The 144179-nt window shown below is 33.6% G+C and overlaps 6 protein-coding genes and 1 long non-coding RNA gene across 9 annotated transcripts; 3 read left to right on the forward strand and 4 right to left on the reverse strand.

Moving 5' to 3' along the window:
• Window positions 1–387: 387 nt before the first annotated feature.
• On the reverse strand, window positions 388–6116 carry LOC134271126 (GLIPR1-like protein 1). The gene is made up of 6 exons (XM_062753377.1): window positions 5987–6116; window positions 5804–5854; window positions 5381–5504; window positions 2817–2920; window positions 771–856; window positions 388–617 (listed from the first exon to the last, which is right to left on the reverse strand). The coding sequence occupies exons 1-6, from the start codon at window positions 6053–6055 to the stop codon at window positions 518–520; spliced, it is 534 nt and encodes a 177-aa protein (XP_062609361.1). The 5' UTR covers window positions 6056–6116; the 3' UTR covers window positions 388–517.
• Window positions 6117–10053: 3937 nt separating this feature from the next.
• On the forward strand, window positions 10054–16136 carry LOC134271127 (uncharacterized). The gene is made up of 3 exons (XR_009992961.1): window positions 10054–10537; window positions 14270–14345; window positions 15539–16136. It is a non-coding gene; the product is annotated as an uncharacterized LOC134271127 (long non-coding RNA).
• Window positions 16137–24219: 8083 nt separating this feature from the next.
• LOC134271128 (GLIPR1-like protein 1) lies at window positions 24220–29417 on the forward strand. The gene is made up of 6 exons (XM_062753378.1): window positions 24220–24342; window positions 24544–24594; window positions 25012–25135; window positions 25374–25477; window positions 28461–28564; window positions 29208–29417. Exons 1-6 carry the CDS (start codon window positions 24265–24267, stop codon window positions 29311–29313), a joined length of 567 nt encoding a protein of 188 aa, XP_062609362.1. The 5' UTR covers window positions 24220–24264; the 3' UTR covers window positions 29314–29417.
• Window positions 29418–33269: 3852 nt separating this feature from the next.
• LOC134271129 (uncharacterized) lies at window positions 33270–34943 on the reverse strand. The gene is made up of 2 exons (XM_062753379.1): window positions 34110–34943; window positions 33270–33909 (listed from the first exon to the last, which is right to left on the reverse strand). Exons 1-2 carry the CDS (start codon window positions 34783–34785, stop codon window positions 33287–33289), a joined length of 1299 nt encoding a protein of 432 aa, XP_062609363.1. The 5' UTR covers window positions 34786–34943; the 3' UTR covers window positions 33270–33286.
• Window positions 34944–37669: 2726 nt separating this feature from the next.
• Window positions 37670–82254, reverse strand: LOC134271130 (adenylyl cyclase-associated protein 1-like). Of its 2 annotated transcripts, XM_062753380.1 has the most exons (14): window positions 81733–82254; window positions 77394–77497; window positions 76207–76284; window positions 72840–72893; window positions 64694–64783; window positions 64344–64429; window positions 60950–61055; window positions 43446–43629; window positions 42611–42685; window positions 39918–40102; window positions 39400–39523; window positions 38951–39033; window positions 38696–38839; window positions 37670–38447 (listed from the first exon to the last, which is right to left on the reverse strand). In XM_062753380.1, the coding sequence occupies exons 1-14, from the start codon at window positions 82172–82174 to the stop codon at window positions 38367–38369; spliced, it is 1836 nt and encodes a 611-aa protein (XP_062609364.1). In that variant the 5' UTR covers window positions 82175–82254; the 3' UTR covers window positions 37670–38366. The 2 variants fall into 2 exon arrangements, with proteins under 2 accessions (XP_062609364.1, XP_062609365.1); XM_062753381.1 differs by lacking the exon at window positions 42611–42685 and having other exon boundaries at window positions 81733–82248.
• Window positions 82255–86147: 3893 nt separating this feature from the next.
• LOC134271132 (peptidyl-prolyl cis-trans isomerase-like) lies at window positions 86148–92826 on the forward strand. The gene is made up of 3 exons (XM_062753382.1): window positions 86148–86355; window positions 91305–91466; window positions 92289–92826. Exons 1-3 carry the CDS (start codon window positions 86232–86234, stop codon window positions 92495–92497), a joined length of 495 nt encoding a protein of 164 aa, XP_062609366.1. The 5' UTR covers window positions 86148–86231; the 3' UTR covers window positions 92498–92826.
• A 30177-nt stretch (window positions 92827–123003) lies between these two features.
• Window positions 123004–135667, reverse strand: LOC134271133 (RNA-binding protein 24-A-like). Of its 2 annotated transcripts, none has more exons than XM_062753384.1 (4): window positions 135276–135667; window positions 134439–134550; window positions 131536–131587; window positions 123004–125583 (listed from the first exon to the last, which is right to left on the reverse strand). In XM_062753384.1, exons 1-4 carry the CDS (start codon window positions 135447–135449, stop codon window positions 125265–125267), a joined length of 657 nt encoding a protein of 218 aa, XP_062609368.1. In that variant the 5' UTR covers window positions 135450–135667; the 3' UTR covers window positions 123004–125264. The 2 variants fall into 2 exon arrangements, with proteins under 2 accessions (XP_062609368.1, XP_062609367.1); XM_062753383.1 differs by having other exon boundaries at window positions 134427–134550.
• Between the last annotated feature and the right edge of the window lie 8512 nt (window positions 135668–144179).

Raw genomic sequence — 144179 nt, forward strand, 5'->3', positions numbered from 1 at the left:
CCGGGGGTCATGATTTGATGAATTTAAAATCTACACTACCTCAGGATGCTTTCACACAAGTTTCAGCTCTTCTGGTCAAGTGGTTCTTGAGAAGAAGATTTTTTAATGACCCCACTCTATTTTTGTCTTTTCTTGATTATCTCCCCTTGTGAGTGGACTTGGCCCTTCATTTTAAAAATTTAAATTTCCCTTCACCCAAGGATGCTTTGTACCAAGTTTGGTCAAAATTGGCCCAGTGGTTCTTGAGAAGAAGTCGAAAATGTGAAAAGTTTACAGACGGACAGACAGACAGACAGACGGACGGACGACGGACAAAATGTGATCAGAAAAGCTCACTTGAGCCTTCGGCTCAGGTGAGCTAAAAAAACTAAAAAAAATGAATATTGATAAAAATGTACAGTAAGTATAAAAAGTGCGGGGAAAAATAGACACAAGATATATTGAAAACTAAAAACAAAGTTGATTATTTTTTTTTAGAATATGATAGGTAGCATTACGTTGTAACTCCGCCGATTCGTCACCTTCTGACACACAGGTTGTTGAAGCACCGGTACCCACGTGGGCAGCGACTGCAGCGCCTTCCCCGGACGTACGGCTTCTGTCCTGAGAAGTTACCTCTAGAGACAAAAATGTATTTGAATAAGCATGTTTAATGGATCGAGAGAACCAGAGCTTTCTGTGTTAGCACTCTCGAAACAAAGTATTGCTTTAAATATCATATGATCATATAAATATTATTTCTCTTTTCAAATTCAAGGAATGGCACTTACGCTGGTCCATAGTTGCAGACATAGATGTAAAAGTTGCTACATCTTTGCCTCGCACATCCAAGATACTCAGAATTCGCCCAGACAACCTTGAAGAAAAGTCAAAAGACTTAAAGTTTTAAAAAGGTGAGCATTTTTTTTTAATTGAAATAATTAATATTCAATATATTTGTATGATATGTTGTGCATATTTCCAAAAGCATAACGCTTGCGATGTAAACTATTTCACAAAGCAAGTTTCAAATGGATAAAACATTATTTATTTGGAGTACCACATCTCTTCATTTATGATTTTATTTTGAAATTTGCTTTACCTCTTTACTGATTTACTTTACTTTTAACATATTTTATTGAATAATACAATAAGGATTGGGCAACAGGCAGGGCCTTGTACTTGTATAATAGGCCAAGATACAATAGTAAGTAATAATACATGTACACGATAATCAATAAGATTATAATGAAAAAAAAAAACATTCACAATCAAGTATTATTCATCAATATTATATATAAAGATGACAACCCCCTAACTGTATGGTGATTATTTGCATACTGTTCCAGTTTAAAAATAATACAAATATTTAGGGAAAAAACGTTTGCAATAAATTAATGTACAAATATTTTACAATTTGTTTGATAAGAGTATTGACATTTTCCTCTTAACAGAGTGTTGAGTTCAAAAACAAGTTCAATATCATTTAATTTTTTTACCAATAAGTTTCTTTCATGCAACGATATTTGATGGACAGTTGATAAGTTAATGTTCAGTATCCTCAGTATGAAATTCACACTTTTGACATAATTGAATATCTGATAAAAATGATTTTTTAAATGTGCATTAAGATTGCTAGCATTTTTTCGCAACTGACAATGCAAGATATTTTCTTTTCTATTACCAAAGTTAGTACCTACAAGGTTTATCAGAATAGTTGCTCCCCAATTTTTAAGCTTTGCTTTAAAGATGGGTAATGAAGGAGAGTTTTTTACATCTTCACTAAGACTGTTCTAAAGTGTTGTGGTTGAGGGAATAAAACTATTATAGCATGACATTGTTTTACAAACTGGTATACTTTAGTTATTACATCCAGACCTTAGGTTGTATGCAACTTGAACAGGAAAAAAAGTTGATTCAAATCATACAAATACCAGGTGCAGATCTATTAATAATTTTATATGTGTTTTTCTCTTATAAGATATAATGGTTCCCATCCTAATTTACCATACAAACAAGTTCAGGAAGAATTAACTCTAAGACCAGTAATAATTCTGACAGCTTATATCTGAACCTTTTCAAGCAATTTTATACTACTTATTGTACAATTATCCAACACAACTGCTGCATATTCTAAAATTGGTCTTACAAAAGCAAAATATTTTTTTATTAGTGAATTTCTATCTATGCTATGTTTCAGTTACTAAGTATATTCAATCTTTTACATGCTTTTTCATGTATATTCAGTATATGATTATTCCAAGAACATCTGCTTGAAATTGTAATCCTAAATGAACATGAGTATTTGATTGTTTTATATAATCACCTCCATATCCAAACTGAATATTAGGATAACTTACGTGTTTTCTTGTAAAATTAATATTAAATTTTTTTCACTATTAAAATCTACAGTCCAAGCTTTGGACCAATTTCTTATCTTTTCAAGATCTTGAGTAAGGGAAATTGTTGGCAAACATAAAAAAGTATCATCAGCAAACAATCGAATATTACTCGATATATCTTTAGCTATATCATTATGTATAACAAAAACAAGAAGGGACCCAATACAGCCCCCTGAGGTACCCCAGCATCTATAGTTTTATATGCTGATGAAAAGCCTTCTAAATTCACTCTTTGTTGTCTTTCAGTAAGATAGTCTTCGATCCAACCCAGTATATTACTTCTAAAACCAAGGGTTTTAAGGTGTTTTTTTTTTTACTGATTTGAAGCTGACAGTTTGTAAACATTTAATTAATAATTCATCGATTTTATTTTGTCATAGATACAGGTTGAACACAGTATATAAAACAATTTCTTGTATATTTTTACAAACTTACCTGTGTGTAATGTCCACATGTTCTGGAACAACTATTGGAGGCGTAGTTATAATATTGTCTTTCCGAGTACCAGGCATTTACGGCAGCTCCAGGAGTTCTAGAATCTATAGGTAAACCAAAATTAATATGCAATTCTTACAAAGAAAAATACATAACCGGTTCAAGTAAGTGTTCAACCAAGCCTCTTTCTTAACTCCTCACTTAGATATAATCAGTATTGAAGGAGAAACTTCAAGGGTACTGTGCAACAATATATCCTAGATCAACAGCTTAAAGACTTATCAACTTTATACACAACTATTCCCCACGATAAATTAAAGTCTATAATTTTTTTATCAATGAAAGCAGTTTTTTAAAATAAAAATGGAACTCGTAAATTTACTTATTTTGTCATATGTCATTAAAAAACATTTGTTAAAAACATTCTTATTATACATACAAGTACTCTGAAATATCAAAAAGATGCTTGTTTTTCTAATATACAATATCTATGTGGTTTCTGGAGACCAGGTCCCCCAACAATCTATTGGAATTCCCATGGCTACCAATCGCGCACTTTTATTAGCAGACCTATTTTTGTATTCATATAAAGCAGAATTTGTCCAAAATCTTGTACGTGAAAAGAAACACTTTCTGTGGCCTTCAACTTGTCATCTAGATATATCGACGACGTATTGTCAGTTAACAATGGTTATTTCCATTCTTATGTCCATACGATATATCCTGGTGAGCTTGAGATAAAAGGGACCAAAGAGTTTGACACATCTGTTTCATATTTGGATATTTTACTTGAAAAAGACGTTTAATGGTAATCTAGCAATCAAGTTCTTATGACAAATGTGATGACTTTGACGTTTCAAACGTCAACGTCCCTTAGTTATGCAGCAATATACCTTCATCACCAACATGCAGAATGAATATTTCTCAGCTGATTCGATATGCAAAAACAGGCTAAAACGAGGTAAATTATTGACAGACATGTTGATGAAACAAGAATATCTGCAGTCTCGTTTAAAGTCTTCATGTCGTAAGTTCTATGATGGATGAAATGACCTTGTCAGCAACTACAATTTATCATTTAGTTAAATGCTGACTGGCGTTTTTCATACTAATTGTTGGTCCATTATTTACACATTGAACTGAGGATGGATTTTTCTGTTATTTCCAATTAAATCATGACAAGGAGCACACGGCAGGGGATGCTCACTCCTCCATGGCACCTGATATACCTATGTTTTGGAGGTCCGTGTTTGCTCTGCTCCTTTTTTTAAAATTGTTTTATTGACTTTTTAGCATGAATACCGCTAGCCCCATATATTTCATGTAGAAATTATACAATTATATAAATATATTTTATATTTATATTAATTCTTTTTGAAGCCTCAAGGAATACTGTCGATATTGAACTATTCAAAACATAGCATTGGTAATACTTTTTGTTAATAATATTTTCTTGAAAAATGATTTCTTAGGGTTTCTTTCATGATTGACTTAAGCCAATTAAAAATCTTTTGAAATGTTTGATTTGTACATGTAAAAGACAATCTAAAAGATTATCTTGTACACATTTTATCCATGGGTAAACAAATGACCCAGCGATATAACTCCTCTAAAATTAAAATAAATCTCATTTAAGATTTTTTTCCATAGGCTGCTAAGGTTTTTTCCCAGTACATAACCATTTTTAATATCTTATAAATATGTATGGTGGATATCTACCTTTTTCTTCATACATTTACTTTGGAGTACTAGATTTATTTTCTTGATTCACACACTTAAAACTTTCAAAAAACCAAGACACTTTTTACTTTTTGAGCTTTTAGAATTTTACTTCAAGTACGCTTTGAAAGTGGAAATATAGTACTAGTAGTTTGAAGTTAATTTCAAAATAGCAAAAGAAGTAAAATTTTACTGATCTTCGAGTAAGTAGATCGTTAAACCTCATAAGTTTAAAACTCCGAACTTGTTTTTTGGAAATTTGTAATTTGAATATTTATGTTAACAACCTAAGAAAGTTATAATGTGAAATCTTAGATACTAGTATTTGAAAACGAGATTATTAAATTTCAATATACGAAGTTAGTTTGAAGTTTTCGAAAATCAGAATTTTATGTATAAAAATTCTTAAATATCAGACAATACCTTCCTCAGAAATCTGTTTTGTATATCTTTGTTATATATGAAAACTATTTAAAATTATAATTACCTTGTGATTTTTAAACTGGTTTCTAATTGTCTTTAAAAATTTACAACGCTAAAATTTTTGATTTTGGCAATTGAAGTTTGTCCAGAGGATGGTTGCATTATATAATCCTTTTGGGGAAAAAATAGGATTATATAATCAACTATCCTCTGGTGTCTTGCACGAATGATTGGTATAAGGTACCTCAATACTTGTAAAAGTAGCATTACTTCAATGACAAAATCTAGATCGGAAAAAATTATATATTATTTAGGAACGTATCGTCGATCTGTCCTTAAACTCAAAAATATCATTTTCGAAAATTGAATTGTTAAATGATACACGATATGTACACGTGCCTCAAAAATGCATTTTCACTTACTGGAGCTCCAGAAAATGTTTTCGCCTACGCTGGAAAACCGGCTAGACCTTCTGTTTGGATTATGGCCCTTGATGCATTTACTCGCCCAGTTTCTTGCCATAGTAGCTAATTCCCTATTCCACACCTGTAGAAATTAAAGAAAAAAATATTCCGAAATTATTCTTTGAATATATATGACCTAGACCTCTTAAAGAGATTGGAAATATTTTAAAAGAAATTTATAAAATAATTGGTTTCTTCAATACGTTGACAAGCAAATCTTTGGTAACATATAGCAAAAATTCATTTTTGCAGCATTCTATATTAATAATAAATATATAATAATAAATATGTTTTATTTAAAAACCATGACACCAAAATTTATCTTATTTTCAGATATAAAGTAGGCCTAATATGCGTGTTGTGGGCACAAGAAAAAAATACCATGGCTCTCATGTTTGCAGCGTATGGCAGGCGTCGCTTTGCGTTATGTGCCTGAAATACGTAAGAAAAAGAAAATAATTTCTTAAATATAATAACAATGACCATAATTATAAAAAAAAATTATATATATAAATAAATCAGAGAGAGAGAGAGAGAGAGAGAGAGAGAGAGAGAGAGAAGTACCCCTAAAAAGGTGGCGGACGCCAGGTTGATTCCAATGAGAACTACGAGGCAAATCAGTATCCCCTTCATAATGGCGATCTGAGTCTTGGATGTGTTTTCTGACTGTGAGACATTTATATAAGGGTATCCAACCCACGTCTTATATCCGAAATATCAATTTCACAAAGCAGATTCTAATGATGTCAAGTCCAAAAGTGCAGTATACTTTTCACATGAATTATTAACTAAGTCATTTTTTAAACACCTTATATTGTTGCTAGGGGAAACAGATGAATCATAAGCTGTAATAATTAATGGAACGGCTTTTTTTTTTTTTTGAAAAACCAGATCCGTAATAAAAATCAAAATTGTTATATTCCACTTTTTACGTCATTTAGTCAAAGCATAAAATTGGTTAAATATTTATTTTGATAATTATACTGCACTTTAATAAAACAAAATTTGTATCACTGATTTAAAAGACCTTTTTAAAAACTTTGCAGTAAATAATATATGCATGTGTGATTCTGTACTGGACGAATCCAGATCAGGTAGTGCAAAGTGACTGGTACATCTGTACCTACATGTATGTGTTGCTAGAATATTTTTTTTCTCAAAAGTTCACGTATATTTACAGTTATCAGTTATATTTTTATGTTTTACGTATAGCTTCAGTGCAATTTTAGATATTCAATTGTCTGCTCAAATTTAAGTAAAACGATGATTAGCTATTTTGCAATCCTTGTTAATTAAACATTCTTGAGCATTCTTTGGTAACGGTTGTGCTTTCAAAATAAGATTTGTTAGATCCTCATGTTTGAACATCTAACATCTTACTACAGTGTATATTCAACTAAAAGCCACGAATATTTTTATATTATACAATTATTGCTGTTTTTTTTAGGTCAATACGATAATTTAGACACCTGAGGAGTACAATATTCACTGAGCCCGAAGGGCGAAGTGAATATTGTACTTCGAATGTGGCGAAATCATCGTACTGACCGCAAAAAACAGTAATAACTGTTTTATTATATGATTAAATGATAGCAAACCCCTACAAGACTGTTTCTTTGGTTTAATTGAAAATTTTAACAAGAAATTTCACAAGAACACATTGTAACAGAAAAAATGGAACAGGTCAATAATTCCTTATATTGACCTGCAATAATTCCTTGTATTGACCTGGAACGTCACGTGCAGCTCAAGACAACGTAGTATTTTTCTAACATAGTTGGATCTCAGCCAATCAGAGATAAGAAAATTATTCGATCATATAATAAAATACTTTAAGAGATGACAATATTAATTTTTGCAGTACGATTATTAAGTTTTGATTCTTACATTTACATGCAGCACAAATTTACATTTACATACACCACAAATACATATGTCAATCAAAAACTTACCACTTGTTGTGGCCTTCAAGTCGACATTAAGAAATATCGACGACGTATTTTCAATTTACATTTGTAATTTCCATTTAACGTAGATATGATATATCCCGATGAGCTTGAGATAAAAGATACCATGTGCACAGAGTCTGACACATCTTTATCATATTCGGATATTTTTCTTGAAAAAGACTTTCATGGTATTCGTACAACCAAGCTCAGTGATAAACGTGATGACTTTAACTTTTTTAATCGTCAACTTCCCGTACTTAATTATGTGCAGAAATATACCTTCATCAACTGAATACGGAGTTTATATCTTTCAATTCATTCGATTTGCAAGAGCAATGCTCTACGTATGTACAATTTCTATAAAACGAGGAGAATTATTGACAAACAAGTTGATGAAACAAGAATGTCAGCAGTCTTGTTTAAAGTCATCATTTCGTAAGTTCTATGGTCGAAACAATGACCTTGTCAGCAAATACAATTTATCATTGAGTCAAATACTGATTGACTTTTTTCATACTAATTGTTAGTCCATTATTTATACGCTGAATTGACGACGTATTTTTCTATTATCTCCCGATAATGACAAGAAGCACCCGGCGGGTGTGAACGGTCGACAGGGGATGCTCACTCCTCCCTGGCACCTGATCCCACCTCTCATGTTTTGGAGGTCCGTGTTTGCTCTGCTCCTATTTTGTATTGGTTTATGAACTTTGATATTGAATAGTGTTCGTTATCATCATATCATTCATGAATGTATAAAGCGTTCAACACACGTCTTTCTTTGAAACACTCTTGTGTAATTATTTTCAAAACAAACGCATAGCTGGTCAAATATATATGAAATCTGTAAATAACTAAAATGAAAAGGCTTCATTTTTCAATCCAAAACAAATACATGTATTTTTTTTCTAGAAGTGTAGATAAAAAACGACCCAGTGTACTTTTTTGGGAAGAAAAACATGTAAGATTATAGAAAAACACATATTTACTTTCCTCGAAATGCAATGTACTGCAATTTCGTTTAGAACTTTCTTGTTGAAAAGGAACCATTGAATTTGAAGAGAGTGTTCCCGTGTTTTTTGCAAGGTAGTTTGTGCACAATGAATTAATTTTATTCTTTCAGCAAATTCAATTTTTCATTAAGTCAAATGCTGACTGAAGTTTTTCATACTAACTGTCAGTCCATTATTTTCACACTGAATTGACGCCGGATTTTCCGTTATTTCCCGATCATGACGCAGAGCACACGGGAGTGCCTGGTCGGCAGGGGATGCTCACTCCTCCATAGCACCTGATTCCACCTCTCATGTTTTGGAGGTCCGTGTATGCTCTGCTCCTATATTGTATTGTTTTGTGAACTTTGATATTGAATATTGTTCGTTATCATCATACCATTCATGTATAAAGCGTTCAACACACGTGCTTCTTTGAAATACTAGTACTCTTGTGTAATTATTTTCAAAACAAACGCATAGCTGGTCAAATATATATGAAATCTGTAAATAACTAAAATGAAAAGGCTTCATTTTTCAATCAAAAACAATTACATGTATTTTTTTCTAGAAGTATAGATAAAAAACGACTCAGTGTACTAACATGTAGAATTACATGTATAGTAAACCACATTTTTACTTTCCACGAAATGCATACATATATGTACAAATGCAATGTACTGCAATTTTGTTCAGAACTTTCTTTGAAAAGGAACCATTGAATTTGAAGAGAGTGTTCCTGTGTTTTTGCAAGGTAGTTTGTGCACAATGAATTAATTTTATTCTTTCAGCAAATTCAATTTTTCATTAAGTCAAATGCTGACTGACGTTTTTCATACTAATTGTCAGTCCATTATTTTCACGCTGAATTAACGGCGGATTTTCCGTTATTTCCCGATCATGACACAGAGCACACGGGTGTGCCTGGTCGGCAGGAGATTCTCACTCCTCCATGGCACCTGATCCCACCTTTATGTTTTGGAGGTCTGTGTCTGCTCTGCTTCCTACTTTGTATTGTTTTATGGACTTTTGAGCTTGAATAATGTTCATTATCTCCATATATTTCATTGTTGTAAATAGAGTAATTGCATATCTTATCTTAGAATGTATTTATTTGAAATTTTATCTAACCTAGGTATGTATAATCTTTCTGTTTGATAATAAACATACAAGTGTTGATCCCAAAGTAATGATTGATCGAAAACAATTGCTATAAAATCTTTGAATTGAATTGAACTCAATTTATTGACAAAGTCAAAGAAAAGACACGTTCTGCGTCTTAGGTTGGCTTTTTTCTTTGATATTTAAAGTCTTGCAAATAAATTTAACATATACTTATACCCCAAACTATTTTGATTTTCCCTTACCCTTTTATTCGATTGAATAAAAAATGAGGTAAAAATTAAGGTTTTAAAGCCTGTTAAATGCTGCATACTAGTAACCTTTCGGTACTCATTTTCAGTTCACTTGCACTTCTTTTAATTATGTGTTTCATTTTGCTTTAATCCGTCTTGATTTAAGTAACATTTATTAGAATTATTTGATCTTTTTCCAATTTTTTTAGACAAAATTCTTGTCTTTTGCATAAATTTTTGCTCCATTTGATTGCAAATTTTGTATTCAAGAGATAAGCCATGATGACGTTGGGACATCGTTGCTGCTTAGTAATAGATGAGACCCACTGTTGTGAAAATATTTTTAGCTCACCTGAGCCGAAGGCTCAAGTGAGCTTTTCTGATCACATTTTGTCCGTCGTCCGTCCGTCCGTCTGTCTGTCTGTCCGTCCGTCCGTCTGTCCGTGTTTACGAGAGTGCATTTATTGGGTATTTTTCATGCCAAGATTGTACTTATTGGGTACTTTTTGCTTATTGGGTATACCCAATAAGAAGTGTCGCTGAATATGCTTAAAACACCCTAATTGGGTATTTGCAGGTTAGTACCCAACAAAACTTGGACACGACGATTTGTCCAAAAAAGTGTCCAAAAAAGTTGCTTTCACGGACGCACCGTGTTTTGTTGTTTCAGTTTTACATTCGGAACTCTAAATTTTCGAGAGTTCCGAAAATCAACTTCCGTTGATCCTGATCATAACAACGTTTGTTTTCATGGGAAAAAAATATGGCGACTAAGAAACACTTAATGTCAACAAGATTTTCTGATTGACAAGAGAAAAGGTAAGTTAATTCGATTAATATTTATACATTGCTGGGTTCTTGTTTAAGGAAAATAGATTTTAATGTAATTTTGAAAACAATTGTGCACAAAATTAAAATAGATATATCGGAACAATTAATCCTAAGTTGTACTTGTTTGTATATTGAATTTTCTCTGTCTTTTTAACTGTCTTGAGGGCGAGAAGTATTTAATAAATGATCGTATATTGTTAGATAATCTTTAATAGATAGAAAGTGTTTATTAATTAATTTTATATCATAACCAACTAAGTATGTTCTGACAATGTATATTGGAAAGGGAAATGAAAATTTTAACAATCGTGTATTCATAAATCAGCTGTAAATTATCGGTTCATGTAGATAGTATTACAATCGCAAAGTGAGCTGAGATGATGATAAATGGGATAATTGACAACAACTAAATAATTGTATGTAAGTTTATCTCATCTGATATGTAATTAAGAGATTCATTGTATTACTGAAAAACTTTCAGTCAAAACTGTGCTTCTTTCTGTCTTTGATTTTGACTGAGTGTCTGCTTTATTTTGATTTTTTTTTTAAATTATTGTTTTTGTCATTTGTTTTAATTAATTTAAAACAAAACTGAAATTGATATAGGGCTACTATAACTATTTCACATGATGGGTGTGTAATTAGCATCGCGCTACACCCGGGGCTTCCATTTTTGAGGATGGGGCTAGTGGTTTTCTGCACTGAGGAATCCCTTTGGGCTATTAGGAATTTTAAAATACACATGTAATACATGAAAAGCACCACCGGTATTTTCACTCTTTTTTGCTATTAAATTCTCTAATATTGAAATATTCCAGACAGCATGCTCATATTATCCATAAATCTCGACAACTGCATCCATTTTGCAGTACTACAAGACTTAATTACTTAAAACAATCTTTTATTTCCTAATTTGAATTCCCCCCTTTCCTTTGTTTAATAAAGCAATATTTGCTTGTACATATATGCCTCACAGATATCTCATTATTAAATTATATACATTCACTCAATCAGCTCAATGATAAACTTGTGTCATGCAATTATGTAGCGTTTTTTAAGCCATATATGGCGTAACTGAGAAAATATATTTTTGAAAAATACAAAATTAAGTAAAGAAATATAGTTAATTCATTTAAATTAAAGCTTTTCATACAATTCGGAGCACGGAGAACACCTCGTTTTATCTAATAATACGATTTTATCTACTCTGTAATGTGTTATTTAAATCTTTTGTATTTTCTTCCAAGTCGGAGAAAATTCCAAGAATCCAAATTAAATTTTGATATCTTTATAACGCAATTGACTTAGATTTTGTAATGTACGGAAAATTTCTATCTTTATCATGTTTATATAAAGTAATGATACAAATAATAAGTTCTTATAATTTTAGTCTAATAATTTTCATTGTACATACGCCATATATGGCTTTAAATGATTCAAGAGGAAAACAAAATGATTTTTGCTTCGTTTTAATTTTTTAAAATCATTAATTTATATATGATGAAATTTTACTAGCGAAAATTAAATTAAACATTAATTTTAAAAAGAATCATATGTAGTTAATTCCCAGGGGCCCGTTTCATCAAAGGTCGTACGCCCAGTCGTAGCGCTACGCCGGCGTAAAGTCGGGACTAGCACGAATATTAGCATTTCATTAAAGAGTGTATCGTTACGCCTGACTAAATTTAGGCCAAAATTTTACGTCTACTCATGGGTAGGCGTAAGTTAAGGCGTAAAGTTAAAATAAGGCCTTTTTATTAATTTTAGCGAGTTCTAAAGAAAAAGTAAGGTTCTAAGAAGAATTCAAAATACAAAAAATGCATTATTTATTTATACATATTATGAAGCGGGGGGTGGTTGTTACAGCTACTTGGGGACGTAGTTGATTTGAGTAATAACGTACTCAATTAATATTTTGATAAATTTCTGCTGAGAAGAAAAGATGGTCTTATTAGAGATTTCTTACGTTCTGACAATGCCTTCAAACACATTTGGTTGTGGTATTGTATGTCTAAGGTATTGTAGATCAATTTACAAATATAACTGTATATCTACACCCCGCTTGAAAATCTCCCGAATTTGCAGATTAATTAACATTGAATGTACAGATTACTTAGTTAAGGACGAAAGTAATTATTTTCCTAGGTATCTGGGACAAGTGATGTTCCCGGCGAATCATGTAGACCCCAACCCAGGGAGGGGGTTGGGGTCTCATAGACAATAAGAGATTTTTGAAAGTGGTAATAAATTATTGCTTTTATAATATCGATGTAAGATGGTGATAATTACACAGTTAAGTTCAAGAATAAATTATTCCTAATTTTGTTTTCTCAGACAAACATTGATGCAGAAGACATCTTTAATTTTCATAATTTTGTTTAAAAGAGCAAATCTTACATAGTATAAGATAATCTGAGCGCATATAAAGCATATATAAGATGAAAATATACATCTTTTTGATTTCCTGCATTACTTACATTTTAATGAAAACAAAATAAAGAGTAGCTGTAACTAAATTTTAAAGACAGAGACCACACAAGCAGAGAATTTTTGTAAGAATATCTTTGTAGTCATTTTTCCAAACCTCTCTCTCTCTCTCTCTCTCTCTCTCTGCGTACTTTTAAAACGATACATCGCATTTAATCTGCAGATAGTAAAGAATTTTTTTCTATAACTGAACAATTATGTATCAATTGAATTGACAAAAAATTAATAAATACAGAGAGGATTATCTTACATATACCATAGTAGTAAACTTGTAAAATTTATTTCTTGACTCAAAATGTGTTCATATGTAAACCGTTTGCATTTTGTTTTCATTATTTTTGCTTGCATATACATTTTTTATTAAAATTTTTAAATCGTATTCTGTCTCCAACTTGATTATTAGTATTTGTCAGTAGAATCAGTATTTATCGAATCATGAAATTTATTATCAAAGGCGAAGTTATTAACCTGTATCAATTTCGGGAAGAGGGGGTATGGCTGTAATTAAATTTCCAAAAATCATGTCTCTTACATAACACTATAAACCCATGCATGTTTCAATTAGTGCAAGTATTAATTTATCTATAACTTGTGTTATTCTGTACTTTGACGTGCTACGGAATTTATACATGTTTGTACGCTTTGGACAATGTTTATGTTTTTGCGCCAGCGCAATGCAACGTTGTCAAGGACTTAGTTCTGTGACTAAGCGTATATTTTACGACTAGACTTACGCCACTTGGTAAAACGCAAATTACGCTAGACAAATTTTGGCGTAATCCCCGGAAGTACGCCTAAGTTAAGGCTTAACTTTACGACTTTTGATGAAACGGACCCCTGACTTTTTTTCACGATGAACTTTTTTTCAATGTTACTTTTTAATTTTTGCCTCTATATTTGGGCTTGTCACTTTTTACTCGGGGATAGTAACTTTATTGCCACAAAGCAGTGGATTAGTACTTGATTTCCTTTATTGCACAGCGATGACTATGATTTAATAGCACAAAAAGCTAATGGGTTTACGTATGTGAATTTATATGATTAATGTTTACTTGTGATTTCAGGATAACTGGAGATAATGATTCTTTTTTTTGCATTTATATTACATAAATATCTTTCTTGGTATTATGTTACAATAAATTGGTTTAGATTTTTTTTTATAAAAGTAATCAATAATTACAATGGAAATTAAAACCATAATCATGTTCATTGAGGATTTTCAATATGTAACAGGTTAAACAGGAACTTCAATTGTAAACATTGCAGAGAACACACCCATGAGAAGATGACCCTCAGAAATAGGACAATTGTAAGTAATCAGTAAAATGAACAGGAATACTTCATACCAACCATAAGATTTTTAGAGACATTTTCGCTTCTTAAATTAGAAGAGAAAACTTGTACATACTACATAACTATACTAGGCAACCAACTTTTAACTGCAGGAAAGCTTTTGGTATGTGCAATACAGCTACATTAAACCTCTTTAGTATTCATGTTAAGTTTGAGAAAGTACCTAAGTATTTTTTCTAGTGTTTGCCAACATTTTTATGCACACTGTTTGCTTGTTTGTACTATCATTATATTTTAAATTCTTCAGATGCCCTTTACCTTTGCCAGTTTAGAATCATTTGTTTTAAGGGCATCTGAGGTTTGGTTCTAGAACTTAATTAATTGTAAAGTAAATACTGGGGTACTATACGGTCATAGGTTATGTTAATACATGTATAACATTTTGTTCTGATAGAGGTGGCATACAGGAAAAGAAACAATACTAGATATCACTTCAAAGGAATAAAACAGCTTCATCTTGTAGGTGTATTTTATTTAAGGATCACTACTTCATGTCTGATGTGCTGAAAGTTATTCATAATCTGTTTGACTGTAATTTTTCATATTTTCAACTTCTATCCAGCTTAGTCAATTTTAATTAAATTTTGTGCAAAGCATACCCCAGGAAGGGGGTGTGGAGTGTCAAGTGTGTCTCTGTCCCTGTCAATATAATTTCAAAGCAGTTAGTAAGGTTTGGGTCAATTTTAAATCCTCTTTAGCAGAACCATTAGGCTAAAAACAATACTAATGTGAAAGCTTTATCATTAAGTGTAAAGATGTTTTTGCAGATTATGTACCCCTAATGTACTGATAGTGTTACATTAGAAGTCTAAAATTTGCAAGAAATAGGTGTAAAATGTACTTCTTAACAATCAAAAACTAACATACTGTCTAATTAATATGCAACATCGTTTTGTGTGTTGAATGATGATTCCAATTTGATAAAATTATGGCGGATGGGGGTTAGGATGAAGATGCAGTTAGACATAGAAGAAAAAAAAAGAGTTGATAGAATTTAGTTTTTCTTCCATTTTATTTATCATTACATATTTCTGAATAAGAAATATACTTCTACTTCTTGGTTGGGTTTGATCAACATAAAGGGTGATCTTGCTGTAGTCAAGAAAAACATGTTTTATACGGCAAAGAAATGCCTTTATCTAATTGCAGAATGAATAAAATGGACAGAGGCGGAACTGAAGGAGATGCATGAAATGAGGAATATTTCACAGATTGCCTGAGCATAGCCACTGCTACTGGATAAACATATGGCAATATAAAAGAGCAGGGTCAATGAAGGTATCATACAGTATAGGCCATGAGAGACCCTGAAGAAGAAAGTATTGAACAGAAACAAAAAAAAAATAAAACCATTTTGACATTTATTGAAATATAGGATCAAAGTCTTACATGTAAAATTTGGGCATGTAATGACTTTTCTCTAGCTCTAAGACTTATAACAGTGATGATTTAATTTAATATCTTTATCCCGATTTGTCGAAAAGATTAGGACATAGTGCATCAATTATTTTAAAGTTTTGATACAACGAATTCATTCATTGTACTTGTAACTGAGTTTTCTGGTGCGACACTGTTTTATCGGCTTCAAAACTAAGTTTGTTATTTCCAAACCAGATTAATGAGATCATGTAATATCTTTTAACATCGGTGACTATTTAATCCATTCTTTTACATCTCAGAAGTATTTTTATTATTACAGGGAAAATATGCATTGTACATGTATCTGTAATAAACAGGATTATAGAAATTTTCCATTTAATACAACACAATCAACGCAAATATTTTATAAGGGTGTGATCTATTTATCAATATGGTTTTCAGCATCTTGCTCTACCTGTAATGACTTGCTCCAAGTTCCAATATTTAAATTTAAATTTTGCAAACATGGTTATAAAATTCTTTAAAAGCCAAATAGTTTAAGGAACAAAATGCTTATATATTTCCTATCATTTGTGAAGTGTACACTGAATGAGATGTGGAATGTTAGAATTAAAGTATTAAATATGTTTTGGACTTATGTATGCTTATGCAGATAAATTTGAATTCAGCTAGGGAAGGTAAATGTCGTACTTATTGGGTTTGCAATCTAATGCAAGAGTATAAATATCCAAGACAAATCTGACAATTTTAAAGAAGGGTATAAGTAATCCAAGAAGAATTGGACAGGTAAACATCACCTGTTGGGTTTTATTCTAATGTTGGGATGTAATATCCAAGAAGAGTTGAACCAATGTCCAATACCTATTGGGTTTTCTTTCTTATGAAAAAAAAATTGAGTAACCCAAGAAGAATGTCCAATACCTTTTAGTTTATATACTATTGAAGGGAAGAAGATATCCAAGAGGAGTTGGACAGGTGTCCATTCATGTTGGGTAGTATTCTGATGATGGGATTCTCAAGAAACCCAAGAATCAGACAAGTGTCCATTGCCTGTTGGGTGGGATGCATTATCCAAGAGAATTTGGACGGATGTCCATTACCTGTTGTATGGTATTCTGATGAAACAATTCAAGAAACCCAAGAAGAATTGGACAAGTGTCCATTACCTGTTGGGTGGGATGTAGATAACTAAGAGGAGTTGGACAGGTGTCCATTACCTGTTGGGTGGTATTCTGATGAAACAATTCAAGAAACCCAAGAAGAATTGGACAAGTGTCCATTACTTGTTGGGTGAGATGTAGATATCCAAGAGGAGTTGGACAGGTGCCCATTACCTGTTGGGTGGTATTCTGATGAAACAATTCAAGAAACCCAAGAAGAATTGGACAAGTGTCCATTACCTGTTGGGTGGGATGTAGATATCCAAGAGGAGTTGGACAGGTGTCCATTACCTGTTGGGTTGTATTTTGATGAGGAGATTCAAGAAACCCAAGAATTAGACAAGTGTCCATTGCCTGTTGGGTTGGATGTAGATATCCAAGAGGAGTTGGACAGATGTCCATTACCTGATGGGTGGTATTCTGATGAAACAATTCAAGAAACTCAAAAAAACTGGACAAGTGTCCATTACCTGTTGGGTGGGATGTAGATATCCAAGAGGAGTTGGACAGGTGTCCATTACCTGTTGGGTTGTATTTTGATGAGGGGATTCTCAAGAAACCCAAGAATCAGACAAGTGTCCATTGCCTGTTGGGCGGGATGTAGATATCCAAGAGGAGTTGGACGGATGTCCATTACCTGTTGGGTGGTATTCTGATGAAACAATTCAAGAAACCCAAGAAGAATTGGACAAGTGTCCATTACCTGTTGGGTGGGATGTAGATATCCAAGAGGAGTTGGGCAGGTGTCCATTACCTGTTGGGTTGTATTTTGATGAGGAGATTCAAGAAACCCAAATAGAATTGGACAATGTACACATGTTCAATTGTTCTTGGGTAGTTTAATCCCTTCGTTAAAATACAACCCAACAGATATAGGACACCTGTCCAATGCCTGTTGGATACCTTCATTCTGTTTAACATGGAATGGGCATTTGCTTATTATTAATTGGTCATGACTCAAAAAGGTTTCTCCTTATAAATACTTAATGATGTTATTCAAGAAAGGTTGAACAGAGTCTGAGATGTGTTGAGTTGTGTTTTCACAATTCAGTTTTTTGCACTTAGGTATTCATATATTTTAATATTAGTTATTTTGAAATATACAGGTGTATATCCTTTTTGCTAAGAACAAATAAGTTAGGTGTTACAATAAAAGAGCTATATCACAGAAATTGACAAAAATATGGGTTCAAAACCAAAGGTTTTCAGTCTTGTCTGAATTTACCAGCAAATATTAAATATATAATAAATTTGAAATGAATAAAAAACAATAAGAAAAAACGGACACAAGGACACGAGGATAAATATCCAATAAGATTTGAACAGTAACTACCCAAATAATGCTCTCTCGTGTGTACACTTTTTTTGTATCCAATTAGCAGTATCCAATAGGACTTGGACTTGATGTACCCAATATATAACCAAATGTGTGTCTGTCCGTCTGTCTGTCCGTCTGTAAACTTTTCACATTTTCGACTTCTTCTCAAGAACCACTGGGCCAATTTTGACCAAACTTGGTACAAAGCATCCTTGGGTGAAGGGGAATTTAAATTGTTAAAATGGAGGGACATATCCCCTCGCAAGGGGAGATAATCAAGAAAAGACAAAAATAGGGTTGGGTCATTAAAAAATCTTCTTCTCAAGAACCACTGGGCCAGTAAAGCTGAAACGTATGTGGAAGCATCCTGGGGGTAGTGTAGATTCTAAATTGTTCAAATCACGACCCCCGGGGGAAGGGCGGGGCCACAATGGGGAATCAAAGTTTTATATAGAAATATATAGGAAACATCTTTGAAAATCTTCTTCTCAAGAACCACTGGGGCAGAAAAGCTGAAACTTATGTGGAAGCATCCTGGTATAGTGTAGATTCTAAATTGTTCACATCATGACCCCCGGGGGAAGGGCGGGGCCACAATGGGGAATCAAAGTTTTACATAGAAATATATAGGAAAAATCTTTGAAAATCTTCTTCTCCAGAACCACTGGACCAGTAAAGCTGAAACTTATGTGGAAGCATCCTGGTATAATGTAGATTCTAAATTGTTCAAATAATGACCCCCCGGGGGAAGGGCGGGGCCACAATGGGGAATCAAAGTTTTATATAGAAATATATAGGAAAAATCTTTGAAAATCTTATTCTCAAGAACCCCTGGGCCAGAAAAAGTGAAGCTTATGTGGAAGCATTCTGGGGTAGTGTAAATTCTAAATTGTAGGAATCATGACCCCCGGGGGAAGGGCGGGGCCATTATAGGGAATCAAAGTTTTACATAGAAATATATAGGAGAAATCTTTGAAAATCTTCTTCTCAGGAACCACTGGGCCAGAAAAGCTGAAACTTATGTGGAAGCATTCTGGGGTAGTGTAGATTCTAAATTGTTCAAATCATGACCCCTGGGGGAAGGGCGGGGCCACAATGGGGAATCAAAATTTTACATAGAAATATATAGGAAAAATCTTTTAAAATCTTCTCCTCAAGAACCACTGGGCCAGAAAAGCTGAAACTTATGTGGAAGCATCCTGGGGTAGTGTAGATTCTAAATTGTTCACATCATGACCCCCGGGGGAAGGGCGGGGCCACAATGGGGAATCAAAGTTTTACATAGAAATATATAGGAAAAATCTTTGAAAATCTTCTTCTCCAGAACCACTGGACCAGTAAAGCTGAAACTTATGTGGAAGCATTCTGGTATAATGTACATTCTAAATTGTTCAAATAATGACCCCCCGGGGGAAGGGCGGGGCCACAATGGGGAATCAAAGTTTTATATAGAAATATATAGGAAAAATCTTTGAAAATCTTATTCTCAAGAACCCCTGGGCCAGAAAAAGTGAAGCTTATGTGGAAGCATTCTGGGGTAGTGTAAATTCTAAATTGTAGGAATCATGACCCCCGGGGGAAGGGCGGGGCCATTATAGGGAATCAAAGTTTTACATAGAAATATATAGGAGAAATCTTTGAAAATCTTCTTCTCAGGAACCACTGGGCCAGAAAAGCTGAAACTTATGTGGAAGCATTCTGGGGTAGTGTAGATTCTAAATTGTTCAAATCATGACCCCCGGGGGAAGGGCGGGGCCACAATAGGGTATCAAAATTTTACATAGAAATATATAGGAAAAATCTTTTAAAATCTTCTCCTCAAGAACCACTGGGCCAGAAAAGCTGAAACTTATGTGGAAGCATCCTGGTATAATGTAGATTCTAAATTGTTCAAATCATGACCCCCGGGGGAAGGGCGGGGCCACAATGGGGAATCAAAGTTTAATATAGAAATATATAGGAAAAATCTATGAAAATCTTCTTCTCAAGAACCACTGGGCCAGAAAAAGTGAAGCTTATGTGGAAGCATTCTGGGGTAGTGTAAATTCTAAATTGTAGGAATCATGACCCCCGGGGGAAGGGCGGGGCCATTATAGGGAATCAGAGTTTTACATAGAAATATATAGGAAAAATCTTTGAAAATCTTCTTCTCAGGAACCACTGGGCCAAAAAAGCTGAAACATATGTGCCCATGGAAGGATCATGGGGTAGTGTAGATTTCAAAATGTCTAAATTATGATCAGTGGGGTAGGGCGGGGATGCATTATGTATAACAAGGGGGAAATCTGGTAAAGAACAGAATGGTCAAAGCTTCTCAGGTGAGCGATGTGGCCCATGGGCCTCTTGTTTAAATATATATTTCATTAAGTATTGCGTACATCTAAATGAAACTTAGGGCAATTATCAAAATAGAAAGAAATATTAGTATATAAAATGTGTCGTAAACTTTCGATTTTTAATTTTTTTTTTGTAGATGTAACATCACTTTTTTTACTTTGTACTGTATTTGTTTTCAATTTTGATAAACATTCGAATTGCAGTGCATTGAACCTTTTGATAAAAAAAAATAAATTATTTTAGAGATAACTTTTGAAAAAAAAATATGTGTCCACTTATTTGTTACCTTGTAATTGGTTCAGTTTTTACAATTTCAAATGCATCACTGGTTAATGTATAAAATATTATCTTGCTTTTTTCGATAATTTTCATAACCTTTCAAATCTGGATGCTTTTTTAAATTTATGTATCAACTTTTAGGTTGGAAATTTTTCAAGTATGGAAAAATTAAAGGGAATGCATCAAATTGTTTTATATATGATAAGTTAAAACGGATGTCTGCCAACACAAGACAAGGTATATAAATACCGGGCAAAGTAGAAATACATGTATTTTCAAGTGAAAATAGACCTTTTTTGTCTTTTATCATGAAGTACTTTATTCTAGTTTTTAAAGGACTTATCCTCTATTACATTATATTGCAACATGTTGAATATGGTCTATTTCTTTAAAATGCGTCCTATTACTCCACAAACACTTTACTACGTTTTTAACGTTTTTATTATTATAAAAGTCCCCATATTCTAATTATTATAACATGGGGGATTTTTATTTATAAAAAAATTTAATAATTTAAATATTGGGATTTTTTTTATTTATAAAAAGAAAGGTTGATAATATAATTACTATAGCATGGTTTTTTTTAATGAAAAGATAGATTGACAATAAAATTGTTATTCTCATAAATCAAAAAATTATAAGATAATAATTATAGTATGATGAATTTTCTATTTATGAAAAGAAAGGTCAATAATATAATTATCATATGATTGGGGCTTTTTTATTTATGATAAGAAATGTGTTACTTGTATTTTAGTCCTTTATTTTGGGATAATTAATTTTCTCAAAGATCCATCGTTTCTCCTTATCAGTCTGAGTGATCAAAATATTTTTAAAAATTCTACCATGGCAGTGTGAATATAAGGGTCATGTGGATTGGTTTGAATATATTTTAATGTAAGAGGGTTGTTTAATAAATAATGTCCTGAGCCCAATTACATACAATATGAAAATCGTATGACATAAAGCTTGACTTTCTCTTATTATTGAATCTTTAATGAATTGATTACAGTTTATGTGACCACTTTTCTTCGTATAGTTTCATTGTGAGAAGCTGGAAAACAAGGGCTATTCGAGACACTGCATTAAAAATGAATGGTAAAGAATCAGTAAACAAGAGTGAAATTAAACGCTTCATGAAAGCTGCTGTAAAACTCGTAATGAATCCGAAAGAAATATTCACTGAAATATGTGACATTTACAGCAACCAATGCCTGTTTTATAGACATATGAGCAGGTGGATTTTAATGAACAAAAATGATATACTAGGCATCAAAAATGGATACCGTTCTTGGCGACAAAGACATACAACAACCAATGTACTGTTAGCCAAAATTCAAAAAGTTATCACTGATGATGTTTGATTTACTTTAATAGACACATAGCAAAATTAAAAGGCATCATTTTGGAGGTAGTTTATATTGTTTTAAAGAAACATTTGACAGTAAAAAAGCTTAGTACTCAATTGTCACCCTATGTTATGAAAAATAAGTGAAAACGACAGCGTGTAAGAATATCTAAACAATTATTTTAAAAAATCAAAAAATGAAGTAATCCACGTTTGTCTGAAATTCAAACAGATAGTGAAACTTTAATCCATTGCTTTAAACCCTCAAAACAAATTTACAGCAAGATATACATGACAAAATCAGCCAAGGTATGAGAAGAGCAAAGAATTGTAAAAGAAAAAAAAAACGTTTTAGATGCCATTTTCTTCAATATTAGTAGTCCTGTTGTTTGAATTCTTATTTGAGGAGGAAGTTCAATACCTGGAGAAGTCTAGAAAGCAATTTTTTAGCAAAAAATCGAAATGTTTATGAGTGGATGGAACCAGAATGAGGAATCCACTACATAAGATTTCTTCACGACAGCGTCCAAACCCACACGCCGTGAAGAGTAAAGAAGTTTTGGGGATAAACAGAAAGTTAATGTTTTGTCACACCAACAATATTCGCCAGATCTTTCACCCTTTGACTTGTTTCATTTTCCAAACTTGAGAAAAAAACTTTTAGAAAGAAGAAACAAGTCAAGGAAATCATAGGATCTACCACATTCCAGTATAAGAAGGGCAATACTCAAAAATGAGTTATAAAAACAATCAGAAATTGGATAAACATGTGTTACGGACATATGTTTTAATTAAAATAGAATAGTTAAGTGAAACCATTAAGACAAAATCATTGAAAAACTTTATTTGTTTCTTTCCAAGCACCGAGGACTTATTTATTGAACAGCCCTCATAATTAATGGATAAAAAAATTTAAGGATATCCGATCCTCAGCCAGGAAGGATAACTCCAAAAATTAATATTTAATTTAAAATGCATCAATATAAAGCTTGAAAATGAAATTTTTTCATGCAACAATTGTCATTTTATTCATCTTTATACGATTCAAGGTTTTTGGAAGTCTTAGAAAAGGTCTAATAACAGCTGACATTTGTACCCTTTCAAAAGAAAAAAAGTGGTACAGTTTTAGAGAAATAAGATTTTCTAGAATCCAGCCTTAGATACCAATGCTTATCACATGATATGAAAAAATAAGTGATTTGTGGTGTCTTGCAATGATAGCAAAAGCCTTTTACTCTATGTATTATAGAATACATGACGGAAACAGAGGACAAAAAATACCAAATAAGTATCAAATTCATGACAATTTCTCTGATTGCCTGGATACCTATCGTTTTTTAACCTAAAATATATTTGTTGATTAATTTGCAATTAGAAAATGCATTGCTGGTATTCCAATTCGCTTTTTCTGGAAAAATATTGGAGATTTAACAATTTTCCCTATATAATATGATTAACTTTAATCTTTAACTTTACAGAAATGCTGTGGATAAATTTACATTACTTTGTGGATTCAGAGATATTTTTATGAGTATTTTTGATTACTTAACTGGTAATTTTATAAACCTGAGGATCGGACAACCTTAAACGAATGGCATTGAAGGGAATGACTAATAAACCTAAATTAATTTGTGCAAATATTTGATACACTGGGTGAAGATAAATACAAAGTACACGTGTATATACATGTACATGTATATCATGATACCAGAAAAGGATTCGTAGCCTTCCAAACAATTGTTAAACTAATTAAATCTTCGAATGCATCATGAAATTGGATGAAGAAAAATAAACTTATAATCAATATTTGTTACTTTGTTCCGACCTTGTTTTTAATTTTTAAGGATAAATAATATGTTAAATAAATACAATGGGGTCTCCAGGCGTGAGAATAATTTATACAACAGATTTCTTTTTTCGTGGTTTCATTTTCGACTACTTGTATGACATTTGATTTTTATTATCAACTATTAACATAAAAGAAAAACAGATATTATTTTGTAAATATAAAAGCTTCTATTTATTGTAAACATCAATTCTCTATCAGCTGATTATGGCCGCAGTATTCGTTTTTCTAATTCTGGGATTTATCATTGAAGTTCAACCTCTGGAACGACACGAATTTTTGAAGGTTATCTTTTTTTAATGCTTATTAATTGATTATAAATTTTTAATTGTCGAGATGGATCTCGCTAAAAAATTGACATATAGTAGGCATATGTATCTTATTAGATCTCGCAATCTATCCCAAAAGAGTAAAGGCAACAAATGTAAGGAGAATGCGTTGCACAATTATTCATTATGAAATGAGGTGGTTTTAATTTTGTTTTAGGCCCATAACCTTGCAAGGCGGTTTGAAAATGCTGCTAACATGAAAGAAATGGTAAGGCACATTTTATCATAACTTTCTTTGACTATTAATTTTTAATCTGTTCAACTACCAAGCTACTAAAAGCATATTTTAAAACTGGAAGTTGATTTAAATAGTTAATGTGTACAAATAGTTGTAAATAATTAAAAAATCAAAATGACATTAACACCTTAATTTTATCTTTATCTTATTATTTTAAATAAATAACAATTTAAGAAATTTTGAAAGTGATATGAAACACAGTAGCTTGACGTTATTTTCTTCTTTTTTTTTTTTAAAAAAAGAAAGAAAATACCTTATAAGATTTACGTGAATTTTGTGTGGGTTTTTTTTAATAAAAAAAAATACGTAACTTCAAATGCCTGTGATGCCTCGATATATGTTTTTTCAATAAAATGAAATCTGAAAATAAAATGAAATATTCCTTAGAAATGGAGTGACGAATTAGCTTCTCTCGCCCAAACCTGGGCCAGTGCATGTATAAGGGGACACAATCGTAACAGGAAGACCCGGCATTTCAGAAAGATTGGCGAGAACATACACAGAAGTACCCGTATGTATGTGGGGTTTCTTTTAAATGGTGGTATGGTTGTATTCAACAACACCGGTATATTCAATCAAATAGTTAAATGTACAGAACTTCTCTTAATTAGAAGCTTTCAATGCACATGTTTAACCCGATGTCTTTTTTTATATACAAATTTCATTTATGTCACTTATAACCAAATAAATAGAAAACCAGACCTTTTGTACTCTGGCTAGCAATTTTTATAAACAACCCAACTTTTCAGGTCAAAAAACAGGTTATGAAGCAGTAGCCAGCTGGTGCAAAGAGAAAGCTTTTTATGATTTTGATGAGGATTCGTGCACGGGTGTATGTGGCCATTATACACAGGTATGATACAATATACAATTACAAATGTATTCTGTTTTACAATTAAATGCAAAAACGCAGTAAGCAAATTATAAATCAAAATTTTTCAATTCTTAATAATCAAATGTCAGTTTTGAAGATTTTTAATATTCCCAACAACCAGAATAGATCTGAATTACCATATCTGTATTGGATTCTAAAAATTCACAAAAATCCTTAAAAACAAAGATACATATAGCGGCTTCCAGTAAATGTTCTACCAAGCCTCTTTCTTTGTTTCTCATTAAAATGTTAATAGTAATGAAGGCGAAACTTCAAAAGTACTGTGCAACACAATATTCGAAAAGTGGTGTAATTCAGATTTGGATACTTAAAAATTCCAAGAACTTTTGGAAAATTTAAAACCACATTTTTTCCCCAAATTCAACAGCACAAAGACTTACGACCTTTCAGCTTAATTTACAACCATTCCCCACAAAAGATTAAATTCAAAGCTTTTTGATATCACTGACAGCTGCTTTTTCAATAAATTTATCTACCATGTCATAATTGGTCATTTGCAAAATTATTTTGTTAAAAATCATTCTGATTGTATACACAAGTAATCTGAAGTTGATATTAAAAAGATGCTTGAGTTTTTGAGTGACAATATCTATGCGGTTTTTGGAGAACATGTATTCAAACAATCTATCGGAATTCCCATGAGTACCAATTGCACTCCGTTATAACCAGACCTATTTTGTTATCATATTGAGCAGAATCTTATATATGTCAAGAACACAATTGCTGTGGCTTTTAACTCGACATTCAGATTGTCGACGACGTATTTTCAATCAACAATGGTTAATTCCATTCTACACTAGTATCCCGGTGAACTCGAAATAAAAGATGTACCACAGAGTATGACATACCTGTTTCATATTTAGATATTTTACTAGAAAAAGGCTTGAATGGTAATTTAACAACCAAACTTTATGATAAATGTGATGACTACTGGTGACTTTTCAAGCGTCAACTTCCCTTATAATAGCAATATTAGCAATATTTCCATTTCTATTTGTTTTCTCTGTGATAACTCTTTGAAAGTTAATGGAGTTGATTTCTTGAAAATTCTACCGGAATGTAAATTAGGCAACGCGATAGGCAGGAGCTAGGGAGGCCTAATATGCATGTACTTAGATCTCGTGCGCGTTTTTCTCTGTGTCTTAACCAAGGAGGCCTAATGTGCATGTAAACCTCGAGCGGTTCTCTTTGTGTTTGACGTCAATGGGCAACGCAAAGTTCTATTGAAATTGATATGGGAGGCCTCTTGTAATTTAAATTTATTAGTCTACATTTTTGAAATCTAAATCTACAATTTTATGTCACAGTGAAATGGAAATATAAAGAATCACTGTCTAGCTAATAGAGTATGCCAGGAACATCAACAATAGTTGGAAACATGGGATAATTTATGCATAACGGACTTCGCCCGTTATGCAAATTATTCCACGTTTCCAGCTATCGTTGATGCCCTGGCATACTTCACTTACTAGACAGTGATTCATTAAATATACCTTTATCACCTTCAAACGAGGTTTGTGTCTCTCACTTGATTCGATACGCAAGAACGTGCTCTACTTATTAATTTCTAGGAAGAGGTAAATTATTGACAAACAAGTTGCTTAAACAAGAATTTCAGCAGTCTCGTTTAAAGTCATCATTTCTAAGTTCTATGGTCGATACAACGACTTTGTCAGCAAATACATTTTGTCATAAAGTCAAATGTTGACTGACGTATTCACACTAATTTTAGTCCATTATATACACAATGAATTGTCAACGGAATTTCTGTTATTTCCCGATCATGAAAAAAAGCATGCACGCAGCGGGTGTGACCGGTCGGCAGGGGATGCTCACTCCTCCATGGCACCTGACCCGACCCGTCTGATGTTTTGGAGGTCTGTGTTTGCTATGCTCCAATTTGTATTGTTTGATGGACTTTTAACTTTGATACCATATATTTCATTAATTTTGTTGAAATCCTTGCTAACTTGAACTCGCGGCCTATTTTTGGCCTAATTAAGGATATCCGATCCTCAGTCAGGAAGGATAACTCCAAAAAATGAATATTTAATTTGAAATCTGAAATGAAACTTGAAAATGAAATTTTTTCATGCAGCAATTTTCATTTTATTCATCTTTATAAGATTCAAGGTTTTTGGAAGTCTTAGAAAAAATCTTATAAAAGTTGACATTTCTACCCTTTAAAAGGAAAAAAATTGATACAGTTTTAGAGAAATAGAATTTTCTTGAATCCAGCCTTAGATATCAATGCTTATTAATTAATATGATATGAAATGAGAACTGATGGTTTCTTACAATGATAGCAAAAGCCTTTAAACAATGTATTATAGAATACATGACGGAAATAGAAGACAAAAATTACCAAATAAGTATAAAATCAAGACAATTTCTCTGAATGCCTGGATACATATCGTTTTTTAGCCTAAAATAAATTTTTTGATCAATTCCAATTCGCTTTTTCTGCAAAAATATTGGTGATTTGACAATTTTCCCTATATAAATTAATTTGATTAACTTTTAATCTTTATCTTTAAAGAAATACTGTGGATAAATTTACATATTTTTGTGGATTCAGAGATACTTTTATGAGTATTTTTGATTACTTAACTGCTAATCTTATAAAGCTGAGGATCGGACTATCTTAAGAAAAGTACCATTATAATTTTGTTCAAGTGGAACGTTGAGTGCAGGAAAGATGACTTTTTTACTTATAGTACTAGTATTAATTTCAAAGCTCGGTCTATTTTTAGACCAATGTAGAGAAAATAAAGTTTATGTTCACCGGAGGTCTTGTGAAGGGAGATGGAAACACTATATGAATAGGTGATACCGGAATATTACTACATAAATACATGTAAGGAAAGATTACGATAGAAAAGCAAAAGATGCAAGCTGGTTCATCTGATACACGTATAAATATAGAATTTTCCTACTGTAGGCAGTATGGGCTGACTCGGAATATATCGGGTGTGCTGAAGCGTTTTGTCCGGCTTTCTTTCGCGGAAGAGGCGGTTACAACTATGTATGTAACTACGGACCGAGGTAAGTAGTGACTGATTGTTCCCCAATAAACCTCGAATAAAAAATATCTGGAGAGGAAAAATACATGAAGAAATTTTTTTTTTATTTGGTGGGATATAAAAGCCAAAAGTGGCATTCTTCGGATTTTGATCTCTTTTTATGTCTTATTTTGCATCGTCGGACCAATATATATATATATATATATATATATTTGTTTTCTTTCTCATCCACTACCGATTCTTCAACTAAAGCATTGAATGTTCTACCAACTCTCAATCATCATACAACCATCGACAAACACTATTAAGTCAAATAAATTAAAATATCGGATTTTCCAGTGGCCGACGACAAAAATCAAACTGCAGTGCTCAATAAGTGAGTGATGATTGGCCGTTCCTTTACTGTGATGGTCATTATAGAGTCCTAGCACCTCTTTTAAACTTTGGATGAAGTTCAGGATTTTACTCATACTTCTTAACAAAATTTTTAATTAGTTTACAAATATTAATAATTTGTTCCAGCAAGCCATACATGATTCGCGCAGCAGCATATCCTTAGGCACAGGGCATGCAAAATCAGAAATATATCGAACATTTATTGACGCGAAGTTGACGAGTTTGTTTATGACATTTGTATAATGATTATTATTATTAACGTGTTGTAGGGGTAACTGGAGGGGAAGGAAACCTTACATTCCGGGGCAGCAATGCAGTCAGTGTCCCAAAGGCTACAAATGTCACGGGGGGCTGTGTGCTGAAGAGGACTCGTAAATCAGTTGTGTTGAACTAATGCAAACTTTGAGTGATTGTAAAATTACCATTGGATGTTTTGATACTTGAATATGTTTAGATGAAAAAAGAACTTTAATACCGAAGAGATTTGCATTATTATTTTTTTTTAATGATTCAGGCGACCTTCAGTTCTCTGTCTGTATTGCGGTCATAAAATAACATCCTAAGGAAGGGATAGTATAAGTTTTTTTTTTCTCGAAATAAAGTTATTGATTGCATTAATCGGCAGAAGTTGACGGAGGTCTAATATTTATTTTCAAATCAATTTTAATTTGTGTACTACATATTGAATTATGAATTTTGAGAAATGAATCCCCGCACACAACTTTCTGTGCGCTATTTAAATACCGGTATACAATTTTCTCTAACCTATTGAAAACTTCACCGGTAGTGAGAAAATTTATATTCAAAAGTCGATAACAAAACGTACCACTTTTGTAAACCTTCTACAACAATATCTCGCGATAAATTAAAAGTTTATGTTTCTTTGTATCATAAACAACTGTCTCTTCTAAAAAAAAAAAAAAAAAAGGAACTAGGACATTTTCATATTTTGGGTATTTATCAACAAAATCTCAGTTAAAATCACACTGATTCTGAAAGATGTGTTTTCCGTAGCCCTCGAGAAAACATGCAGACATTTCATCAATTAACAACAGTTTTCATCGTACGTCAGTTTTGAACATTTTTAATATACCAAAGAATCAAAATGAATTTTGAACCACCATACACGAGCGCTGTTCAATAAATAATGTCCTAAACTCTATGGCATACAACATAGAAATCATATGACAATTAGCTTGACTTTCTCTAATCTTTAATGAATTAATTACAGTTTATGTGACCACTTTTCATCACATACCTGGTAGTTTCAATATGAGAAGCTGGAAAACAAGGGCTATTCGAGACACTACATTAAAATGAATGGTAAAGAATCAGTAAACTAAAGTGAAATTTAACACCTCATTAAAACTCACTGAAGGATGTGTGTTTCAATTAAAAGAAAATATTTATTAAGTGAAATCATTAAGACTAAAACATTGAAAAACGTTTTTTTTTTCTTTCCGAGCACCGAGGACATTATTTATTGAAAAGTCCTCGTATATTGAATTCCGAAACTTCATGAGAATCATCACAAACAAAGATACATAGCGGGTTCCAGTAAATGTTCATCCAAGCCTCTTTCTTTACTCCTCACTAAGAATTAACAGTAGTGAAGGAGAAACTTTAAGAGTAATGTGCAACAATATATTCAAAAAGTGGTTTGAATCAGATATGCATATTTAAAAATTTTAAGGAACTTTTGGACAATTTAAAATCATAAAAATTTACCAAAATCAACAGCTTATAATAAAACACGACTTTTCAAATTTATTCACAACCATTTCTCACGATAAATTAAAGTCCGGGCATTCCGATATCATTGATAGCTGCTTTTCTTTTTTTTTTTAATGAAAATGGAACTCGCAAACTCACTTACCTTGTCACTGGTCATTTGAAAATTATTTTGTTAAAAAGCATTCTGATTGTAGACACAAGTACTCTGAAGTCGACATCAAAAAGATGCTTGAGTTTCTGATTGACAATATCTACGAGGGCTGTTCAATAAATAATGTCCTGAACTGTATGACATACAATACAGATATCATTTGACATTAAGTTTGACTTTCTCTCATTATTTAATCTTTAATGATTTTATAACAGTTTATGTGACCACTTTTCATCACATAGTTTCATTGTGAGAAGCTGGAAAACAAGGGCTATTCGAGACTGCATTATAAATTAATGGAAAAGAATAAGTAAACTAGAGTGAAAATAAAAGCTTCATTAAAGCTGCTGTAAAACTTGTTAAAAATCCCAAAGAAATATTCACTGAAATATGTGACATTTACAGCAACCGATGCCTGTTTTATAGACAAATGAGCAGGTGGATTTCAATGAAAAAAAATTATATAATGGGCATCAGAAATGGGTACCATCCTTGCCAACAAAAAATTGGAACAACTTATGTACTGTTTGCCAAATTTCAGAAATAGTATTTGATGATGTATGATTGACTTTCAGAAACATAGCAAATTTGATAGACATAATTTCGGGGGTAGTTTACACTGTTTTTAAGAAACGTTTGACGGTAAAAAAGCTTAGTACTCAAAGGTCATCCTATATTTTGAAAAATGAATGGAAACGACAGCTTGTACTATTGTCTTAAAGGCACTTGGACACAGATTTGAAGTCAATATTTTCTCTATAATATTACGACTTACATATTTTAATAGCATTTCACACAAAAACTAATTAAAAATCTTATTTCATTTAAAAGATATTAAAACTTCAAATTTTTCGGCGGGTTTGATTGGCACATGCTTGCACTTTCACGAAATTTAACCTTATTCTTAATCCTTAGAAAAAGTGGCAATCTTGTTGTGTATTAATGAGAAATATTAAAACTTTTATCCAGAAAAATAATTTTATTCAGAGTAGAAATGTTAGAAAGCAAAACTCCTTCACAAGTATCGTCATTCCGAACTAAGAGTTGCGTACAGGGTTTAGCAAATCGAGCACACTCGAGTTATGTACACAGTTTTTGTTAACAGGACATGAGTTCTGTTTTTGTTGATGTTTACAATTCACCGCGTGCGTTCAATCGTCACAGTCTGCTTACCACAACTGCACGGACTGACAATATATTGTTTGTTTGTTTGCTTTCAAACATGTCTACTCTGAATTTTCCGGATTATAGTATTAATATTTTTCATGTATACACAATCACATTGCCACTTTTCCTAAGGATTAAGAATAAAAATAATTTGTAAAAGTGCAAGAATGTGTCAATCAAACCCGCCAAAAAATTTGAAATTTTAACATCTTTTATATGAAATAAGACTTTTAATTAATTGTTGTGTGAAATGCTATTAAAATATATAAGTCGTAATATTATAGAGAAAATAATAACTTCAAATCTGTGTCCAAGTTCCTTTAAATATTAGTGGTATTGTTGTTCAAATTTGTATTCGGGGAGACAGTTAAATTTCTGGAGGAGGTTAGAAAGCAAATTTTTTGCCAAAAATCGAAAGGTTTATTAGAGGGAGGACCCAGAATCAGGTATCCACTACATTAAATGTCTTCATGACAGCGTCCAAACCCGCACGCCCTGAAGAGTATAGGGGTTTTCGGGATAAACAGAAAGTTAATGTTTTTTCACATTAACAATATTCGCCAGATCTTTGACCTTTTCACTTGTTTCTTTTTCCAAACTTGTTAAAACACTTTTCAGAAGGAAGAAACAAGTCCAGGAAATCATTGGATCTGCCATTTTCCAGTATACTAAGGGTCATACTCAAAAATGAGTTCGAAAAAGAATCAGAAATTGGATAAAAAATGTTACGGACATATATTTAAATTAAAAGAGATTAATAAGCTAAATCATGAAGACTAAATCATCGAAAGACGTCTTTTGCTTCTTTTCGAGCACCAAGGACATTATTTATTGTTTTTGGATACCAGGTCTTCCAAGAATTTATTGGATTTCCCATGGGTACTAATTACGCCCTGTTATTAGCAGACCTATTTTTGTATTCACATGAAGCAGAATTTGTGCAAAAATCGTATGCGTGAAAAGAAGAAAACACTTGCTGTGGCCTTCAACTCGACATTATACAGTTAAAGTATATCATTGAGGGAGTCAGCAAGATTCCAGTTCCCCAAGAGCAAGTCTATTTCCCGAGGCGCTTGCGCCAGGGAAAAGCTGCTCGAGGGGAAAACTTGTTAAGATCCTCAATGATATATTAACTGTTTTATTATACCGATACAAACAAAACATTTGAAAAGTTATATTCAATACTGTAACAATGTTTAATTCCAACAGAATAAAAAATAACAATAAAACAAAATACAACAAGTGACTGATAAAAGGAATCAATAAATCAGTTCGTTGTCTAAATGTCTGAGTTTTTTACTTTGTAAAATTGAAAGTTACATTACAGTTTGAAAATTTGAACTGGTTGGTGTTACTCGAGAGTGTATTTGTCAGGCTTGTGTTCAAAGGAAGACTATCACATGGCACGTGATCCAGAGAAAAATCATTTTCAAGCAATTCCTTGACTATGTCGCATTCAAGGAAGTCGAGCTGTGGATAACGTGCGTCGTTGGTGGTAGGCGGATCACATGTTGATGGCACTGTAGACACAGTTTTAGAGAAATGTATGTTTTTACCAAGAATGTCCGACATTTCGCGTTTTTTCTGATCACTCAATTTGGAACTATAAGACTTGATTGATGTTTCATTTTTATGGCCACTCACACTCATGATGTGTCTTGCTTCAATTCCCTGATGGTCTAATGTTGATATACTCGTTGCTCTAATGCAGTGGTTAGTGTAGCGTTTACTGAGTTTAGCCTCTGCACTCAGATTTGCCATAAATGCATACAGAGCGTTTTTCCCAACCGGGGAATTGTCGTACCATGTTTCATCAGATTCATCAAATTTTCTCTTTGCCCTCTGCCAGAAGTTCGGATTATTAGGATGAAGCTTGCCAAGGTATTTCTTAAACGATGCTACAGGACAATTGGGATCTCCTGAAAAAAACAAGTATACACAAATTACAATTGGTTACTTGCATTGATCATGAATGATGATTGAATAAGGTTTCAGATTTTAAAATTTGTTTTATTTACATGGATACTGTTAGTAAATAGCACAAAAATTTAACATTAAACTGATACACATTTATAACATGTTTAATTAAGCAAAATTTTGTAAATAAATTTGTACACACCAGGACGATCATACATCCTTCCCTGTTTTACAGAGGTGTCCATTAAATCATCCCCCCTATGGTTCTTTGTCTGTCTTTCTCTGACAGTGACATATTCTCTTCCTGTGGAATCTGTTGAAATGGTAAAGTCCTCTTTCTGAAGTTCCCTAATGTTCTCACGCCCCCTATTACAGAAATAATAAATGTATTCAAATATTGTCTTTTTCTGTAGTGCTGTAGGAGTTTCTGTTGAAAATTCTGTGTCATATAGCTTGGATAAATCTTCTGGCGTAATTGGCTCCTTCTGTTTTGATTCACCGACACCATCTTTCTTCAGTTTAACGAGAACAGCCTTAAACATTTCGTTGGAGGTTTTGTAAGCTTCGTCATTGATTATATCTTCTTTTCTTGTTTTCAAAAAATGTTTCTGTAGTCCATAACGAAGCGAAATCATAGATTTCTTTGCATAAACTTCGCCGTTAACTCTCTTGGTTTCCGCGTAAAATTTCCTTAGGAGACAGTCCATTTCTTCCGTAGAAAACGAGATGCATTCATCAAAATTCATATTTTTCTCTAACATGTATGCTTTCAGTACTTCTAATGATGCTTTTATAATTCGTTTAGTGTTCTTACTGTCCCTCATATCCAGTAATTTGTCTAAATCGTCGTCTCCTAGTTCCGCAAATCTGCTCGCCATGTTCAGTGTTGTTGTCGTTTGCTACCAGTAAACTGGTTCTTTTTGATAGATCTGGGACCAGTTGACTCGCAATGCATTTCGATTCATAATGAATATTCATGAGTTTATTCGGAACATATCTAAGTTTGTCGTAAGTTTAAAGAAAATGCAAAGTGTTCCGAATAGGTGTGTATCAGCTCATTAAAAAAACGTACTTTTTTTTGCAGGGAATCAGTCGGTTTTGCAGGGAATCGGTTTATTCACGGTGATTTTCAGGAAATCAGCAAAATATATCGATTTACTTTTATATAGTGAAAAATCGGTAGAGGTATAATAATTAGATATATCGACGACGTATTGTCAATTAACAATGGTAATTTCCAATCTTATGTCGATACGATATATCCTAGTGAGCTTGTGATAAAAGATACTACAGAGTCTGACACACAGTCATCAAGTTTATCATTACGTTTTCATTTTAGATTGCTATCAATATAGTAAATATAAAAAATATTAAACAGATGCTCCGGACTCTGTGGTTTCTTTTATTTCAAGTCCAAATAGAGATATCGAAGCAATCTAAATATGAAAAAGAAATTCAGTAATTGATAAGAAGCAAGTTGTCAATATGTCAAAATATCGAATTAACTGAAGGCCAAGGCCATCGGCTTTTTCTTTGCATGTAGAACTTTTTGAATAAATTTTGCCTTACATGAACCCAAAAATAGGTCTAATAATAACCGACGAGGTAAAAATTAACGAAATATGGCTATATTTTCCATGAGATGGTTTAATTTGCCATTCAAATAAAATGTTGTTAAACTTATTTTTCATTTGAAAGTTTTCGTTTTCTTAAAAAATATAAAAGTGTATTCGTTTGAATAGATAATTATATTTTACATTTCAAGTTATTTTAATTTTTTCACTAGTTCCCGGATACTAGTGTGTTTTCATTATATAATTCAGTTATTATGTGTGCACAAAGCATAGGAACCTTAAATAAGGCGTTGTTTCTTGCCTCATCGCAGATCGTGTTTCTCCCTAAAATGTTAATGGTCTTTTTATTTCTTCTAACATTGTTGTATTTGATGACTTGTGAAGTTAAATGAAGAGTTGCCTATTAAAATTATGAAAATTGTAAAGTTACATATAAAGAAAATTGAAGTCGAAGTCATTGACCGGAATAAAAGTGGAGAGCACTGAGATTTTATAAACTGATTAAAGAAGGACATGGTCTGTGATTCGATACCATGTAAAGGCTTTTAAACACCACACATGACATTAAAATAGAAACTTTTTGTACTCCAAAAAAATCTAAGAAGGTTGAGAATACATACATAATTTGGGTGGAAATCGAATACAGAATTGCTACTTTTAATCGGAAGACTGATTGATAAACCGGTTAATCATGTCAACCACATATTTTCGTGATTTTATGCTCTCCTTCGAAGAAGGGAGGACATAGATGTATTGCTTTGTTGCTGTCTGTCGGTTGCACATAATGAAATGAAATTTGATATACAGATTTATCATAAGAATATCTAGGTCAAGTTCTGTTTTTGGTACAATCGGGCCATTTTGGACGGAGTTATGCCCCCTTGGACTTAGAAAAATTCCAATAATTTGCAGTTTACGTTCATTTTCTTTGCAGAGGTTGCACACATTGAAATTCGGTATACAGATTTACATAAAAATATCTAGGTCAAGTTATGTTTTGGGTACAATCGAGCTATTTTTGACCCTTGGACTTAGAATTAATTATTTAGGGAAGGGGCATAAGTGTTTTACAATATATACATGCAGATATATACTATATAATTATATTTATGTAAAGGACGAAAGGACGGCCTTCTGTAAATGTTTCATCAAAACACTCATCTGAAAGGGTTTTCAAAGTAATATAACATTTTTTCTTTCATGTCAAACTATGAATACAAGATTCCTGCAGATTAGAAGTATATCTTCTTAGTGAAACACCAGAGATTGAATCAAGTGCCTTGAAGAGGAGAAAGCATTTCCGGTGATTGAGAGCCAAGTAACATCAATTTTTGCCAGTATAGTGAAACACGTTTGTGTTGGATATGTCACTAAAATTTTACTCTGTTTCTTTTTTAAGTTTATGTTTTTAATACATGTAGTTCAATCCCATTTTTGATGAAACATGCTAGTTTGTGGCTCTTTACACAAATTTTTATATCTCATGCTATGGACTGATGAATTTCCATATGTCCCCCTTTTGAGCTCCTTCTCCTCAAAAGTTTACATTACATTTTAAGAAAAACCTTGTCATATTTTTAAAGTTTTAAATGCCCATCTTTTTTTTCTCTTCTGCTGGTTCAAATCAAATTTGGAAGTCTATTATATTTTCACACTGAATTATGTACAGATTGCCTACTTATAACGAGTACAATGCAGGTGTGACTGTGGAAAGAGGATGCTTACTCCTTCATGGCACATGATCAAATATTTGACGTTTTTAAAGATCTATATTTTCTGTTGTTATCCTTATTTCATCTGGTATCAAGTGAAATATCATCAATATATCAAATTGTCAAACGGCATAGCATTGTACTTTTTTTTTTATATACATCAGGTATCAAGTGAAATATCATCGGGACGAAATTTTTAAATGTTATATCAGGTGAATGTCAAAGGACAAATTCAAACCAAATCAATGCTCCACTGTAATTATGCATTTTTATAAAGTCCTTTTGGAACATCAATGTTCTTTTCTAAACTTAGGCTTATTGTGGTGGCAGAAAAGAAAGCAGTCATGTAAACAGCTTCGGTTACACTAAAATAAATACTTCACACTTTTATGTAAAAGTTTTGAAAAATAAATTCTGCTCCATAATAAACAAAAACCCACAAGAATACATAATAAGTATCAAAAATAACAAAACAATATCCTATAATGAGTTTATTAGTGATGTGAGTAAGCATACATGAGAATAAAAAAAAAAAGAAAGATATTACTAAAATATTTGCTGAAACTAAATGTACATGGATTTGCCTTAACACTCATAATGGTCGATATGTAACGAAAATTTCTTCACATTTGGCTTTCTCAAAATTCATGCCTTTATAATAAAGGCCAAAATTCTGAGACAATAACTTTGATAATATCCAAGTTCATAGCACCGTTAGTTCTGATTTGTTCATTACACAATTAAAAATAATTTTCAGAGCACCGATACATTCATTCCTTTCTGAAAATCCCCTAAGCAAATCACATTCACTGTTATTACAGCAAAACAAAGACAATTCATATTAAAAATAATGAAAATAATCTTAAGTATTTCAAAGTCTTCTGCATCATTATGCAGACTGAACAAAATATGTTTACAATTCAATAATAAGTCGATACAAATCAAATATTTAAAAAATCAGTTGCATATATCATAACATATCATTTATAGAGTTCTGGAAACCCAAAACTTTCAATCTTAACAAGTAAATACTGAATTATCTCTTTTTCCCTAATTTTAAATATTGAATACTAGCAATTGGTTGGATGTCATTTCAGGCATCATGTAAAGCATGGTCCGTGATGTGATGGAATGGTGCGAGAACCCTTTCCTAATCCTACAGTGTCTATTATCCTACACTATATCTGTCTGCACTGTGACAAACTTCTTGCCATCCCAGGTTGTTTTGAATTGTTCTGGCAGAGCAAATTCAGTCTGAAAAAGAAATGCAAACACACTGATTCACTGAGCCTTCGACTCAGGTGAGTTAAAAACTGTTCGTACATTTCTATAATTTTTAGCCCAATGTAGAGTAAGGACTATTTGGTGTACATTACATATAAAATCACACTTTGGTTCTATTCCTTAAGAACACAAAGGACTTGCAAACTGTTTGCCAAAATATGAATTCTTTTTAAATAAAAACACAAACTGTTACATGTGTTATCTATCCCTTTACTTACAAAGTCTCCATCGGCTTTAGGTACTAGAATGTTCATCTCAGAGGATTTTGCTGTCACTATTTCAGTATCAAGGGAGTCCTTGCTCAAATAGATCAGACACCCATCAGTTTTATCGATACTTATGGTTGGAACTTTACCCATTACCTAAAATTACAAAAAAAATTATTAATAAATCACTAATGAATTTAAACCTATCAAATTAAGTTTTGGGTTTTAAAATTCACACTGAAGACACTTGACCTTGACCCCTCTTACCTGTCCTTGAACACTCTGGCAATTAATGAACTCAAGAGAAGATACTACATCATCAAAGACAATGGCGGTCTTCTTACAACTGTCTGTTAAAAGGAAATCATATATTGTGAAATATCTTCTCTCTGTATCTGACAAATATTGACTGAGTAACATATGAACATCAGATACTACTGCCCAAAAAATACTTAAAGCATGATAAAAACTATTCTGCAAAGGCAGTATAAATTCATAATGTTAAATATCTTTACAATGCATTAAAGATTTTTTTTCCTCTAAATCTCTTTCATTTAAACTTTTTAGGTGAGTCTAAGTCTTGTAATAACAATATTGTCTCTGAAAAACACATCTTCATTGTCCATAAAATTTGAGCTACTTCCGCGATCAAAAACCAGCCAGTTTCACATGAATTGATATCTCTGGTGAGACTATAACAATTGATGTCGTCTTACCCAGTGTGATGGAGTTTAGCTTGTTGCTGACTTTGATGGTACAGTTGTTACATTTGAAGGCATACACAGTCTGTTTAAGGTTGGTATCTGTGACCTCCAAGTTCTTATTACCCTCTTGGTATTCCTATAATAAAGGTATACACAAAACAACATTATTTATTATATGTGTCTAAATCTCCTAATTTATTGTACTAGTAATTTATAGTAATTCTGAAATAAATAACTTTCCAAAAAAATGGTTTCTGATGAATGGTCTCATATTCAGAACTTGTTCAGCTGGATCAAAAATATGTAAAGTTTACACAGAAAGGCACACTATCCCACCTCCGTCTCGGAGGTCCGTGTTTACTCTGCTCCTATTTTGTATTGTTTTAGGACTTTTGATCTTGATTACTGTTTGTTATCTCCATATATTTCATGCAGATATTGGACAAATTTTAATCAGGAAAGTTCTGACACTTGAGCCTTTGGCTTTGCTTTGATGCGAGTATCTATATGTCCACTATGTCCACACTTACGATGGCCCATCTTTTGTCCTGGAGTTCAAACACTGGGGGATTCTTTTTGGCTGGTGCTGGGGCTGGGGCCGCTGGCTTTCCTGGTTTGGGGGCGGTCTGAGGAGCGGACGCCTTGAATGGTTTGGGTCCCTGACGCAGGGTGGGGTTCTTGTGGGTCTTCATGTCATCTGTCACCTTCTTCAGACCTGAAACATTCAACACAAACACCAGTCACCAATACAATAGTCATTATCTGTCTTGTTCAAGAATGTTTTATTTTTGAAAATGATCTTGTAAGAAATGCATGTAAGTCTGTTAAAATAAAAGAATCCATTAAAGCATCTTTTAAATTGAACATAGGTTTAACATTCAGAAAGGGAAAACAACACCTATTAATAGAAACAAACATGCTTGTTATGAATCATTCATTACTTAATTAATAAAGAAAATGTTTTGCATGAGAGAATTCCAGTTCCTCTGATTGAAATAAAAGACATCAAGTGAGAGTGTAAAGTCTGCCATTCAGTCCTTAAGTATGTGACCTGTGTGTAATAAAACATTGTAGATACTTGTAACTGCAATAAAACCTTTTGTAAATTTAGGAAATTTCGGCAGACACAGATCTATCACAGACAGTGGGCTGATGTTGATGACAACTTTCTGACAAAAATTACATTAGAAGGATGAACTTAAAAAATTTTGTCAGGGGAATATTGGATGTATTTATACAAAAATGTAAGCAATAAACTTTGTTATTTCCTATCTAGCTTGTAACACGAGCTTTGATTGGTTACAAAGTCGGGTGTAAATATCCGTGCACCCGACTTCAGCCGGGTGTAAATAAACGTGACGTCACAATGCAAACATTCTCTATGATAAAAGCTAAAAATCATGTTTACAAAGCATTTTTATGGGTACAAAGGAAATAAATTCGTTATCCAGGTCCAATCAAGGGTGTACGGGGATTTACCCCGGGTTGTATTCCATACACCCTTCGGCCTTCGGCCTCAGGGTGTAAATGTAAATTTTGAACCTGGATAACTAATATTATTCCTCACAGATGATGCATTTTTATTAACTTATTACTTGATGAATTAAAATGAATTTTTGATACATGGTAGTTATTCAGTTATGTGTACTTTTTCATGTATTTCTTCAAATGGATTTATTTCTGAAAATACTGAAAAAATTCCCTTAAATATTAAAGAGCCCCACCAACCTCTCCTAACATTCATTATACAGGATTGGCAACAAACCACATAACCCCCAAAGAATAGAGTAAAACTTAGGACTGAAGAATAATACACATGGAACATATGTTAGAATAGTATGGAAATAATTTGCAGTATATGGGATGCTAACAAAGGACATTTAAAATATATTTTAAAAAATTATAATTTCTAAAAATCTAGCCCTCCCCTTAGAGATGTCATAAACGACAACAAATAACAATGCTATCTAACACTGTATAGTCTGTATGAAGCAGACCTCTGTATAGTATTACTAATTAATTGTATAATTAATATCTAATAATAAAATGCTGGTGTGATGAATATTTTAGCACTCTGATTATTCACAACTAGCTTAGATTTCTGGTACAGTGGAAACCAATACTTTCTTATGTACAATTTCTTACAAGATTAATTCATCAGATACAAATACATGTATTATATTATTCACCATTAGCACAGGAGTCTTCGGTTTTGTATCATAAAAAAATCTGGAAAAAAAACCTGTAAAAACGTGTTAGCTGAAGGAGGGATATTTTTTTTTTACAATAAAATTTTCAGACTCCTGTGCCATAGGCAACATAAATGGACCATTTTGAATTCCAGCAAAACTCTGTTAAAGCCAATTTCATTTTAAGAAGTTTCATTAGAAAATAAGGAGCTCATTATAAAACGTTTAGTTAACTTGCATGTTCACATTAGCTTCTGGAAAAATTGTTATAATAATAATCTTAAATGAAAATGTTAATTCTTTGTCAGTGTGTATCATGTGGATCCATTAAACTTCATTTTATCTATAACTTTCTTGTATATGTGAATACTATGTGACAATAGCTGGCATGTGTATCAGGCATGTTCTCTCAGAACACTCCTGAGTGAATGATCAGGTGACTGAGGTGAGACAAAGAACAAAACCCAGGAGAGAGTCTATAAAGACAAAGCTAGTGATACGCAGTTATGGTTCTTGTTCCCACATCATACAACTCATTGTAACCAGTTAAAAATAACCAGTATAATGCTGATCTTATTTACATTTTTTCCCCTTTATGATTTATTTAATACCTTTAATTTGCTTTACTTCAATTAAAGTTATATCTACATATATTTTTTTTTAATATTTGTTCAGTATATTTCAAAAGAGATCAGAATATTTGACGTAAAAGAAATAGCTTTCATGAAAAAAAAAGATGTGCATGGATTTTGAAATTTTTCTCAATACTTCTCAAGCATATATGCTCATCATGATTGTGATTTCTGATTTTTTCCCCTTTGTGCTAGAACAGTCAAACATGCTCAAAATGCCTCTTGTCAATAAAAGAGTGACTTGGTTTCCAGTGTATCTCAATATGTTAAATTGCGCACATAGTTAAATTAAAATATTATAGAATTTGATAGAGCAAATACAACAACTACTAAAGCTAGATTGTGGTGCAGAGTACAGAGTTATGTAAAATGCTCATCACAGATTAAATTAAAAGACTGCACCATCGTCGTCTTGACTGGTGCGTCGGAGGGCGAGGTTCTTGTGAGTCTTCTCTTTGTCGGACACGTGTCGTAAGCCTGAAATTAGGTCAGTCAGAAAAACAACCTGTTATCTATCTACTGTATATAATAAATTCAATAAAAACAGCTTCAAATGCAAGCAACTTTCAGAAGAATTGGAAAAATTGAAGAAAATTATTTATGAATTACGTAAAGAATTAATAAATTCAAAGTAAAGATGAGGGGGAAATACAAAAATTTAACCATCTAATATGTGTTAAATTACGTTTAATATGTATTTCAAAATTAAGAACCTACAGTTTAAATCAGTTTTGAATCATATATGTGTCTTTTGTTTATAGAATCAGAGATGACTCATGTACAAATCAATGATGTATTATTTCTAAATTAAAGGGGTTTGCCTTAAAGTGTCTTGGTGTTTTACTTAAAATAGCAGAAATGTCCTTGTTTTATATTGATATCCTGGTTTTTTATAACTTTTCTCCCAGTTAATTCTAGCTACAACATGTGTATGAAGTATTACAGATCAATCTGTGTGCAAAATGTTATTAAAAAAAACTACACAGTTTTTATAAAAATGACTCTACAAAATTTCAATGTCTGTTAGATATATGCATGTATTAACTTCTTCTAACATTGAGAACAGCATCAGAGAGGAATAGAGTAAACAAACAGCATACTACAGTGTATATAATATGCTTTTTGCAAAAAAAAGACTATATTGAGGGTAAAATACAATAAACAAAATCAATTACTGATAGAATAAATATTCAGTTTTGTAATTTATTTCACCAATATTTTACTTAATAGTACAAACCTGCAGTAATGTCTGTTCCCTTGTTCAGAGCATCCATTAAGGCTGCCCTAGCATCATCCTCAGAGGGCCCAGAGGAGGGAGGTGGGGCCGTGACTGCCGGTGGGGGAGGGGGTGGGGGTGGTCCGGGGGGTGGGGGGACTGGGGCACCACCAGCCGAGGGACTGATTGCACTGGCATCTCCACCCTAAAACACACAAAAATAGAAATTATTCATTGCAATTCAGAAAATACAGAATTGTAGAGATAGAATTTCCAATTAGTTTGCGACATCATGGAGATATTCATATTACTGTTTAATCATGAAAAAAAGAGAAACTAGAAAAAACAGACTCATGTTTGATTTCTGCAATAGGGTAGGGTGGTGTAATTTCGACCGATTATTTTTTTGTACTTAAGATTTGTTAAAGTATGTCACTGTTATCTTCTGATACAACTTTTACTGCATCATTTAACCTTCGAAATACCTTTTATCTTTCAGATTACATCGATTTTGTATATATATTTAGTCATAATATGAAATAAATGCGTTCGATTTACACGATATGTGTGTTGGGTAATTTCGACCGCACACGGGGTATTTTCGACCGATGAGCCAATACAAAGGGAATAATTGGCGTCAGCTCTAATATAGTAAAAAAAAAAATATGAATTAAAATTTTTCTGCTGTACAGCATAAAAGATCGGGTAAAAATACTGACAATAAAAATGATTTTTCAAAATGTACCTAATTCGAAGACATCGAGTGCACCAGATATGTCCATGACGCTGATATGCCAATTGGTTAAAGCATGCAACAAATGGTCATATACAGGCATCTAAACCGCATGTAAATAAAACAAGAGGCCCATGGGCCACATCGCTCACCTGAGCACTAAGGGTAGGAAAAAGTAGAAAATGGCTTTTTATTGTAAAGTTTAAATCCAAAAGTAGTCCCATGACCAATCATGGATTTGCTATTTTTTAGAAAATGATTTTTAAAAATTGTCCTATATATATCTTTAAAAACTTTGGTCGGCCATTTTGGCCCCACCCTACCCCTGGGGGTCATGATTTGAACAAATTTGAATCTACACTACTTGAGCATGCTTCCATATAAATATGATGAATTATGGCTTTGTCATTCTTGAGAAGAAGATGTTTAAAGAATTTTCCTATATATTTCTATGTAAAACTTTGGTTGGCCATTTTGGCCCCGCTCTACCCCCTGGGGTCATGATTTGAACAAACTTGAATCTACACTACCTGAACATGCTTCGGAATCCATATAAATATGATGAATTATGGCTTTGTCATTCTTGAGAAGAAGATGTTTAAAGAATTTTCCTATATATTTCTATGTAAAACTTTGGTCGGCCATTTTGGCCCCGCTCTACCCCCCGGGGTCATGATTTGAACAAACTTGAATCTACACTACCTGAGCATGCTTCCATATAAATATGACGAATTATGGCTTTGTCATTCTTGAGAAGGAGATTTTTAAAGAATTTTCCTATATATTTCTATGTAAAACTTTGGTCGGCCATTTTGGCCCCGCTCTACCCCCCGGGGTCATGATTTGAACAAATTTGAATCTACACTACCTGAACATGCTTCCATATAAATATGATGAATTATGGCTTTGTCATTCTTGAGAAGAAGATGTTTAAAGAATTTTCCTATATATTTCTATGTAAAACTTTGGTCGGCCATTTTGGCACCGCCCTACCCCAGGGGGTCATGATTTGAACAAATTTGAATCTACACTACCTAAACATGCTTCCATATCAATATGATGAATTATGGCTTTGTCATTCTTGAGAAGAAGATGTTTAAAGAATTTTCCTATATATTTCCATGTAAAAGTTTGGTCGGCCATTTTGGCCCTGCCCTACCCCCCAGGCTCATGATTTGAACAAACTTGAATCTACACTACCTGAGCATGCTTCCATATAAATATGATGAATTATAGCTTTGTCATTCTTGGGAAGAAGATTTTTAAAGAATTTTCCTATATATTTCTATGTAAAACTTTGGTCGGCCATTTTGGCTCCGCCCTACCCCCGGGGGTCATGATTTGAACAAACTTGAATCTAAACTACCTAAGGATGTTTCCATATAAATATGATGAATTATGGCTTTGTCATTCTTGGGAAGAAGATTTTTAAAGAATTTTCCCATATATTTCTATGTAAAAATTTGGTCGGCCATTTTGGCCCCGCCCTACCCCCGGGGGTCATGATTTGAACAAACTTGAATCTACACTACCTGAGGATGTTTACCCATAAGTTTCATTTTTCCTGGCACAGTGGTTCTTGAGAAGAAGATTTTTAAAATATGCCACCAAATTTTCATTAATTCCCAATTATCTCCCCTTGAACGAGGGCGTGGCCCTTCATTTGAACAAACTTGAATCCCCTTCACCCAAGGATACTTTGTGGCAAGTTTGGTTGAAATTGGCCCAGCGGTTCTTGAGAAGAAGTCGAAAATGTGAAAAGTTTACGGACAGACAGACAGCTAGACAGACAGACGGACGCCGGACAAAATGTGATCAGAAAAGCTCACTTGAGCCTTCGGCTCAGGTGAGCTAACAAATGATGATTTTTCACTATTTTAGTTCTAGTGTCTATCAGGTATTAATGTACATAATTCTTATCAGAATATTTTTTCCGGATGGTTATGAATTCTTTCTGGTGACAGATAGTGAATTGCGTCATTTTACATAGGTCGAAGTTACCCAATGACGCCGTATTCATGTAGGTATAACTTTGGCCGATTTCTGTTCAGCTGATTTGCAATTGAATTTGTAAAAACTAAATACTATAAATTAAAGGTGTATACTAGATTTCATTTTCAAAATAATATTTGATAAATGTCACATCAGGGATATCCATTGATTGTCTTTCCATACAAGATTTTTCTGAGGTGATAGTTCGCCGTAATGGCAAAAAATATACCCGTCTGTAATTTTTCGGGTGATAAAGCCTATTCTTTGATGTGATTTTCCAATAATCTTAATAACGCTCATGGAAATAAAATTATTTTGGACACAATATATTAAGAAAACGTTTTCTTTCTGAATAATATAAAAGTACATACACAATTATACGCCATAAACAAATTATAGTAAGGTATTTATGAACGGTCGAAATTAACGAGGTGGTCGAAATTACACCACCCTACCCTATATGTTAATTAATGAGCTGAAGTTTTTTTTTCTTTTTCAAATAATTGTTTTTATCAATAGAATGTATTAAAAGTGCAGTAAAATTTCTTGGAATCATGATCTTGTCCTTCAAAGCTGCATGGCATCAACAGAAAAATTTTATCTTCACCCTCCCACAAAATTCACTACCTGTGTTGCACAAATTAAAAGCATATGTTTTAAAGAGGGATAAATATTTAAAAGAAACTCATTTAAAACAGATGGTTATAAACTCAAAACACGGCACTGATGTTTTCTTCTGATGACCCCTCATTCTATGGCATCAGCTGCCTTCACGTGTAAAACAACAAACGAAAATGAAAAAAAAAAAGTGCAAGCTGTCTGCTTAAAATATTGGATTTTGACAACTATTTCAAAAAGTTGAAAAAGAAAAATTAGGTGCCTGCCCTAGAAGAATATACACATAACATCATGATTTAGTTAAGGTTATTCTTATTTCTACTTAAGCACCATCAATAAAATTCCCATTGGCACAAGTAGATATTCAAAAAGGTATTCTTCAAAGAAATTCAAGCTGAAGCCCAGAATGAAATCTATCCATTCATCCTGATGATTTAAGGCAAAAAATTTTATTTTCTAGTAGCTGAAAAGATAATTAATCCTAGGGTCTTGCTTATAAAACTGAGTAAAGATTTAAAGATGATTTCTTCAAAGTTGAGAGGTAATTAACACAATTTTCTACATTTCATGAAAATTAAACACTTCTCAATTGACTCCATCTGGGCCAAATTTCTGAATAAACACCAGGGAAAAATTTACTTTTTTCATTTTTCATGAAAAAATTCTGATGAACTTTGGCATTTAGGGTGTATAAAGTTCTGCTACCATCTGGTTTAGTGAAAATTAGGTCTGCTGATTCTTCACAGAGAGCAGGAGTTATCTTTCTTTGAACGATAGATGGACACATTAGTTTCATTCCAATGAAATTTTTGTTCAACATCTTTTGATCTTTCTTTCCTCAACATATTTTCCAATAAATGGAAATTAATGAATGTACTGGAAGACATGAAGAAAATTTCCAAGGAAAAAGTAAAAGGCAGATTTTTCATTGCATATATTTTCCTTTTATTTTATCCATGGATGGGAGATAAAAATTTCATTATTCAAACAAAAATTCAACAAAGCACTTGGGTCAAAGGTTCAGGGGTCATCCTTAGTTTGGCAGTTGGCACAATGAATTAGACATGTGTTTCATTTTTTCATTGTTCTGCCGAATTTCGTGTTCAGAATGCTCTCCTATTTATATTTCTGCTTGAAATCAACCTATAGATTGAATTGACAGTTTGTGTGCCATATTCATCAATAAACCATGAAAAGGAATTCATCTTCAAACCCCTCTGATCAAACAGCATGAAAGAAAGCCTTGAAACTGAAATTTTGGCTAATTCCAAAATGCAGCCGACCATTAAATACTTTGTTCTCTTTACTCATCACCAATTTATGACTTGTTTCCATACACAAAAGACGAAACACTGACCAGACATTTTTGCTGATATTTTTTTATTCTCAAAACACCAGGCATGTTGCTTGAAAGAAAAGAAGTTTTTGGCACTAAAAATGAATTTACTGACATTTTGTTTTACTTGTTTTTCCATGTTAGAAACACATAGGCCTTGAACTTCCAATAAAAATTATAACTGCTACTGACCACTGTGGCCCATTTTGTTGGATTTATTTTGATCATCAAAGGAAACTTTATTAAGAACAAATTTAATAAAATCATCAATACCCTCAGTGCCACAAGGAATTCATGCCATGCAATAGGTTTAAAACAGAGAAATTATCATACATTCTTTATTGTTTTTCTTTTCATCTTGCCAGACGTAGACTCATGAGCCAGAAAAAAAAAACTGTTCTGTTTCACACAACCTCTAGATCCATGCACCCTATAAGTTTCCTTATTTCTGATAAATTCAATTGAACATCATATCAATCAATAAAGGTTAAAACTGCATGGCTGCATGGGTGTTGATTCCGATGCAAACTAATATTAAAAAGAATAATCAATTTCTCATATTCATTTTAATGACCTTGACCTTCACTCTGTTAGGTCACCTGTATTTGCAGGGCAATTTCTTTCATCTCATCCACAACCTAGCACAAAAAGCAGCACCTTTGAAGTAGCTCAATGTGTTTGGTTGTTGAGGGAAAAGGTGTGCCAATTGTTACAGTGAACTAATTTCCTAGAATACAATATTCTATTTATCAAGATGCTTTGTTCATACAAAAAAACCCCAAAAAAAACAAGAAGTCTCTGATGAGACTGTAGCTCTACTTGTGTGTACTTATAATAAAGATTTTTCATACAGACTTAATATGACTTTTTGTGTACCAACTCTTATGGAAAACTGGTCAAACCTGTATAATCTATCAGTGTACCAAGTCTTATTAAAATAGGAGTACAGTGGTTTTTAAAAAATTGTTTACAAAAATTAAAGAAATTTTTATTTTGAGTAACCATGGCAAGTTGAATAGGATCTGAAAATGAAGGAGTATCATTTTGAAAAAAAATGTTTATAGACATGCAGATACACAATGGACACCTTAATACAACTGCACAAGTCAACAGTGGAGCTAATAAAACAGTACTCACTCCTACATACCAATGTGTTATCTTAACTAAAAGTTTGAGTTTGGAAAAAAATCTATTGTCAGTCACAAATCCTATATATTTCTGGCAAAGATACATCAAATAAACCTATAAGGCAGCATTGACTTATAACCATTCAATAGAAATAATGTTTATATGTATGGGTTATGAAGAAAGCAAACAAACACATGTAAGAAATGCAAAGAACAAAAAAGTTTAAAGACAAAAAAAAAATCAAACCCCTTGAGAATTAACAATTTTAGCACCACAGAACACTGAACTTCACACTCCCTGACATTACCCAGCCAGAAAATTCCAATTTGAACTCTCGGAAAACTATTTTAAAGATGTGCAATCGCAGTAGGCTATAGAAAGAACACAACGGTTCTCAAACCAAGTCTTCACTAATTTTCTGAATCATCTGGCACATTACAAAACAGTTCAAACATTTTCTCCCATTAAAATTTTAAAAGCAACAAATAATTAGACCTACACTTTATGGTTAATTATTTAGTTGAGCAACTTTAACAGGCTAAGATGCCCACTGGGCACAGAAACCTGGGTAACTCGCTCTCTACCAAGACTCAACATGATTCTGAGCAGGAATAGTGTCAATTTCATCATTACAGCCCCATCTCTAGTCAGTTTCATCATTTGGTCTATCCAAATATAACAATACTCATTAAAAACACAAGTAATGTACATAGAAACAGCAAGATCATTTGAAAATTACTCGCTTGTTTAGAACTTCCCATTTTTTCTCCAATTAAAATTTCATGGTGATTGAGTTTACTAGATCTGCACCGATTGGGATCTGCAGGCACCTTGTGATGAATTTTCTCTCAATTTAAACCTGTTCACATTTGTCTCCCACTTAATTTACATTTTTTCCACAATTCATGCTTAATTTTTTTCCAATATCTATATATCAGTGAATGCATCATTAAGCCTCTTATAAATTTATAAACACTTTTATTTATTTTCCTTAAATATCAATTAACAATTAAAGTTCTTTATGCCACACATTTTTTTTCTATTCAGGATTTTAAATATTTTATCAGCTTCATCTATTTTAAAACAGTAAAATACTGAAGATGACTGTTAAAAATTAAGTCTTCTAAATAACCAAAATCAAGAAAAGTACATTAACAAGAGGTACATGGGCCACAATGCTAGCCTGAGGGCTCTGCCATTTTTTTTTTCTTTTTATTCTTATGTTAAAATGGTCCCCCATTGATGCCTTCATATCTTCCATAATTCTACGTTACCTCCCCTAAAAAGAGGGTGTGTGAACGAAATTGCAATTCTGGTTGAAATTAGCCCGGTGGTTCTTGAGAAAAAGTCAAAAATGAAAAAAAAAAGTTTACAGACAGATGCCTTGACAAACATATGGATGGTATGCTGGATAAATGTGATCAGCAATGCCCAGTTTCAGCTCACTGGTGAGTTAAAAATAAGAACAAGAACTGTCCTCCAAAATCAAATACCTTTTTGGGGCAAACTCATAAAATGTTTGTGAAACAGAATGGGAGAGTCTGTGAAGGGCAAGACCTTGGACCTCCTCACGGGTGCTTAAGTACCGGTAAATGAACATCTAGCTACTATACTTTGACAAAACAATGTGTCAAATAAGTTTCTTTCTGAAAAGACTAGCAAGTTTGAACAAGATATCACTTTTTTTGCAGTGGAGGGGGGGGGGGGGTTTATGTATGCATGTACACAATTTGTAAAATTTATGTTACAAACTGTATGACTACAACTTGCATTAAGTCTTAACTGCTGTAAGCAAATTATAGCCAGCTCAATGCCCTTCTCCTACCAACAAATGACTGATGATTTCAGAGCCCTGACTGATTTGTGTGGGGGTGATATGAGGACATCTGTAGCATATATTTCTTTCATTTTCATCTCCAGAATTCCTTAAGCAATAGTGTTTTCTCCCTAGTTCTCATCTCCTTTGTTACAAAAGTTAACCGCTGTCAAATCCCCCAGCAAAGAATGACTCCTATGTCAGCTATGATAATAAGAGGGAAGAGAGACGGGTTTACATTTCTTGTGTGCTAACAAATTTACCCTTCATAGTTTATTGCTTAATTTTTGTGCATGTCATTATGAAAAAAGAAAAGTTGATTACATTCAGAAAAAAGAATGTCTTCATTGAAATTAGTCATAGCAGATTACAAATTTCCTTTGTACAGTAAACTGCACTAAAGTACAAAGTATTCAAACATGTGTAATTACAGTGTATGTACTAACACACAAGTCATAATAATCATCAGCGGCTTATTTATTGGCCTCATGGAAGAAAGACAAAACTAGATTTTTGTGTTTTTAATACTTATATTTCTCTCTGACTAATCAGGAGGATGTTTATTTGTTGTGCTTTTTTTTTCTCAAACCTAACTCAAGAATCCTTTTAATTCCCCACTGAAAAATCAAGAAACACCCTGCAAATTGTTTTTTATCTAAATGCATGGCCACAAAGGAAATTAGAAGATAACACAGTGAAAGCCCATAAGTGCTTTTAACCTACACTTTGTGGTCAATCATTTCTTTAAAACAGAGAGATGAACATATATGTACTGTAGAGATATCATGTGAGTTTTTAGGACTTTGATACAAGACCTTAATTCAAAAGCATGCAGGTTGAGTTTATGAAAGCATGACCATGCTGGAAAAGAAAAAAAAAGCATCTCAAAATCTTTATATCTTCACAATTGTGACACATGAAGATTTTCACATCGTCTGTGCTTAACAGATTCAAACAGGTGATAATTGAGCAACAAGGAAACAATTGATGGGATAAAATTTTTTAAAAAGTTAAATTTAAAGGTGGTTGATCCTGTATGATAAGAAATGAAAAAAAAAAAACCAGAGTTAATCCCTGCAAATACCATATAAGCAGTTCAGCACCAAATGCCAGCTTCTAAATTGAAAAGAGTTGAAGGTGATGAAACAGACAACATGCTAGAATGAGGCGCTGTGAAGATTTTAATTGAAATTCCCGGAGATGTCTTGGTAAATAGGCAACATGGAGGTGTAATCTATCGTCGTAACAAGCCGGCTTCATCGGACAGTCACTTTTTACTTACTGCCAAAGCACAACACTTCCCCCACCAATCAACAAAGAAAAAAGTCTTATTTCATTTAACAGGAAGGTGTTTTTGTCCTCCAAAAAAAAGAGTTCTGTTCAACACTCATCATCTTCAACAAATCTATTTGAACAGTAATTATAGCTGTGAATGAATGCAGTGTAAGGGCAAGATCTCAGCATTCACATTGGTAGAATTTCTCATGTGATTAAAGTTACCAAATGTACATCCAACCATTGTTTGCGATTCTTTTAATCTGTCTCTAAGGTCCTAAGAAGCACAATATTACAACTATACAGAGCATAATTAAACTGCTGAACAGCAGGGATAGATCTGTATAAAAACTATACTCCTACACACAGTTTTGTTTTTTAGTAAAAATGCACAGTTTATATTTTTAGTGTGACCTGATGTTGTTTGAAAGAACATAAAAAAATAAAATTACAAGTTGTGTTATTTAGATTGAAAATAATCAAAAGGTTATTGGTGCCAAGTGGATGCCGCCTGGTACACTCGACCCAAGCTCGGTAAATTAAGCCGAGTCTGAAGACACAAAGGAATAAACTCATCGCTATCTTGGGCTTCCAAATCTACAAGTTTCAAAACAAACTCAAAAGTTTCCCTTGTGTTATGATATTGAAATTAATTATTTTCATATTATCAAATTTCTGTATGAAGGGATGTATTTTGCATCTGTTGCCCAGAAGTTGTAATCAGAATGTTAGGAAACAATATCTGCGAGGCCTGATAAAATTTCTGTTTTTCCCGAGTCTTTAACTTGACTTCTGTTGTAACAATCAGGATGGCTCCTGGTGATTAAAACTGAACTTGAAATTTACACGAAGTCTTTGATGCCCTTCCTGTGATCTCGTCTAATGTACACAAGACTCGCACTTGTGGAATTTCAAGAAATAATTTTTAAACCATTGAAATATAAAGAAGCTCTGTAAAAAAATAATTTGAATTTACCCTCTTCAAATGTAATCATAACAGTTTTTTACGTTGTTTTGTGAAGGGTCAATGTACCAACTTAATTGCTTTCATTTACCATCTTTTTGCGATTTTTTTTTTCTTGCTAAGATGTCATCACAAAATGAAAAGTGTTTTCCTTTTTATTTGAAACTTCTGAATATCTGATGCGCAGATTATCCTTCTTGCTGAATTGATTAAAGGTTTCTTAAACAAAAGCCCTCGGCCCTAACGTCTGATCATAGCTTCCATGTTCAAAGCCAGGTTTATATCTTGATGAAAACCCAGACAAAATTCACAACAGATTAAAATAACTTCAGCACATTTCTTGAATATAAATTAAATTAAATAGAAAACATGTAGAAATCTGTTGAGATCTTGGAATCTTTATTTCTCTGATTTATTTCGCTAGCACTGCTGGGAGCAGATGCATCAAAGACCTTATCAAACAGGCTCCAATATATTTGATGATAATTGGCAAGAACATCAACCTACTGTAATAATACATTTTATTAGCAATTTTAGGCTTATAATATATGTTATTTGCAGGTTTTCAGCGTAAAAAGTGGTATATTTTCTTATCTTGGATCTTAGGTCATGAAATATTGATTCTATGCTGGTGGCAAACAAAATTAGGCAGAAAATAATACCATGTTTATTCCATTTTGAATCGTGACGCAATTTTAGAAACTTTATAATACTTTTTTAAAAACAATAAGCTTGTAAAACATGTATATTTTTATAGAATATTTTGCATTTCTTGGTTTAAAAAGGACCTTTGGTATATTTAGATGAGAATGTGCTTTACCCTGTACACATACACAGAAATAATCAATCATACTAAAAACATGTAAAAATCACAATCAAAAAGAAATATATGGTTATAAAAAAAATCATAAATTTATAAACTGTTGTCATTTGACACATTTCAACTGAAGTCCTCAATGCAATATGCATTATCATTATAATATTACCATTCTAACATTACTTCACATTCTAACATGTAGGCATGTATGTACATGTACCAAAAAATAAAGTACAAAATCCATGACACAATATAATATATATTAAAAAATTATGAAAAAGATTGGAAATTTCAAATTTTGGTCCACTGGAAAAGAAACCTAGATGAAAATCAGAATTCTTTGTAAGGGTAAATTGGTGCAATTCTTTCGAAGATTTTGATGGTTTACAAAAGGAAAGCTAGCAACAGAAGTTTAATTTTGTAAACAGTGAGCAACATATGGGGTCAATCTTTCAACACATCCCCATGAATAAAAGCCACACATACTGAGTCTATACACTCCAGGAAGCAGGTAAATATTTTGACATGCTTTTGTCAGCTTTTAAAACAAGATAAAGGAACTTATTCATAGTTGTTTTAATTAATTTCTGAGGGAAATTTTGATAACAGAAAATTAAGTCCCATCTCAATTAATGCAGTTGTATATATCTTTATTATCAATTTCATAAAATAAGTATTGTTCATAAATATTTAACATAACTAGATTTTAGTGCTCAGCAAGATCAAAGTAATGTTAAATTTATGGTTTATGGCTTCGAGATAAAACAAAAATATGTCTATAAAACACTGAATAGAAACCTCTTATCAAATTATTTGTATACATGTATATATTTCCTTTTCAAACAAATTAGGAACTCAAAATCTCTGTGATCTAGCTGAAATTATTACTCTTCAAAGTCTTTGTAAAAGTTACATTGAACAAAGAATTTAAAAAAAAAGTATCTTAGGTCAAAATAATTATCATAAAAATTAAACTATATACTAGATTCCATTGCTTCAACCTGATTTTGAATACCCCATGTAATCTAGTTATAGCTGATATCTATCAGACTCAGTTTTTGTTTATGATCAGAAAGTTCACAGGCACATATAAACTTTGCTCTGGATCTACGAGTAAGTAACTCGTACAAATTCGCTGCATGCAAAACACACGCGACTTCCCCACTGAATGAAACACCTGACTTTTTTTCCCCTGAAGCTTATTTCACCTCCAAAATGATGATGGATGCCAATCAAAATTGACTGACAAGTTTTCAAAATTTCCTATTTCTTTCTCAAATTTGATTGGTCGAGATCTACTTTACCAGATTTAAATTGACGGCTGTACGGAATAAAACTGCTGACTGATTGGATGTAAAGTGATGCTTTTACAAGCTTTCAAAAAAACCAGCTTACCAGTATTTCTTGTGATTTGTACAATGAAGATATATTGCAACAAAGTTAAGGAAAAAAATCAGACTTCAAATGATGTGACATTTAATGAACAAGGTAATTTGTACGGAGAGGGAAAAAATCAAGTCTGCAGTAAAATGTGTATGTTTATGTGTGAGTTTAGTGGGCTTTTTTTTCCTTCAGAGAATTGAATTTTTGTTTTTATTTCTTTTTTTTTCCAAATGATCTTTAAAGTGGTGGAATTGCTATTAGAAAATTGGCACTTTTTCAAAAGCAATTTCAGAAAAAACTTTTCTTGACTTTTTTCAACACATGAGAGTGTATATCCCACACAAAGTTCAGCAGTTCCAAACGGCTGTTTCAAAACTGCCTACCATCAAAATAAAACATTACTCATTAATAGATGCTGATTGAATCACCAGTGGTTCAGTTAGCCATTAATTGCATAGATTTTACTTCAGTATACATATCTAACTGAGCAAAAGAAATTCATATACCTCATGCTTTTAATATAGAGGATTAGATTTCAGAAAGCCAGCTAGGCCACTTACAAAAGCAATACCTCCGTTTTCAAAGCCTGCTTTTAATGCTATGTGCATCTTCAACAAGAGCTACTTGACATTTTAGAATATTTCTTGCAAATGCATGTTTGAAGAATAACAGGTGAATATGCAGTCATGTTTTGATAACTTGCTAATTTTTTCTCCATTTTCTACACCCCTAGACTTTGATCCTAATCGGCACTCAAGGTTTTCTCTCCCTATGCTAAGCTAATGGTTTATACGTCACCTTCCAATGCTCACCATGCACATAGCAAATCTAAAAATATTCTTTCTGCAGGTACAAACTACCAGATATCTACAGGTCTTTGACCAATCCTTTCATTGTTATTCCTAGGTAACAGAGAGAGACACCATGGGAGTATGGAGTTTTGTGTCATAGACCAGATTTCAGGAGCTAATTCTTTATCTCTACTATAACAGTGAGATTGGGTGAGATATTGTTGTTGATCGGGGGATCAGAGCTAACACGCTTTACTCCTTGTCTTAGTCAATCAGTGCTCCCGGTCAGATTATCAGTCGACTTCCCAGGGAACCTAAAGATATCTCACCAATTATTTACTCTACAAAAATCGCAGCCACAGAAATGCTACTCTATAATTCTCTGATGGTAAGATCTGCCTGTTACCTATACATGTAGCCTCTGCATTGTCTTCATGTATTTAGAAAGTGCCATTGTCGAGAGAGAGAGAGAGAGAGAGAGAGAGAGAGAGAGAGAGAGAGAGAGAGAGAGAGAGAGAGAGAGAGAGGAGCGAGAGTGCAAGAAACTTGAGAACATGCACCTTTCCATAACTTGATCTGTGCACTGCAGTGTGTGAAATTGATCTAACTTACTTTCTAAGGTCAGAGGAAATTATGAACTTTTGGGATAAGTAAAGGTATAATAAAAATTTAAGAAATATAGATTTCTACAAACTTTATTGAAAAGGTTAGAGACTTTGAAGTTAAGTGGAGGAGATAGCCTATAAATACTTAGTAGCTGAGTGAGAAGGTGAAAAGGAACTGCAAATAGTTGATGCAGGTAAGTACGGATATTGAAATAAACAGGAACTATTTCTGCATTGATGACAAGATGCTTGACGAGCCAAGTTCCCTGACCTATAGACTGCACATAGTATGAACATGCATACAAGAAGTCCATTTTCTTTCCCCTGCACAACTTGGAAAATCTTTTTGCCAAGTTATTTAGATGTTTGTTACAATGAATATAACTCTTACAATGACGATATTTTCTTACAATGACGTTTTTTGTTGCGTCTTCGCAAGACATCAAAAAAAAGAGAACAGAAACCAAAACTATTATAACTACACAGAAGTGAATTTCATCAGCAATTATTTTTATAATCTCCCTCCTTTTTACAAAAGAAATTTCTTTTCTTTTTCGTCATCAGGCTTAGTTTTTACTCACTATTTAATGTCCGTCATCAGCAGATTATCCTTAAATCTATTTATGAATGTAACACCTGGCTTTTCACAATGATCAAAAACTCCAAGGATTTTCATGTGTGAAGAAATTTTCTCCTACGGAAATAAAAGTCGTAAGAAGTAAGTATCTTGGCAATTAGTACAAACAGCCATTTTAATTTTTTTTCTTGAACTGAATACTAAGGTTTCCTAAGTATGCCCCATAAAAGTCTTTGAGCTGTCTGAACTTAGACCTTAGAACCTTGACAGTGGCAAAATCAAACTGAAAATATGTTACTGTTCTCATTTCTCACAAGGAAAAAAAAATTAAACATCACTGCATTACCAAAATATGTTTTATACATGAACCAGTGGAAAAAAATAAGCATTCTTGTTGCATTTTCCAAACAATGACAGACATTGAAATAAAATGTATTATATAATCAAAACATATCATATTTGATCTCTGTTTCTCAGGGCTTTTTTTCTTTTGAATTTGTTAATTTTGTTGACCAGGCAAACTTCCTATACAAGCAGCAACCTGTTAGAGCATAAGGTTCTATACTGCTTTAATTATATGCTCTATTTCCACCTGGGTAACATATGGGAGTTATAACATGGTTCAGCGAGACCTTTATAACCTATATATTATGTATTATATTCATAGGGACTCCAGATTTCTTGGAAGAATTGTGATTCAATATAGTGTAATAATTCTCTCTCCTAGTCTACCTTTCTTTCTCAATGTTAAAATACACATTTGGGTTCACTTTATATGAAGATATATAATCTGATGCAAATTGAGACACTGTGTGTGTAAATTGTGAAAATAATCGTCAATATTTATTTTCCTTTATACATAACCATCTAATGAACATGTGATAATTTGCATCCTAAAAATCTATACATGTACTTGATTAATGTTCCATATAGTTTCAAAACCTTCCTCTAATTCATTGAAATACAAGATGAATCTTTCTTCTTAAGTCTGATGAAACAATTGACATGTATGTGCTAAGAATCTCCAATTCATCAACTTTTTTCCCTCCCATTTTTTCTTCAGAAATTGAGATTTATTTCTGATAAAGCACAAGAGTTGGTAAACATGGAAATGAAATTACCTCCATGCTTCAGCAGGCATGGAAATGTTTTAAAGGGGATTGAAGAAGCATAATCCAGGTGTGTAAGGAATTAAAATCAAATTGGAGAGTTCTTTCAACAAGCGCTTCCAAGATCATTTGAGGTGGCACCATCTTTTTGAAAGACTGCAACAAGAGTTTAGGAAAATGTTCAAACTGAACAGATTCAGTAAGCGATTTGTTTGATTGCTTCTGTTAAGGTTAAACTGTCACTCCGCAGAAAAAGAAATGTTTGAAAATAGCTGATGATTCCAACACAAAATCTGACGTATGAAAGCCTTTAGAAGATTGCTTTACGAGAGGCTAAAAATGATCAAAATATTTTGCATGTGTATCTACTTCCTGTCCCTTAATAAATACTGAATCATAAAATTTCTTTGCACTAAAAATAAGACAAAATTTAACAAATGTCATACGATTTTCCCACACATTTGATATAAAATAATTAAGATTTCCTTGGAATGATACATCATAGATGTTTTCCTATCACATTAATTTGTACTTTTTACTGCATTGTTTCACTTAAAATCATTGAAATCATGCTTCAAAACTGCAAGAACAATGCCAAAATTCCTTTATTCTGGCAATGATTTAATAGTTATAATGCTTGTGTCCTAAATTTTACTTGAAAAGTAGATTTTTTAAAATGAATTTCTTGTATAAAACACAATCTCTTTTAACAGCTGATTTCATTTGCAATAAAAACCTTACGCCTTTGATTTTCAATAGAAAACAGACAGAGAGGGTGTATTTTAAGCCACCATTAAATCTCGGAGTTTGGGAGGAGAAGATGCGGGCAGATTTTAAGAAATTATTGTGTGGCCTTGCCGAATCTCTCTACTCCCAATCTGCTTTGTTATAATTATCATTTAAACACTTTCTGTTTACCCTGTTAATTAATTAATTTCATCATTTCACCATCACTATTAAACCTCTACCATCAATTCTAACCAATTTAAAGTCTTCAAAAAATCTGTTTTCAGCAGAAGAGGAGAAAAAAGTTTTAAGAAGTGTGCTTCTTTTCATATCATGAAGACTAATTCTGAAGAAGTAAACAAACTGTTTGTCTATATAAAGAGGAATGCTACACTCTTAATGCTAAGTTCACCAGATACAAAATTTATGAACATCACTTGAATTTCAAAGTTTACTTTAAATTAAAAAAAATCTAATAATGTAGCTAGCAGGAGCTGGTTACCCATAAGAGGGTTATATTGGAGAAGAAAGATGGTTCTGTATACACTGGGAGAGAAGCTGAAGAAAAAGCCACACACATCTTGTTAAATAAACAGAAAGACTCAATGAATCGTTATTAATTGTGTTGAACACACAGCTAGGTGTAAACATGGCCAGAATCGGAATGTCAAGTAGATGAGAAGGTGATCGAAGGAAAAACAAGACCCAATGTCCAAAAACACTGCAGAAACATAGCACAAGATTCCTCTAATTCCTCCACCAGCTATTGTAATTCTAGGTTAGCCTTTTACAAATACACATCAGCTATCAGAATTCGGGGGTTTTGCATTTCAGTGATGATTTGAGGTTAGGAAAAGAAGCCCGACTTATCTGTTTTAATCTTGTTCATTTTTTCACTACAGCTTAAAAAACATTTTGTAGTGGTGCCACACATACAGCATGTTCCGAGTCGGAGTCAAAACATTAAATGCTCATGGAAACACTTAAATACAAAAGTGAGCATCAATTTGTCTAGATTTACTTTCATTACTGGCACTTAAAATATTTTAAAAAAATAAAAGGGGAAATTGAGGTTAAAAAGTATTATCTCTTTGAAATGGCTTTAAGTAGTGAGTGAGTTTTACAGGTTCTATAGGACTGCTAATTCTTTCTCAGAAACTTCTATGAAACATGGAACAAAGCTCTCAAAAAGCATTCTTTGTTCAAAATATATGAAGTTCAACATTGCAGCATACGAGATCATTCCCTTTCTGTGATTGAATAAAAATTGAACATTTATTACAAATTATTTGCATAGTAATTGTCCCTTTTTGAACAATTCCTCTCTTTGTTATAATTATGTAATCATAAAAGATCTCATGTAAAGACATCTTTTACTGGTGATTAAATTCCTTGTATTAATTGTCTCTTGCTTAGTTGACAAGTGGAAAAAAGTTGATCTCATAACAGGTATATTTTGTGGAATGTAACAGAGGGGCTATTAGACACTATACTGGTAACTCTTGATACTCACTAACTTGTGACAGTACACTTGTATGATTTACACCTGATGATGTACCTTTTGTATGATGTACAAACTTGTATGATGTACACATTTGTATATGTCATGATGTACACTTGTACTCGCTGTAAGTTTCTTTCCCTGACAGACCTACCTGTGGGTTCCAGCTCAGCCCCGTGGTGTGGAACTCCTTGATGTATGCCATGGTCTTATTCAAAGTGTCATTCCAGGTCTTCACCCAGTCTACATGAGTCTGATCCCTGAAAAAAAACAAAACACTTGTAAAAAAGAATTGTTTTACCCAATTGTTTATTTTCAATATTACATGGTATTTCCTTCTCATAAATTCAACATGGTGATTTGATCTGAGTGAGACCAATAGGATGAGGTCACGGGTCATATCAGGTCAATTAAAGGGTCAGGTCACGCGACACTCACTATGTTGATTTTCTGAGGTAATCATTTACTTTATTAATCTAATACTTTAAACTTCATGAAAGTAATGATAGTACTTGTGATAAAGCATGCTTTAATCTCTAGAATATTTCAATTAAAAGAAAATTGGAACACTTAAACAAATGAAGAAAATTCTCTAAAAATCCATGCCCAACGTAACAATTGAAACTTGAATTACCTACTCATAAGTTGAATAGAATTGACTGGGGGTGGGTGGGGTGGCAATGGGGTGATGATTTAGAACGACTGATGTCAAATACTTAAGCTAGATCAAATTCAAATGTTGAAACATCCTTTCCAAAAATCTTTATTTAAAATACATTAGGACTCAAAAAACTTTTCTCTCTAAAGAACCAGTGATGTTTCCTTTAATTTACTTTTATATTAAGCTATATATTACACCCATGAAAAAATCTGCCAAAAGCTATTCTCAGGCAGAAAAATCCTTAAATATTATAGCATTTATATATTTAGCCCAAATGTCTGTCATATAATCACATGGTCTAAAAATTCAATTCTTTCTTCTACGCAAAATACCAGGAAAACACACAACAACACATAACTTGGCACTTATCTGTAAAATACATTTGTTTCCCTTCAACTTTTTAAAATAATATTGTTTGACATATTTCACAGAAATTTAAATAAAACATGCATAAATAGCATGTTTTTCTCATACCGCCTGTGAACTTTACTTAGGGATGTGTTTTTGCCAAATAGATTTCTACAAATTTCATGTAGGTGGAACATTTGAATTGCCACAAAAGAAAAAAAGAAAACAATCACAAAGAAATTATGCTATTTTCTGAAGAGAAATTAATGATGCTGTCAAAGGAATGAAAATGTGAAAAATTGAAAAACTATTGTAGATCACATGAATAGCTGGATATGAGGCTTTAACAACATGGAAATTTATCAATTGATTGAATTCTAAAAATTATTAAAATTGAACTTCTACAACTGTGAATTTCTAATAAAATGGACTTTTTTCCCACTCTTTTTGTTTTTACCAACTTTTATTCTTTTAAAACACTGTATCACTTTCCTTGTAAAAAGAATATTTGATTGAACCCTTAGAAAACAATCACAAAGGATTTTTTGATGCTGTCAAAGGAATGAAAATGTGAAAAATTGAAAAACTATTGTAGATCACATGAATAGCTGGATATGAGGCTTTAACACCATGGAAATTTATCAATTGATTGAATTCTAAAATTGATTAAAATTGAACTTCTACAACTGTGAATTTCTTATAAAATGGACTTTTTTCCCACTCTTTTTGTTTTTATCAACTTTTATTCTTTTAAAACACTGTATCACTTTACTTGTAAAAAGAATTTTTGATTGAACCCTTAGTGGATGTTTTGTCTAATGTTTTGAAAATTTCCTAGGCAGTTATTGCATTTTGCATTTCAAACGCCTAAGTTCAGAAAATGGAAATTTTTATAGCTTGTTTTTACAAAGTGTCTACCAATTCAGATCCCTGTATAAAAGATGTACGCATCTCTAAAATCCTAATTTCCCTCATTGTGTACCACTTGTTTGAAACATTATAATGCAGCAACAGATGCATTCTTAAACTTCGACTAAAGTACGGCATTAAAATGCCTCCTGAAATATATTTGACGCAGATTTCAAATGTTATACCCCGAAGATAAAAATAGTTAAGAGGTCAATAGAGCAAGTTGATGTATAGTTAATTAGAGTACTTAACATTAGTTTTTATTTTTTAAACTAAGTTAAAAATATCAAAGAGATTGAGGGTTTTTATTTTTAATGTACATCAAAATCCATTAACTCAGTTAGTTGCCCTTGCTAATTACCTGACCTTTTCCATTAATATTTTTCAATTTGAAAAACCAAGATAGACAGTGCGTCACAAGAAAATCATGAATTCCATTAGCTAGAACGGAAATATCTTTATAAACAATATTTACATGAGCTCAATATGAAAAAAAAAGTGAAATTTAATTTCTCCACCCAACCCTTAAATTTGTGAATTTCTCTTTTAAAATAAAGATACAATATGGGATAAGCAAGACATTGCACTGACAGGACAAATTGCAGGCTGCAATTCTAGAAGACTTAGCCATACCAAACTTCATTTTTCTCCCCTACTCAATCTTCAAAGATGATGAAACAAAGATGAGCTGTAAATTCTGTCTTCTTACTGAACCATAGGATTTAAGTTTAACATGGAGCTTCGGTAAACACATCATTTTGGCCTGCCAATGAGAGCCAGCCAGAAAATTCATCTCCCCTGCTTCTTTATTTGACAGATTTTTTGAGGCATATTATTCTGTGATTTCTTGGTTAACCTTGAAAACAAGCATCCATGTGTACCCCTTACAGGTAACATGTAATTATATAATTAAAATATGAGGTTAATGGACCACTTTGCTAACCTGTATCATATTTCTTCTAATGATAAACAAGATGTGTTTGTGACACACTGATGCCCCAAAATGACAGTCCAATAACAAGATTAAAGTTTTTCCGATGTAGGTCAAACTCTTAGTAAGTGAAGAGTTAAAAAATGTTGATACCCAGAGATGACCTTGTCACAAAGGAACATCCTGGTAAATGAAATGTAAGAAAGCTTTAAGGATTTATAAATATTTTTTTCTGAAAATATATGTTTTGAAAACTCGTTCATAGTTCACTGGCAATTCTCTTGATTTCGAACAACAATTATTAAAGATGGTGTCTTCAAGTTGATTAAATTAGAAAAATCTCGGTTTCAGTTATAGTTTATTTAACTTAAATGTGTTTCTACTCTAAGATAGTATTTGGTGCAAATAGCATGTCTTGTACAAACTCCCCCAGTTCACTGATTCATTGAATCAGATATCTTTATTCAGTCATTGAGTTCAGAAGTTTGTGCAATTGCCTTACTATGATTGTGCAGAAAAAGAACGACGTTTTGTAATTAATGAGAAATATTTGACATGCATGTAATACTTACCGTTATCAAGGTGATCAATAATTACTTTTGAATTTTATGACTTAATTATTGCTAACGCACCCTAGAGAAGCTGTGATTAAAAAGATTTTATAAATGTGAAGGGGACAACATATCCCAAACCACATACTTATCCTTGAATTCCTTAAGAACACGGTTTGTATAGAACTGCCCAGCCTCCTGCATGTCTTTGACATAGGGACCTGGAGTTGGGGACTGTCAAATGGAAAACAGAATTCAGTTGTATAATGCCATGTTAATCTATGAGTCATTCATAGCTTGCACAATCAAGTAAAGATACAGAAAACAAAACCTTTGTTGAATGCCATAATTTAATTGAACACATCATTGTGATGTCATATTTCTATATTCCTCCTTTTTTTAAATGTATCTCCAAAATGGAACAAAATATATACTCACATTATACACATAAAAACATAAAAACAATTAGATCCACCACTCAAACTTTAAAGTACTCACCACTCGGACCCAGCAAAGGGCAGGGAGTGACTCAGCAATGGCCGACAAGTGATTGAACTGCTTGCTTGGGCGGTTGTTATCTTTAAATGTCTAAAAAAATAAAAAATAAAAATGTTAAAAATTTGGGATATGTAACAGGAGTTATCCATCTTAGGCCTTGCTTCTTTCATCTATATCTGATGCACATTAACTGCAGAGCTCATAACAAAAGAGACAAAATACACATTTTGTGGATTTTAACTTTTCTTCGCCCAGCAGGATATAGTAAGAGATTTACAGGTGTTTAAAATTAGCAGGGAATCTTAGCCCTGTGTTTGGGTTTTAAAAGTGATTAATTTTCAGCAAGACCAGTGGCCATCAATTTGGTTTGATCGATCGCAGCAATTCAAATTCTTGGTTTTTATCTTTTTTACTTTAGATTGATTTATTCAGCTCAAACTGATATAGTGAGGGTGTTAAAAGTTCAACTGCTTCCCTTAATCCAGATACATCATCAAGTTGAAAACATTTCTCACTTTTAAATAAACTTCTTGCTACTTTCAAGATTTTGAACAGATAAATTCATGAAAAAAAATTGTCAGTTGTCTGCCAAACTCTGTACATAACATGGGATCATGTATCCCCGCTTCTGACACTGAACATTGTTTCGGCGACTTCAGATTGGTTTGATACGGTTTTGTTAAGAAACTCAAATCTAAAGTGCTCACATTTTTTAGAGCTTTATTTTCCTGGCCTTTTTGCTCTGAATTCAACTTTTAATTCGCGACCTGTACAACATCTGCAGGTGTCTTATGGTCATGGCGGCCTGCAATTGCCACGTGCCACCAGCATGCGAGCCGACACGGTGGATGCTAAGCATTAACCCCCATTGTTCTCTTACATGCACAATTAAACAACTCCTAAAAAACTGTTAATTCAATAAAGATGATTTCTTTTGAACAAAAATGAGAAGCTTGGGGGAGTAATCACCTGATGAATGCATTCCTCCTTAATTACCATAAATCAGTGCTAATGTTACTTATCCAAATTTCTTTCTTCATTCATGGTTTGTTTTTATAGAATTACTACGATAATTCAATCAATTCTTAATCAAACAAAAGTTTAGTGATTTTTGCCTTGACTTTATTGAATGGTCAGGTTCTAAATACTAAAAAAATAATAATTTGTATTTGACAAAAAGATCAACGATTTCTATTTATCCAAACAAAAAAGATCCCTGACAATACTTTGGACAAATAGTTTAGACAATTGAATATTGAAAATAGACTATAAAGCCTACCACCCTTTCCAGATGTTTAATAATGAACATCATTATCATTTTAATTATAAATGTAAATGTACCCTGTACATTAAAAGATGTCTGCCAAAGTAAATTACTTTACATAATTGGTCCAGCGGAATAAAAAACAAGAAGACGAGATCATTAGAATGCCTTGACGATAATGAGCTAATCATGTGTAATGTCTTTGCATCTCCATTATGCAATGTTTACATGTGATGGGCCCTGCACACTTGACAATTGTTTACCACAAACACATTCCTATGACCAGCCTGACTTTCAGTCTGCTGAATTGCCATTCCATAACTAAAATTTCATTTCTTTTTCAATTTAAGGACTCCATACAAAATCTTAACTGAGGCTTTACAAGAATGCCAGACATGGTGGCAAAATTAGTAAAAACATATGTCAGATCCCGATTTCACGTCACAGAATAGAAATCTGAGAGCTCTATAAGCTACATGCAAAATTCCTCGCATACAAAATATTAAAACTTGCAGTTTCTTCAAACGTTACTTGAGGGTGGGACAAAACAATTCATCTCCACCACCAACTGACAAAAGAATTTTTGTATCCTCTCATCCTGGAACAAATTTTCTTTTAATTAAATAATATCATGTTTTTTTAAAGAATCATTTAAGGAGGGAACCAAGCAGGAGTTATCTCTCTTATAACATGTCAGGCAAGCCAAACATCTGCAGACTTGATTCACTGGAATCATTTTGGCAGATTGATATCCCCCATTAATATGTCAGCAATTTAAATTATCTTGAAAAAGAAAGTCAGCAACATTTAGTCTTCCCAAATTTAAATTTTTTAAAATTAGGATATGTTAAAAGAAAATCGCTCTATTCACCTAACTTTATTGTCCTAGTTTATTCTTGAAACAGCATGACAAGACTGTGATATTGATGGCAGATTTTTAAAATTTTCTTTATAAGTCATCATTTAACACACACACACCCCTTGTTTCATTACAGATTTATGTTGGTTTGGGTCCATTTTGAACCATATATGTGTTGTTTGTAGTCACAATTCATACTATCACAGCCAGATGGAGTAATATAATTTTGCCCTTGACTTCAGGGTAATACGTTTAACTCCTTTTGGTTAAATTAATACCCACATTTCCTATGTAATGTTGAGAACATATTTTGCTGAGAAAGCAGTATAATTTAGACAATTTTTAAAATTAATTTTCATAAAACATGTCTCAGAGTACATAACTCTAATAATTCATAAGCCAAAATTGAACATAAAGAAGTGTGATATCATATTTTATTTAGCTATGAACCAAATCACATCAAATTTATGTTAAAAGTTATGAAAATCAAAAATGATCATTTGCAAAGAGAATATATGTGAAATCTTTACTGGAAAACATTAATAAATTGATGTTGAATCTGTCCATGTCCTTCAGAAAAAAAAATCTCAAAATATCTTTATTTTTAATAATTCTCAAAATCTAAACTGTTTATATGCCTATTTTTTCTATTTTAAAACTATTAAGAATGATATCTAGGGTTAATAAAAACACATACTTTATTATGGTTGACCAGATCAATTTAACACAACAGCCTTTTGAACACGTATACCCACATTTCTGGAATATTAAGTTTTTCACTCATTCTTTGCAATTTTTTTTTTTTTAAAGTAAAATTTAAAAATATAACATAGGCTTAAAATCAATCAAAAATAGATCTCAAGTTTGTATGTTTATAAAACAAGAGGCCCACGGGCCTTATAGGTCACCTGAGTATCATGTAACAACTTTCCAGCGATTGTATTTGGTTCGTGTTTTAAGCCAAAAGCCATGAAATTCACGAATTTTGAAAGAGGCACCATTGCTTATCAAAGAGCAGATTTCAAAGCATTAATTTATTTTTAGTCAAAGTACCCCCTTGGTACCCCTGACCCAGCAGCCCTGAAATTATCTATTTTGAAAGAGGACCCTTTCTTCATTATAAGGCCAGCATTTTTTTTTTTATGTTTAGGTTTAGTTATGAACATGAGAATAAAAAAGTCCCGAAGGAAAAGGAAATAATTTTTTTTGATAAATCAATTATTAACATTTGTACATTCTTTTTTTATGCTATCCTAATAGGCTCCTTACCACTGGACAAATAATGCTTACAAATAGGAAAGTAGAATATTTAATAGCTTATTTGAAGTTATTTCATCATCTGCCAGTAATTGGGCCAGTTATATAAATTTTGTGATGTTGATCAAAATATACTTTTAAAAATCAATTCTTTAAAAGTCTTTCAATACATCTTCATTTTCTTAATATGTGTTAGGTGAATGTGTAGACATTGTTCTAAAATTTACTTGATGCCTAAAATTATAATTCATATCATAAAACAGACAGGAAGTATTGGGGAGTAGGGTCAACATTTTTTCAATTAAGTGTAAAATAATTTTTCTGGCTGATACAAATGATACTACATATATTTGTATATTCTTGCCTTTTAATAGTTGAATTTTTTTTTTTTTATTTCTTCACTTCAGGTTATTGTTTATTTCTTCCTCAAATGGACTTCACTTCTCCCATAGTTTTATTCATTACATCTGATGCAAGCAACCATTTTCTGAATAATGATGCTTAGACTGTAAGCTATAACAGAGATCTAAACAATGTCCCTGGCAATATGCAATAGCTACCACGGGCAGTTTAAAACCTGGGGGAGGAAAATAATTTACAGTTACTTTTGAAACGAATACATAATTATCTCACCAGCATGTCGTTGTGCAACAAAGTCGTCAGCATTTTATTTGTCCTTTGAATGGGTGAAACGTTTTGAATGGCACTCTTATCGATGAATTTTACACTAAACCATGCTAAATTCTTGGATCTAGCTTTATTTACCCGCCGTTTCATCTAAAAACCGGAAGTGCGAGTTCGTAAATTTGAAATCTCGATCCCGACTCAAATTTGACATCGGAAAGAAAAAAATTGTTTTATTTTTTTCTAAAAGTTCAAAACCTTGAGCGGAGGGTTTGTAAAACTGAAAATAAAATAAATCCTGGCCTTAGATATGTAATTAGATCATTAGCATATTAACCAAGAGCAAAGGATAAGATGTTCAAAGAATTCATACATTTCACTATATAATCATTAAAGCCCCACCCTAAAACAAGAACCCCTGACCCTGGGGCCATAAAATTCACAATTTTGGTAGAGGCACTCTTGCTTATCATAACTATGTACTTAGTTAGTTTATTTAATACCCAGGAGCAGAGAACAAGATTTTCAAAGAATTAATGTATTTTCACTATATAATCAATAGAGCCCCACCCTAACACCAGAACCCCTGACCCTGGGGCCATAAAATTCACAACTTTGGTAGAGGCACTCTTGCTCATCATAACTAGGTACTTAGTTGGTTTATTTAATACCCAGGAGCAGAGAGGAAGATTTTCAAAGAAATAATGCATTTTCACTACCTACTTATTTAGCCCCGCCCTAGCACTAGAACCCCTGACCCCAGGGCCATGAATTTCACAATTTTGGTAGAGGACTCATTGCTGATTACAATCATTGGTTGAAATTGGTTCAGTGGTTGCAGAGAAGAAGCTGAAAATGTTCAAATGTTAACGCACGACGAACGACGCACGACGACGGACGAAAACAGATAGCAATAGGTCACCTGAGTTTACTCAGGTGACCTAAAAAAAATTAAAAGAATTAGGTCCAGAAAGGCAATTAAGAATTTTGTTTATGTATATGTAGTACATGTATATGTACATGTACTAAATGACCTATAGATCCTATGGACATAGAGCAAGTATTAATTTCCATAAATAACACATGTATATATTAAACCCTATATGCACAATGACACTATAATAAACAATTATATACTATTATACTTGTTAAATTATTTTCAATCATCCAAAAAGATTTTATTTTGACAGACAAGTGATAATTAGAATTTTATAATCGGTGTGTAAAATTAAAACCGGATCCGTTAAAGTATGGACCTTCCTTAAGAGCAAGGGCTTGGGATTGTGACCATTTTCAGACCATTTTGATCTCCTTTAAAAGGAGAGCTCCATATAAAGATATACAACAATGATCAAATTTTAACATGTTTAAAACTAAAATGTATGAAATTTTTCTTTGTCAAATGATAATTGACAGCTTAAAATATCATATCTAAGAATTTAAGTTATTAATTAATATCTGATTAATTTGTTGACCCCTCAGCCTCCTTAAAGTAATATGTTTAGCTGGAGTAAAGTTGATTCCCATCATCAAAAAGGCTAGAAACAAAGTATTAACAATATTATTCAGAATAATTAGTTCTTTAGTTACAGATCTGAACCAAAGCCTTCATTTCTGATCATACATGTAATATCCTGTACCATTGTATGAATACATCTTGATAATTAATTTCTGAGTTATAGTAGATTCAATCATGCACAGTTGAAATTTGAGAAACAGTCATGTTCAAAACTTCACTTTGAACATTTATTGCAGACTTGAAAAAAAATTGAATAAATTTTCAGTGGGCCTTCACTGCATGGTTTAAAATTTCAAAAGGAGAAACATAAAAAACAACTTTAAAGGTTCATTAATTTTGTATTGAAAACAAACTTTAAAAAAGATTTGAAACAAATGATCACAATTTTAGGTTTGAGGCTTTATTCTTTGGTCTAAATATATCTGTGTTCAAATTAACCAGACATAATCAAAAGTTCACAATCAAGGAAGCCTAAGTGTTTCACTCTCTACCCTGTCTCAACCCTGTCATTGGCTCGCATATATCACAATAATAAACACAAGAAATACTGAAATAGTGTGTTTGTTTTAATTCATTATTTTGTCCTTTAAGGAAGATACTAAGTTGATCTTAAGAACCAAAAGTAATCTTTTAAAATATCCTACATGTACTTGTTACTTTATTTAAAAAAAAATTGATGGGAGTCAATTGCAGAGGTGTCTAAAAGAGGAAAGAATGAAAGAAAAAGTGAGCAAGCTCACATACCCCACGCTCCCCAAAAACTCAAAGTGCTGAAAATCCCGGAAAAAATGAAAGAATCGGAATTTTCCGGTAATATGCACATCTACACATTGTGTCCTAAATATCTGCAAAGTTTGATGAAATTCTGTGCAGCGGTTTATGAGGAGTTGCGCTGACAAACTGTTCATCACTATATTCAAGATATCCCCAAAAATCTAAGTTGTAAAGTGCCGAAATTCCCAGAAAAATAAAGGATTCGGAATTTCCTGGTAAAATGCACATCTATACATTGTGTCCTAAATATCTGCAAAGTCTGACGAAATTCTGTGCAGCAGTTTATGAGGGGTCGCACTGACAAACTGTTCATCTGTATACTCAAGGTATGGCCAAAAATCTAATTTGAAAAGTGCCAAAATTCCCAGAAAAATAAAGGAATCGGAATTTCTTGGTAATTTGCACATCTACACACTGTGTCCTAAATATCTGCAAAGTTTGACGAAATTCTGTGCAGCGGTTTATGAGGAGTTGCGCTGACAAACTGTTCATCTCTATATTCAAGATATCCCCAAAAATCTAAGTTTTTAGTGCGGAATTTCCCGGAAAAAATAAGGAATCGGAATTTTCTGGTAATATGCACATCTACATATTGTGTCCTAAATATCTGCAAAGTTTGACGAAATTCTGTGCATTCTGTTTATGAGGAGTTGCGCTGACAAACTGTTCATCTCTATATTCAAGATATCCCCAAAAATCTAAGTTGAATAGTGTGGAAATTCCCAGAAAAAATAAAGGAATCGGAATTTCCTGGTAATATGCACATCTACACATTATGTCCTGAATACCTGCAAAGTTTGACGAAATTCTGTGCAGCGGTTTATGAGGAGTTGCGGTGACAAACTGTTCATCTCTATATAAAAGGTATGGCCAAAAACCTAAGTTTTGAGTGCGGAAATTCCCAGAAAAAATAATGGAATTGGGATTTCCTGGTAATATGCACATCTACACATTGTGTCCTTAATACCTGCAAAGTTTGACAAAATTCTGTGCAGCGGTTTATGAGGAGCTGCGCTGACAAACTGTTCATCTCTATATAAAAGGTATGGCCAAAAACCTAAGACTTTAGTGCGGAAATTCCCAGAAAAAATAATGGATTCGAAATTTCCTGGTAATATGCACATCTACACATTGTGTCCTAAATACCTGCAAAGTTTGATGAAATTCTGTGCAGCGGTTTATGAGGAGTTGCGCTGACAAACTGTTCATCTCTATGTGAAAGGTATGGCCAAAAACCTAAGTTTTTAGTGCGGAAATTCCCGGAAAAAATAAGGAATCGGAATTTCCTGGTAATATGCACATCTACATATTGTGTCCAAAATATCTGCAAAGTTTGACGAAATTCTGTGCAGCGGTTTATGAGGAATTGTGCTGACAAACTGTTCATCTCTATATAAAAGGTATGGCCAAATGCCTAAGTTAAAAAGTGCGGAATTTCCCGGAAAAAATAATGGAATCGGAATTTCCTGGCAATATGCACATCTACACATTGTGTCCTAAATACCTGCAAAGTTTGACGAAATTCTGTGCAGCGGTTTATGAGGAGTTGCGCTGACAAAAAAAAAGGACTGACTGACACTCTGATGGACGGGTCAAAAACATTATACCTCACGCAACTAGTTGCGTGGGGTATAATGACAAATCTGCACGAGAGATCAAGACAGTTTACGTTGTTAAATAATTCAGCTCTTTTTCAGTAAGCTGAAGAGCTTGGAAGAATTTATTAAGAAGACCTACTTGTTATTCTTAGGATTTTTTTTTTACTATTTTTCTTTTGCATAAAATTTCTTGAAAATAGCTTGAAACATTGGATTTTCATGAAACTTGGGAGATATGCAACATTACTTACCACTGCCTCTTCTATGTTTTTCTTAACTGGATCAAACAGCTTTTCCATCACAGGCTGAAAGGAAGTAATAAGAACTGATTATGTATATGTATCCAAATATCAAATGTTTTATTCTAGACAAAATTTGTTTTTTCTTTCATTTTGGGTATGCTGTACGGAAGCCCATTAGTGCCAACCTGTATATATAAAGGAAAAGCAATATATAAAAGCAAACCTCGATATATAAAGGAAATGCGATATATATAAACAAAACCTCGATATATATAAAGGAAATGCGATATATATAAACACAACTGGGATATATATAAAGGACATGCGATATATATAAACAAAACCTGGATATAAATATATAAAGGAAATGCGAAATATATAAACAAAACCTTGATATATATATAAAGAAAAGTGCGATATATATAAAGAGAAAATATTCCACTGCGTGACCTGTAGCGCTCGACTGTCCATCAAGATTATGTACAGATTAACTCCTGGCAGGGGGGAATCAGTTATACAGTACTCATTTATAACTTTCCCAGAATCGGCAAAATGTTGCTATGAAATAGTGTTTATTTGTTTGTACATGCATATGTCTATGAACTGTAATTGTAACATTACTTAAACTAATGCAATTAATTGAGAAGAAGAGCATTTACAGTGGTGGATCCAGGAATTTCGTAACGGGGGGGGGGGGGGGGGGGGGGCGCAGTAGAAGACAGAGGGGTCTGGTGGCTGTGCGGAATTTAGGATAATGGACCTATAAATTATATATACAAATATTTGAAACTGGGGGGGGGGGGGGGGGCGCACGCCCGGCGCGCTGGTCCTGGATCCGCCTTTGATTTCATTATTAGTATATATATTAATGAAATAAGTATACTATTTATCGTATTTTCTGTGCATTTATTGGCTTTACATGTATATGATCAACTTCGTTTTTACAACCTAGAGCTATCTTGTTTACTGTTTTACAAAAACTTAGGCGTATTACCATTTATCGTATTTTCTGTGCATTTATTGGCTTTACATGTATATGATCAACTTCGTTTTTACAACCTAGAGCTATCTTGTTTACTGTTTTACAAAAACTTAGGCGTATTACCTTCGGTTTCACGACCGAGAATTTATGAAAATAATAATGTTTAACAGGAAGTCTCTTTTTTGATGCCCTAATTCAAATTTATTTAAATTCATTTTGAAAATAATTAACTAGTATGCCCATTGATTGTTAAAAAAGAATCAATATCGTTCGGAATGGGAGAGAGGGGAAGGATGAAGGTACCCACTTCATTTGAATGTGAGGGAAGAAAGTGACAAGTAAAATTTTACTGTAATAATTTTAGGGTCTTTAATGGTGTGGAAAAAATATCAAGTATTTTGGAATTAATTAAAAGAAACGAATTAGTGCATGCACACTCACATAATTAAACTGCGGATTTTTGTCCCACGTCGTAAATTAAATCGATTTGAAATTCTCCATAACATAGTAAAACGTTAAAAAACTTATAAAGCATGATAAAACACACTTGTATGTTTGCACCGAATTATAGTTCGATTGAAAAGACCCCCAGCATTAATATACATTTTAAGCAGAAAAGTCTCTGAAGTCTTTGAAATGTAAATCAATTCAAGATTAATTCATTCACACACTGTAAATGGTACACATGGTACAGAAACATAAAAAAAACATATACCCTGGTATACATGTACATGTACAGTGGAGCAGACACAGACAACACTATTAATTTTAGAGATAAATGTACATAATTTTTCAAAGAATCAACATAATTTTGGCACATGAAGAAGAACAGCAGTTTTTTAGCTTTAGTTTTAATCATCATAATTACCAAGATACACAAATAAAGAAAACAACACACTGAATACTATCCTGAAACAGCCACATCAACTGATCGCAATCAAAACATTAGACCGGGAGCTGCTTATCGTATGTTGGCGAAGTCTCTGTTGTTATGAAGGTCATTAATTAAACATGTTAAAGGTCACGCAGTGGAAATTTTTCTCTTTATATATATCGAAGTTTTGTTTATATATTTCGCATTTCTCTTTATATATATCGCATTTGTCTTTATATATATATCGAGGTTTTGTTTATATATATCGCATTTCCTTTATATATATCGAAGTTGTGTTTATATATATTGCATTTCCTTTATATATATCGAGGTTTTGTTTATATATATCGCATTTCCTTTATATATCGAGGTTTGCTTTTATATATTGCTTTTCCTTTATATATACAGGTTGGCACTAATGGGCTTCCGTAATGCTGGGATTATCATGATCTCCACACTTTGTTTCGATAGCTGATAAATTGTCTTTAAGGGCACTGTAGACTTGAGGGTTATCAAAGGCTTGACTATTACATTTTCAAATGTTACAAAGATATAAAGTTATTTTCCATATCTCTGCATCAACCAACTAAACATCTGAATTATTGACTTGATGGTCATTTCCATAACATACTGGGTTATTTTTACCCAGTGTGATTTTTTTTTCCTTTCACACTTGAGAACAATTTTGCTCCATTTTATCACAGTTTTGTCTAAGAAATTATACAGTGTTCCTTGAATTTCCCCAATTTAAATCCACTCACCTGTGATTAAAGTACCGATAAAAGGGGTGAAAATAAAACAGAAGTGAAAGTACAGTGTAAGTAAACAAGCTTTTTTTCAAATTTTGTTTAGAAACTTTCAGTATAAGATAGTATTATTTTATGTTGTAAAGAATCAGGAATTTAATAATTTATATAAAGATGCAAATTAAGTCTATATATCTGCAAGTATTTTTGTATAATTATATACAATTTGTGTAAGAAATGCAAATACTTTTAATAGGTTTGCAATTTTTTAATAAATTTACAAGGAAATTAATATATTTTGTCCTATGAAATGTCTCATTTCAATTCAGAAAAGTTTTTTATAGCTCTGCCAATGAATTGGGTAAAAATAAATTTTTGTCACTAAATACATTTGGGATGAATTTCCTTGATGTTTACACAAACTCTTTTCATACCATCACCTATTTATCCTATGCCCCCATGGATATAACTCATTGGATATTTTTTTTATATCCCACAGTTGTGAAGTCACAATGGGTTATGCAGATGGATGAGGTAAAATGAAGTGTCATTTGTAAAGTCGTATATAAAAACAGTGTAAACACTGATAGTATTGTATAAAACATGGGATAAAATCTCCCATGATTTGAAGTTGGATATGATTTTTATCCAACTTGTTGTGTTTTTATCCCCTCACCTGGGCGCGGGGATAAAAAACACACAACTCAAATAAAGATCATATCCAACTACAAATCATGGGAGATCCTATATATATATATATCATGACTGACTTACCTCGCTGGGTTTTTTGCTTCTGGAGGCTACATATATGTAATCCCTCAGGTTCTTAAACCCTCTCTGGACGATATCTCCCTGGAAAATAATAAAGCTTGTTTTACCAAAGAGTAAGTTTGAATTGTAGCAAATGACAGAAAAAAGTTCTGTGTTGTTCTTTAGCTTTTAACAAATAGGAGAGAATTTTTTTTCATCAAGAATTACATTCTTAAACTACAGTATACATGTAGGTTTCTCCCATTACATGTACTGCAATACGTTTTATAATTCTGTACTTTGATTTTTGCTTTGGCTCTCTTAGCTAATATCTAATTGTGACATGACACATTATACTAGTCTACTAGTTTGTTCAGTACTAATGATTTATATACAGATAGCTTATAGAATTTAAGAGCCCTAAATGACCCCTGACCCTTAATTCATTCCATACTCACCACTGTCTTGACATTGCCATGGATTTTGTTGCTAAGTTCTACACTAATTCATTCCATATTCACCACTGTCTTGACATCGCCTTGGATTTTGTTGCTAATTTCTACACTAATTCATTTTGTACTCACCACTGTCTTAACATCGCCTTGGATTTTGTTGCTAAGTTCTACACTAATTCATTCCATACTCACCACTGTCTTGACATCACCTTGGATTTTGTTGCTAAGTTCTACACTAATTCATTCCGTACTCACCGCTGTCTTGACATCGCCTTGGATTTTGTTGCTAGTTCTACGCTAATTCATTTTGTACTCACGGCTGTCTTGACATCGCCTTGTATTTTGTTGCTAAGTTCTACACTAATTCATTCAGTACTCACCACTGTCTTGACATCACCTTGGATTTTGTTGCTAATTTCTACACTAATTCATTCCATACTCACCGCTGTCTTGACATCCTTGTATTTTGTTGCTAAGTTCTACACTAATTCATTCCATACTCACCACTGTCTTGACATCACCTTGGATTTTGTTGCTAATTTCTACACTAATTCATTCAGTACTCACCGCTGTCTTGACATCGCCTTGGATTTTGTTGCTAAGTTCTACACTAATTCATTCCGTACTCACCACTGTCTTGACATCGCCTTGTATTTTGTTGCTAATTTCTACACTAATTCATTCCGTACTCACCACTGTCTTGACATCACCTTGGATTTTGTTACTAAGTTCTACACTAATTCATTCAGTACTCACCGCTGTCTTGACATCGCCTTGGATTTTGTTGCTAAGTTCTACAAACTTGTCAACATTGCTTTTCATAATTTCATCGAAAGCACTAACACTCGGTGTGACTTCACCTAAAAGTAAAAGTATAAATTCAACACTCTCAAATATTTAATAATATTCAATATCATAAACATAAGAATATATTAAGGATGATTTCAACAGAATAGGGCCTGGCAAATCTATGAAAATGCAAAAAAAAAACTAAACAAACAAACGAGAGGCACATGGACCAGGTGGCTCACCTGAGAAACTTTGGTGCTGCCGCTCTTTACCAGATTTCCCCCTTTAATACCTATTGTGTCCCTGAGGACATAGCCCTTCATCTTAACAATTTAAACTCACCTTCACCAAAGGAAGCTTTGTAGCAAGTTTGGTTAAAATTGGCCCAGTGTTTCTTGAGAAGTTGAAAATGTGAAAAGTTTACAGACGGACGGACGACGGACAAAATGTGATCAGAAAAGCTCACTTGAGCTAAAAAATGCAATGTCTTAGACAAACCATACTAAGTGTATGAATCTTAAGATGGATCATTTGGTTATATTGTTACCAGGGTATTCAGCTTAAAAATATGAAGAAAAAAAATTAAAAAGAAGCTTACACATCAAAAACAAAATGTCAACAATATACATGACTATATAATGTTAAAATATAATGTTAAAACAAGTATTTTGTGTTTTTATATAAATGCTTCATTCATGCAAGTTTGGTCAAGAAAGTCTTTGAAAACCTTAACCCTGTCATTCATCTAGAAAAACTCAGATCCAGGACTATAAAGGAATGTTCCTTTCTGGAAGCTTGTTGCAGAAGGATTGACTGGGAAATGGAACCTGCTCTTAACATTTCATTTTATACCAGAGACACTATTACAAATATGTATCAATTATGCTGTATAGCATAAACTTGACTTTGATAAGGTGATCAACATTATATAAATGGTGCCTGTTTTGGAGGGTAACATTTGAAATTGACACCCCAAGGAAAACCATTGTCAATAACGCGTCAGCGGAGGTTGACAAAAATGTAAAATAAATGTTACCCTCCAAAACGCACCATTTATTTTATTAAAATGTATTATTGATTTAGGACGTCAGCAAAAAAATAACAACCGTTGATCGTCTTTACGTTCATGTATAGAAAGCTTTCACACTTACCGGTTCACTAATCTCCTAATTGTTTGTTTGATACTCGAATTAGAGTCATTTATCATATAAAGTTTTGTGTTTTTATATAAGCATGTTTCCTACACTCGCAAGCATGTATCGTCTGTCGTTTGTTGTTTTCAAGTAAGCTATATCGGACGCAAGCGTTTATTGACGCCAAGTTAAATACGGTTATTTCAAACGCGCAACTGACGTTTTGAGAATTCTACGGTTAACCGTAGGCGCATAATTTCCACGCATGTGGCATTACCGTTGTGTTACCCGGTGTCACGTGTGTTGCTAAGGCTAAGGGTAATCAATTATTGTTAACTGCGTCTAAACCAATCAGATTTTAGTAATTAACATGAAAGTATAATAAAAAAAATTATGATATAAAAAGTCCAAAAATTGATGAATTACATCATAGCCCCTCCCCCTCCCTCTCTCTCTCTTTATCAATTACACAACCTGAGATCCCAAACTTCTGAAATAGCTGTGTAAAGTACATGTAAAAAGACATAGCTGATTACATAATAAAGTCATTATAGTGTTACAATTTTTTGTAAAGGAAAATCTTGGGTTTATATTGAATGTGTAAACTTCATGTTCATATACATTGTGTGGATATACATGTACGAATAATCTAAATAATGTCACTCCTAAGAAGTCACAACAGTTTATGACAGCTTTAGTTGGATTACACTTCCTTATCAAGAAAACAAACAAATCTTTTATTATCTATAAACGGATGATCCTATCACCTTTTCTAACTTCAAGGATATGATTTCTTAGTGTCTAGTTGCTCTAGTATGACTATATTTATATGCAGGAAGTGAGACATTATTTGTTTTCAGAATATACATACTCAGCAAAACCCTTAAATACTGTGTAACATACAAGCTATCAAGCTTGTTTAAAAAAAGTTAAAATTCTTTCTGTCTTCACCCATCTCATTGAAATCTATAATGTCTTCCAAAGCACATATCTTTGTTTTGAATTTGTTCTGCATTGTTCTCTTTATGATATGTGTTTGTCCATCTGTCTGTGTGTACAATCACTTCATAGTTCTCTATTATTTGAAATTTTATATTTATAGTACAAAACAGATTTTATGTAAAACAATAAATACCCTGGTAATTCTTGTGTTTTGCTGCAGTCATGTAAAAATGTGATGACATATTGTGGTCCCTCCCTAGCCTGGGGGTGATGCAAACACATTTAAATTTTTAAATCTACAGTTGAACTACATTATGTAGTGAAGCTTTCACATTAGACTCATCTTTTCTGGTCCTATGCTTGTTAAGAATTTTAAAATATGCATTTTTTCCCAAATTTTTTATTGTTCCCCCTTAAAACAAGCACAGTAAGCTTAAAATTGTTCCATGGTTCTTTATGAAGCTAAAAATATGAAAAGTTTACCGATGACAGATAATTGACAGATCATGAATGCTAATTGACACCCTTTCATCAGAGCTTTGGTTCTGGTGAGCAAAACGTATGACTATTATTTCTCATTTTTTTTAATATACAGAAAGAATATACTAGAATCAATATCTGCAGAAGGCCCATGGGCCACATTACTCACTTGAGCACTTGAGCTATGAAAAATCCGAAATCAGTCATTATCAAAGTTTAAATAATTTTATAAATGTAGTCTGGAAGGAAATGGGAAGGGAGATCAAGTGTCAAGATTTGAATAAATCTGAATCTACACTACCAGAGGATGCTCCCCATAACATGAATATGACTTATCATGTGTTATGTCCATATTTCAAGAAATTTTCCTTGATTTAAGTGCAAAATCTCAAAAGCTTCATGAGATATTGCTCACAATTAAAGTTTAAGACACACAGAATGTATGGATGTATGACCTGTGTTTGATGCACCTTTGGACCTTGATGTAAAATCATGGTGTAATGCCTCTGTCATATGGAAAAATGTTATTGTGTTTGTGAATAAAAAGAAATCTTAACTGGTATTTTTTTTTAATTGCCATAGTCTCTTTCTGGATTTGTATTAATCTGTTAGTACTATAATAAGGTGCTGTGTGCCCCCCCCCCCCCCTTACAAAAAAAAAAAAAATCGAAACAAATTACTGATAAAATTGATACATATTCGAATAGGCCTATTAAAAAAAAAACAAAAGCTAATTTTCGGTAGTGGATGTTTGCAACGGATCATCATTATTTACAAAATGTGCGGAACAAATTTTTAGTTATAAAGTTTTTAAGAATTAATCTAGCCCTGCAGCCATATTTTCTTTGTATCTCTAGGAATTTTTTGGAGACTGATGACATGTCCATCTACAGTATTACCTCTGACATTGCTGCATATACAGCAGTAGTTCGTCTTCCGACCGATACAAGAAACTGCGTTTTTGCTGATTTTATGTCATAATATAGAACTTTTACATGTACTTACAAGAACACATTTGGTGACAATTAAAGGCCTATTTCATTTGAATAATCATTTTTTATAGTAAAATAAATCTGTATTAAAACTTTTAATGGATGAATAATTTAATCTCATGTGATCATAGGCATTTATGTCCAGCTGCATTTTCAATCCATATATACATGTATATTGAATAAAATATATTTTAAACAAATAGAAAACATTCTTTTCCAAGTGTTATTTATTTTTTTAAAGTGTGTAAAAGAGAGAGAGAGAGAGAGAGAGTAACTGACATACATGTACATCTGTGAAGAAATATATGTACAGTAATTTTATTGAGTTCATATTATGTTCAACCCAAATTTTCATTGCAGAAGCCACACTTTTTCCCAATATTACTTTTTCTATTGAAAAATTAAGCCACCCCCCCCCCCCCACACACACACACAGTTTATACTATGGTAAAGTTATATAAGGGAAATGTAGTATTGTATGCCAAGGAACTGGTACTGAAATAAGTGCTTTTTCAACTTTGGGCAAGGTTTCTCTTCGCTTGTCAACTTTTCCAGGAAGTGTTTAAAGACGATGCTACATGCCTGGCTAATTCGTATAGCTTTCTAGAAATACAGACCCTTTATAAAATAATTTATTATCTAAAAAAAAATGCAAACCATTTCCTTCTTTTAAAATTTTTAAATACAGCGTGTAAGTTGATCACTATTTTGTTGTCCACATAATTAATTACATGATGAGTTTATATATTTATACATTACCTCCATCACCCCCAGAGGAGGATTTACTGGGCACTGATACAGAGGATTTCTGGGCCAGGGTTTCCAGGCGTGTAGCCACCGCCTCCAGTCTATTGACAGCTGACTGTAACTCTGTAGAAGACATGATTCCGAACTCTTCCTTCTCCGTCTGCACTTCCTGTTCTTGTAGATTTTCACCTTGTTCAGGTACAGTCTGTAGAGGGGATACTTCCTTTTGTAGCTGAACTTCCTCTAGCTGACCTACTTCCTGTCTAGGATCTACTTTTACTTTCTCTTCTGGCTGTTTTAAATTGTTATGAAATCCCTCTGGCTGTGACTTGGTAGCTGATGATGAGGTAACCTCCTGTTTGCTGTGTGTATTTACTGGAATGTTGTCCTGGTGTTTTGTCTGTAAAGAGTCAACATCATCGTCATCATCAGACATAGCACAACAACACATCATTTTGATTGTCTCTAATTAATCCAGTTACCAAAAACAATAAGAAAACGGTGCTATAAACCACTGCTGAGATTGTTACTATTATGATTCACCAAAATATTTGCTGTGCAAGTCACTTCAATGATCAATCTAAAAAGATGCCCACATATATCTCAGGAGCAATCATTCTCCCAGCACATTCCAGGGTCTGCTAGTACACAACAACACACAAGCCACAGGTTAATAATGTAATACACTTGCTCCCAATTTCCACTGACTTCAAGCATAATAGCAGATCACTCTAGAGTTTACCAATGGCAGCAAAAAATCACACTAGTAATATGTCTGAACTCCCTAAATCCATGGCAACACCTTGCTAGATTTAGCAGAGTCTGTACAGAGATAGGTAACATATTTCACCAGTGTCAGTGTAATTATTATCCTCCCCCAATTAAACACCCATCAAGGCACAGCCCCCATCAGATTTACCTGCACTTTTCTCAGCACAATTTAATCACCCTGACTGGTAAATAAAAACCTTTATTGACATTCCACTTAATGTTACTGGCCTCAGGTAAGAAAACACAAGGGGGCCTTGCTTAAAAAATGTATGTTTACTAAATCCTCAGGTAAGAAGATGGATGTGGTAAAAAAAATTGATATATTTTTTTGTTTCAAGGTAAAACAAGAGGCCCATGGGCCATAATGCTCATCTGAATCACTTTGGCCCTGCTGTGTTAATCAGCAGATGTATATTTTTTTCCTCCAAATTATAATTTAAATTCATATAATGGTATTTTATGCTTCAAAATCTACCCCTCTTGTGCTTTACAATCTACTAAATCAAAGTTGAATGCAATCAACATTGGGATGCTTCAATATCAATAGAATCAAAATGGACCTGTTGCTTTCAGATATTTTCCCATGATAAATGCACTGTTAAACTTAATGCTCTCATTTTGGTCCAACCCAAACCCATGCTAACATTCATAATTAAACCCTTATAACTTAGGTTTATTAGATTAAGTGATCTTGCTACTCTTTAAACATGTAAAAAGACTTCTTACCATATATGAAACACATAAATTAACACCATAGTTAAACTCTGAACCATGAATGTAGCCTAAAACTACTGTATATATATAAGTAGAACTTTTAGCGAGGATTTAATTTTGGCATTATTTAGCTATGGTGCTGAGATTGCTAAAAATTATTTGTCTATTATTTGTCAAAGCTTCTTTAGTGAGCATTTTAAAATCACTAAAATTAAATCTCGCTAAAAATAAAATACCAATTTCTGAGGACAAATAGCTGAATTTGTGTCTCACTAAAATTTTTCTCCAGTGCCCTGCCTGTTCTTGACAGATTTGAACAAACTTAATTCTACACTACCAAATTATACTTCATAAAAATATCAGGACAAACATAAGGCTTTGCTGATGAGAAACTTTTGAAGAATATTAATTAACTAATTTAAATTAATTTCAATTTGATTCTAAACTACCACATGTTAATTAACTGAAAATTTTTATTTCCTACTTTTTAGCAAAACCCTTACTCCCAACCCAAGTAAACAAACAGGTCACATAAATTAATTTGAACCAATTTGATGCACTCTACAACTACCACAGTTAAAGGCTTCAAAAAAGAAAATATGGAAATAAGACCCAATACACATGCATCTGGTCATTGCACGTTGGGAATCTAAATGATATATTGATTCTTTTCCTTTTTATAACTTAAAAACACTAACTTTTTAGAAAAGAAGAAAATTTATTACGATTTCCGAAAATTGATAGTAGATTTGTAAATATGCATAGTTGAGCTTTTCATCAAATGCAATTGCTTAACATTATTATTATCTTTCTATAACATTTGATAAATTTTAAAAGCTATAAATATCGTTCTTTTATTTATGCACGTTTGTATACAGAGACAACCTGTCCCACCTCCATGCTGAAATGGATACTTTTTTCCTAGGAGAGTCAATTCACGGGGTCATTGAGTTTGAAGAAATGTAAATTTACAATATTTGAGGATGCTTCCTTATAAATATGACCAATTAAGGCATTGCTCTTTTTGAGAAGATTTTTTTCAAGATTTTTTTAATCCTATATTTATTCATATATTTAACCGTCATCCTCCAATGTGGCCCCACCCTACCCCCAGAGAATGATTTGAACAAATTTGAATCTACACTTCCTGAGGATGATTCCATTAAAAAAAACCCACATAACTGCATTGTTCTAGACATGGAAAAAACTCCCATATTCATGACTGTTTTTCTTAATTTTTCAAAGGAAATGAGAGTTTAAAATATGGTTTTTCATCTCATTTTCCTACAAATTATGATCAGAAACACCTTATTTGACCAAGCTTAAGTTCTAAAGCATCATTAAAGCAATTTATTTTTCAAATTTGATAAATCTGTAGGCACCATTCATTTACTAGATCTTGACCTTAATTGGAAATGAGACCTGCTCCAAAAACTTAAACTTGCTCCAATTTCTTTAACTTGCTCTAAAAACATTAACCTGGTCATTCCTTAGTTGAAATTGCAGACACTAGTGTCAGTCAACAGTATCACATAAGCTTTCATATAAAGCTTGTGGAAGCAAAAAATGGTGTGAAAGCCCACGCCTTAGTTCTGTGGTGAATGAACAGGGTGAAGATAAGCTTTAATCAATTTTAAAAAATCTAATACACTGTATGTTGTAGGTGCAATCGTAAGAGCCAGCCCAAATACTTATTCAGTTTTAATTTAGATCAGGCTTGTCAAACCACATGTGACATCTGATGTCACACGACCACGTATTTAAAGTGCATTACCAAACCGAAGTCTGAAGTGTGCCAACTTTAAATGTAGAATTTTATTTACTTTTTATCTGCAATTATATGAAAACGAGTTTATTTTTGTTGTTATTCTCGGGAGAACATAAAGCTTAAAGAAGCAATGCATTGTGGGTCCAGAAGTTACTGAAAAAAATTCATTTGAATCAATGTATATAAGTCCAAATCTTCTCTTTGCCCAAGCACTGTCGTGAGAGCTAGCTCACTGTGCTCACTAAAAATAATACAAATCTGTGAGTGTAAGATGGGCAAAGAACCACACACCCCTGGATATTCAAGAGATAATATAGGGTGCTTAGGAGAAATAAGCATACCCTGTTGACCAGTCACATCCACCCGAGGATCTAACAGCAAGCACAGCGAGCAGTGTGAAGCTCCGCTCATCACTTTGAGCTCCTAAAGCAACCCCTAGGCAAAGAGAAAATTCATACTTTGCACAATGATCCAGATGAGTTTTTCCTGCAGTTACTCTGGACCCACAATGCATCACTTGTTAAAGCTAGGTTCAACAAAAAGTTAACTCAGCTTGATTTAATGGATATATCAAAGATACATAGAAAACGGAATGTTCTTTATTTACTTTCAGCACTGTTCAAGCTTCTTTTTGGTGCAATTGACATCATTTGATGTCAGAGTGTAGTGTAGATGCACCAAATGTCACGTGTGGTTTGACAAATCCGATCTTAACTAAAACAACAGAGGTATCTGCATGCACGGTCAATAAATTAATTTTTAACGACTACATGTACAAGGGGCTGGGCTGTGACTCACCCATCTTAAAATTGAGAAAATTCGGGATTCCATAAGAGAATAAAATCTTTGATATTCCCTTAACTTTTTTCTTATACGTGGATTGTCATTTTATTAATGAACTCCAGAATCATTGAAATGCAAGATGTCAGGGAAAAAGTAAAATTAAAAAAAAATTATAAAATGTTGAATTTTTCAAAAAATGTGAATAGAAAGTTTGAAAAATCTGACTCTATGAATAATCATTATTTCAGTTACTGAGAGTTCCCCTAGTTAAGATACGAACAATGTTTAAAACTGTGATTAAATGTGATACCTTATTCTTCTCCCTATCACTTGAGTTCCCCGGCTTTCACTTTGCTTCCGCATAGAGGGCGTGTCTTGGCGGAAGTGAAATTTCTTTCCCACAATCCTTTGCGCTTAAATAAATTAGGTTAGCAAGCCGGCACTTTTGCGTTAGTCACAGAACCACGGAGAAAATATGTCCAGACCAAGAGTTTTCTTTGATATCGCCGCTAATGGCAAGGGTATTGGTCGTATTGTAATGGAACTGCGTCCTGATGTAGTCCCTAAAACATCGGAGAACTTCCGTGCTCTATGTACAGGTACATTTCATTATGCACGCCGCTCCGCCATGTGCCTTTTGTTTAGTAGTATGGCGGGAAGGTGGCATGGTAATATTTAAACATTGCATGTAAACAATTTTATCGAACAACAAGCTTAATAAATTAAACCAAATTTTAATAAATGAGGTTTAATGACAATTATGAAAATAAACGTATTTGTTTTATGCTTCCGCTTTCGATTTGGGGGAGGGGGGGGGGGGTGTTGTATAGTATGGCATGGGAAAAGGGCATGGGTAGGAAAGACAGAAATAGTTACAGTAAACAGTGTTGCCAGAGGCTTCTGCTTTCAATTACAAGTATTAAGTAAGACTGATTTACTTCATTCTTAAATTTGACATGAAACTAATGTTCAAAATATATTCTATTTACATTTCACAAAATAAAGTTATATCTTCTCTAAAATAAGCAATAAAATCAGAGTTCCCGAAACGCACCGGTCCACCGGGGATCCCCGGTAAATTTTGAATGGGACCGGTAAAATTTAAATTTTATCGGTCAAAATGTCCGACGGTTTTTTTTACAGACTCTATAACAATGACACATAATTTTAACAAAATCATTTAATTCAAGATTCAATCAGCGTGCAAAGCCAAAGAAATTTCAAAAAAAAAAAAAAACGTCAGTGGTGCGCCAGATTATTCTCGTGCATTCTTGTTTAAATGTAGACGGTGTATGTCTACTATAAAAGGCTACATAATAAAATAATATTCTCCATAAGTCTGGAAAAAAACCTGTCAAACAAATATTTTTCCTTCTTAATATACACTCTGTAGTTCTGACAGTAAAAAATGTGGCAATTTACTTTCGTTTTGCAGGACGAACTTTGCAGGGTTAACATGGTTAAGATCAAGCCAAGTTGCCAGCTATTTCTGCTTGATTATAGACAATTTCTTACCATTTTTATTTTCTCTGTAAATTAATTCATTAGAATTATAAATGTAAAACTAATTTTTGGATTTTTTTCCCCATGCATTTGTTAGCATTTTATACAAGCGCGTTTTTCCCCGTTTCTAAAAAAAGCTGACTAGCTGACTTCATGTAATAAAACGACAAAAATGTCACTTAAAATCATCATTTTCATGATTAATTTGCATATTTTTATATTATTAGTACATATTTCTGTATAATACATTCTTAAGTAAAACAATCAAACAAAAGACGTCATGTTGCAGATTTTATTTTGAAAATAAAATATGTCAGAAAGGACATAATTTTTATATGATGAAGCCCTGGTCATCATACACCGTCAGCGACGTCTAACCCCAGATACATAGGCCTAATAGAAAATATTTTAATGAATTAATAAAAAAAAAAAAACGTATTTGCTAACTTTTCATTTAGATGTCCTAAGGTCTTCCTGATCATGGACTACAGTGGCAAACTGGTAGGACAAACTGAATGGGAAAAAGAGAGAGAGAAAAGGAATAAATTAAAGAATTTTTTTAACTGTTTGCATTACTTTTAAGTGGATTTTATTTTATCTAAAAAATCAATGTCCGGTAAATTTTACATTTGTCCAGTGAATTTTAAAAATTTACAGGACAATTGTCCGACAGATATTTGACTAGTTTCGGGAACTCTGATAAAATGCTTTCCTTGGTTGTTAATATGAAAATTAATGTCACAGCTGTTGCAGAAAAAAATGCAACACCAGCATAAGCTGAACTTTATTTCCCGTACTAACAACCAAAGAAAGACATTTTATTGTTTAAAATTATATCTGTAAAAATAATTATTTAAAGTAGAATTATAAAGATAAATTCTTTCATTATCTATTGTACGTAATAGTGTGTTTCATTGATGGAATAGTCACTGATCAAGGAAACTGTACAGGTGATATGTCTACTACTGTTCAGGAACTGAATGACTGGTTTTCTCAAGAATTAAAGGAGAAAATATCCAGTGGATGTATAAATATTCAATTATGAGTGCACCAAAATTTTTAAAAATTGAAGCAATTTCTCAAATAAGGAGGATGATCATATGTCCCATTGACTCCCATTAAGTCTGAAAATTATTGGTTGTTAGTACAGAAATTAATGTCGAATGTGTTGCAGAAAAAATGCAAACCCTCGTAACGTGTACGTAAAGTATTCCTGGAAGTGAAAGATTTTCAGAATGTCCTAATCATTATGTATTTCTGAATGTGAAAGTTACCTACAAATTTGTTTTCTTTGTCTTTTCTCAAATTTCTCGGTGGAAAATTGAATCTTAAACTGAAAGAAGGTTAGACAATCTTTTTGTGGTTTTCCGAATTTTTTTTCAAAAGATTTCTTGTAGTTAAAATATGACATTAAAGCCCGAGATAATAAGCACCGCCCTAAGATTTACCTGGTCTGCATTCCCCCGTCAGTCAAGTGAATTAAGGTCTATCATTGGGTACTTGAAATTGATTGACATTTTGCTACTAATTCCTGTGTATAACTCACACACCTTGTTTAACACTCGTGTTCACCATCAAATTAACTTTCGGTCTTCTGATGTTTAACACTAAATTATCAGACTGGCACAATAAGGAAGCCATTCAATGCAAACAAATTTAGCTTGATTATAATTGCTTATAATTAATTGTATTATAAACATGCCATTGAAAAATGAAAGAACTATATGTGGTATATTGCATATGTTTGCCCCCACAAAAGTCAAATTTTGAAAACTTCCTGAAATGTGCTGAATTCAATAAATTGTACGAGAAATATAAGTTAACAGAAAATATAATAGTTCCAGAGCAGTGTATTCACAATTTCTGTTTTTATGACGTCACAAACTAGTCCGATTTTATATCCTTTTTCAGAAAGAGGACAAAATGGACAAAATTTCAACAATTTAAGCTTTAGAATTTATAGAGCGCATGTGTGTTCAGGAACAATATTGACATATTTCATTGATATTATCATTCTACACATTATATCAAAATTTTAATCCTGAGCACACATGCGCTCGGTGACTTTTATTTAAAATATCGACGAAATATGTACATTTTTCTGCAAAATTCATAAAAAACTGAAATTTACGTCATATTTGTGACGTCATTACGTACATATTCATTACTTATGAAATTATTCAGTGCTTTGAAAGCATATACTCCCCTGTTTAAGGACTTAATTAAATATTACTCCATCAAAGTTTGATTTTGGGGGGCAAATGTTGGTTAATACCGCATATAGTTCTTTATTTAAGGAATGAATTTAATAGCTACCCATTTTATACGGTGTAAACTGGGTTGGGGCAATAAATTAACCCAGTTTATCGTAAAAATGGGTAGCTATCAAATTCATTTTTTGTTCTAACAAAGTGACTTCAGTTTGTACAAAATTTGAATGTAACGTCAGGCGGATTGATACGTTTTTGACGCAAGTCATTGTGACATAGGCAACCCATTTTATACGATATGAAATAATTTTTTATCCAATCAAATACAGCGTTACAACCAAAATTAAATTATTTTATAATGTTTCAATAAAATTAATCACTATTGTTTATTTTTTTTTCAAGAAAAGTGAATTTTTTAAGAGACTGAAATCTTGTTATCACTCATAAAAAGATACTTGTTTTGCGATGAAAATAAAGGAGAAAAATAAGCTGGAATATTTTTTGCATGTAATGGATAGTAAGGATGAAAGCAAAATATCTGATTAGTTACAACTTCGCCTGGACAAGTATTTACTATTAAGGGTTTCTTTCTTTCTTTTCTTCTCCTTTTTTGAACCGAGCATTTCTTGCCACGTGGATTGTTACATGCGTTCTAGGCCAAATGTATTAAAATAGTTTTGAAAGAAATGCATAGGTTAGCAATAAAATTAATACTGGTTTTAAGTAGTTGTTTTAATATAATCAGAATTGAATTAAAATACACACACATATATAACTTTAACTCTACGAAACCATCGTTATCGTGAATTTTCACAATAGGACACATTTGCTAATAATAGGACCATGCTACTTTTCATACAAACGGGAAGTAACTGTTACTATTGGCCGAAGTTCTAATTGCTAAAAATTTGCTAAGGACAGGCAAGGATATTTCACTTTTGATAATGTAGCTGTATTATTTTTTAACAATAAACTCAACTAATTTCTGCTGTGGCATACACTGGTAAGTTACATACTAGATGATACCGTAGATTTTAACAAAAGTCGGCCGGTGAGATTTCTGCTTGTTTGAAATAAGTTATGTATGGAATTATAATATTTTACAGATATCATTTACTACTACTGATATTTTCTAATGTATTTTGATGTCGAGATCTACTAATTTTTTTGTGAAATGTAGGCCAAACAAGCTGTACAGGTAAATACTCATAGACTTCCTGTGTATACTGTTTGTGTATAGGGATTAGTGTTCTCCGTGGTCTGCATGATGTCAATGCCTCGGGGGTGCCAAGCATGTGAAATTAAGTCCCTTCCCTTACCTGAGAAAACAGTACGGTTAAAAATCTCGGCCTTTAAATATTTTTAAAAGAATACCAAAATAACAACCCCCTTCTCAGTTTTCTATGGCCCGGAGCAGTTGATAGGGATTATATGGTATCAAGAAACATTTTAAAAGGGGGAACAACTCTTAGGATGAGAAAAATATCAAAATGCATTACTGTGCCTGGTGCCAGAATTTGACAAAAAGTGAGGAGGGTGTCACCATTTTCATAAAAATCAGCTGTAAAAAATTATATAAAGCAACAGGCAGATAAAGAAGGGGGGTGTTGATCATCAAACCCAACAAATGGGAGAGACATGGGTCAAGTATTTTTACAGACTGTGAGACAAAAGTCTAAACCAGGAATTAAAAGTCTTTTTGGGCCTTTTGCTTTGTAAATCCAGTATAGATATAATATTGAAATACCTTTTTGCAATCCAATAAACTTTATGATACTTGTAAAATAAAATGAATTTTGAATGGATTCAAAATGTCACTTTTACTTGTTTTAAAGGTGAAAAGGGCTTTGGCTACAAGGGATCTACGTTCCACAGAATAATCCCTGGTTTCATGTGTCAAGGGGGAGACTTCACAGCACACAATGGCACTGGAGGAAAAAGTATCTATGGAAACAAGTTTGAAGATGAGAACTTCCAGCTGAAGCACACAGGACCAGGTATATAATTTACTATCTATGCATCCGTGGTGGTAAAATTTTAATCTCAAAAGATGGAAAGTGTGAAGAATTCATGAGAATAGACGTATGTTTACTGATGTTGGCCCCTCCTAAATTGTTTCTAGGACAAAACTTTTAAAAAACAAGAGGTTTGGCAAAGAATGACATATCAATTCAAGTTTCATGATAGATGAGCTGACACGCTTTAAAATTGCAATATTTCCATTTTTAATTTTTCTCTCTGTGATAACCCTTTAAAAGTAAGCGGAGTTAATTTCTTGATAATTCTACCGGAATGTAAATTAGGCAGGTCAATAGGTCAGGAGCTAAGGAAATATGCATGCAAATTTAAGTCTGACGCTAAGGAGGCAAAATATGCATAAAAATCTCGTGCGGCTGCCTTTGTGTTTGACGTCAGTGGGCGAGGACTATTGAAATTGGCATGAGAGTCCTCGTGTAATTTAAATCTATGGCTACATTTTTAAAGTCTAACTCTACAATTTTATTTTACAATGAAAGAAATTCACTGTCTAGTTAGCATAGTATGCCAGGGACATCAACAATAGTGGGAAACATGGGATAATTTATGTATAACGGGCTTCGCCCGTTATGCAAATTATCCCATGTTTCCCACTATTGTTGATGCCCTGGCATACTATGCTAACTAGACAGTGATTCCTTAAACCAACACTAATTTACTTATAGAGGAGATGCAGATCTAGGAAATGTTTAATCTCTAATTTCTGTTTTGTTTTGCAACTATTTGGTAGTTTATAAAAGCTTTATTCACAGTTCCCCTGATCCCGTTTTTGTTTGTTACAGGTATTTTATCCATGGCCAATGCAGGCCCCAACACCAATGGCAGTCAGTTCTTTATCTGTACGGAGAAGACCACTTGGCTAGATGGTAAACATGTTGTGTTCGGACAGGTCGTCGAGGGCATGGATGTCGTCAAGAAGATGGAAGGATTAGGATCCCAGAGTGGAAAAACATCACAGAAAGTTACAATTGAAAATTGTGGCCAGCTATAAATATATATTATTTCAAGAAAAATTCTTAGTAATCAGCCACTCTTATGATGAGAGCATACTGAACACTACCTAACTGTGACAGTGCTAAAACAAGTGCTTATTTCTGCAGATTTAGACCTATTGTAATCACATAAACATTCACTAGCTTTTATGTACTTTTTAAGATTCAGAGACTAATCATGTGATCTTTTTTGTTTACATTTAATGGTCTTTTTATAAGTTAGATATTTCATTTGATATTAGTTTTGAAAAAGGTTGTTGTCGTGGATTACATTCTGGAAGATCTGTATCAGAGGTGAAATATTCGGAAATAAAATTTCTTTTCTTAATACTTTTAGTTTTACTCTTTGACATTGTCACCCCCCGGTTCACAGTGGTTGAGCATCTGCTCTTGAGTTGCTAAGTAAGGAGTTAATCCTTGTGCTGCAGGTTCGAATCCAACTTTGGGAGATGGAGACTGGTCGTTTTGATGAGACCGTGTTAAACCGAGGCCCAATATTGCCATGGAAAAAGATTCCTCGCTGCTCAGTGGCAGTAAGTGCCTAGTATAAGACAGAATTTGCAGTTCTCCAACGACAAGTGGTGGCGTCTCTATGAGTGGAAAATTCTGGAGAGGGATGCTTCACAACATACATGCAAACTGTATGACATTTTCTTCAAAATTCAATGTCGCACCGGCTAGTATTTATGGACTGAAATATACTTTTTCCCCAGAGTATTTCACTAGTCCACCAGTTACCAGTACTTGGTAAAAATATTTTACCAGTTCTGGATATACTGACCAAAACTATTAGTTAGAGAAAATGGCTATGAATGTTCATTTTCGGCTCACGTGAGCTGAAAGCTCAAGTGAGCTTTTCCAGTCACATTTTGTTTGCTGTCTGTTAGTCCGTCCAGCTGTAAACTTTTCACATTTTCGACTTCATCTACTGAACCACTGGGCTAATTTCAACCAAACTTTTTATGAAGCATCCTTGGTTGAAGAGGGCTCAAGTTTATTAAAACGAAGGCTGCACCGTCTTTCAAGGGAAATAATTACAAAATAGTGAAAAAATAATGGTACATATATCTTAAAATCTTTTCAACCACTGGACCAAGAAAGATGAAACTTCAGTTTTTGTAGATTCAAGTTTGTTCAAATTATGACCCTAAGTGGTAGCGCAGGGCAGGAATTTTCATCAAAGTTTTACAAAGGAAAAATCTTTATAAATTCTCTCCAGAACCTCTGGGCCAGGAAAAGTGAAACGTTTGTGGAAGCTTGTCTTCAACAGGTGTGTACATTCAGATTATGACCCCGGGGTAAGGCGCAGTCACATTGGATGATCAAAGTTTAGCATAGGAAAAATCTCCAGAACAGCAAAGCCATGATTATTGATTAGTCATATTTAACATACAGAAACATCAAATGGTAATGTTGATTCACATCATGACCTCTTCGGTAGGATGGGGCCACAATGGATGATCAAAGATTTAAATAAGAATAATCTTTAAAGTCTTATTCTCAAGAACCACTGAGACAGGATTGGTCATATCTATATGGAAGTATCACAAGGTATGTAGATTCAAGTTCATTCAAATCACGACCCCCTTTGGTAGGGCATGGTCACAATGGATAATCAAAGATTTCCATAGGAATACATAGGAAAAATCTTTGTCTAAAGAATAGAAAAGCCATGATTAGTCATATTTATATGGAAACATCCTTAAGTATTGTAGATTCAAGTTTTTTCAAATCATGACCCCCAGGGGTAGGTTGGGGCCACAATGGATCATCAAAATGTTACATAAAAATACATTCGAAAGACCATTTTCTCCCAAACAACTGGGTCAGGAAAAATAAAATTATGTGGAAACAGTCTCAGGTTGTGTAGATTCAAATTTGTTCAAATCATGACCCCCGTGGTAGGGCGGGGCCACAGTGTACCATCACATTTTCCATAGGAATTATTTACATAGGAAAAATCTTGAAAATATTCTTCTCAACAACACAGCCATGTTTGGCATATTAATAGGGAAGCCCCCTCAGGCAGTGAAGATTCTAGTTTGTTCAAATCATGATCCCCAGGGGTAGGATGGGGCCACAATAGAAGGTTAAACTTATAGGATTTTTTTTAACTTCTAAAGCCATGATTTGTTAAAGAAGTATGGTAACACAGTTAGTTAGTGTAGCAAGTTTGTTCAAATCAGCCATGTCCCCTTCCTTAAGGGATGGTTGATAACACTCATAAAATATTGTACTAGCAAAAGTGATCAGGTGAGCGATATGGTCCATGGGCCTCTTGTGTTTTCTAGTGGACTAGATATCGAATAATAAAACGTTTAGGGGGAAACAAGATGTGTTTGTGAAACACTGATAAACCCGTATGGCAAAATAGCAGATATTAAACTTTTCTAAAATGTAAATTAAATATATTGTCATCAAAAGTAAGGTCTTCTTACAAGAAATACAATTATGAAATATGAAAGTCATAGCCCTAACCATTCAAAAGTCATGGCCAAGGTTAAAAATTTTAAAAAGGAGGTCAAGCTCCAAGGTCAAAGTTCTTGATATCAAATGAAAGGTCTTGTCAAAAGGATTAAATACTAGTATATAAAGTATTAAAGCACTAGTCCTTACCCTTTAAAAGTTATGGTCAAGGTTTGTTTTTTTTTAAACTAGGTCAAACTCCGATGCCAAAGGGTAAAAGTTCTTGGTATCCAATGAAGGATCTTCTCACATGGATTACATATATGAAGTATGAAAGCCCTAGTCCTTAACGTTCCAAAATTGTGGCCAAGATTAAAGTTTTTTTCATAAGTACGGAGATCTCCAAGATCAAGGTTGTAGGTATTCAATAAAAGGTCTTGCCACAAAGAATATAAAAGTGAAATATGAAAGTCCTTGTATCTGCCGTTCAAAAGTTATGGCCAAGTAAAAGTTTGGAATTTTTGTGTAAGGTGGGTCAAACTACAAGGTCAAGGTCTACATGTCAAATTTGGTGGTACCCAAAGAAAGGTCTTGTCACAAGGAATACACATGTGAAATATGAAAGTCATAGCTCCACTATATCAAAAGTTATGGGCAAGGTTAAAGTTTTTGCGGACAAACAGAGAGACAGACAGATAGACGGACACGACAAAAACTATATACCCCCGAATCTTCGATTACGGGGGCATAAAACGAAGAGGGTGTTAGCTATTCGTACAAACTGAATGAAAGAAGGTGAACAGCTTTACCAGACATTACAAAATAGTACAGAAGTCTTCAAATACTATATAGTAATAATTATCAACGAAATTTTGAAGGTCCTATCACAAGGCATGAAAATAAAATATATGTTCCATTTTTATTGAGAAAGCAGTTATCTGTGTCAAAATGCCTGTTCTTTAATTTATCGTTAGGGGATGATTGCATATAGCAGAAAAATTATATATTACATGCCGAGTCGGCAATATTTCATCCATATTTTGGCGGTGTGAATTTAAAATATCGAAGGAACGGTTTTGAAAGTTTAAGAGTTTCTCTCAATTATTATTTTTGAAAATATAATATCATCGAGAAAATAACAGGCCACTATACAGTAGTTGGCCAAGAATGAGTTTGCATGTGTTATTGCACCATTTCAGACTTTAAACCTTCTCTAGTAAATCCAATTCCATAACATCCTGAAATATTCAAAGCTTACTGTCTGGAATTTTTCAAAGAACAATGGATTAAATAAAAAGGCATTACTGGCTGCAAATTAGATTTATACATTTACCTACAAGAAAACATGCATTACGTAAAATAGTAAGGAAGCTCGGAATCATTTGGTTTCCATGGGAACCTGTCTTTAACTGTTAGTTCAGGGAATCGATATCTAAATGAAGGCATTTAATGATATGTGGAGCAGGTACGCATTTAAAAATTTTATCTAAGAAAAGGAACGAATAAAAATTTTAAAATATGTTCAGCCAGACAGAATCTGTATTTTCATGATGTTCAGTATATATACAGGGATTCCAGTTTCTTTAAAAGGTTAGAAAAACTACACCTTATTCCCTCTTACAAAGATGGACCCCGGCATTTAAAGTCCACGTTCTTTTCTGTTCTTTCTCATTAGAAAGACTACGAGTTGCGTTTCTTATGACACGTACGTCAAACATTGTAACATTCGTATTGTATAGTTTCCCATCTAAAATCGTACAATTGTATGTTTTACAATTGCATTGCATTATTTATCATTTGTATTCAATGTTTAAGTTGCCATTTTGTAATCTATAATTTTCCATTTGTATTCTCTATTTCTCCATTGTAAAAGGGTTTATCCGAAAGTAAAAAGTAATGTCACAACTGCATATTGTCTAAAACACACTGACGCATTATTAATAAACAATTAAACAATTGTTACTTCTTATTCGTATGTCTATACGTTATTATATATTCCACCGAACTTGAAATAAAAAAGTTCGACACATCTGTTTCATATTTGAAAATTTTACTAGACTTAAACTAACAAGAAAACTTTCCATACTTATGTACCAATATAAACTCTTATCACCTGCATATGATGTTTATATCTCCCAAATGATTCGATATGCAAGAGCATGAAATCTGGAGATAACGAAGTGTATTATGCTCAAAGTCCATGTAAACAATACAAATCAGGAACAGACCAAGCACAGACCTCTAAAACATCAAAGGTGGGATCAGGTGTCATGGAGGAGTGAGCATCTGTCGAAAGGTCATACACGCTCTACGTATGATCAATTTTCAAAACGAGGCAACGCATTAACCAACACGTTGATGAAACAAGGATTGTCAAAAGTCTTGTTTGTAGTCTTCATATCGCAAGTTTTATCGTCGAAAGAATTTTACAACTTTACGTGTTGGTAGATATTGTCCACAGTGGTCTACACAACAATGGTATACCCACAACATCAACGATAAAGTTATGCCCTCCCTGACCGGAAAAGAAGCACGCTAGGTTGGCCTCATAAGTGTATCAGAAACATTTTAACAAAAGTTATCTTTAATTTTATTTCACATTCCTCTATAAAATGGGAAATCACGGATCTCTGGAAACATGAGGTGGGATCAGGTGCCAAGGAGGAGTAAGCATCCACTGTTCACATCCATCGTGAGACCTATCAGTTCGCATTGATTTCGAGGTGAAAAAGACGACATATATGTTGACAATGATGAACTAACTTCAGCATTTGTTATAACAACTTCAGAGTTCTTATTGAATCATATTGAATTTTAAATAAGTTTGTAGATGACCAATCAAAAGAAATTTAAAAAAAATTACGTTTCTTATTATTTATTGGTAGCAGTTATCTATGTGGAGTCAAAAAAGCCTTAGTTCATCGTCCGGAATATTTATATACTGCATAGAAAAGTTATTTTTTGATGCTACTAATTTTTTTTTCTAAAATCACTGTTTTTAATGAGCTGCTTAATTACCTGCTTAAATGATGATCGTCTACAAAATCAAAATTGAAAAAAAAGAAATGGTTAATACATTCTCGCTGATCGTGTATATCATTTGGAGTCTTTGAAAATAAATTTAATATGGACAATTATTCATAATTCAAATAAAATAAAAGCCAGCATGTAATCTACACATTTCATTTTAAAAATTCTGTTTCATTTTAAATCTATACGATCATCGAAGACCAACGGGATGAAGAACGTTGTCTGAAATGCCTGATAATTCTTCGATAATTGGATTTCAGAAATCTTGATTAATGACGTCTTTGTAATGATGAAAAAAGTCGTAAATGTTATGTAATGCAGCAAGTGATATTACATATAATATTTCATTTGGCATAACAATGAGCATTGTTGAATAAGACTAAAGTAAAATACTTCGACTACTCATAATATGTTATGTAATTGTTAAAGACTCATTTTGGCTGATCCTAGTATAATTAATCATTCTAGTAATTGTTTTTAATTATTTTGATAAAATCTATATAATAACAGGAGTTTTTGGTTTCCGATGTTTGGCTCTTTTTTTTCTAGTTCCGAGTCTGTCGCCAACTTAAAATAAAACCAGAGGTACTGAGAGCATTGAGCTCACAAAAAGTCCATGTTTTGCACTGAGAGACCCGAAATAAGTGTCAGATCAAAACTGAAGTAAAATGTAAGTTGCACAGTGGCATTATTTTATAAAGAATCTGTGGTATAGGAAGAGTTGCGGATAAGAGATGGGTACACTTTAATGATATAGAACAGCCACGTAGCATCGTTTTTGAAAGGGGCAGCCAGAGAAATAAAATATTATTTACTTGAAAAAGTTAACAAGCAAAAAAAAAACAACAACAACAACAAAACAAAACAAAAAAAAAAAAAACAAACAAACAAAAAGGAAATTGCCCAAATCGAAAATCCTATTTCGTGTGTGTGTGTGTGTCCCCCCCCCCCCCCATTGCTACGTGCCTGTAGAACGAATAGCAGTGTCCGTTCATTGAGTGGTATAAGAGGAGTTGCGGGTAAGAGTTGGGTACCACAAAGCGTAACGGACAAACGGACGGACGGATGGACGGACGGACGGACATCCTGATACAAATGTATTAAGTAAACCTTTTCTTTTATAGAGAGCGTATTTATATAGGCAGTTTGCCAGTTAATTGCCAAATCTATTCTGTATTCTGAATAAATATTGTTTAAATATAAACCCCACCCACCTACCCACTCCCCGCTTTTCAAGTGGGAGGTATAAAAAAGACGTGTTTGTAAAACACTGATTCCCCCGTGTGAATGGTAAAAGTATTTTTTTTTTCAAATGCAAGTCAAACGCCAAGATCAAGCGATCCAAAATAGTTCCAAAATAAATGTCTTGTCACAAGAAAAACACATATGAAATAAGAAAACACTAGCAACATCAATTCAAAATGTAAAGGTTCAGGGTAAATTAATCAAAGTACTCAGAAGTACAGAGAGCCGGGCTCATTTACAGAGTAGAATTAATTTCTTACATGAATCATACGTTTATATTCTGATGAAAAAAATTATTTTAAAACTATCAATATAAATGAAAAGACACTGTCAGTGAGTTTTTCCATCCTAATATCACTGTCCGATTTTGTCAGAATCAGAATTAATCTGGTACCGCAGCTGAATGTAAACAAACAGGCCAGTCTGGTTCCCTCTCCTGCTTTTCTTAGTATGTGTAGAGAACTACGATAACACTGATTATCAAAAATGCTTACGCTAATGAACTATTTCTTTGACTTAGAACTGAAGTTTTCAAAGTCATTACTACTTATGTTTTATAAAGATAAAACTTCGTTTTATTTTTGTTGCTTTATTTAGCGTTTGTATTATCTCAAAAGCGGTTGAGAGCAAGAACTATATTTTTACTCGTAACTTTAAAATGGCGACTATGGGGTTGACTTCCTGCCTTGAACAGGTTGACATAAGCCGGCAATTGCTCTTTGAGCAATAAGTCCGGCTAAAAAATGGTCAAAATCCAAGGTTATGGTGAAAGAATCAAAATTAAAGATGCCCAGAGGAAAATATTATCACAAGGAAAAATCAGAAGAAATATGAAAGCCCTTGCACCAACTGTTCAAAAGGTATGGATAAAGTTAGAGTTTTTCAAAATTAGGTCAAATTCCAAGGTCAAAATATTGGTTTTCAAGATAATAACAAGGTAAATACCAATGATGAATGAAGACCCTATAGGTAGAACTAACAGTTTAATGTTAAGGTCAAGGTTAAAGTATTTTTAAATTTTAAAGAAGTGGACTGCAAGGTCAAGTAAAAATAAAACCTGAGTTCCAGGTTATCATGTTCGGTCTTTTCTAATTGTATTCACAATTTTTAGCTCACCTCAGCGAAGTTACGGGAGCTTATGTAATACCCTCGGCGTCGGCGTCCCAGGTTAAGGTTAAATGTTTTGGAGCAGTTTTCTTTTTAAGTACTTCTATGTCTTATATTGATTAGACATGCATGGAAGATGCATCTAATGTGTTTCATTGTACAAGTCAAAGTTTCAGATGCTGCAATTTCAGCAAAGGAATGACCAGGTTAATGTTTTTGGAGCAGGTTAACATTTTTGGTGCAGTTTTTGGTGTAGGTCTCATTTTCAAGGAAATATAAGCCCTATGTTGACCAAACTGGCATGGATGGTACATCTAAGGATGTACACTACAAGACTTGCTTTCGATGCTGAATCTGACCTACATTTTCCGGTTGAGTGAACAGGTTAATGTTTTTGGTGCAGGTCTCATTTCCGAGTAACTAGAAGTCCTATGTTGACCAAACTTGCATTGATGATACATCTAAGGTTGTACACTACCAGACTTGTTTCCGATGCTGAATCTGACCTACATTTTCCGGTTGAGTGAACAGGTTAATGTTTTTGGTGCAGGTCTCATTTCCAAGGAACTATAAGTCCTATGTTGACCAAACTTGCATGGATGATACATCTTAGGATGCATACTACCAGACTTGCTTCGGATGCTGAATCTGACCTACATTTTCTGGATGAGTGAACAGGTTAAAGTTTTTGATGCAGGATTCATTTCCAAGTAACTATGAGTCTTTAATGACCAAACTTGCATGGATGATACATCTAAGGTTGCATTCTACCAGGCTGGCCTCAGATGCTGAATCTGACCTACATTTTTTCTGGATGAGTGAAGAGGTGAAATTTTTATGCAGGTTTCATTTCTAAGTAACTATTAGCCCTATGTTGTGCAAACTCGTATGGATGATACATCTTAGGATGCATACTAATGGACTTGCTACGGATGCTGAATTTGACATACATTTTCCAGATAATGGACCAGGTAAAAGTTATGGGTGCAGGTCTATCACCATGCAAGAAACTATAAGGCTTAAATAAACCAAACTGGCCCAAATGATGCATCAAGGGATGAAAACTCTTAAACTTGCTTCAGATGTTGGATTTTTATCACATTTTCATGATGAAGAACTAGTTTGAAGTTTTTATATAGGTCCATTCCAAAGTATCAGATCAAAATTGCATAAATTTTGCATTTTTGGATGTATACTTTTTGTTGGGTAATTGTGTGACTTTGCCTTACTTAAAGACAACATTCGTTGAGGTGAGCTCTGTAATCTCTGATTACCTATGTTTGAATATTGCAGCATTTAAATTGGTCTTTCATCCAAATAACAGATATGTGAATGAAACTTCATTAGTTGCAATACCAATTTTTGGCGTGTTTCAAATATGAAGGAATAATGTCAAAGCACTCGCTATTTTTGTCTTTTCTTTTGTTTTTTAAACAAAGTATTGCTAACTTGTCCTTTTGTAAAGTAAAAACAATCAAGGCACTCGACTAAGAAACTAAAGAAAGATAACTTGAATACGAGTTATTTGCATATACCAGATTAACTGAAAGGTACATGTATTAATATATGTTGTAAAGTGAAAAATATAGCTGAGACAGTGGTCCATACATAGGCGTAGTCACAGGGGGGGGGGGGGGCAGCGGGGGCACTAGCCCCCCCCCCCCCCCCACTTTCAGATCTGGGGGGGGGGGGGGAAGAGTATGTCTGTGCCCCCCCCCCCCCACTTTTTAATGAAGAACAAAATCACAGCTATTTTGAAATAATATTAAACCTCATTTTATGGCATTTTTTTTTAAGTTCAACAGCTGAGTAAGCATTTCTCTTGAAGTAATTGTTATATTATATATTAATTTAACATAGTAAATAAATCATCAAGACCTGCCCCCCCCCCCCACTTTCCCCAACATAACCTTTACTATAGGAAATTTTCATTGAAGGGATAATTGCCCCCTCCCCCCGACTTTTTGACCATAGTATAGTGATATCGAAGAAGTGTGGGAAAAAAATTGGAATTGAAAGTAATTTTTTTTTTTTTTTTATTTTTTTTTTGCTTGTCAAAGAATTTCTGGGTTTAGCCCCCCCCCCACTTTTAAGTTTGTGACTACGCCTCTGGGTCCATACCTTGTTCACATAAGGACTAGCAAAGAATTCGTAACATAAAAAATCTTAGATTTTTGAAATTATTCATGTCCCGTTATACATCTTGTAAATTTAACCCGACTCCAATTTTTAAAATTCTAAGTATAAAATTATAATTAAGTACCTAAGTATATGTCAACTGTATATGATTTTTGGACAGAAACATTGGCATTGCAATTTGGAACCTCAAAGACTAAGCACATGCGTTTCTCTCAGCGAATTTTTCAGTTAGTTTGAGTAAAAGGAGTAATGGATGGATGATTTTTTTTCCCCCGACAGTTATCGAACATTTTACCTGAACCTACTCTTTGAATATTTTGTCTGTCGTATTAATATCTATTGATTCCTTCCTCGGTCAATATTGTCTTGGTCTCAATAACTAAGACTTTTTTCATCATTCAATTACCTGCTTGACTAGTTACTCTAATTAATTTATTTCCTACTTTTAATTCTGACATTCTCCAGTTTCATTTTTTCTCTCATTTTCAAGATGCTCATGTACAAATTCATATAATTTCATTGCCAAGGTTATCACAAAAGAAGCTTCCATGCACCAATTCTTTATTCCGAAATAAGAAAGCAAGAGAGCTGTTTACTTTTTTGGAATTCATTTCATATTATAAGTATTATAGAAAACGAAATATGAATCATATTTTACCGATATCGAATCTGAGATAAAAGATAACAATTTGCATATTCTGCTTGTAGACTGTATTAAACGGGGGAGGAAGAAACCTCCCTAAAATGAAAGTATCCTCCTCACAAAAAAAATAAAATAATAAAAATTAAAAATAATTACCATGATACTGATTTAATCACTATTCAGAAATTAAATCTAGGTTTATTTGACGTCCACTTATAAGGACCTCTGGTACAATTTTACGTTGAAAAATCTTTCTTTTGCACATAATATAAAAGAAACTTACATGTATACTAGTATGTATAATTATTCATGTTCGCCATAAATCTCTTCATGACAAAACATGGCTTTTATTTATAAGTTGAATAGGAAATTAAAGGATTACGAGGAAAAAAAATCCTGTCTGGTGTCAAGAAAAATACTTTAATTTGAATCATTATTTATGTTTTTAAAATACATGGCATGTTAACGTAATGTCTGCAATGTCCCACAAGAATGAATTTCTACTAGCTCCTGTTAACCTAGAGTGTTGAAAAATTAATCATGCTTATGGAAAAGTTGAGTTGTGTATTATATAAGGTTAAAAGAAGAAAAAAAATTGCTCCAGATATAATTCAGATATTCAATAGATTCGCGTCTTTCAAAACTTATTGAACAAGTCATTCAGTGCAAAAACAAGGCAGAAGTGTGAGGATTCCAATAATGAAGCCGATTCCAATGTTAAAGTACACATATGTAAGATCGTTAACAATTAAAGGCTTGTCCACTTCTGTCTGTGACAGGCCTCTATCCATCTGATACAGGTAGCGGTAATCACGGGAGGAATCCTGTCCAAACAACTGACATGTTTTCTCTGTAAGAAACATGGGGATATGTCATAGTTTATCTCTGTCTCGCCATATTGATCCACCACAGTAAATAGATAACACACCGGGGTCATGTTTTCTATATTCTAAGACCTAATATGGAGTGAATCCTTTAAGTTGTTGTACGTAATATTGGAATAAGTGCACATGCTTCTTAACAAATAATTTTAAAGATACAAACAAAGCATGATTATTATTGCCTTCTCAGTAACATTCACATTTGAAAAATGAAAAGATTGATTATACATGTATATTGTTTTATGTCCATCTCGAGAATTTTCACTCATATGGAGACGCCACCACTTATCGATAGAGAGAGCTGCAGATTTTGTTCTATACTCGACAATCAGGGCCATTGAGCAGGGAGGGTTCTTTTTCGTGCCAGCACCTACTGCGACACGCGACCTCGGTTTATACGGTCTCATCAGAAGGACCAGTCTCCAAGTCTCCACGTCCGACAGTGGAATTCGAACCCGTGACGTAAGGATCTACTCCTTACTTCACGACCCTAGAGGAGACGCTCTAACCACTGCGCCACAGAGGCACAAGGATGATCTCTTCATATCTGATTTTGCTAATTGTATACTTATGTAATACCCGGTACTGTGGACTTAGGAGATAAATCCCAAAAATTTATGATATATTGATTGGACAGCATGATGCATGATCATGGTTTTCAATACAATTGTACATATTCGTTATCAAGATTGTTACTTCAATTCCCTCCAATATTCTGCGACTCAGAACAAGGTCAACTTTATTATTATTACACGATTTAACCAAGAAAAGAAATAATACCCATCTTCAAATACTTAACACTTAGAAGATATTGTTTGTGAAACACATATGCCCCAGCATGGCTGCTCATGGCGAAGGTAAAAGTTTCTTTAATTCTGTAACTCCAAAGCCAAGAGATAAAAAAAATATTGTAACAAAGTAAAAAGACTTGTTTTAATGAATATATATACACGAACTTTTGGAATATGAAAGTCCAAATACAAAACTATTAAAAGTTATAACCAAAGTAAAAGGTTTTGTCACAAAAAGTATAAATGTGAAACAAAAAAATCCTAGCACCAACTGTTCAAAATTTATTACCAAGGTTAATTTCAGAAGGTCAAAGTTGTGACCAGTATAAATAAAAGGACACGTCACAAGGAGTACACCTGTGTAATGTGAAAGTCATATTTCTAAATGTTCAAGAATTAAGACCAATGTTAAAGCATATTTAAAAGTGGGTAAAACTCGAAGGTCAAGGTCAAAACCATTTATACCCAATGGAAGATCTTGTCACATTGAATACATATGTGAAGTATAAAAGGCTTAGCCCTAGCACCAAGTGTTACTGGTCAAAAGCAATGACCAAAACAAGTTTGAATAATTTTGGCAAGAATGTGTCGAACTTCAAGGTCGAAGTCAAGAGGCCAAATACTAGTATGTATCTAACTCCCAAGGTCAAGGTCAAGAGGCCAAATATGTTGGTATTCATAGAAAGGACTTGTCACAAGGAATGCTAGTGAAATATGAATGCAACAGCTTAAAACAATCAGAAGTAAAGGATAATGTTTATGTTTTTGCGGACAAAAAAACAGACACGTTAACGAATATTGCAAAAACTATATTTCCCTGAATTTTCGATTACGGGACATAAAAAGGTTGTGTAAAGCACCATTACAGACAGTCAAGGTTAAAAATCCTATTCCTAGTCATTTTTAAGAGGGACTCAGTAAATACTCCGAAGAGAGAAAACGAAATCTGAGATACAAGCAGATTCCAAATTCTATTAAAAAAGGTTGCAGTGATTGAATATTGTTGATCTTCGGTTCTAGTGATTGATTGATTGTTGTTTTACGTCGCGTTCCAGAATTTTTGAATCATATAAATACGTCATCAACACAGGTACTTGTGGAAAGGTACCCCCCCCCCCCCCCCCCGATATTCAACCCCGGGGCTTGTTGGACATTTTTTTCAAAAATTATATTTATTACACTTATTCATGGTATGTGTACATTATATGAAAAAATCGTCAAAATTATATGATGGTATTTTACAAAAAAATACCATACTATAATGTATAGTGGGGTATTTTTTATTTTTTTTTGTAGAGCGATTGTTTTGGGGTTTTGACGATTTTTTCATATTGTACACATAATAAATAAATGTAATAGATATATTTTTTGAAAAAAAGTCCAATAAGCCCCGGGGTTGAATATCGGGGGGGGGGGGGGTCCTGTCCACAAGTACCTGTGGTCATCAAATACAGAGAAAGGTAGAAAGGGCTTCAAATTTAAAGCTTAACTCGGTACTCAGGGCCATTGACCAGTGAGGGTTCTTTATCGTGGCGACGCTTACCGTGGCGCGGGGCTTCATGCAGTTTTTAAGGTCTTGTCCGCATAACCCGCAACTCTCACTTCTAAATGCCGAGCGCTTGAAGAAGGAACAGTACCTTTTTTATCGACTTGTTTAATCGCGGCCGGAGTTCGAAAACTTTCGATCACGAAGCTAACAAAATAATAATGATTGAATATATACCCGAGAACAACCTCTCGGGTTGAAGCTGTACTTCTTTCCGTCTTTCAGAAAGGGTTCGAGGCTTTGGTTTGCTGGTTGACTGTCTTATTTAATTTGTTGAGTTTCTTTTTGCGTTCTACATTTTGCTTTACACTTCTTTTGAAAGGTTTTCACTCACGCTGGGACACCATCAGATGCCATGAAAGTTTTGGCGAAGGAGCAGTTGCTATCTGATTTTATTGACTTAGGTCAGTCGCGGCTTTGATTCGAACACAGGACCTTCCGATAACGGAGCAAGCGTTCTACCGACCGATCACCGATTTGACGGTCTTGTAATGACGATCACTTGCTTCTTAGGTTTGACGCGTCGAGAATCGAGCCCGTGTCTTCCGATCACATGGCGACCGCTGTTCCACTAGGCTACTGTGTCTGGTAGGATACTAACTCTCCGTGGTCGTTAGTGCCGCTTATAGGTCTACATCTGAATCCCTTAATTCACCGTCATATGGCGTCAATTTTTCCAAACAACGTAAATAAAAAAAAAAAAACAACCAATTTAAAGGTACTTGGACACAGATTTAAAGTTAATTTTTTCTCATTTTTCTGTATAATATCCCGAATTATATATTTTGATAGCATTTCACACAAAAATTAATTAAAAATCTTATTTCATTTAAAAGTTATTAAAACTTTGAATTTTTTGGCGGGTTTGATTGACACATCCTTGCACTTTCACAAATTCTAACTTTATTCTTAATCCTTAAGAAAAGTGTCAATTTTGATGTGTTTTAATGAGAAATATTAAAATTTTATCAAGAAAAATAATTTTATTCAGAGTAGAAATGTTAGAAAGCAAAATACCTTCACAAGTTTCGTCATTCCAAACTAAGAGATGCGTACAGAGTTCAGCAAATCGAGCACACTCGTGTTATGTACACAGTTTTTGTAAACAGGGCTCGAGTTCTGTTATTGTTTATATTTAGAATTCACCGGGTGCGTTCAATCGTCACAGTCTGCTTACCACAACTGCACGGACTGACAATATATTATGTGTTTGTTTTGCATTCGAACGTGTCTACTCTGGATTTTCTGGATTATAGTATTAATATTTTTCATTTTTACAAAACGAGATTACCACTTTTCCTAAGGATTAAGAATAAAATTAAATTTGTGAGAGTGCAAGGATATGTCAATCAAACCCGCCGAAAAAATTGAAATTTCAATATCTTTTAAACGAAATAAGATTTTTAATTAATTTTTGTGTGAAATGCTATTAAAATATATAAGTCGTAATATTATAGAGAAAATAATAACTTCAAATCTGTGTCTAAGTACCTTTAATGCGGAGCGCTTGGTGGCGGAGGAGCAGTGGCTACCTATAATTTACTTCTTTAGGTTGGACGAGCACCCAACTACTACGTACAATAACGAAATAGTGAAGAGGCATGCATATTCTTCCAAGCATTGTCAAAAGGCAAGGTAATTTGTCAAATTGTACAAGGGAGCAGAGAACTTGTATCCCGTGTCACAGTGGGGTTTTAACTTAAGATTCACTGTTACCTTGTTCTCTTACTAGGAAAACTGCAAAAACGTCGAACCCCACGTCTCACACGTATAATGTGGCCCTTCTGATGAGACCGTATACACCTTTTTGTTTTGCAGTAGAAGTTGGCATTGAAACAATTCTCATTGCTCCATGGCCATACATGAAAGGACCGAAAAAAGGCAAAAAAATTTCAGCAGTCCATGGCATCTGATGGCGTCCCAGCGTGAGTGAAAACTTCTCAAGGGGATGTAAAGCAAAAAGAAAACCCCCGCCAAAAAAAAAGCCAATTTATAAACCAAAGCCAACAACAAAACAATTTTCAAAGTCCAAGATTGCTCTTGTGGAATAGCGTTTTTCTTCTATAAGTTCAATCATTAATATTTTGCTCGCTTCTTCGTGATATGAAGTTTGTGGGTTCTAACCCCTGTCGCAATTGACCAAGTCGACAAAATAGGTAGTAACTGATCCATCACCAAGCTTTCTGAACTATGAAGTGAAAATTGCGGGACCTGCGGATGAGACCTTAAAAACCCTGGCCCCGTGTTACGGCAGGTGTGGAACGATAAAATTTCCTCACTGCTCAATTCTTTGTCATTTCTTTTCATTTGACCGAAAAACAACTTTAAAGTAAAATGCTTTGCAGGTGTCCTACGGATGAATCAAAAATTGCATTCAACTTATAGGTTTATTAGGAGAAATATGTATTGATATGCTGACTTCGATTCAAATAAATAAAATCTATATCAGAGCTAATGCACATAAGTTTAATGATTCCTAGTTCTCATATAACTAAATCTGTTTTAGCAGATAGACCACCAGTCATACAGGAAATATCAGTGTTTGACTTTATCTGTAGAATAAAAATGCCTCAGAAATTATGTAAAAATCACCATTTAAATAGAGATCTATACAAGTATAGATGAAAATGTAATGGGTGTGCCTAAGCAATATTAAAAAAATGAACATTCACTTTGGAGTGCAATACAAATTGTACATGCATTATTAATATGCAGTTTTGTCGTGTATCATGCACACGACCTTGGAGACACAAACATCCCACGGTGGATTGAACGAAACGTCCTATTGATTATACTTGGAAAAGGAAATTGTTATTGAGTTAACGCTTTAATAATCCTTAGAGGAATGAAGACACCTACAACAGAAAATGATGCAAAAAATAAGTGAAAGTAGTTATTTATGTCAATGTCATTAGGGATTGTTTGAACATTTTTTATATGAAAAATTAAGTTTATTCAATCAGGCGTAAAATAAAAATAAATGAAAAAACTTCATTCATTAGCTTATGTTTTTTAAAGTGCAATCATGAGCAAAATTATTAATTAACTGTTAAAAATCGTGACAAAATATGGAGCAACTGTTCCTTCGCGAAGCGCTATGTACCTTGAAGTGAAAGCTGGGTCTTTTGGAGAAGACCTTAAAATTGAGACCTCTTGTCACGACAGGGGTTTTTACGCCAAATATTATTAATAAAATTCGATCATGACTAGGAGCACACGGCGAGTGTGACCGGTCAGCAAAGGATGCTCACTCCTCTATGGCACCTGATCCCACATCATGTTTTTGAGGTCCGTGTGTGCTCTGCTCATAATTTGTAATTTTAATGGAGCTGGAATACTGTTCGTTTTCTTCACATAAAAACCCTTGACTCTTTCTACTCAGAAGAAATTCCTTTAATGTTGCAGGAACAAGAGTAGGTCTTCAATATTCTAATCAGGGCAGAAACTTCCTAATACTTCTGGAGGTTTCAGGAGAAGCATGTTGTTTTCAAATAGACACACAGACGACTAACTATTTACCATACATGCATACGGCCTTCTGGCCTTCAACCAATACTCGACTATAACAAAAAGTTCACTTGTGACCTTTTTACTGACGTGAAGCATAGTGTGTATATTGTACTGATATGAAGAAATTCCATTTGAGCCAGGATCCAACTGACACATAGATTTCGTTTCTCTCTATGTTTCGCATATTTGTGTCAATCGCTTCTTTGTGTCAATGCCAGTGGGGATCTCAAACTATAAAAAGAAGGAAGTCTAAGAGTGTAAATAAAACATAAAACCGTTCAGGTCATCACCCTCATACACGATATCCGGGGTACTTAATGCACACGTAATCCGCTGCATAGCCATAGTGTGCATGCACGGCTGTGTCCTTCTGTATGGCGTATTTTAAAATGAGCCTCACCAGATATTGTAAATTAAACTAGAAAAGATGAAAGTGTAAAAGCAAAGCTTAAAAAGTACAGGTTAATCCCCTTATAGATTGATTGATTAAGTATCGATCTAATATCCCCAAAGATAGTGCATTATCATACCTATACACGTGTATTGATATTAGTTAATGAAATATGTGGAGATAACGAACAGTATTCAAGCTCAACAGTCCATCAAAAAATACATATTTTTAAGCAAAGCAAACACGGACCTCTAAAACATCAGAGTTGGGATCAGGTGCCGTAGAGGAGTGAGCATCCCCTACCGACCGGTCATACCCGGCCGTCGTCCAATTTAGAGTGTAATTAAAAAAAAATGCCAGTTAGCATTTTCTTGAATGAATATATATTTGCTGACAAGGTCATTGTGTCAACCATAGAACGTACGAAATGTTGACTTTAAACGAGACTGCTGATATTCTTGTTTCGTCAACTTGTGTGTCAGTAACGTAACCAGTTTTAGAAATTGTCCAAGCATAGATCATGCTCTTGCGTATCGACTCAACTGCGTGCTTTAGACCCCATATGCAGATGATAAAGGTAATCTTTTCAACTGTCAACTTCCTTTACTTAGTGCTAAGTTGGTAGAGTGTTATCTCAGTCGGAATGTTGTGTGTCCAAGCCCTGGTCGCGACGAATCAAAGTCGTACAAAAATTTCTCGCCAAGCGGTCGACACTACAGAAGAAAAAGTTTTAGACGGGACGGTCATAATCCGGACAGATATTCTAGAACTCTCATTTCTCAATGACTTTGGGTGCCGAGGAGAAAATCTAAGGAATAGGGTGTCGTCCATAAATCTGGCCATTCTTACGTTGATAAAGGATCTAAAAAGTTATCCATGTGGATAAAGATTGATTATGTGTTGTTTAACGTCTAATCAATACTCATATGAGACGTCACCATACTCACCATACAGATGAAGAACTTCCAATTTACAAAGACCTCTACTCGACAATCGGGGCCAGTGAGCAGGGAGGGTTCTTTATTTTACCAACGCCTTCCGGTGCCTCACTTTAAAGTACCGAGCCCATGGCGAAGGAATACCGGTATTTATTTAATGTGAGAATTGTTCAGAGTGTACATTTTAATCTTATAATCATGTGTACATAATTTAAAAATTCTGACAATTTTGAACGGTTTTTAGGTCACCTGAGTAAACTGTTTTCGTCCGTCGTCGTGCGTCGTCCGTCGTGTGTTAACATTTGAACATTTTCAGCTTCTTCTCTGCAACCACTGAACCAATCTCAACCAAATTTGGCACAAAGCATCTATGGGTAAAGGGGAACAAAATTTGTGAATTTCTTGACCCCTGCCCCCCTGGGGCCTGAGGGGTGGGACCAAAACCACTAAAATTAATGCAATCTTTAAAAATCTTTTTCTTTACTCCTGGACATCAAGCAGTCAAACTGTTTGCATGATTGTAATCAGCATTGAGTCTTCTACCAAAATTGTGAAATTCATGGCCCCAGGGTTAGGGGCTACAGTGCTAGGGCGGGGCTATATAAGTATATTGTGAAAATGCATTATTTCTTTGAAAATCTTCTTCTCTGCTCCTGGGTATGAAATAAACCAACCAAGTACATAGTTATGATGAGCAAGAGTGCCTCTACCAAAATTGTGAATTTCATGGCCCCAGGGTCACGGGTTCTGGTGTTTGGGCGGGGCTCTATTGATTATAAAGTGAAAATACATGAATTCTTTGAAAATCTTCTCTGCTCCTAGGTATTAAATAAACTAACTAAGTGTAAAATTATGATGAGCAAGAGTGCCTCTACCAAAATTGTGAATTTCATGGCCCCAGGGTCAGGGGTTCTGGTGTTTGAGTGGGGCTCTATAGATTATATAGTGAAAATACACGAATTCTTTGAAAATCTTCTCTGATCCTAGGTATTAAATAAACTAACTAAGTGTATAGTTATGATGAGCAAGAGTGCCTCTACCAAAATTATGAATTTTATGGCCCCAGGGCCAGGGGTTCTGGTGTTAGGACGGGGCTCTATAGATTATATAGTGAAAATACATGAATTCTTTGAAAATCTTCTTCTCTGCTCCTAGGTATTAAATAAACTAACTAAGTGTATAGTTATGATGAGCAAGAGTGTCTCTACCAAAATTATGAATTTTATGGCCCCAGGGTCAGGGGTCCTGGTGTTAGGGAGGGCTCTATAGATTATATACTAAGTGGTGAAAATACTTGAATTCTTTGAAAATCTTCTTCTCTGCTCCTAGGTATTAAATAAACTAACTAAGTGTATGGTTATGATGAGCAAGAGTGCTTTTACCAAAATTGTGAATTTCATGGCCCCAGGGTCAGGAGTTCTGGTGTTAGGGCAGGGCTCTTTTGATTATATATTGAAAATACATGAATTCTTTGAAAAATTTCTTCTCTGCTACTATGTATTAAATAAACTAACTATATGTAAGTACATAGTTATGATGAGCAAGAATGCCTCTTTCAAAATTATGAATTTTATGGCCCTAGGGTCAGGGGTTCTGAAGTTAGGGCGGGGCTCTACTGATCATATAGTGAAAATACATTAAATCTTTGAAAATTTTCTTCTCTGTCTTTGGGTATGAAGTAGATGAACTACCTACATAGTCATGATGAGCAAGGGCCCTAATCTTTCAGAATTGTGAATTTCAAAGCTTCAGGGTCAGGGGTACCATAGAGGAGGTGGGGGGTCTGTACTTATGTTTCGTACAGGGAGCCAGTCAAAGCGCCCCCTAATAAAAACGTCCCGGTCAAAGCGTCCCCTACTTTTAGTCAAAGCGCCCCCTAATTTTGGTCAAAGCGCCCCCTAACATATTTTTATAGAAAAAATATCGCCCCCAAATATTAGTCAAAGCGTCCCCTGAATATAGTCAAAGCGCCCCCTAACATATTTTATAGAAAAAAATACTGCCCCCAAATATTGGTCAAAGCGTCCCCTGATTTTGGTCAAAGCGCCCCCTAACATATTTTTATAGAAAAAATACCGCCCCCAAATATTGGTCAAAGCGTGCCCTTATTTTAGTCAAAGTGCCCCCTGGTTTTGGTCAAAGCGCCCCCTAATATATTTTTACAGGAAAATAACGTTTCCAGTCGATACCCAAGCAATGGTCAAAATGTCCCCTGATTTCGGTCAAAGCGCCCCAGTGCCCTTATAGAATTTTTTCAGGTAACTGCCTATTATAAATACAAAACAGTTTTATTCCGTAACATGTTTGTAAAAATATATTAGGGGGCACCTTGACCAAAATCAGGGGACGCTTTGACCAAAATCGGGGAAGTTTTGACCATTGCTTGGGTACGGTTCCCAGACGATTTTTTCTAAGAAAAAAATGTAATAGGGCGCTTTGACTAAAATCAGGGGACGCTTTGACCAATATTTGTAACATCATTTTACTGTAAAATTCTATAAGGGGCGCTTTGACCAAAATCAGGGGACATTTTGACCAAAATCAGGGGACGCTTTGACCGGGACGGTTTTATTAGGGGACGCTTTGACTGGATACTTATATACTGAAAATGAATGAATTGTTTGAAATCTGCTCCTTGGTATTAATCAAATAATTTTGAAAAGCAAGGATGCCTTTTCAAAACTTGTGCAGTGTGTGGATCTAGGCCTAAGGGTCAGGGGTTCATGTGTGGTAAGGGCACTACTGATTATTGCTGAATATTACTGATTAGTTGAAATGCATTTTTTGTTCCCCTACCCTGTCTATGGGTATTAATTAACCAAGCTAAGCAACTGCTAAGTGTATTGTTATGATGATCAATAATGTCTCTTTCAAAATTGTGAATGCCATAGCATCTGGCTTAAAACATGAATCAAATTCAATAACTGGAAAGTTGTTGCATTATGCTCAGGTGACCTATAAGGCCCGTGGGCCTCTTGTTTGATTACTTGTACGTCCTATTTTATATCCCATTCGAGAATTTTTAACCCCAAAGGAAGACACTATGTATCGATGAAGTGCTTCAGATTTAGACTTTACTCGGCAATCAGGGCCAATGAGCAGCGAGTGTTCGTTTTCTTGCCAAAGCCTGCCATGACATGGGGCTCGCTTTCTAAGGTCTTACTCAAAAGACACTTCAACTTTCACTCAAAGTACCGAGCGCTTGGCAAAGGAATAGTTGTTCCCTATTTTATATCGACTTAGGTCAGTCGCGGTCGGCCATGGTTTGAACTTGAGACATTCCGATCACAGAGCGACTTTGTTGTACGAGACTGTGAGGTCGACAATGATAAATACAGTACTGTGACGACTTTAACCCATTACAGGCAGGCAAAAATTGGCAACGTAAACTTGCCTACCGTCTTTTCCTGTTACCTTTACAAATATTGCGAAAAGATTGGGTTATTCAACCCTTTACCAATAAGACATCAGTGCATTCTTCTTGGAAATTGCTATGAGGGACAATTTCAAAAACACGGCCAGTCTATATAGTCTGTCACGGCGTCCTTGACGAATCCTCTTCACACCTTGTTGCGGTACATGATATCTTGTTGGGCTGCTAAGCTGTTCACGATATGCTTTTAAATAATATTCCTAAATGACCTCCTATATAGTCCACTGTACCCAAGATAATCTATAAAATGTCACAGAAATAATTTATTGCTCCCAATAAAACGGGAGTAATCAAACAAAATTCTTGTCTGATTGTGTTTACAGTTGCGCCAAGACTGTCTCTGCTAGCTTTTGTTTTCGATTTCTTCCTAATAATGGGAACCTTTTTTGTTGAAATTTTTTTGTTAAAAATATTTTTTTTAAAAAGAAAAGACTGTAAAACCATAAGAACCAGTCTTTAGAATGATATATGACATGCATTTAAATATTTATCTCGTTACGATTTTTTTTCTTTAGATTTATTGAAAAGCCTTTTGATTTCAAATGGTTTTTGTCGGTGGAGTCAATGGTATCTCAAAGCTTATCGACACAGAATTTTTGTATACCGTCTCATTATTAAACCACCTGTATTTAGTCCAGTTTTTTCAGTATTAATAATTTTGTTCTAATTTCTTTTATAACTACTTGATGAAATCAACATTGTTAAAGAATTTTCCCAGGTTAACCATGCTATAATGCAAAGAATCCACATAAAATCTACCTTGACGCTACGCTACACAATTAAACTTCAATGCCCCTTTATGGGTCTTAATGACGTCATGAAACTGTAAACCATTTGCATCAAAATATGAGGATGATCAAAAAGTAATGTCACAAATGCCATATATATAAAATCTTTAATAATAAAAAGTTTTCAACAAAATTTTTACGAATATATCTATTTCAATTGACTTTAGCAATATTTGAGAGAAATATTGCAATAAACACAACGTCTGACGTCGCACGGCAAGAACGGTCCGACGTCGTTTTTACATTTCTTTTCTACTCTTATTTTGAATCATGATAAAAAAGCAAAAAATTACATTTTTCAAATTCAAAATAATTTTAGAACTCAAAATAACACGGTTTTCTAACAGAATGGCATTACGAATGATTAAATTGAAGCACTCTAAAGGTCAAAAAGATTTGTAAATGAACTGAATGTGCTGAAAAGTTACGTCATAAGTCATTCTTGCCGTGTGGCGATAGACAAACTCGTAAATTTCTTGAAATTGGTCATAAATTTGAAAAATTGTTTTGCCATTAAACAGCAATTCTTATTGTAATCACAAGTACTCTGAAGTTCATAGTAAACGATGCTCGAGTTTCTGATGGACAATAGCTGTCGTGATTCCCATGAGTATCACTAGCGTTCCTTTATTAGCAGACCTAAGTTTGTATTCATAAGCAGAATTTTATCAAAAACTGATGCATGGAAAGGAGAAAACACTTGCGGTGGCTTTCACCACGAACATTATTGTACACGAACATGTATAATATAGACGTATTTTTAATTAACTTTTCACATATCCACTCGATATATCCCAGTGAACTTGATACTGCTGAGTCTGACATATATCTATTTCATATATTTACTAGAAAAAGGTATTTATGTAAATGTAAAAACAAAGTTTTACGATAAATGTGTTGACTTCAATTTTTCTATCATTAACTTCCCCAACTTGTGTATGAATATACCCTTATCAACCGCATATGGGGTTTTGTCTCCCAGTTGATTCAATACGCAATAGCATGTTCAACGTACAAAGAATTTCTAAGATGAGGCAAGCTATTGACAAAAAAAGTTCATAAAAGAAGAATATTAACAATATCGTTTGCCATGATACCATCACACCGCTTGTTCCATGGAAGATACAATGACCTTGTCAGCAAATACACTCTATCACTAAGTCAATTGCTGACACATTTTTCATACTTATTGTTAAGCCATTATTAATTTCCGTTTGCCCCACACGGCGGATTACTGGTCGCTGGAGATGCTCACTCCTTCATGGCGTCTGATTCCCCCTCTGATGTTTTAGAGGTCCGTGTTTGCTCTCCTCCCGATTTCTATCGTTTGTATGGACTTACATTTCCTTGTACTTAGTAGATCATGCGTTGCAAAAAATTGATTGTTAATTTGGGGAACTAAATTTAAAAATAACGGAAATACATGTATGCATAATTAAAAACATAACTTTTAAGTTTATCAATACTTCATTAATACAGACACGTAGGATAAAGAATTCAAATATTTTGCTTGCACTAGTTTAACTCAATAATCTCAGTAAAATATTGATGGAATGTAATATTACAGCCCTTTTTTTAAGAACTACAAATAACATGCATATAGATTCTACAAATTTTCACTATATTTTCATGTACTGTAGAAGTACCTTTTTACGCGTGGTATTAATCAACGCTATGTACGCAGTCACAAATTTTCCGCGGAAATTTGTCCAAGCATACTTAATATTAATGCAAGGCATAATGTGACAGGTTGAGAATTTCGCGTAAATTTCAACCCGCGGATTAAATGGAAATTGAGATTCCGCGGAATTATGACTCTGTAGAAAAAAGTACGTCTACAGTATTTATGAAAATCTAAAGTTGAGCGTGAATCATTGTAAACCCTCTTATAGTATCATACATGTATGTCGTAAAAATTCTCATAATCTTACTGAAGATAGGTTATAAGAGGAATGCAAGATTTATGAGTCATTACTAAAGCGAACTATACTAAAAACATTGACTTGGGTGTGTTGATTAGTTCGTTGTTAGTGTTCGGACACCACCTGGCTTTCATTTTATTGTTTTTGGAACAATAGAGCTATGATTATATCTAATGTATGCGGAGTTTATATCCAAATTCTTCGTAAAGGCGGCATATACAATGGTCCGAAGCTAAGAATTTTGAATGCTTCAATATGTTAAGTCGAATAATGCCTTAAGTTAATGAATACATCTTTTTGAATTTATTGTATTCCGTGATGACAATTTTTTTTCTACTTAGAAGTAAGCTGGGTGGTTTTACTTCTTTTACCTGTCGATTCCTCCAACTGAATCACTTTGAGATTAATAAAAGGAAATCACTGATCCTCGAATTTAAATCTACGTGTGTATTGACATGATTCTTGAATGTGTGTCCCCGAATAATAATTATAAACTGTTACATATTTGTTATTCGTCCCAGATTTATGAGTCACAATCCTGAAATGTATAGAAATTCTACCTATACTCCTCTGTGGCAAATTGTGGCAAATGCTTCCAATTCCATATTCCCAGCAACTCAAGACAACATGAAAAGGAAAACAAATGTTCATTTATATACCGGTATCTTTGAATTCAGTGTAGTTCCATTATGCAAGGTATTTCTTAATATTTCCAAATATGCTTTGCACGAATTCGATTTTTTTTACCCATTCAAATTAATATGAATATTTATATTCGTATTCAGAAAAAAGAACTCATTTCTTATATTCTACCACGCAAGCAGACAACAATGTTAATTTTTATCAGTACTTTTAACATCAAAAGCCAGGGATTATTTACACAAATGCCAAGTGTACCAGTCATTGCTCGTAACCACCAGACAATAATAAGACATTGTGCTCATCTTCTTAGCGATGAACGATAAACATTTTTGTACATTTTCAATAAATATATATTTTTATTCTATATGATCCACTTGTTCTCAACACCTGTTGGTCAATCTTCACGTTTTTTACCTCAATAAGTTCGTTCCATTGTATTTACCTTTAGATTCCTTGAACATTCAAACACGTCAAGTAAAACAAAATGTAACTTTAGTAACGAAACGCACCAAAGATTAAGAGTTAAAGATAACATTCAAACAGAAGAATATTAGAAAAACCTTGGATGAAATCAGATGTCCTATCAAATTGTATTGATGATTATGGAGAAGTTTGGGAGCGTATATTATCATCCAGGACTTGCCACCTTTCGTTGATGTCGTGCATAAAATCACAGAAATGTCTTCTTTTTTTTGCCTTATTAGACTACACAATGACACAATAAGCGAGGAAGCTTGAAGACCGTGTCAGGTTACCAATAAGACTACTGTCTCTTAGGTCCCAGGAGTGGGTGGTCTAAATACAAAAGTACGGTCAAACTGTACAAAGCAACAAAGTGCAGTCTTTCATTAGAGGCAATGTTTCAACCTTGAAAAAAGACTTAATCTGTAACTCTCATATATTGGTACCCAGCGCAAGGAGAGGACCAAGGAGGTGTGTTTATAAACTGGAGAGAACTTTTAAAAACCTCATCAAAGAAGAGCAGGTCATAGGTAATCCAGAGTTATATAAAACATTAAAACCCTGCTTACTGTGGTGTGATCAGATTGTCTAATGAACATCTGTTGTTGCAAAGACTTAAACAGGATGAATATAAATATTATGTGAACTTCTTCAACCCTGCCATTTACCACTTACATTTTGCTTCTTTTCTTTGGAAGAAGTTTTAGGCATTTGTGGATCGTTGTGGAGAAAGTAATCAAAGATTGGATATAATGAACATTGTCTATTGAGAGAAATGTATTCACAAAATTGTGTCTTTGTTTTTGATGAATATATCCCATTAACTCTCTTAATAAGTGTTTCAAAATGCGGATAACGTTCTAGGGCAAATACGTAACATTAATTTGTTGATGCTATTTCATATTGAATACTGTGATCATGGTGTAAGGGTGGCACTAGACATCGCGACAAAAGTTTCAATGAGCGAATCAGTCAAAAGTCTTGAAGATCCTATCGTCTGGGACGCCTGCAACTTTCGCTTTTTAGCCGCCTCTGTCATTAAATCACATACCGTCATCGTCTAATTACTTGTAGTGCCTAATTGGATGCAACATCATAATATTGAAAGTTTCAAAATAATGAATTCTCCCCGATTAAAACAAACGCTGGCGTCACAAAAGCGTGTTTACATCGGCATGTGACGTATGTAACAATGAATTTTAATTGAATAATGGCGTGAAATTATAATCTTGTTTTCAATAAAATGGCTCTATGAACATGTCATTTTTCTGGTAATTGAAGAAATAAGATTGAACGTAATCTTGAAGCACGATTTGACATAGATTAAGCATGCGGTCTGGGTAATCATCCGTATAACGCATGCCTGCTTCAAAGTGAAATCTCAATCACTGTATTTCCAAAAGTCAATCGATAAAAATTAATACTCCCCATGTAGAAATACAGCATAATGGGGTTTTAAAAGTTGATAGCTTCCTTATGAGCATAAGGTGTATTTATCGTGTTGACGGTTGATGCACACAACGAAAGTCATTGAATAAAACGAGGACAGGATCCAAGGCCTTACTTGCATTAAAAGAGTATTGAAGCATTTCGCCCCAATCTAACTGTATGATTGAAAGCCGTGGTGACCTTAATAGTTTTCTTTGATACTTACGTCAAATTTATTAAAAGCTGCCCTTGGCATTTTTTGTGGAAAACTATATTGTAAAGTTTCTCCGACAATCTTTGTGTGTGTGAGAGGGTGTGAGGGTGTGTGTGTGTGTGAAATAACTGCAAATCTGGTGAAAATGAATGTTTTATTTCCTATCGAGTGATACATGTATATTTCAATTCTAGAACAATATCTAGCAGCAATATTGGGTCATCATATAAAAAGCGTCTATTTGTTATAAAACAAAAAATCGAATTTTTAGAAGATTTACAACTAATTAAAGTGTTATCCCAATTGTTTCGTATTTGAAAATTCAAAAGTTCTGTGAACAGAAAAAAATTATCTGCAGTGTTAAGGAGGCTGGGGGTCAACAAATTAACCATAAATTAACCAACAGATTTAACTTATTTTTTTAGATACGGTATCTTAAGCTGTCAACTATCATTTGGCAAAGGAAAAATTCATACATTTTAGTTTAAAAATTTGATCATTTTTGTATATCTTTATATGGAGCTCTTCTTTTAAAGGAGATCAAAATAGTCTGAAATTGGCAGCCACACCCCAGCCTGGTTAATTGAATTAGTCTCCAAAAGCATAAAGTCTGGGAGACACGTAAAACCAGTGCTCTCGATTCGCACAGATTAATGCTCAGAAGCTCGTTTGTTAATAATGTGTGTATATATGCTCATGAATTACTCCATTGATAAGAAAATAAAATTCATTATTGGCATGTATAAATTAAATATTTCAAAACACGTATTAATGTATCTTCATCTGTAGAGAGCTTTGAAATTGCAAGATTAATATTGATTTACACATAGTACAAAAATTGCATTTACACACATTGGGTAAATAAATATGTTTAAAAATATACATGTACACCTGTGAGTAAATGTGAAAAGGACTTTAAAAGTCATATCTGGTTTCTCTATCATTATTTTTGTTTATGTATTGTTGTTATTTATAAAAAATACTGAATAAAATCTAATTACAAAAAAAAAAAAAAAAAAAATATATGGTTTATGATTGTTTTGGCTGGAAAATCACATATCCAATAAATTTCACAGTTTCAAGTAAAAGTACTGTTGTAGCTTCGCATTTTATCATTTAAGATATGGTAGCACCGCCTCTCATGCTCAGCTGATGGATTTAAGGGGAAGAATGAAAGATCGTGTTGTATTTTAGTAAAAGTTTCACCAATAATTTCCTCCAAGTATTTTTATTAAAAGGGAAAATTCAGCAACAGCAGCCAAGAAATATGCACCTGCTTTACAAATTAGTGGAATGACGTCACGTGATCCAAGTGATGTTTGATTGGTAAATCGATGGCACGGCGGAAGAGAGGTTCGATTCGTATTGTTCTGTTCTCAATACACAGCCGCGGTATTCAAAATCATGTACCTTCCTCCAGAGCCTGGCTCACGGTCAATGATTGATAGAAACTTGATGAAGGGAGCGCTCCCTCTTTGATGATTTACCACTACCCAACCAAGAGCAGAGAGACCAGAACAATACATAATGTTTAAAGTTTTTCGCAATTGCAATCATTTAATCAATAATTGAGACCTTGTTTGTCCTCTTCGACAGGAAGGTTAAGTGGAAGACTTTTAAAAATGGACACACATAGATAAACAAAGATGGAGAGGGTTAAAGCGTCTAGCAAACATTGTTTGTTCGGAGATCTTTGTTTGGCGATTCAATGTATGACAATCTTAGCCAAGTGCCTGAAGTAGCCAATGATTAAGCGATAATCTGTACATGTTGGTCACTGTATCAACACCTTTTTTCCAAGATAAGAACATTTTAATGCGAAGACTGGTCTGAGAATTCACAGCCTAGGGTGTTATGATAACACTGAGGCTACCCTCTGTGCAATTAAGATAATGAAAGTAAATTGAATTGATAGAAAATCTCATCGCCTCAACGCTCATTAAATGCTTCGTGGGTGAACTATCATTTTGATTTGGAGCGAGAGACTGTTAGAAGCATCCATCAGAAAATCGAAATATACATGCTTTCATGAACTTTCGTTCGCTTAACTCTTGAGCAAGATAAATAAACTATATGTAAACCCACATATGACCAGAAATGAAAACAATCAAACACCATCGCAAGATTAGTGGAAGAAGTCGAAAATCTTGGATGCAAAAGTGTGCAAAAAAGATGTTCTTTGTAAATTCCATTAAGCAGATTTTTGGAGTTTTTCTTGTTTTTTGCATTTTTTTCGGTAATGATTAGTGAGTTTGGAGTTACTTCTCTTCGAAGTTGCAATCCAGGGCTATCATACAATGATGTAGGGAACATAATGACTTTCAGTGACATATTAATCCTTTTTAACATGGTAATTAAATGACCTCGGAGTACAAACACAATCTTATATGACTCATGAGACTAGATTACATGTATTTAACTACCAGCGCATTCATGTCATATTTAGAATCATTTCACCCATTTTTTTCCTTCAAGTTGTCTTTCTACAAATCATTGACCTTCGAATTTAAAACCCATTTGCAGACACAATATAAAGGTGCTGGCCTACAATCATGTAATTTTGTTGAAGCTAAACTATTGCAATATCGACGAATTGCGAAAGGATGAAAGAATTGCTCATATATGAATTTTGGTAAACTTTTATGACAAAGGAATTTCTCATGAACGACACTCAGCTTAAATATCATCTTGTAGTTCAGATTGCTATCATTAGTCACCTGGTGCAGATTTAACCATGACATGCAAACAGTGTGTCAATATTCCCTTCTACTGTACAAACAAGGGAATGTTTCTTATTGACACAGGTTGAAATCTATATCACACCATATTGCTGTCTTAAAAAAGGTGATGAACATCTTAAAAAATTTGTCTCTTGATCGTCGTACAATGTGTAAAGAGAGAGAAAAAACTTTGTGGATGTGCCTACATCGAGGACCCTTTGATAATGACAGACAAAACCTTCTCGAAAGAAAGAATGAAAATGAACACGTTTTGCATAATATTTCGTTTTTTTATTTCTTTTCATGATTGTAACATAAGTAAATGTCAACATAGTAAATGGTCTGGTTTTATTTCAACATTGGATTATGCTATATTCTCGCGGATGCTATACCGCTTCACATATTGACACTATTATATGATTTAACATTTATGTCGATTGTATTCGTCTTTTCTACTACAGACAATAATATACTAAGCTACAGTATTTTTTAATTTATGTAATTATTATGTTCTAAGTTATGACATTGATGATTGTTATAAATACAATTACAATGATAATACATTAATATAAAAATCCCAACCACCATTTTCTCTAATGGTCGGGTAAAATAAATAAAATATAACAATAATATTTCGCCCCTGCTTTCGTTATACAAATCTTGTCTCTGAAAGCGTAACAGCAATAAATATTTTTGTATATAACATATATACCAACAAGAGTTGTACAAAAATGAGGCATTGACTGTTGTCAAAGACATCCAGCTAATAGATTTAAAACTGGACTGAAAACGAGGTTAACCTTTCTCATTCATTTCGTGGTAGTCAGAAGATACTGCAAATTCGATATGGAACAAAACTTCTCTTCAAAATATGGAATGCGTTTTCGTCACAGATAAAAAAAAAACGAAAATCAATTTTCATTGTTATAAGCAAAACCTCGTTTTCAAATCCATAATACTTTCAGGTGTACAAGATTTTATTCCGCATTAGAACACAATATGCAACGAGTTGCCATGGTGATCAAATCTTAAAAAATTGAAAAACCTGACTAGATTGACAATTTTAGTATGGTTAGAAGAATCATAAGAATTGGTCTATAAGCATAAAAACACCCAAAAAGAAAAAAAAGTATATTGAAAACCATGAAAAATGTCTACAGTGAAATTAAGAGAATGATTAAATTGATTCGTATCGCCATGGCAACCTCTTGGGATGGACAAGGAACTTATAAAATTGTCTGATTAACATAAAGCACATTCATGTACTCATCTAGCGCCACCTGGAGTCTTGCTTGAACTACGAGCAAGAATACTCTTAAAGCGGTGAAAGAGTTTACAAATAAACATTCGAACCACATCTATACGTAGCCTTACAAAATATGATTGATGACGTCATCTAAATCTAGCTATAGAATGAGACAGCAGTGGATTTCAGTTAAGATTTCCCCCATAATTTTGAAGAGGACAAGAATTCTGTGTATGCATTGGGACTAAAAGGCACTTGAGCCCTTTGTGTTGGGATATGTATCTAAACTAGCGGGCTGCGCGCAAGCTCAGTGATTCGATAGTCCGATTATTTGCACTTTTTTGTCGATACAACCAAATAAGGAAAGACAATTAGGTAAAACGAATAATATCAAGGTAGCACTTGCCATTGAATGCTATATTCTATCAATGGGTCATCCTTTTGCTATTTGCATAGTGTTTTAACTACGGCGGCCTCTAGATTAATAATTAACAAGACTAGTCTACGATCTACTAATATATAACATTACAATGATATGTACAATGTTCAGCGACAACAATGATATTTTATAAATATCGAATATTAAGTCTGTAAAGGGCTAACGACTTTACACAATAACAAAGTTATCAACCTTTCACAACCGCGGTCTCCGTCCTAGCATAAAAAGTGAAAGATGTCATGAAGTCTACAAACTATAATTATCAGCTACATTTCACATTTCATGTGACCAATGTCTTTTGCATGTCATGACCTATGACCTATAAAATATGATGGCAAGGTTGAGCTAAATGGACGGAGGAACCACGTGATTCGCACATAAAACAGTTCTAATATAAACAACGATATTATAAATACTTCGATACAATTAAGATATATAAATAATACGATGATTTTGAACTGTACTTGGGAGACGCTCTTTACTCTAAGCTTATCAAGCACATAATCCTTTCAACCTGCTCGCACTTCTAAAATGTAGTTCATAAATACAGACACCTCGCTCTCGCACTCTTTTACCCAAAAAGTGTTTAACAGACTTTCACTCATTTCAGTACATTTCCTTGCATAGAGATCAGGCAACTTATTTCTTACCGATTTGCTATATGCATATAATAATTAAAAATCTTAGAGAAACATCGATGTAAAACTATTTTAAAAATGCCTTAAAAATTGATATCTTAATGGCGGATCAAAAATTTGCTCCGTTCTACTTATAGGACGGACGTTTGGTCATTGTTTATTCTTTTTGAGTTCGGTATGAATACTGCTTGTTCTCCCAGAATGTCATCATTGCATTCTTTCTTGTATCTGCTGGGGCTGATAGTGTATCGCACTACCGCCTGCAACTAGTGCAGGTTGAGGGATGGCGGCGTAAGTATATCCTGCAGCAGTAGGTGTGATCAGGCCACCGGCGCTTGAAGCATAAGGATATGCTGCCTCGTATGCTCCAAACTGAGAAGCATATGCGGTGGAATAGTCAATCAGCTGTCCTGTGGTGGCCGCGGCGGTCGGTGATAGTGGTGAATGCGGCACGGCAGTGGTGAGCACACTGGCGGTAGATGGCGCTGCTACATAGGCTGTGGACGGATATAAATACTGAGGGAACCTGTAAGTAGAAAAAAATAAATGTCAATATTCAACCTTCTATAGGCATTATTCAATTACGTCACAAAAATACTAGACAAAAGTTATGATCCATGTGAATTATGATAAGCAGAAGGAGACGGGTTTTAATAAGAACATGGAATAGGAATACTTGATCATTGATAACCATTATTCAGGTTGAGTTTCAAAACACTGTAAGTGTGTTGGCAAATAAAATTTCGCACAAAGCTCTCTAAAGACGTCGGAGTTAAAACTCTACTCAAATCGCTTCTTGTCTTATTTGCACACCCAATATTGTCTTGAGCGACAATTTCAGCAAAAATTCTTATTCTAGAAAGCAATAATATTCCGTGGAGAATCTGATTTTTAAAAAGTTTTTTAGCCTCGTCAATGGTTACAGGTGTTCCCAAAACGGTAATAAATTGCGGTCTTGATTGTTTGAATTTTATGCCCTTAGAAATAAAGTACAGTGACGGGTCACGGAGTTGCTAGATAAAACGGCTCAGTTAAATGGGGTTCATTATTTAAACATCAAAAGACATTCTGTCATAAAATGTAACTTAAAAAAACTAACAATCCGACAGTTTTGCTTTCGAAGAGACCGAAAGTCAATATTTTTCTGTTAGATAATTCCAGTATTGGCATTTTTCAATGCTTCTTTTCAGTTGCACCCCACACTAAAGTAAAAAAAAAAACTCACTTGGTCTCGAGCTATTACAAAATTTGATATAGAGAAAAAATGGACATATTCGGTAATTAAAAAAATGGTAGAATTTTCTTTTAAAGCAGCATGGTTACTCGCATGTCAGCATAGGAATGTTCAATCAATATCGAGTCATTTATCAGCACCGAGATTTCAACTGTCGTTTCTTAATCCTGTGAATGTTCGAGATATATACACATCAAATGAAATACACTACCGCCATTTTTACGCCTAGCAAACGCAAAATAAAGTTTACAAAGAAATGTTTCACTTTCTTTAATACCTTCAATAGATCAGAGAGAAATTTTACTAGAATTGATTGGGAGTTTTATCTGTTGGGGTAGACATGTCTCTCAGTCGGTGGATCAAAACGTTTTCGTTTCAGTTCTAGACCGATCTGAGTACATAAATTTCCATGAGCTCGGAAGTTCTTAACAAATGCAAAGTAAAAATTAAAGTTTTTAATAAATTTAAAGTAAAATTCCAAGATCCGCCACTAAATTTGAGTTTACAATCTTTATTTAACTGGATTGCCCATTACAAAAATTAAGCTGAACATATCTACATGATACCCAAAGTATGCCTTTCCTGCCCAACCCCTCGTTCCACCTCTACATTCCCAAAAATCTTCTAATCACGAAAAAACTTCAATGAGTGATGCATCATGGCAATCAATTTATGAAAAAATTAGCAGGCGTAAAATTTCAAATGCAGCGAAAGGCACGAAACACAAGATATAGCACCAAAGCTGAGTTAATTAATACTCAAGGGATAAACTATCTTCTGAGAAATGTTTCACCCCCTGTATGATAAAAAGCCTTCAAATGTAAAAAATGTCATGATTATTTATAGTTTATTTCTGGTCAAACAAATGAAAAACAACTGTTTCTATTTTCACCTAAAAAAAGGACTTAGCATTAAATATTTGATCGCCGTGTTCTGATACATGTTATAAGTTGAATTTAAGAATGTATTACAATTTCAAAGGAATTAGGTAACCATGAACTTAACGATATCATGGAAAACTGTGTCGAGTTGACAGATTGAGTCATATTTGTTTGCTTTTTATTTTATTCCTTCGGTGTCTCGGGTTTTCCAATTCCTGTTTCTTATTATGACCAGTTCAGTTTTATGTATATCTGTCTTAACGGTGATATCACAACAAAATTACTTCACCCGCAAAGGGGGGTTTTCAGTCCGCGTCGTATTATTTACTTATCCCTATAGCCTTATTCAACGCTGATTTATTGAAAATCTAACCTTTATGGGGCTAGCTATGAAGCCTAGAAAATCTAGTCCCGTTTCTCTTTAAACTTTCTTAGTGTCATCTTCAATCTTACGTAACATTTGAGTTGTGGTGGAAAAAAAAGTATTTACCAATAATCCTTTATATGAAACTAAGTCAAAATTGGATTCTTCGGGACAGACGACGATGTGGTCAAAGGAGAGAAATAGATGAATGGGAGTGATTAACTATATTTTTTGTTCAATTGCATAAATGGTTCGGTTCTAAACATAACAGACCGTAATGGCTATAGATCTCCCATATGGCCGCCCCCCTAAAGGTTCCCTCGTTATAGGATCAATGTAAATATTTCTCTTGTTAATTGTTTGGTCATCTGATTAATCCCAGAAGAATTCTTCTAATGACATGTTACAGAATGAGTGATAGATCACTCAAAGTAAACTACTTGCTTTCCCCATAATGACCATCAGATGAGATATGTATCAGATTTGACCATTTTGCACACGATAAAAAATTAACGGAATATGTTAGAACGAAAAAAAGAATTGTATTTAAGTACCAAAAGCTATTTGTTAGGCCAAAATAAAAAATACCTTTGTTTCCCCTAACGCGACCGACCCAATTAAATCGCACCGACTGAAAAGATTTTTTAAATAAGATGATTCAAATTTTTTTTTATTGTTAACCAAGTTTTATAAAATACAACTTCATCCAAATCAGTTTTTTATCAGAACAGCCGACATTGTTCTACTGTGATTTTCAATCATTTGTTGGAAACAAAATGACGTCCAGATGTGATTACAGGGCAGTAGCTCTTCATAGAACAATGGCGACGTCTCAATCTTATGCTTTCAGCTAATTGGAATTCTTCACTCTTGAAACAATTCGATAATAAAATTTACCATGACTAATTAAGAGTGTTTCGGAGGTGTCTTGGCGGCTCCATGTGAGTGAATAAATTTATTGTGAACAAACAAACAAACTTCTTTGAATTTAAGGTACATAATACATGGTAAGGCCCGCCTTATGAGTAGATGAGGGGCCCACCTAGTGAACACATCATTCAATTTCACTGCATTTTATTTACTTAATTTGAGTTTTGATCTAATAAGCAGTTCATCTATGTTCCTATGTTTACTAATATGCCATTACGGAATCATAGGAGTTGTAAATACGTCTGCATATTCATCCTGATAAATATAATTCAGATGTCCTTTCTTCCTGCCTTTATTAAGTGGTTAAACTTCGTGAGAATGGTATTTTTATCATTTGTAGATTCGGTTTGGTTCAATTAAAGATTGTTAACATACTCTTTCCAAATAGTTTTGAAATTAGGATTCAGCTTCCTGAGGCTTCCAGTGTATTTTTCTTTAATTAGGCCCTTGAAGGTTGTTTTTTTTTTTTTGCTTTTAATCCCTTCGAGATTTGTTAGGACGATATTGAAACATTTCCCCCATTGCCCCAAATTTAGACGTATTCAGCACTATTTTTTGCCATTAAGAAGTGGGGGGGGGGTCTTTTTAGAGCCAGCATCTTCTGCGACACTGGACATAAGTTTTTATGGTCCCCTTCGAAGGACCGTTTTCAACGTTACTCATTGGGACTTGAACCTGCGATCTAAAATTAGCCACTTACTTCTGAACTCCAAAGCAAAATGCTCCAGAACCAAAGCAAATCTCATTGCCCTCAAAAAAGTACATTGGTCGTCTATAAGCTATGAAGGCTGATTGAAGGTTTGAAAAATATACTCGTATGTCTGGTCTTTGCGTATTTGAGAATCTTGTCTATTTTATTCAATTTATATAAAGGTAATGGCGTAAGATATTCCAAAAGTTCAACTAAATAACAGTTGTGAATTAATTCATCATGAATTTTGCTTTTAAACCGCATATGTATGATACTTAGCATTTAGATTACAAATCGCTTTCTTTTGTACTTTTCTTATTCATAAAGGTAATTTTCAATTAAATTTTAGAATGTATTTTCAAAGTTGCTTTCAGAAAATAAAATTGTTTACCTACCTACCGACCCAACTTGAGAATTTAGGGTCGGGTTAGGGGAAACAGAGATATTTTTAATTCTGGCCTTAGGATATTTTCCAAAAAGCGATTTTATCAAGTGTTACATTTATACTATGAAGTGGAGGCGTTTAAAAAATGCGGATCTTGTTTATAAAAGACTAGCAGGATGTTTAATTCCAGCCAAGGCAGAAGGGCCAGGACAGCTTGATTGTGACGCCATGTTTACTCCTCACCTCGATTCCGACTAAATACTTCACATGCTACGACATATGTTTTTAAAATTTTCCATAGGAGCTTAATCATTTATGGGTCTGATTTTCACACTTTGAAAACAGATGTTGTTTAAGTTTTTGTCTGAAGATGCGGCCAATTCCTCTTGAAATAAAGTAAGGGTTGAGCAAGAATGTTGAATGTTGGGAGCAATCAGATGTGAGCATCGTTTGATTCCATGTCCAATCTACTGACCTCTCCGAACGAAAACAAACTCAGTTACACTTGCGCTCAATTCATAAAAATGTAAAGACTTTTGGCCCTGTAGGTTTGAACTATTTGCAATAAACTTTGAAGAACTTTCGCCGCCACTTGAAAATTAATCTGAGATTTTTGGCATTTTGAAATCGTACCTCGGATGAAATGTTTAAAACTGTTGATAAAGTTTATCTTTTGAAAAGGCCACTCTCCCCCAATTCAGGTGGAAGTCATTTATTTATTTTCGTTCACAAAACTTGCCGACATCGAGTCAGATTTAATGCAAGTTTGACCATTCAATGAAATGTTTTATGGACGAGATAAAAATGTCTTATCGGTACTCAAAGTCGTCTAGCATTTTCGTCCAACTTGTAAGAGATCGATTCTGTTATGGCATGTCTAGCAATAGAGGTTGCTTACTTCCTGCCTTTCTGTTTATATTTACTTTTGATGCCACAATAAGAGCAGTAAGCGTTATAAAATGTGACAAAATCAAACAGAGCACCAACATCCTAACACAAACAAAGCTACTTCAGGGGAAACTATTTCTAATCCGAAAACCAAATGCAGTGTCCTGCTGATTTCCGGTTCTTGTTTGTGGTGCTTTTAAACTCCCATTTTCTAGCCCTCTTTCATGTTCGTTGTTAATAAATTTTAAAGTAATGTGAAAATTCTAAAAAAAATAAAAGGTGAGAAAGTTCACAAAATTCCTACAAAAAGTGTTCAATACTTTTGAAAAACGATAAGAATACAGTTCACCAGTGTTAGTATATTATTTACAGGGGCGACATAAGTATTATAATTATGTTAAAAGTAACAATACTGGTATTTGATGAAAAAAGTATTTTCACAGTGCAAAAACCCCACGTCACTCTCTGTCCATTGGCAAAAACACCACACGGGAAAAAATTAAACAAAAAATCAAGTCAACTTGAGTGTGGTGTGTCATGATCGAGCTGCACACAAAAATCAGAGCAGACTCTAAACACCGTCCTATTCAGCGCACCTGAACCCGGATGTTGATGGTCACGTGATCGTAAAAGAGTACAGGTGCTCTGATTGGACTGCTCATCACATTGTCATGGAAACAAGAGGAATCACACGTATGTCAAGCAAAAAAGAACGAAAGTTTGTAAAGAAATAAACAAATGACCAAAATACACTTCAAACGGAAAAAAACACTGCCAAAAATTTAATCACCAATATCTTTGCTTCCATAATTTTTGGGATGCATAGTAACAGCATCTCTTGACTTAGACCAGAAAGACTGCGTCAGATGGTTACAAATTCGGCTATCCTCTAAAATTGGTAAAACATGTATGGAGTGAGGATTATGAATCTTATGATATACATTTTTTCAAGACTTTCTAGACGTCAGATGATGAAATGACTGAGCTATGACCTTACTAGCACCTATTTTAATGACATGTACAGTATATACTAAAAGTTTCAGAATATATTACTAATACTTTTATTGATGTGATTTATGTGCTGAGGTAATGAAATATTTCTTACCCATATTGACCAGGGATGAGACCGGGCACACCTTTCACTGCTAGAGGAATACCTACAATGGGAAAAAGGAAAGATAAAATCGGAATAAATAAAATGATATCCCATTCGACGAAATGGCTTCATATATATAAAGCATTGAAGAACAGCAAACTGTGCTTGGGCCTAATTGTGTTTGCCAGAAAACTATTCAGACTTTAATTCAGGAGCTTTTGCTTGAGTGTAGTGTAATCCAGGACGAATTTCTTGGAATATGGGTTGCAAACATATGATTCTTATTACACAAAATAAACAATATCATGGAACTAGGACGAACTTCCGTCTGCTTAGGGGGGTGAGAGGCGATGAGGGTACTTGTTAATAAATCACTTTCCCTTGTTTTGATATGTTTATATAATAACACAAGCCGTGAGCAAACTGACTCAGTAGCATAATATGTAAAGGAAGAGTTTCTTGAAAATTTTCTTTTTCTTTAAGTGACAAGCTGTTTCACTGGACGCTTGACATTCCTATAGCTTTGGCTGAATTTTTGTAGCATATATATATCATGATGTGAAGAGTTCAAGTAGTGAAAAATAAATTAAATATTTTGTCGTGTTTGATTGATAAAATGTGAAGTTATGCGATTCCATGTGTTTATAAAATTGATTCCGAGATACAAGACTCGTTCGTGCCCATTATTCGCCAATAATACGCTAACGTGCAAAAAATATACAGAGAAGGAATGTGGTAATTGTTTTCTTGTTTGATTAAATAAATGCAATAAAATTTTCCAAGATAAGAGTATTGCCGCACAGGTGCGTTTGTTTTCTACAAGTCCATCTTGCTTTGATCTTTGTCCACAGTAAGTTTTATTAACTTCCATACACTTACTCCTATGTTCCTACACTTTATGATCGTTAACTCTATATGACGTTCATTACCCTATAGCTCAGTGCGAATATTACAAAGTACAATGTATTAGATGACATTTGGAGCCATATTACAGGGGGATTGGAGGATTATGTTTAAATCTGTGGATTATTTTGTATGTTATAAAACTTAATAAACCACAGCACACACCAAAGGTACATAATATGCCAAAATATATATCGTAGACGAGATTCATTCAAATATATCTCAGGGTTTATTTTTCCACCATCACGAATCTGGGTCTTGAAACTTTAACATTAAAGTTTAAATAATATGCAGAAACTGGAAATATTTTGTAATTAGTAGCTTACAGCTAGAAAGACTCTCTTATTTCTGTATCCAAATACCTCCCATAATACATGTTGTATATGTTTTTTTTTCCACATGACACTCCTAAACCAAATAGAGGAAATAAAGTCTTCTTGCCCTATTTACTTTTAATGCTTTTGATAAATAAGTCATCAAAAGATGAAATAAGACTTATATATGAATTATTAAACTCAGTTTAACAGAACAATGAATCATAAAGGTATGCCTTTTTGAATGCAGTCTTTCTGAATTTCAGGAAGGTTTTTTTTACATTCATTCTAGTAAATGTATCAGGCCTCTCTCTCATTGTGTCCGTTTGGGACTGGATTGTTAATACACGTGCCCGTGATAATTGCTTAAAATATCACGCTAATTAAGACATGTTACTTCATGAGTTGTGCCAATTATCTGTAATTGCTACACATCTTAGTATGTACATGTGGTAAATGACAGCCTTTCGCACGTGTAATAATAGTTCGCTAATTTTAGCAGTATCGTTTGAGTGACCACGAGTTTTAGTTTCCTTACCAAGTCACTGTAAGGTGCTTGGTAATTAATAACTTAAAACATAACAATCCCATTATGACCCTGTTGTTTATTTTTAAGCTATGCATTGTTCGTCCTAATGTTAAACATATTTCGGTATAGTTCTTAAAAATTGTGACCCTTTTTTCCGCACCGATAATTCTCTATCAACTTTTAAAATACTGAGGTTATATAAAGCAAATTATGTTTGCTTGATCAGAATCGAGTTAAAGTAAATTGTTAAAACTTGATGTTTGGGGGAGATTAAGCGATTAAAATCAAAATATCCAACAAATACGCATGCTCAAACATGCGACTTCCATAGGTATGAATATCAGAATTACGCTTCATGCTTTATGAAATCAAATAATCTTTTTCAAAACAGCATTGTGTTTGAGTTTTGTATGCCAGAGATCGTTCACAGAATTTGATTTACAATCCAAATGTATTAATAAACACGAAAACAACTGTTATTTATGAAATTAATATTTTAAAAAATAAATCTCAACCAACCGATATACAATCCTTTTTCAGAAAGCCCTATTTGGTAATGCAATGTTTGTTCAGTTTTGAAGTATTGACTGTGAAATACATAAATGTAAAATTAAAATCCATTTTCAATACACTGTAATCCGTAACAGCCAAAACTAGGCGAAATAATCTCTTGATTTGATTATTTTATGAGAATAGTACACTGAACATTGCACACATGACAGTTATATGAACAAATATTGATGTAAGGACTAAAGATTTATTGGTTGAAATGGACATCCGAAACGGATTTTAATCTGGTTAACTTTTCTGCATTGTTAAAAATAATGAATTATTTAAATTGCTAATTGATTTTACAAGTAATGAATTTAAAACTTTGCATGACTTCTGTTAGGTCAAATGAAAATACTAAAGTAGAAATCACTTGAGAGGAAAAACAACGTGAAACAAGATATACTTGAATGTGCTTTTACAACATATTTCACAAGAAATGTCTTTGCAGAAAGGAGACCAACATTAAGATTTTAATAAAAATTCTGTAGAATGTTACTTTGTATTTAAGATATCTTATGGTTTCTTCAAGCGATTTTGAATTTTCTGAAGACGTAAATTAAACAAAATGTTTGGAGGAGAGTGTTCGGTACCAAATGATGTACCTGTCTGAATACCTCTAGGTTTGGCCCCGAGATAGGCCAGGTTAACGTTAGCTTTCCTTCCATCAATGATAGGGTTGGGGTCCTTACACGCCCTTTCTGCTGCCTCCCTGTTTGCCATTGTAACCTGTAAATACATAACACACAAAGTCAAAAAAAGAAAAAATAATTTTCCCTCTAAAACCAACAAATTTAGGCTTCTAAAATGGCCGAGCAAGAAGCAGACGGCTTTTGTAATTTTACCAATAGATTTATTTCTGTAAGGTCATGCATTTTTTCTTATGGAAGTCTTTTATCACAAAGAGTTGGGCATTTAAATTAATAAATTGACAAGAAAACCTATACAGCGATTAGACGTTAACCCACGTTTCTCGTTGGATCAATCGGTGCAAGGTCCCTGTAATCAAGCTTCGTTCAATAAAACCTTACTATATACTTACAGGTTTGATTAAAGAATTTATTACAAAAACTCCATCTTAGGCCATTTAAAACGAAACGACGAATTGTGGGGATTTGTGTTTACTTTATTTCAGCTGGTGAAAAGTATGGGACAGTCGGTCCTTCTGTAAGGAATTCAATTCCATAACAGAGGGCGAGAGTAAATGAAAATTCCCAATGCCGAGTTAACATGGGTGATGGATTAAATCAGAGAGAATACTCACGATAGCAGCCGATAGGAAAAGATAAACATGTTGATAACACCCCAATTTTTAAGACCTTATCTTACAGAAGTCAAATGCATAAAGGTTTCAGTGTAGAAATTGGCAAGAAGAAATGTCATTTGTATAGGTCATACCATGACGAAGCTTTATAAATTACAGAAAATCAACAAGTTACAATAAAGGTACTCACAAATCCATATCCTCGGCTCTTGCCCGTCTGCCTGTCTGTAATGACGACAGCTTCCTCAATGTCACCGAACTTGTCAAAGAATTCCCTTAGCGATTTGTCTGTGGTATGGTAAGGTAATCCTCCCACAAAGATTTTGGTAAAAGTTGTGTCTTTCTGAGTAATTGTGTTGGCCATTTTTGTTTGTTGAGAAAAAGGAATAACAATGAATAACTTAAAAAGCCCTAAGAATCACACACAAACACGTGCAGGTGAATTTCACCACAACTTCAACCTGCAACTGTCTAAAAAAGACTACGGCACACACGGACTAGAGAGGTGAATATCGATAGTGTGCAGCAGTTACAGCAGATCTGTATATTTGGCACTCTCCTACTACAGTGTGGAATCTATATCTTTTGCAATGTGTTTAGAATAAAGAAAACATAAAGCTCCGCCCACATGCATGGTTTAATGAGCCACGTGAAAGAACCGTTAGCACCGCCCCCTTTAACGCCTTCCTTCAGCATCGACCTCCTCCTGAGCCCCTCGCCCGTTAGCGTGTCTTATCTGATCGCGTTATGCCAGATTGCACAGGGTAGTTTGTAATTTTGATATTACCGATCTAGCTAATGTTTTATTTAGATTTCGATAGCTAATGAATGTAAGAAATGATGCACACAACTGCTTTTTATCAGACGAGGACGGAATTTATTGTTTTAGAGTTTTTATATTTTGTATTTTGGCTATTGTCGATATTTTGTGACGCCTTGGACGGGATATTTTTGGCGTTTGTCCAGCCTACCTATCTGTCATTTTACATCTGTTTAAATCAGTTTATTTCAGTCTACTACCGATCGATCGCATACAATTTATAGCATGAAATCACGGAGTTTCAAAGCACACCATCACAGGATTTAAAGACCATATCGCCGACTAAGTAAGTCTTTGTTACCACAGTAAGCTGTTTAAAGGGACAAATCCTGCTCTAATCCGAATAATAATACTGATTATCCATTTAATGTCGTCGCAATAAAAACTAATTTGCATAACTGACAGATGAAGTAACCTCTTCTACGCGGGAGATAGAAATGGCCATGTTGTTGTAGCAACGATAACAAAAGGTTTTGATTAGCTCCGTGGACGAATGAGGACGAAGTTCCAAAGTCACCTCAAGTCGAAATCAGTGTTCCAATTCGGTACGTAATGACAAAAAACTACGATGCATCTTCAGATTCGTTAGGGGTCCGCTGATGGCACGCATCAGATTCATAAATTGTGTTTTTCTTTGCTCCCTTTCTCTTTTTGGACTTAACTACTTTTACAAGAGGAATTTTGAAAGGTAGGCGGCAGTGTGTGGTTTGAATTTGGCCTAGATTTGCTGTGCCAGTTGTTCATTATATTCTTTTTATCATATACTAACATTTTCTTCTTAGAAATTTGTTCCCCCTCTTTCTCTTTTTATTCTCTTGATTTTTTTTTTTCTAAATCCCAACATAGCCGCTATCTGACGTGACCAAAGAACCAACACATTTCGGGATGCTGTTGATTTTTATGAAATAAAAATATTTAATCATTAGATCTGTGTGTGCTTTTTTTCTCTTTTGTGTGTGATTTTTCAATTTAGTGTGTTTTGTGTGATATTTTTATGGGAATTTGATGGGGAAAAAATCACACCCTTCCAGCAAGACAATGCCTCGCTTCCATAACAGAAGCTGCGGTGTTGGATGTCCATTACCCCTGCTCCGTAAAATCCCTTGTTTCTGAGAGAAGTTGTTTGGATTGGGTTGATACTTTTGACATCGTTTGGTGTGGTGTGAGTTTGGAATTGATTTGTTTTACTTTTTCATCACAATAGCTGTGCCCTCAGCTTGCGCACTATACTGATAAACATCAGAGGTCAACATACAATCAAAAAATAAAATACAACACAGCAACAGCTCAACATAGTCCGCTTCAGTTTTTGGTTAAATTTTACAAAAAAAAATATACAACGTACATTGTACACATATATTGATGACGATAATAAGATTTGTCGTAATACCTGCTGAATTTAAAGAAAATTTAGGAACGTAACAAAGATACCAGAAAGACTTGAAAATTCTTTAAAATATTTTCCCATATAATCAAAAATTAGGTACTGTATATTATATACATCTATCTCTAATACAACATTTTCCCGGAATATTATAAATTCATGGCTTGCATCGCTTTGCATTTAAATAAAGACGAACGTTATGAAGAAATGAAATTCAAATTCAGAAAACATTACAAACGTGAATATCCTAAAAGAAACCGCACAAATATAAGTGAAACACCGTATTTATAGTGCAGCTTTTGATATGGAATTGCAGAAAATGAAGCATTAAATATGGACGTGGTTCAATGGCGTAGTAAAGAAATCAGAGGGCGAGTATTAGGTAAAAAGAACATAGTCTGGCGTTTGGAATTTATCAAGATAGTGGAACAGATTACAAAACATTGTCCAGATAGAACCGCAGTGTCAGGCCAGGGAAATGTTTCTTTGATATTATTGTTAAAAAGACGGAATGGCAGAATAGAACTTTAAAAGAAGTCTTAGTTAGATTAAAGGGAAATGTTCAAGGAAAAAGTTACATAAACGTGAAATTTGATAAATTAATGGGGGGAAAGCAGTGCCTCTTGAACTTGACTGGGAGAAGAGAATTTCTACCGAGGATAATTTTCAATTAATAAGAATATCGTGCTATTTATTTTAAGATAATTATATTATTGTGAAAAGTGAGTAATTTTGAAACAAAGTTCAATAATCGTGGGAATCTTATCTTAAATAACTATGTATTTTACTTGTGTGCATTTTTCTATGACGGTTCTGTCCTATTTGCAAGAATGAAGACCGTGGTCTGTCTATACATAGAAATGGCTAGTAACAGAAGTCATTGTTTAGTTGTTGTTTACATTGGAATTTCAACACAAAAAAGTTTAACTTCGTTCGAAATGCATTTGTAAAGTAAACTGCAAGAGGGAACAATGTCGCATCTTGTGTTGTAGAACGCGTTCGATAAAACTTTCTTGGCATTTAAATAAAAATCAACAAGAAGTTATGAAAAACAACAATTGGAATTGTCAATACCCTAGCAGGAAACAAGACTGGAAGAGTAAGGGAATAAATTGTCTGGTGTAGGTTGTAACAGCCGTAAAAATTCTCACTCCTTTGAAAACAAATACAGCTGTCTAAGGCATGGTTTGTTCCAATGTTTGTCAGAAGTTGGTCTTCAATTCTTTTAACCTACTATAGCACCTCGGAACACACTCAAGGTTAAAGGTGACATTTTGTTAGCTCAATGATTGTTATTGGTATTATATATATTTCCATTGATTAGAATTACTGTCATGTTAATTAATCAATATAATTTTTAACAATTCAGACGTTATTAGCTGGATACACGGCCCCTGTTCGGCCCCCATTGATTTTCTTCAGAGGAAGTGCATTAGGGTTCTTTATGATAAGTTTTTAAGTGAAATGAACTTTAGTAGTATATCCCAATCCATGAAAATCTTTAACAATTAATGATAATTAAGGCTTGGTACATCAAAAGTCGCGAATTCTCGCCGGGTTGGGACTTTTCAATTAAAAGAGTGCACAGACGAGCAAATAGCCTAGCACTATAGTCAGTAAAATACTTCAATATTGTTTAAGATCTCCATGTAGCCTGAAAATTACCATTTTCTTTTTGATAAAGCACCATTGGAAACCTGCTGCTTAGTTCATTGTGGTGGGGTAGTGTCTGTGATGTATTTTGATTTGTATATCTACTCCCTCTTATTGCCGTGTGTGCGATATTCCCCTTATCACGGTAACCAGCTGTGTTCAAATCCTTTTACTCAATTACAGCAAACAATGGCCGATTGCTCCCCACCCCGTCTTATGCTATAAATTAATTATTCCCTACCCCTCTCCCGTGGTCAGTGAGTTAAGCCGGACATCATACGTCCGGAGAAAAGGCCATGTGGCGTTGACCATCCCCTAATGTTTATGGTCCACACACCCGCCAGGGTGCTCGATTTATTTGTCCAGGGTTGTCTGAGTAATTATTATTTTTAATTTTTAATTAATACCAGATTCTGATGTTGACGAGATTACGTAATCCTCTTGGATAACCTTCCCAAAATAAAGCACTTACTATCCCGACCCGAAGCTTTTAAAACACGTCGACAACATAATATTATGTAATGTGTAAAGCATTATGAAGTTGACAGTCAAAATTGATCGTAGAGACCCCCTTACCATAAGTCATCAATTTTTTTTATTTGAAAATTTGAGCTTGATTAATTCGACAAAAAATTCAAAGTAACTGTATAATAAAAAGCCCAAAGAAATAAATTGAAATATGAAAATATTCAAAAGACCAGAAAAAACGCAAATATCTTAATGCAGAGTACAGATAATATATCAGTTATTTATTACAAGAACTGATATAATATAATTTCATCTGTAAAAGAGTTTATGTGTTTGCATGTGGTGCATGAATATTTAATGAACACATTTTACATGTTTTATAAACTTAACAGTAAGTATTTGATTTTTTTTACTGGACTTGGAACTTGCACTTTATTTCACATTATAATCTTCCTTAAGAAATAAAGCCCTGTAAAACAGCTGATTGGTACGGATTACGCCATTACTGGTTTTTCTGACCCGAGCCCCGAGATTAAAGACCTCCTCTGTTTTAACACGTCCTGAGCGAGCGGGATCCCCAACTGACAAAGAAGTCTCTAATTACCCAGATACCATCAGCCCGGGTGTCTATGCCCTATAAAAATCTACCTAAAACAAAAGATCTGATCCTATCGACTATTCATCAGTCGTCTTTGAAACAAGGGAGTTTAATTGTTATGGCAGTGTCTAGATTTTAGAATTCTTTGTAAAGTTTCTTGTTGTCTTCCAGAGAGAGAGAGAGAGAGAGGAGAAAAAAATATGTATATACATTTAGTAACCTGCCAACCTCTCCGTTAGTTTGCTTTGTCTGTACTAGTTACAATACATAATAAATATTTCCAATGAATAATTATAACCTTTTAAAACATACAGAGTTTAAGTCAATAGTACACTGTTTGCCGCCTTTGATGCTATAGTTCTGACCTATGTTGTTAGAAGGTTGGCAAAGTAAATACGGCAAATAATGGACTAAACATTCATTTCTTTTATTCATGAACTTAATGTAAAGATAACAAAAATAAATCTAGAGTTTATCCGAGAAAATTCCAAATTATATCTGTACATATTTCTCTCTCCTCAATATCCCTTTGTTATAAATACTTCGCCAGTTGAGAAAAAAATGCAAATGGATGAATTTATTCAGACATTTTCCTATAAATTAGTTCGGACTGACCAGATAAAGTCTTATGGGGTCGTGCCCAGTTTGTTTGTATGTTGTTACATATGTTTCACATTAGCTTACATTCTCGTAGTTTTTTTGACCAAGGCTCATACAAGCGCGTTGTTGTACATTTTTACTAAACCATACATACACCGTTTTAGCCGTATCTATTTTATACCACACAGGTAGTGTGTGCCGTCAAACCAAATTGATTTTATTCTGAAATCAACGATTAAAAAATACAAATACAACTGACCCTCAAAGAATTCATTGCACTAGAGTTCCAGAACAACCAACTTTCGCACTGTTGCTAGTCTAGAAACATACGGTTTCCCGAATTGAGGGCGAAGTAACTCGATCATTCTTGGCATTAAAATAAACAAGAAAAAATATCTTACAATCAAACAAACAAGAGAACAGTCTAACTCTTTGAACTTCTATTTTAATAAATTCTGTAAAAATCAACTCTAGTTTGACCTTTTTATTAACGAATCTAACATTTTTCAGCATGGTCCAAAAACTAGTGCTGTATAATGATTTATAGAGAGAAATCAACTTTTGTTAAATTTTCATTGACCCTCACTTCACATGAGGTGAGAAAACTTAATATTTAGTGTTGAGGCGAATGGCGGTCCATTGTGGCCGTTCCTTGGCATAATTCTGACTTAATACAGCTGACAGACTTCATAATTCCTAACGTTTGGGCTCTATAAAGACGGCATCAATAATTAATTCACTTTTCCAAGAGACGGCATGCTTCGATTTAAACTATCACGTTGTGATATTGTGGAAAAAGTTTAGAGTTTTCAACACCAATAAAAAATATATAATCTTCTATTGTTAAAAAAACTCTTTTTAAAAATGTATCAAGCACATGCAGAACAAAATAGTTTGTGTGCCAAATTCTCCTAGCATTGACTTGTGACTTAAGTTTTATTTTTCGACACCTTTATGAACTCAGTAAAGCAAATTTATACATCTCTTAGGTATGGATTCAAAGTAAAAATAAATATATTTATGAAAAAAGAGTGAGAGAGAAAGAAAGATATTGAATAAAATAGCATAACTTTCATAATTCAAACATTTAAACTAAATTCATAGCAAGTAACGATTAAAATTTTCCAAGTCATTGGCGACCCATTAGAGAAGAAAAGGGAGAGATGTTTAAATGATTCGAGTCTTAAAGAATATGCCCTTAGATAACACTATAATTGGAACAGTGGAACAAAGCAAAGACGTTTACACTGTAACGTTACCGACAACCTTCAAACGGAATTATCTAAAATTCAGACCAAAGAGGTGAATATTTAAAAAGTAAAAGGAGAATGGTGCGCATATAGAAAAAAGTATAATAACTCTAATCGGTTTTAGGGAAGAAGTCATGCAGGAAAACGAGATAAATCTGTATATTGTGTCCCTAAGTATTTGAGCTGATTTTTGAGCGATACCGTTCCGGATAAGAACTTAAGCGTAAGTGGAATAAAGTTTCAAGGATTATGAAATGTTCACAAAAGCAATGATGAATCATTCAAGCGAAATGTCCAATTTTTAAACTCTTAACAAAGGAGAAGCGTCTCCATTATACCCGCATTTAACCGTGTCAATGAATTTTCTTTCATAGATCATGAAACAAAGAAAGATGACTTAATTTTTCTGCCCTGACGACTTCACAAGTTTCACCTTGTTCTTACAAAATAACAACCTTCAAAAATGAGTGGAATTCAAATCAATATCCACAAAATTTAAGCATTTGCTTTTTATATGACAAAGATTTTTTCAACTTTTATCCAAAAATAAAATTTATTAAGATTTTTACATGTATTACTACACATATAAATTAAGAAATCAAAGTTCATTAAATAAAGATGCAGCGGAGATGTCATTTTGATAAGCCCCTCCAAAAACAGGGAGGAAAGCGAGGGAACCATATGGGATTGATGCCAGCGGTAAAGTAAGAATATTTCCTCCTGCTAATCGTGTTATGTAGGCGAATTAGAGACCTTTTGTCTAGTCAAACCAATTCCATGTGGCGAAATGACAACGAGCATCGTACGTACATAAGGATGATTGTCTTGTACATGTAAAAAGATCCCTATTGGTAAACGAAAGAGAAACTTGATCTCATTTTTTGTGTAAGGCAAAAGCTAGCAGATTACTGCAGGTCATTAATGTAAATTAAAAACGACGCGTGCGTGGAAACTAACGCCGTTGAGATGACGTGCTATCACATTCTTCATCTCATAAGCTACTGATGAAAGACTGCTAGTAACACACACGCCTCTCCGAGATGTATACTGTACCACATGCATATCGCTGCAAACATATAGTCATAAAAAATAATCAAGCACATACTTAATAAATCTATCATATATCAAATAAAACATATAAAACTGAGCAATTCAAATTTATTTTCTAGACACTCTGAACAATAATGAAAATAATATAATTTTAAAGAGGATATTTTTAAATTTTTCCAGACATTTTATGCATATTGCATTTTTAAATGGTCAAAATTTTGTTGGTTTGAAATTTATATAGGAGGCCTCCATGCCTGTCTTATGACAAAGAAAATTAATATTAAATTTATTTCACAAACTTACTAGTTTATAGATATTCACTGAAATTCAGTTAAATTTATTTCACATGAAAACCTCTATGTGGATTGTATATTTCTGCAGCTGTCATTCTCCCGTTACACACGCCGAGCACGTGTCACCATCCCGGCACCTGCTGAGACTTGTGTATTGCATTATTCATGACATATTCATGCTCCGTTAAATTGACCCCCGGAATCTTAACCATTTTTCTTTGATAAAACTTGCGACTCCTTACTTAAGAGCAATAAATAATAAATAAATGCAAATTACCTTAAAAGATGATACCAGAAAATTGAAACATTCAAGAGATTCTAAATTTGTAAAATAAAACTTGAGTAGAATACCCGGATGTGTTTTAAGTATATTCTACCGAGTATGATGTTATTATATCTGCTGATGCTGTTATGTATTTCATTAAGATATGGCTATCAGAGCTAACACTTTAAGAATGTGGAAAAACAGAGAAGCACAGAATTCCTAGGTCAGTTCATTAACAAGACTGCTTTGTCAGCAACATGTCTACCCTCCCAACAAATATCGCAAGCATTCTGTTTTTTCTTCATAAGTATACTGCAGTTAACATTAAATAAGTAAAAAAAAATATAAATAAAAAAAATATATATACTTAACAATCGACAGCAAATTAAAATTGTTAAAAAATGAATTTGTTATTTTCATTTTCTTTATGGGATATACCATACAGCTATGACTGTTTTCAAGTTTTTATTTTGTCACTTCGATTTAAATAATGATGAAATTAACTTTTAAAAAAGGAATTTTCTTTGAAAGAAAATACCTTTATAAGATTTCATCAATTATGAGAAAAAGCTATTTTCACATGTATATACATTTATAATGAATACTCGGTAGTTCTACTTTACGAATGATATAACTACAATTGAAAACGCATTGCAGCTTAAAAATCATATTTATTTATAGATAATTTACTGCTCTCATTTCATTAACTTGTG

The sequence above is a fragment of the Saccostrea cucullata genome, unplaced genomic scaffold (genome assembly GCF_032062105.1).
Source record: "Saccostrea cucullata isolate Sc308-1 unplaced genomic scaffold, CSIRO_AGI_Scuc_v1 ctg704, whole genome shotgun sequence".
NCBI lineage: Eukaryota > Metazoa > Mollusca > Bivalvia > Ostreida > Ostreidae > Saccostrea > Saccostrea cuccullata.

Bases quoted from the DNA above. Each gene is read 5' to 3' on its own strand.
- LOC134271126 (XM_062753377.1), bottom strand. From the start codon at position 6,055: ATGAAGGGGATACTGATTTGCCTCGTAGTTCTCATTGGAATCAACCTG. The intron at 5,855-5,986 runs GTACTTCTCTCT...TACGTATTTCAG, and splicing joins CGTCCGCCACCTTTTTAGGG to GCACATAACGCAAAGCGACG. The intron at 618-770 runs GTAAGTGCCATT...TTTTGTCTCTAG, and splicing joins GTCTGCAACTATGGACCAGC to AGGTAACTTCTCAGGACAGA.
- LOC134271128 (XM_062753378.1), top strand. From the start codon at position 24,265: ATGGCCGCAGTATTCGTTTTTCTAATTCTGGGATTTATCATTGAAGTT. The intron at 25,136-25,373 runs GTATGTATGTGG...CCAACTTTTCAG, and splicing joins GAACATACACAGAAGTACCC to GTCAAAAAACAGGTTATGAA. The intron at 25,478-28,460 runs GTATGATACAAT...TTCCTACTGTAG, and splicing joins TATGTGGCCATTATACACAG to GCAGTATGGGCTGACTCGGA.
- LOC134271129 (XM_062753379.1), bottom strand. From the start codon at position 34,785: ATGGCGAGCAGATTTGCGGAACTAGGAGACGACGATTTAGACAAATTA. The intron at 33,910-34,109 runs GTGTGTACAAAT...TGTTTTTTTCAG, and splicing joins AAGGATGTATGATCGTCCTG to GAGATCCCAATTGTCCTGTA.
- LOC134271130 (XM_062753380.1), bottom strand. From the start codon at position 82,174: ATGATGTGTTGTTGTGCTATGTCTGATGATGACGATGATGTTGACTCT. The intron at 64,784-72,839 runs GTAAGTAATGTT...TTATTTTTTTAG, and splicing joins AAAACATAGAAGAGGCAGTG to ACATTTAAAGATAACAACCG. The intron at 64,430-64,693 runs GTGAGTACTTTA...TCCATTTGACAG, and splicing joins CCCTTTGCTGGGTCCGAGTG to TCCCCAACTCCAGGTCCCTA.
- LOC134271132 (XM_062753382.1), top strand. From the start codon at position 86,232: ATGTCCAGACCAAGAGTTTTCTTTGATATCGCCGCTAATGGCAAGGGT. The intron at 86,356-91,304 runs GTACATTTCATT...CTTGTTTTAAAG, and splicing joins CTTCCGTGCTCTATGTACAG to GTGAAAAGGGCTTTGGCTAC. The intron at 91,467-92,288 runs GTATATAATTTA...TGTTTGTTACAG, and splicing joins GCTGAAGCACACAGGACCAG to GTATTTTATCCATGGCCAAT.
- LOC134271133 (XM_062753383.1), bottom strand. From the start codon at position 135,449: ATGGCCAACACAATTACTCAGAAAGACACAACTTTTACCAAAATCTTT. The intron at 131,588-134,426 runs GTACATCATTTG...TTCCCATTGTAG, and splicing joins ACCTAGAGGTATTCAGACAG to GTATTCCTCTAGCAGTGAAA. The intron at 125,584-131,535 runs GTAAGAAATATT...TTCTACTTACAG, and splicing joins CTCATCCCTGGTCAATATGG to GTTCCCTCAGTATTTATATC.